Here is a 120,517-nt window from a genome sequence, read left to right as displayed (position 1 = left end):
AGAATATTTTCATACACACTTCCATGTGGCTGTGTGTTTTTAATTCTCTGGGGTATATACTTAGGAGTGGAATTCCTGGGTCATATGTTAACTCCTAACAACTCTTTTGTGGAACTGCCGAACCATTTTTTTCAAGAGGCTGCATCACTTTCAATTCCCGCCAGCAGTGTATGAGGTTTCCGATTTCGCCATAGGCTTGTGCACTTCTTGTTACCTTTTTTTTTTTTTGGCTTGAAACAACGCAGATTTATTAGCTTGGAGTCATGCAGGCCAGAAGTCCAAAATGGGGCTCATGCAGCTAAAATCATGGTGCTGGCAGGAGGCTCCAGGGGAGAATTCATCTCCTTGTCCTTTTCCGCTTCTGCACACATTCCTTGCCTCACAGCCCACAGCCAGCAGTCGTACCTGTCCAGCCTCTTGCTTCTCTCATCTCCTCTCCTACTTCTTCTGGAGTCAAATCTCCCTCAACCTCCCACTTGCGATTACATTTGGGGCTCACACAGGCTCATTCAGAGCTATCCAAGATAAAGATGCAGTTACCTTTTTTTTTTTTTAAACAATGTCTTTTTAAAATTTAATTAATTTATTTTTGGCTGCCTCGGGTCTGCGTTGCTGCACGCGGGCTTTCTCTAGTTTTGGCGAGCTGGGGCTACACTTTTTTTTTTTTTTTTTTTTTTTTTTTTGCGGTACGCGGGCCTCTCACTGCTGTGGCCTCTCCAGTTGCGGAGCACAGGCTCCGGACGCGCAGGCTCAGCGGCCATGGCTCACGGGCCCAGCCGCTCCGCGGCATGTGGTATCTTCCCAGACCGGGGCACGAACCCATGTCTCCCCTGGCAGGTGGACTCTCAACCACTGCGCCACCAGGGAAGCTCGGGGCTACTCTTCATCGCACTGCGCGGGCTTCTCATTGCAGTGGCTTCTCTTGTTGCGGAGCATGGGCTCTAGGCACGTGGGCTTCAGTAGTTGCAGCATGCGGCCTCAGTTGTTGTGGCTCACGGGCTCTAGAGAGCAGGCTCAGTAGCTGTGGTGCATGGGCTCAACTGCTCTGCGGCATGTGGGATCTTCCCGGACCAGGGCTCGAACCCGTGTCCCCTGCATTGGCAGGCGGATTCTTAACCACTGCGCCACCAGGGAAGCCCTACCTGACTTTTTGATTCAATCCATCCTAGTGGTTTTGGTTTATATTTCCCTGATCCCTAATGACGTTGAATACCTTTTCATGGGCCTATTTGTACATCCTCTTTTGAGGCATATATGCAAGTCCTTTGCCCATTTAAAAAAATTTTTTTAACTGAAGTATAGTTGATTTACAATGTTGTGTTAATTTCTTCTGTACAGCAAAGTGACTCAGTTATACACATATACATATATATACTTTTTCATATTCTTTTCCATGATGGTTTGTCACAGGACACTGAACACAGTTCCCTGTGCTATACAGTAGGACCTTGTTGTTAATCCATCCCTTTGCCCATTTTAAAATTATTAGCCTTTTAACTCTTCAGTTGCAAGTCCTTTATTCTGGATACAAGTCCCTTATCAGGTATATGATTTGCAGCTATTTTCTCTCAATCTCTGGGTTGTCTTTTCTTAATGATGTCATCTGAAGCACAAGTTTTTAATTCTGATGATGTCCAACCTATTTTTTATGTTGTTACTTCTGTTTTTGGTGGCATAAGAAACCACTGCGTAATCCAAGAACCTGAAGATTTGCATCTGTGTTTCCTTCTGCGAGTTCTGTAATTTTAGCACTTACGTTTAGGCCTTTAATCCATTTTGAGTTCACTTTTGCATATAGTGTGAGGCTGTGGTCCAACTCCATTCTTTATGAAAGCAGCTCCTTTGCCCCTTTCTTGTTTGCCCATTTCTGTTCCCCTCTAACCTTAAAAGAACCTAATTATAGGAATGAGACCACTAGGCAATTTAACCTAATTCCTGACTAATGCTCTCCTGAATGCACACATGCCTTGCCTAACCTGTTGATTCTTTCCCTAGATTAAAAGAAGTCAGAATGAAGAATTAAGCAGTTAAAAAATGACCAGCTCTCTGCCCCCAGCAGCCCCCTTAGCAATCCTGCAGGCAGATCACTGAGGCAAGATAACATCTGAAGAGTCAGGCAGTGTGCACATAATGGAGAAGGACGCAGAGCCCACCCTCCTGCCTCGATGACTGCCTGAGATTCTCCCCCGTTTTTCCCTTTAAAAACTGTCATGGCTGAGCAGAATCCTCGTTGATCTCTGGACGCGAGTCCACCTCCTTCCCAGACTGCCGGCTTTTCTGATTGAAGCACCTTTCCTTTCTCCTGACTCTTGCTTCCCGTTTATTGGCTTTGAGCAGCAAGCAGCCGAAGCTGAGCTGGGGAACAGTTACCAGTGGACACCCCGTCTCCCCGCACGGTTTGTCTGGCTCTGGGTGGTGACTTCCTCGGCTCCCGCCCCCTTTCTGCACCGCCTCCTCACCCCGCCCTCCGGCTGACCCTCCCTCCTGCTCGGCCAGCCCGCCTGCCCTCCCCTCGCCCCGCCCACAGCGCCGGCAGCCGACCCCGCCCCCCCGGGATGGGCGGCCCCGCGGGCTTCCGAGACCTCCTCCGGAGGCCAGCAGCCGGCGCGCAATAGGCGCTGCGGCGGGAGGAGCGCGCGCACACCCGCGCCCTCGTCCTCGCAGCGCCCCCAGGGCAACCTCCGCTCTCCACAAACCCGGCGCCCGCTCCGCCGCCGGCCCATCGGCCCGCGCCCTCGCCTTGCCGGTCTAGCCCTCGCCGCCGTCTCCACTCCTCCCGCTCCGCCGACGTCACGCCGGGCGCCAACGCGCAGCTGCGAGCGCGGGGCGCGCGTCCCTTCCGGCTCGCCGTAGCAGGCGCGCTGCCGCTTCCTCCGGCCGGGCCCCGGATGTGTCGAGCGGAACGGTGCCGTCTGGGCCCGGTCCCCAGCCCCAGCCCGACGTGGAGGAGCGCGGCCCAGACCCGGGGTAGGTGTGGGCGCGGCGGGGACAACGGGCCGGGGGTCTTATGGCCTGCGCCCCGGCCTCGGTTCCCCCTGGAGCCGCGGGGGTCCGGGGCGCCGGGGAGGGAGGCCCCGCGCGGCGCTGGCTGTGGGACGGGACGGGCTCGGCGCCGGGACCGGTCGGCCGTGAGGTGGGCCGGCGGCGGCCGGGGGCGCCGCGGGCCCGCTGCGGGCCGGCCCGTTCCTCCCGGTGAGTGGGCCGTGGGGCCGCGGGGCGCCTCGCATTGTTTTTTGTGCGCGGGATTCAAGTCAGGTCTGTTGCTTTCTTTTGGTCTCGTGGTCCGGGTTCGATGCCCGACCCTCTCCGCAGCATGGGGATGGCGCGGCTTCGCTTCTTCGCGCGAGGTGTCCCGCGCAGGTGTGGGCAAAGGTGCCGAGGGAGAGTGACTTGTCAGACGCGTCGGCCAGGGAGCCCTGCGGCGCCGCGGCGTGCGGCCGCCTCCAGCCCCCCTCCCTCGCCCACTTGCAGCTCTCAGCTGGCTAAGGCTTGTCGCCCCCGGCGTCTTCGCGTTGCCCGCGCCCTCCGCCCGGAACACGTTCCCGCAGAGATCTGCCGCCCGCATCTCTGCTCAGACGCCACCTCCTCAGTCGGAGAAGAATAACCTAGCGGCGGGCTAGTAGTGATTATCCCGGGCGTTATAGATGAGTTTTATTCTCTTCGCTTATTTGTATTTTCTGGTGAATTTTTTTTTTTTTACCTGATATGTGCAATAAAATGGTTTTTGTAATTTTTTTTTTTAGTGGAACCAATGAAATATAAATATGCTCTCTGAATGGTTGGAAAAAAATGTAAAAATACATCTTAAAACTCTAAATCATTCTACCACCCAAATATAAGCACACTTAGCAGTTTCTTTGTGGCCCCTTGTTCTATTCGTGTAATTTTTTTTAATAATGGGGATTGTACAGTGTAATTCTATGTGCTTTTAAAAACATGTAGTTAGCATGATCAGGTGCCATGAAATCCTCTACAGGAGTTGCTGTTAGTGGAGTAGTATTAGTGAACCATCATCTACTTAATTTCTTGTGTTGGATCCCCTCTTTCTTGCCTATCCCAGGCCGTGGCTTTAACATCCTTATGTTGCCTTCAGTTTATCTTCTCTTCAGAGTATTCTCATCAACGTACAGCCCCTCCAGCTACCGTTACCCTTTCTAGGGCTTAGCTTCCTTTTATACCAGAATTAGGAAGAATCGCGAGCTCCCTATCACTACTTCCTCTTCTCATTTCTCTTGAACGTTGGTTCAAGCTAAGCTTTTGGTCCCACCTCGCCTCTGAAACAGCTCCTCTTGGGGTTAGGTGACACCATATTGCCAAGTCCCCCTGTTGGCAGCCTTTGACTGGGCCTCCCATGGCTTCCTTGAATCGCTGTGCCCTGGTGGCACTGGGACACAACTCTGTTGATTTGTCTTTTACCTTGATGGTTGCTCCTCATCTCCCTAACTTACACAGATTATAAGGCCTCGAGGTGGTCCTCTCACCTCCTCTCTGGTCTGTACACTGGGTGATCCCATCCCGTGTCACGACTGGGTCACATGTCAACACACCCTGAATGTGTTTCTCCTGGCAGGATCTTCCAAACAGCCACTTTTACACGTGTGAAACCTGCTTATACACTGCTGCATCTCAGTCAGAGGCAGCGCCATTCTTCCTGTTGCTTAGGACAGAGCTCCTTGTGTGGTCTCTGCGTTCCTTCCACGTTCCAAGTTTGACTGGTCGGCACTTTAAAAATTGATCTCAAAACTGACTGCTTCTTACTGCCTTCTTGGCTACAGCTGTCATTTAAGCCCCCCGGGTCATCTCACCTGGGTTATTCCAACGACCTCCTCCCTGCTCACCTGAGCTGAGCTGCTCTGCAGTTGACTCTGAGCACAGATTCGGGTGAGGCACTGCTTTGTTCAGAGCCCTACATCGTTTCTCATCTCCCTCAGAAAAAAAGCCAAAGTCCTTAAGGCAGTTTATGAGGCCCCTTGTGCCCAGGTCCCTGCTGCCCCTGTGACTTCATGTCCGGACCCCACTCGTTGTCACCTGGCTCCTGCCACACCCAGCTCAGGCCTGGGCACACCTCGGCTCTGCCTGAAACATCAGGTCCCCACGTGCCACGGGTCTGCCTCTCACTGAGTTCTCTTTTCAGCAGTTCCCTCCTCAGAGAGGCTGCTGGATAACCCAGCACCTTGCCCACTTGCCCACGCGCTCCATCCCTTACCCTGAGCTGTGCCACTGCACTGATGGTCTGGCACTTACCGCTTTGTGCATTGGGGCAGGAGCTATGCTTTGTTCGCTGTCGCACACACAGTGCTTCAAATCGTGTCTGATGGCGTACGTGCTTAATAAACATTTGTTGAGTAAATAAGTTAATGAACACATTCTTTTCTAAAGCAGGTGGATTTGGTAGGGACCTGGGCACGCAAGCGTAATTAGAAATTGTAGGGGTTGCTGAGGAATAGACTTCGCACGCTCTCAGTTAGAGGAGGGAAATTGGCTTTTCTAGTAGAGACTTAATGCACGAGGTGAGGTTTGGATTTCGTAGGTAGAAATGAAGAGAATTGAATTTGACTCATGCAGTTGGAGATGGGAGCTCCGGAGGCCATTGAAGGAAGGGTTCAGCTGTTGGATCTTGCATTCAGGGGGCCCTGGGTGAAGTTGGACGTCCTGCACAGGCAGCGTGGTGTCCTTCACGTGGACCATTCACCGGGGCCGTCCGTCTTATGTCTTGAATTCTCTCGTTGGCATTCTCTCTGCACTGCGACCCGCACCCCCAGGGTCCCGCGTTCCCAGTGTGGCGGCAGTGAGCGCCTGCAGGGCGAGCAGCTGACTGTGGCTGCGGCCTCACGTCTTGCTCTGGGGCTGCCTCTGCTCCTCAGCCCCCTGTACAGGGACTACGCACCGCTGCCTTTCGGAGTCAAGACCCTGGCCCTTAGACTTTTCTTCTGCGTAGAGCATCCTTTGGGCCTGTTATCTCAGCCCCGCCCCTTCTGTGTTTTTTTTTTGCTTTGTTCTAACCAACAGAAATTTTTATCCTGTTTAGGCGCACTATTATATTGTAGAAATAAATTTAAAAAATCATTTATGTTCTGAGTGGAAGGGAAGGTCTTTGCATATCCTCACTTTGCTGTTTTACTTAGCTTTTTTTTTTTTTTTTAATGTACGTTTAATAGTATTCACTTTTTGGAGTAGAATTCAGAGAATTTTGACAGATGTGTAATTTCCATGACAATTGGGATACAAAACAATTCCTTCCCTCCCAGCAGTTGCCTTGTGCTGCCACTCTGTAGTGAACTCTTTCCCCAGCCCTTGGCAGCCTCTGACCCCTGAGTGTGTGTTTTCTGTGTTTTTCAGGATGTCAGCTACAGGAACTCACACAGCGTGGAGCCTTTTGAGTCTGGCTTCTTCCACTGAGCGTAATGCCTTTGAGATTCATCCAGGTTGCTGCGTGTACCAAGAATGTCTCTTTTTGTGGAGTAGTAGGTCCACAGTGTGGATGGACCGCGGTTATCCATTCACTCGTTGAAGGACATTTGGATTCTTGCCAGCCTTTTAATACAAGTAATGAATGGACAGTTTACATTGCATTACAGTCAGACAGTACAGAAGCACCCCAAGCATGACGAGGCTCCTCTTTGCTCTTTCTCCTCATTCTTGACTTCCCCAGACTGACTGATTTGGTATCCATTTCTTTATTTATTTTTAAATTTAAAAAAATTTTTTTTTTTTTGGCCATGCCACGTGGCTTGCAGGATGTTAAGTTTCCCGACCAGGGATTGAACCCAGACCCTCAGCAGTGAAAGCACCGAATCCTAACCTCTGGACCACCGGGGAATTCCCCGGTATCCATTTCTTTTCAAAGTGTATTCTTGTAAACAGCATATAGTTGAGTCTTATTTTCTTAATCTAGATTGTGACTTTAAGATTTTTATTTGATATTTGGTCTATTTAATTTTTTTAATATAAATTTATTTTACTTATTTTTGGCCGCGTTGGGTCTTCATTGCTGCACGTGGGCTTTCTCTAGTTGCGGCGAGTGGGGGCTACTCTTGGATGTGATGCGAGGGCTTCTCATTGCGGTGGCTTCTCTTGTTGGGGAGCACGGGCTCTAGGTGCGCAGGCTTCGGTAATTGTGGCTCACGGGCTCTAGAGTGCAGGCTTAGTAGTTGTGGCGCACGGGCTTAGTTGCTACACAGCATGTGGGATCTTCGTTCCCAGACCAGGGCTCGAACCCGTGTCCCCTGCATTGGCAGGCGGATTCTTAACCACTGTGCCACCAGGGAAGCCTCTCTTTAACTTTTAAATAAACACTTTGGAATAACTTAAGATGTACAGAAAATTTGCAAAAATAGGTTTCTTTCTATATATTAAAAGCTACATTCTCTGTGAGGGTGATATCTCCCACAAGAGGATCAGAATTGGTTCTTGAGAGGAAGGTGAGAAAAAATTAGGTGTGACAGTGGTTTGTGGCACCCCAAAGAGTCATAGTACTTCACAGATATACAGCATAGCTATGGTTTACAACTTCATGGGGGACGGTCGGGAGAGAAATGCCTAAGTAGGCTTCTTAGGGGGACAATGGGGAAAAAAAGGTTGAGAAATAGCAGCAGAACAATGAATTGGGCGTTTGTAGCTTTATTAGCTGGCGTTGAAGGAAGCACTTCTTCAGCTTGTCTTGAATGTTCCTCTCAAGCTGAGATAGATCCCACCTGGCATAGTACAGGGGGCGCTGGCCCATCGGGTTAAGGACCCACCACCAACACCATGATTTTAATCAGAAGGGACGCTGGGGACATGAAGTCTGGGCTTCCGTTTGCACTGCAGCCCCAGAGAGGTCAGGCCTCTAGTAGCCCAGAGTTTAGTCTGTGCTCTGTAGTACAGACTGTGTGCTCTGTAGTAGCACAGAGTTTGTAGTAGCACAAACTCAGTTTAGTCCATTTTATATCTTTTGGAACTTACGTATTTTAGGAACTACTATGGAACCTTCATAACCTGCTCTGAGGTGGGAGAAGAATGAGTGTTTTGTTAGCCAATAGGACTTTTGTTAAGTGACATCTGGTGTTACCATCTTAATAGATGCTAACATTTTACTATGAAAAATTTCAAAGATACACAAAGATTGAAAGAATTTTATAGTAAACACCTAGATACCCACCACCTAGTTTTCTATTATTAACATTTTACTGACCTGCTTTATCACACATCCATCTATCCATTCATCTTTTAAAAATTTGGGGGAGCAATTCGAGATGAGTGAAAGCATTGTTTTTAATGTGTTTAAGCCTCTTTTTTACTCCCTCTCGCAGAGGTAGTTGGTCCATTTTGGGGGTGTCTATCAAGTTACTTAGGGCTGCACAAAGACAACTTATATAAAAAGCCCTTGAATACAGGTTACCAGGGAGTGGAGGGCAAAGAGCATTCTCCACAGAGGGGAGTTCTGGAGGGCGGCGGTGCTTTTTCAGGGAAAGAGGGAGGGTTCACGTGGCTGCACCTGGGGTGTCTGGGGGTGAAGGTCCTCGTGGTGTAGCAGCCACCGCTCTGCTGATGGGGTCAGTCTCCATCCCCGCCTGGGCTCCCCCGAATTGCTTTCTCACAAAACTGAGATGTGGTGGTGGTGCCTGGAGCTCGAGGACCTCAGACTCCCCCGGCCGACGCTGCCTGCCTTTCAGCCCCGCAGAGGCCTGCTCCGTGTGGCGACGCGGCCCCCACGGTGCCCTGAGTGGCGTCCTTCACCCTGGCCTTTCTTAACCCGCCTGTGCCTGTTACTAGGCCTCCAGTCTTAACTCTGCTGGTTTTCTAGAGTGTGAGTGTGTGTGCAGCAGCGTCTCTGTTTGAGGAGAGCCCCAGGTTGAAAGGAGAAGCTTTACTTAGTCTTGGATTTGTTTGTAGTCCCATCGCTGACTTGACTTTGAGATACAAATGGTGTTAAACGATGGCATGAGTTTATTTTTTTCAAAGATGGAGATGAAACAGCTGAGAACCACTGTCCTAAAATCTCCTAACCTTTCTCTCTGTCTTCCATCACCACCCCGGGCAAGGCTGTGTACATTGCTGCTTGTTCTGCAGAGCTCTCTGCCCCTAGTTTTCCTCCATTCTGCCAGGATGTCATTGTTTTTAGGCCATTTCAGGAGACAGGAAATGTATTTTAAGGAAAAACCATGAGTTGATACTGACTCCCTCTTCTTATCCAGCATCATGGAGTTGATCCGTGCCTTCCTTCCCCGTACCATTGGTGATTATTTTGTCCTTTCCAGAGTTAGATTTGCTTCTGTTTGCGTTCAGTTTTAGGGAGCTCTTCATCCCTATTGATTTAATTTTGCTTTTTGAACATGTAACACTTGAACATGATTCTAAAAGTCAGAATGATATGAGATGGCGTGCTCAGAAGCGCCCCTTCCTTCACTGTCCTGCCAGTCTGCTTGCACCACCCCCTTCACTTCTGGCTTATTCTTCCTGAGTTCCTTTTTTTGCAAAAGTAAGCAGGTATTTATGGGGTGTTATTGCTTCCAGACTCTTTAGTGGACATAACTAGGAAATATATTTTTTAAGAAAGAAATATATATAGAGATATGTATGATCTGCTTATTTTTATTGGAATATAATTAACATACAACATTATATTAGTTTTAGGTGTCCATCATGATTTGACATTTGTGCACATTGCAAAATGGTCACCACAGTAAGTCTGGTTACCATCTGTCGTCATACAGAGTTACAATTTTTTTTTTCTTGTGATGAGAATTTTCAAGATTTACTCTCTCGGGGCTTCCCTGGTGGCACAGTGGTTAAGAAACCGCCTGCCAGTTCAGGGGACATGGGCTCGAGCCTTGGTCTGGGAAGATCCCACATGCCGCGGAGCAGCTGAGCCCGTGCGCCACAGCTACTGAGCCTGCGCTCTAGAGCCCGTGAGCCACAACTACTGAAGCCCACGTGCCTAGAGCCTGTGCTCCGCAACAAGAGAGGCCACCGCGACGAGAAGCCCGCACACTGCAACGAAGAGCAGCCTCCGCTCGCCGCAACTAGAGCAAAGCCCACACGCAGCAGCAAAGACCCAACGCAGCCAAAAATAAACAAAGAAAATTAAAGAAAATAAAGATTTACTCTCAGCAATTTTTGAATATGCAGCACAGTATTACTGACTACCGTTCCCAAGCTCTACCTCCCCAGGACTTATTTATCTTATAGCTGGAAGTTTGTACCTTTTGATCCCCTTTAACCCACTTCGCCTACCACCCAACCCCCACTGCAACCACCAACTTGTTCTCTGTATCTGTGAGTTTTGTTTAGATTTCACATACAAGTGAAATCATACAGTATTTATCTTTCTTTGTCTGACTTATTTCACTTAACATAATACCCTCAAGTTCCATCCATGTTGTTGCAAATGGCGGGATTCCATTCTTTTTTATGGCTGAGTAATATTCCATTGTATATCTCTCCATATCTATCTTTCTATATAGTTCACATCTTCTTTATCCATTCATTTATTGATGGGCACTAAGGTTGCTTCTCTATCTTGGCTATCGTAAATAATGGTGCATATGAACATAGGGGTACATATAGCTTTTCAAATTAGTGTTTTTGTTTTCTTCAGATACAGTGGAATTGCTGGTAATAGAATTGTCATATGGTAGTTCTGTTTTTAATTTTTTTTGAGGAAGCTCCATACTGTTTTCCATAGTGGCTGCACCAGTTTACATTCCCACTAACAGTGCCTGAGGGTTCCCTTTTCTCCGCATCTTTGCCAACATTTGTCATTTGTGGTCTTTTTGATAACAGGTGTGAGGTGATACCTCGTGGTTTCGATTTGCCTTTCCGGTGTGAAGTGGTATCTCGTGGTTTTGATTTGCATTTGCCTGATGACTAGTGACGTTGAGCATCTTTTCATGTATCTGTTGGCCATCTGTTTCTTCCTTGGAAAAATGTTCGGATCCTCTGTCCATTTTTCAATTGGATTGTTTTTTTTTGTTATTGAGCTGCATGAGTTCTTTATATATTTTGGATGTTAACCCCTTATCAGATATATATCTTCTTCTATTCTTCCTATAAAAAGATTGCCTTTTTATTTTGTTGACGGTTTTCTTTGTTGCACAGAGCTTTTAAGTTTGATGTCTCCCATTTGTTTATTTTTGCTTTTGTTGCCATTGCCTTTGGAGTCAGATCCAAAAAAAAAAAAAGTCTCCAAGAGAGATGTCAAGAAGCTTAACCACCTGTGTTTTCTTCTAGGAGTTTTATGGTCTCTGGTCATACATTCAAGTCATTAATCCATTTTGATTTTAATTTAATCCATTAATCCATTTAATTTTTGTGTATGGTGTAAGATAGTGGTCCGGTTTTATTTTTTTGCATGTGGCTGTTCAGTTTTCCCAGCACCATTTATTGAAGAGACTGTTTCTTTCCCATTGTATTTTCTTACCTCCTTTGTCATAAATTAATTGATCATATATGTGTGGGTTTATTTTTGGACCTTCCGTTCTGTTCCATTGGTCTGTGGGTTTGTTTTTATGCCAATACCATACTGTTTTGACTACTAGAACTCTGTAATATAGTTTGAAATCAGGGAGCTTGATGCCTCTAGCGTTGTTCTTCTTTCTCAAGATTTCTTTGGCTTTTCATGATCTTTTGTGGTTCTATACAAATTTTTAGATTGTTTGTTCTATTTCTGTGAAAAATACCTTTGGGAGTTTGATCGGGATTGCATTGAATCTGTAGATTGCTTTAGGTGTATGGACATTTTACCAATGTTAACCCTAATCTGAGAGCACAGGTATCTTTCCAGTTACTTGTGTCATCTTCAGTTTCTTTCATCAGTGTCTTACAGTTCTTAATGTACAGGTCTTTTACCTCCCTGGCCAGAAAATTCCTAAGTATTTTATTCTTTTTGATGCAATTGTAAATGGGTGTTTTTCTTAACTTCTCTAATAATTCTTAGTATATGAAAGTGTAACAGATTTTTGCATATTGATTTTGTATCCTGCAACTTTACTGAATTCATTTATTAACTGTAACGGGTTTTGGTGGAGTCTTGAGGGTTTTCTGTGCATCATATCGTGTCATCTGCAGATGGTGAGTTTTACTTCTTTTTGATCTTGGACACCCTTTTATTCCTTTTCCCTGTCTAATTGTTCTGGCTAGGGCTTCCAAAAGTGTGTCGAATAAAAATGGCAAGAGGGGGCACCCTTGTCTTGTCCTGATATGAGAGGAAGTGCTTTCAGCTTCTCACTGTCGAGTATGATGTAGCTATGGGCTTGTCATATGTGGTCTTTATTACGTTGAGGTATGTTCCCTCTGTACCCACTTTGTTAAGAGTTTTTATTCTAAATGGATGTTGAGTTTTGTCAAATGCTTTCTCCGCTCTATTGAGATGATCATGTGATTTTTACCCTTCCTTTTGTTAATGTGGTGCAACACGTTGATTGATTTGCTCATGTTGAACCATCCTGCATCTCTGGAATAAGTCCCAGTTGATCACGGTGTATTATCCTTTTAATGTATTGTTGAATTCAGTTTGCTGATACTTTGTTGAGGATTTTTGCATCTGTGTTCATCAGGGATGTTAACCTGTAATTTCTCTTTTGGTGGTGTCCTCGTCTGGTTTTCGTATCGGTAATGCTGGCCTCGTAAAATGAATTTGGGAGCGTTGACTCCTTTTCATTTTTTGGAAGAGTTTGAGAAGGATAGGCATTAAATCGTTTTTGAATGTTTGGTAGAATTCATCAGTGACGCCGTCTGGTCCTGGACTTTTGTTTGTTGGAATGTATCTGTTTATTTATTTATTTATTTTTGGCGATGTTGGGTCTTCGCTGCTGCATGCGGGCTTTCTCTAGTTGCAGTGAGTGGGAGCTACTCTTCGTTGCAGTGCGCGGGCTTCTCATTGTGGTGGCTTCTCTTGTTGTGGAGCGTGGGCTTCAAGTAGTTGTGGCTCGCGGGCTCTAGAGCGCAGGCTCAGTAGTTGTGGTGCACGGGCTTAGTTGCTGGTGGCATGTGGGATCTTCCCGGAGCAGGGCTCGAACCCGTGTCCCTGCATTCTTTTTTTTACAAAAATAAACAGGGCTTCCTCGGTGGCACAGTGGTTAAGAATCTGCCTGCCAATGCAGGGGATGTGGGTTCAATTCCTGGTCCAGGAAGGTCCCACATGCCATGGAGCAACTAAGCCCATGCACCACAACTACTAAGCCTGCGCTCTAGAGCCTGCAAGCCACAGCTTCTGAGCCCGTGTACCACAACTACTGAAGCCCACATGCTCTAGGGCCCCCATGCTGCAGCTACTGAGCCCGCGTGCTGCAAATATTGAAGCCCGCACGCCTAGAGCCCATGCTCTACAACAAGAGAAGCCACTGCAGTGAGAAACCCGTGCACCGCAATGAAGAGTAGCCCCCGCTCGCTGCAACTAGAGAAAGCCTGGGTGCAGCAATGAAGACCCAATGCAGCCAAATAAAAATAAAAATAAATGAATGAATGAGTGCAGGAAAGGTATGTCTCTGTCCTTCCATTAATTAGTCCGCCTGTCTGTCTTTCTTTTCCCCTTTCTTATACAAAGTTATTTCCCCATATATAGTCTTTTACACTTTGTTTATTTGATTTAGCAGTATACGTTCTGGAAATTGCTTTATACCAGTTCATGGAAATCTTTCTCATTCTTTTGTACAGCTACATAGTACTCCATTAAGTGAATGTACTGTAATATAGTCAACCAGTCTCTGAAATATTATGGATGTGCTGTTTATATCCGGTATTTTGCGTTTACAAATAATGCTGTAGTGAATAAACATTGTGCTTGTGTGTTTTCATTTTGGAGGTGGATGTTCATGGTGAATGTGTAGTGGGACTGCTGGGTTGAAGAGTAAGAGCATGTGTAGTTTCTTCTTCTTTTTGGCTGTGCTGGGTCTTTGTTGTGGTGTACAGGCTCTTCGTTGTGGCGCGTGGGCGTCTCTAGTTGTGGCGTGTGGGCTCAGTAGTTGTGGCGTGAGGGCTTAGTTGCTCCGCGGCATGTGGGATCTTAATTCCCCGACCAGGAATCAAACACGCGTCCCCTGCATTGGAAGGCGGATTCTTAACCAATGGACCACGAGGGAAGTCCTGAGCATGTGTAGTTTTGGGTAAATGGTGCCAGGTCCCTTTGTAGGGTTGTACAGCTTAACATCCCACAGCAGAGTTGAGAGGGCCTGGTTCCCACAGTCTCACCAACAGAGTGTGTTGTCTGGCTTTTGAATTTTGTTAGGCTGATAGATGAGAAATGATATTTCAGCTTAGTTTTAATTCATATTTCTTTCATTATGAGTGATGGATTTACAAGTGAATGTGCTTGAAAAATTCAGCTTCAAGTCTTACCTTGGAGTTTTACTTTGTTTTACTGATTTTTGCAATAGAAAATCCCATTTCATAAATACAGGCTAGGCGTGAGTGAAATGAATCAGGCGTTTGGTTCGTTACATGTGAGCAACCTTGTAGAGAGAGAGTCATAGTGTTTTGGTGGGTTTTGATGTTAGTCAGGAAGGCCAAGCCTGGGTTCTGGTTGATGCTGGTAATTGTGTTAGGAAGTTGTGGGGCTGGCTTTATGCCAGGCCTCCTCTGGTCTCTGCCTCTGCGTGTCTTCATGGCCTGTGAGGGGCTCTTTGACACAGATGCTGCGCATTGGATGTGGGCTTCCTCCCGTTCAGAAATGGCCCTCTTGATGGTGCAGCATAGAAATGCTTCCCCGCTCTGACAGCAGTGCTCCCTGGGTGGTGAGCGGTGCCTGGCCCTTGGCTGTGGTGTGGGAGGCGCGTCGACTGTGGCGATGAGCGCAGTGAGCCTGGCGGCCTGGGGCTTCTGCTCAGCTCCCGCTTCTTGTTGCCGGCTGGGATGTGGCCCAGTGTGGCCAGTACTTGGATGTTTCTAATGAATGAAGCTGACAACTTGCGTTTTTTATGTGAAATCTCCTGGTATAAAAATATCAATTGAAATGAATCCAAACAGCAGATGACATCATACAGACTAAAACCGTGTCTTCAGTCTGCATAGAGCCAGGGCGGCCATGATTGCCAGCATCTCCTTCCGAGCGACTTGGGGACTCCCCACCCAGTGTGGTGTAATGGCCCTCTGAGCCCTGGCTCTGTCTGTCTCCTCGGCCTTGGTCTTCAGCACGCTAGTATTCTAGCACTTTCCCCTCCTCTGCTTTTCCCATGCTCGCTCGTTTACTCACCAAGCACCTACCGGGTGTCTCTCATATGCCAGGCTCTGTTCTGGGTGCTGGTGGTTCATCAGTGAGCCCAGTCAGACAGCCTCCCTTACACGACATGCTGTTATGCTTGGCCAAAGACGTTTCTTTTAACGTGTACAGAGAGAGCTAGAAATATGTACACGCCCATATATGTGTTGTCATGTCGAGATTTTAAAAACGTGTATACGTATAATATATATGCTACACGTATGTTTGGCTTTACTCAAGCTATATAATTTAAGTACGTACAAGCGTTTCCTCATTCTTTTAGTGGCTGCCTCTAAAGGGTGGTTATACCAAATTTTGTTAAAAGTTCCCTATAGGTGAGCATTTACATTGTTTGAAATTTGACATTATAAATAATATTATAATGAACACCTTTGGACAACTGTATATTTGTGTGAATAGATCCCTAGAAGTGGAGTTCCTTGATCAGTGTACATTAAAATTGTGATAGGTAATGCCGCGTTACCCTCCAGAAAGCTATAGCTGTGCTTTACTTCCCTCATTTGTGTATGGCGGGTTCGCCATTTCCTAGCAGCCTTACTAAACCTGAATATTATCAGTCTTTTGATCTTCACTAACCTGTCAAACAACAAATAATTGTCTCACTTTATTTCATATTTTGTTATTAATGAGGTTAAGCGTTTTTGATGTTTATGTGTCATCTGAATTTCTTGTAGAATTTCTGGTTTAGCCTCTTTTCTTGGGTTGTTTGGCTCTTCTTGATTTGTGGGAATTCTTAAGGATGGATAACCTTTTGTCATATAGGCTTCAAATATTTTTTTTTTTTTTTTTTTTTTTTTGCGGTACGCGGGCCTCTCACTGTTGTGGCCCCTCCCGTCGCAGAGCACAGGCTCCGGACGCGCAGGCCCAGCGGCCATGGCTCACGGGCCCAGCTGCTCCGCGGCACGTGGGATCTTCCCGGACCGGGGCACGAACCCGTGTCCCCTGCATCGGCAGGCGGACTCTCAACCACTGCGCCACCAGGGAAGCCCATAGGCTTCAAATATTTTTCATCAATCTCACTTTTTTATTGTAATGTTCTTCTTTAGTAAGGTTGTCAGTTGTTAATGCTTTTTAAGAATAAATATTGTTTCTAGGTTTCACGCCATGTTTAGGAAACTCTTCATTACTGCAGGATTATAAAGATATTCTCATATGTTTCAAAATATTTTTATGGTTTGATTTTACCCCCTTGAGTAATTTTTGTGAATGGTGTGAGGTGCAGGGGTGGGCGGGGCTCAGGGGGTAGATCTGACTTTTATTTTTCTAAATGGATCGATCTAAGAAAGTTTGGATTTTAATTCTCTAGCTTCAGGACTTCTCTGGCTGTCCAGTGGTTGAGACTCCACGCTTCCACTGCAGGGTGTGCAGGTTCGATCCCTGGTCAGGGAACTAAGATCCCACGTGCCGCAAAGAGCAGCCAAAATATAAATAAAAAAATAAATAAGTGATAAAAAAATAATTCTTTAGCCTTCCAGAAAGCTGTTGTGAACTTTAGTAATGCTCTAAAAAGACTTCTTATTTTAAACATCTCTACAACAGTCAGAGAGGTTTAAAAATAGCATCTGTCTGTGAGAGGCCTTTTTCTCTGTGGTCTGCAGCTCTTGGTGAGGCACAGATTTGTGGGCCCCACGAAACCCTGAGAGGCTCACCGGGTGGACCATTGCTGGAGGTGGCAGGGAGGCAGGGACAGATATGTCAGTGGGGTCTTGTGTCTTAAGGCAGAGAACTGCGGGGGTTTGTGCGATAGGCTGGAGTGGAGGGTGTGGCGTCTCTTCTATTGCAAAGTGTTTTCTTTTTTTTTAAATTGAAATATAGTTGGTGTACGATATTGTGTTAGTTCCAGGTGTACTAATGATTTGACATGTGCGCACATTATGAAACGGTCACCGTGATGAGTCTAGCAGCCACCTGTCCCCGTACAAAGTGTTATTACAGTGTCACTGACCATATTCCTTATGCTGCACCTTACATCACGTGACTGACTTCTATAACTGGAGGCTTGTACCACTTAATACCCTTCACCCATTTCACCCACCTCTCATCCCCTCCCTTCTGGCAGCCACCTGTTTGCTCTCTGTATCTGTGAGTCTGCTTTCATGTGTTGTTTTCTTTATGTGCTGGATCAGCCAAGATGTGCCTGGCTCTTGCAGCCGGCAGGTGCGCCCCGGGCGCTGCTGGCATCCAGCACAGGGCGGAGTGCCCGCCACGTGTTCCCTGCAGTTAGCTTGTTGTTGTGCTCCCTCGGGGCCTCATCCCTGTGCTCCTGTGAACTGCCAAGCAGGACCGAGTCAGTGTGGCAAACAGCATGCCCCTGTCTTTGCCAAAGCGTGTCACGTGACCACCCAGTCCAGGGCTGGGAAATGCACACCCGTGTTGTAACTGGCGGGAGAATCGGAGTGTTTGGTGAAGAGCACTGATGGCTGTGGCACAAGCCAGTTAAGGACAAACTTGGAAAGCATAGAAAGGCAGCAGGGAAAAATCAAAGTGTACTCTGTCACATAGTCAGTATTAATACTGTTTTGCATAGATGTATCAAAGTTTATTGATGTTTATCGTTGGGCATGCCACCTTTCTGCTACAAATAACATTTCAGTCAACATCCTTGTATATTGAACACAGCTCTGATTCTTTTTCTTAGGCTGATCTAGGAGTCGGATTATTGGGTCAGAAGACGTGAATGTGCTGTAAGACTCTTGTACCTACTGCCAAATTGCTCTCTGGAGTTTCCACTTGAAAATATTCCCAGACACTATTTGTGGCTTCTGTCCTCCCTTCATTCCCATCATGTTCTGTCTGTTCCTTCTGCCCTGAGTTCATGCTCGTGTGTTCAAGCCCTGATCCACCCTCCTCCTCTTTCCCTTCTCCTCACTCTTCGTCCAGCCCGGGAGCTGTTGTTGACGTAGCAGAACTACCCAAAGCGGGAGCCTGGCCTGAGGGCCGGATCCGTCTGGGGGGATGACAGGGCTGAGAGGGAGACGGGTTTGGGAAGGGAGCAGGGCTCATGACCTGAGCTCCCTGCTCGTTGAAGGGGAAGAAGAGGCTTCCCAATCCCTAGCTGCCTGGACTCTGGGAGCCCCGAAAGAGAAGCTGGGGAGGGAGGCCCTGGGGGGCTGGGAGCATGTCCAGGCCTCAGCGGGGGGTGAGGGGGTGGGAGCAGCTGCTATGGGGACCCAGTTTCCTGAGCCCTTCCCCCCTCACTCTTTCCAGTTCTGACCTGGGGACCCCTGCCTACACCAAGGATGGGGCCCAGGTAGGTGTTTCTTAGGGTGGCCTCTTCCCGGCACCAGACGTGCCCCCTGTGTGATGTCAGCATTGCCCTGAGTGAGCAGCCGCCGCACAGACGGCACCAGCCCCGCGTGGCCCCAGTGGGCGCTGCGCGCAGTGGTCTGAGGGCTTGTCCCCGCTCCTCGCAGGTTGCGGCGGTGCGCTGACGCGGCCCGCTGATCTCGGCCTGGTCCTGGGCAGTGTCCTCCTCAAACCGCGAGCCAAACAGCCCTCTGCGGCTGCTGGCGGGCCTTACAGTTAGGGACATCGCCGCCACCAATTCAGGAGATGGTGGCTTTGCTTTCCACCGGGGTACCTGTACCATGTTCCGGGGGATGCTGTTTTAGATAAGTGGTTTCTTTACATCACAGTTGATTGGGTTTGTTTCTCCAACCTGACCGTAAGCTCACTGAAGTCAGGAACCTTTTTAAAAAGTCGAGGTGTAGTTTACAGTTCTTTGAATTTGAACGAACACACTCATTCTTGTAACCATCGTCCCAAATCAAGTGTAGAACCAGTTCCACACCCCCAAGTTCCCACCTGCAGCCTGGCAGCGTCTGTCTAATCTGTCTCTGTGGTTTTGCCTGTTCCAGAATGTCTTGTCGTGTCAGTGGCCTGCAGTCCGTGGTCCTTGCGTCTGGCTGTGCTCCTTGGCGTCCTCGTGGTGTGGGTGTGTCTGTAGCTCGGCCTTTACGTTGCTGAGGCAGCCACGTTGTGTGGCTCTTCCAGGTGTTTTATTCCTTCGCCAGGTGAAGGTCAGTATTTATGTCTCCATATGTCTCAGTAGATAGTTTTTTAATTTATATCTTTAACAGAGTCGTGGTTAAGTTGTACAATTAGTATGCTACTTTTTTCACTTAATAATATATCTGAAAAACTTTTCCATGTTTATAACATAGTCTCCATCTAGAACTTGAACATTGGATATTTCTGGTTACACTTCTTTTTACTTCTACTGTAGTATTCTGTAATAAATATTTTTATGCATAATTTTAAAAAATTGGTAGGTGAATTTCCTTAGCAATTCCCAGAGGTTGGATTAGTAGGTCAAAGGTAATGGGGCCTGCTTCCCCACCGTTGTCGGCCACCCTGTTAGGCGTGTTCTGAGCTCTGAGCCCTCAGAGATCTGCGCTGTCTCCCTCCACATTTTTTCAAGAGGTCAGTCATCACAACGTATTCCCCGACCCCGCGCCCCCATTCTTTACCTTCCCCCTGGTTTTGTAAATTATTATGTGTGAGAGAGTTTCTTTCTGGCCTTTGTTCTCTCTTATCATCTTTGGTATTCTGGGAATGTATTTTAAGGAAATAATCTGAAATATGTCCTAATGTGTTTGTTTATTCTTTTTATTCTATTTTTGTGTCTGTTCTACACTAATCTTCCTCATAATGCTTGTTTAAAAAGATCAGGAACAAAAGCTCTTTTTTAAAACTTGATTGATTGATTGATTGGGCTGCGCCGGGTCTTAGTTGCGGCATGCATGCGGGATCCAGTTCCCTGACCAGAGATCGAACCCAGGCCCCTGCATTGGGAGCACAGAGCCTTAACCACTGGACCACGAGGGAAGTCCCAAAAGCTCGTCTTGAAAGCAATAAGCATGCCGCAGAGTCCCCCGCCCTTGAGTGTCCCACAGCTCACAGTTCCCGCCCACGTTGCTGGGCTCTCTGCTGGGGGCGAGGGTGGGAGAGGGCTCCTGGGATGATAATTAAGGCTGTGGTCCCGATTTCCCGTTTGGATGTGTTGGCTGCAGCTTGCCAATGGTCTTTAGACTCCATCTTCAGAGACGGTCATCAGAGCAGAGAGTGCCTTCTCCTGCTAGTCTAAGCAGGCACTGGTCTTTATGTTTCCCAGCCTTCACTTGTACACCCATGAGTTCTGTAGCCCTTGATTTCATACATATGTGTGTTTCAGCCAGGGGCCTGGGACTGTGGCAGCATTCATACAAATGTGTATTTTCACTTTTTAAGTCTTGTAACTTTTGGTTTATAATGCTTTTCATCCCTTGTCCGTTTTCTCCGTGAAATAACAGTGATGCCCTGAAGACGAAAGGATGCTCCTGCTTGTCTTGCGGGGAGGGCTGGAGGGAACACCAAGAAATGGGGAGCTAGGTGTGTCAGTGAAGACTTGAGAATTGTAATCGGGGGGAGGGTATTTCTGACCCAGCCAGTGGGGAGCAGACAGGCTGCGGCTGTCGTCCTGTTCCCAGCGGGGTCGCCCCCTTGCAGACAGCGAGGTTCCAGCCCAGCGTGACTTGTGGGCGGCCTCCCTGCCTCACCTCAGAATGAGCCTCCTCCCGCTAGTCCTCTGCTTCCTCCCGTCCTTTCCCAGCGTCCTGTCCCCTCTCCCGCCCCCTTCCCTAGTCCGCGGCCCTCAGCACTCTTGGGGCCATGAACCCCTTTAAAGCCATGTCCCAGCACCCAGAGAGTTGGCGGACCCCTGACGGGGACTCTCCCGTCCTGGCCGCTCCCTTCTCTCCTGAGGTTTTCTTCTGGAAACACCCACCGCCCCCAGGTGAGCTCGTAGAGAGGGCTGAGGTGCGAGGCTGGCACCAGGCCTGGGCCTCTCCCCCAGGAGCGCAGAGTCTGACCCGGGATGGGGGCTCTGTGTGTTCACACTCAGGTAACCCGGGGGTGTTCGCAGGGGCGTCGCACAGATGCTCATGAGAACTGCCGGCTGGTGAGGGGCGGTTCTCTTCTGATGACATGCGACGGTGGCATGTGTGGGAGCCACTGGCGGCCTCCTGGGCACCGTTCCTCCACTGGGAGAGATGGGCAGACTGCCCCAGCACGTGGCGGCACGGAGCAGGGCCACCGGCCGAGGAATAGCCTCCCAGGAAGAAACATGCCTGTCGCGAGCGCCAGCACCAGGTTCATATCCCGCTGGCCTTGAGCAAGTGATTGCCAGTTAGCTTCCTCGGGAGCTGGTTGGGACCACCCACCTGCTCCTGCCAGGCCATGTCCTGGCCCCAGGCACAGCAGTGACCCAGAAGGCCCTGTCCCTCCTCTGTGCTGAAGGAGATGGTCTCCAGTGCCATCTCGTCGGGGCTCGATGACAGTAAGACAGTGGTTTGTATCAGATGCTGGTGGGAACATCCCTCCAGAGCATCTGTCCGGTACTGCTAAATGGTACTCAGAATAAGTAGTGATCAGATGGTTATATTTGCCTCTAAGTAACTTGATTTTAACTTTGATTTTTCAGGAGAGCATTAAGTTGGATAAAAAAGGAGGGCGATCATGCACCATGGCAGCGGCCCTCAGAACGTCCAGCACCAGCTGCAGAGGTCCAGGGCCTTCGCTGGCAGCGAAGGAGAAGAGCAGCAGGCCCGCCCCAACCCCGCGCAGTCCCCCGCCACGCCCTTTGCGCCGGCGGCGAGCCCGTCCGCGCCCCAGTCCCCCGGTTACCAGGTTCAGCACCTGATGAGCCGCAGCCCCGTGGCCGGGCAGAGCGTGAACATCGCCCTCCAGAATGTGGGGCCGGTGGTGGGAGGGAACCCCCAGATCACGCTGGCCCCCCTGCCGCTGCCCAGCCCCACTTCTCCGGGATTCCAGTTCAGTGCGCAGCAGAGGCGGTTTGAGCACGGGTCTCCATCGTACATCCAGGTCACTTCGCCGCTGTCCCAGCAGGTGCAGACTCAGAGCCCCACCCAGCCCAGCCCCGGGCCGGGACCGGGCCTGCAGAGCGTGCGGGCGGGAGCCCCTGGCCCCGGCCTGGGCCTGTGCAGCAGCAGTCCCACCGGGGGCTTCGTGGACGCCAGTGTGCTGGTGAGACAGATCAGCCTGAGCCCGTCCAGTGGCGGCCACTTCGTGTTCCAGGAGGGCTCGGGCCTGGCGCAGATGGCCCCGGGCGCCCAGGTTCAGCTGCAGCACACGGGGGCGCCCATCACGGTCAGAGAACGGAGACTTTCGCAGCCCCACGCACAGTCGGGGGGCACCGTCCACCACCTGGGACCTCAGAGCCCCGCGGCCGCAGGCGGGGCCGGCCTGCAGCCCCTGTCCAGCCCTGGCCACATCACCACGACGAGCTTGCCGCCCCAGATCAGCAGCATCATCCAGGGCCAGCTGATCCAGCAGCAGCAGGTGCTGCAGGGGCCTCCGCTGACCAGGCCTCTGCTCCCTGGGGTCGGGGGGACTTCGGCGTTTGGGATGACGTCCCCACCCCCCCCCACCAGCCCTTCCAGGACCGCAGCGCCCCCGGGCCTCTCCAGCCTTCCTGTCCCGTCTGCGGGGAGCGCGGGGATAAGAAAGGCTCCCAGGAAATTGGAAGAGATCCCCGCGGCCTCCCAGGAGCTGGCTCAGATGCGGAAGCAGTGCCTGGACTACCACTTCAGGGAGATGGAGGCCCTGAAGGCGGCCTTCAAGGAGTACTTGGTCGAGCTGTTCTTCTTGCAACACCTTCAGGGAAACATGATGGATTTCCTAGCTTTCAAGAAGAAGCATTATGCCCCGTTACAAGCTTACCTTAGGCAGAATGATTTGGACCTGGAGGAGGAGGACGAGGACGAGGACGAGGAGAAGTCTGAGGTCATCAACGACGAGGTGAGGGGCGGTGCCCAGTCACCAGCAGGCCGGGCTGCTTGGCTGTGCGTGCAGGCAGCCGTGAATTGCACGTGATCTGTGAGCCTGGGGTGTTCATGAGATGCAGTTCGTAAGGATTTGATCCAGGAGCAAATGGAAGATGCATTTGCTTTTTCCTTCATGGAAGGAAAGAGCTGCTCTAGTTAGGAGGACGGTGCAGAGTGGTGCTGTGAGTATCGCCGGTGCGTTTAGAACAGGGACGCTTCCCCGGCTTGGGGAGCCAACCTGGCCTGACCCAGCGTTCCCCTGTGCTCTGCTGGGTGTGTGGAGGTTGGCCAGCCCCGAAGGGCCTGCAGAAGCCAGGGGTGTGGACACCTTCCCGCTGGTTCCCCAGGTTTCACATTTTACTTACGCAGGTTCACCCATTGGGATTCTCAACACCACGAATGTCATGTTTAAAGAAGGGACTTGAATCACTAGCTTGTTACAGTATATCAGTTATGATTTAAATCACTAGGTACATTTATAAGGTATCTTCATGATTAAAATATGGTTATTATGGCAAAGCAACTGAGAATTTTTTCAATTTTTAGATGTAGTCTTAGATTTGAGATCACATATTTAACTCACGCTGTTGCACATAGCTACTGAATGGTAGTTAAGATAGAATCTTTTTTAGATAGTGAACTTTTTGGGTACCTGGAATGGGTGCTTAATAAATTCCCCAATTGGGATTCTCAGTACCTTAGTGATTCCTAAGGTCCCTTTATTGGTACTTCCTAGAGAAGGAAGCTGATCAGACAGGGTGACGGTGAGGTGCAGTGTGGTGCACTGTATTTGTGCCTCTGTGTTGTGTACTGTACACTATGTTGGTGGAGCTTATTTTGTTTTTTGATACAGCTAAAATAGTGTAAATCTCTGTCAGTTCTTCTGCAAAGAAATCAGCCTTTGATGAACAAAAGCTGGCCTCTTTGCTCATCTCCTCGTTGATATTTATTATGTGTGGCTTTGCCATTTGGTGTTTTCTTTAACACCCTTTCCAGGATGAACCATTTTTATTTTCTAAAAGGTTTATATGATTTTTTTTTTTTGAGAATTTCACCTCTGTTGCCATGAAATAGTGAAATTCAGTTCTCTTTTATGTTTGTACACCAATGTTGTCTGTAGGCTCAATCCCCCTTATCTGTCATTGCCATTCTGACCTGCACGTAGTAGGCCAGGGTGTAAACTGCCTATGAGGTTGTCAGGGCTTTGCTACTTGAAGACTGTCCACCATTACCATTTTTAAAGTTTGAAGTTGCAGAATCTAAGGACATTGCACTTGTGACTTAAATTGGAGTTTCTGCAAGATTTGCAGTTGAGTTAGGGTAGTATAAATCTGTCACAAATCAGTTCAGTGTCCTTTTACAGGATTTGATGCAAAAAAATTCCATTTTTAAACACCAGACATCAGTGAGCTATCAGCAATAAAATTCTAACAAAATTTTGAGCAGTCTTAAAAATTATGTTGCCTTTTTTTCTCAAAATATTTCCTCTCAGGTAAAGGTTGTGACAGGAAAGGATGGGCAGACTGGTACTCCTGTTGCTATAGCAACCCAGCTTCCTCCAAATGTTTCTGCTGCTTTTTCATCCCAGCAGCAACCATTTCAGGTACTTTTCGATGGTTCTAAAATGTAGTCTCATCCGAAACTTTTCCTTCATCCAGATATTTTAACCTTCAATTTACTATTTGCTCTTCAGCATTTTTTTCCAGAGCCCATTCCTTACTTTAAAAAAGTAAAAAAGCCTTCCTGCATATAAAATTATACAACTAAATTGCATGAGTAAATGAGAACACAGACCTTAATGCATTATTTTTTGTGTGTATTGACCTGTAACGCAGTAGTAGCTCCAGCATGCATGTCATCTAATACCTACAGTCCTGTTGAATGTATGCTCAGGATTCCTTGTGTGCTGTGTTTTAAATGTTGGTTCTTTCTTGTGTCTTCTATCTTGTGTTCTTTTTTTGAGAACAGTGCAAACAGAAGGAAAAAAAAAGATTACACAGATGATAACTTGATATTTTCTGTAGCTAGAAGAAACACTGAAGTGAAACACACTTCTAAAATACCAGGACCTTAGGCTTCTAAATGGATGTTAATTGAATGCAAACTGATTATTTTTAATTTTTTGAAAATTAAATCACTCAGTGTTACATTAATAAATGCCAAGAACCTAAAAGTACAGGTCAGATTCTAGTCATTTTGGAATAGATTGTGCTAGGTTCTGAAAGCAGTTGAATCTTGTGGTGATAATGTTTTTAAAATTTAAAAAATTTTTAATGTTAGTATAATTTCAAACATATATAAAAGTTGCAATAACAGTACAAAGACCTCCCGTTATATCCTCTACCCAAATTCACCAGTTGTTAACTTTTTGCCCCATTTGCATTATTTTTATTCTCTCTCTCTTTTATATGTACACACATACACATTTCCCCCAAACTATTTGAGAGTAAATTGCAGACATCATATCACACTTGCATCCCTAAGTCCTTCTTCATATGGTATCAGGTACGAGTGTTACCTGACCTAACCATGGTATGACAATCAATTCTGGAAATTTTACAGTAACTTTTACTATGACTAAGCCACAGCTCATGTGCAAATTTTGTCTCTTGTTCCGGTGACATCCTTTGTATAGTTGTTTTTCTCCCAGTCTGGGATCACCCGTTGTGTTTAGTTGCCATGCCTCTCTGGTCTTCTTTAATCTGGGCAAGCTCCTCACTCTTTCATGCCTTCACATTTTTGAGAAGTGTAGGTCAGTTATTTTGTAGAATGTCGTTTGACGTGGGCCACTAATTCTGTTATCTATTGACGAGTCACGTTAAAGATTGCAAAGTGGATTTTCTAACTCCATTATTCCTTCTGCATTCATTAGCTGGCATCTGCTGTAATGATGAACTTTCTTTTTTCTTCCGTTACGTACATTCACATACAGATTCTTACTTTAATCAGTGCATTTTCATATGTCATTAACGGTATTTATTTATTTAAATTTATTTAACTCAGTAAAGTTTATTCTTTTTGGTCTATAGTTCTGTGAGTTTCGTTAAATGCCTAGAGTTGTGCACCCACCACCACCCAAGAAACAGAGGAGTTCTGTCATCCCCCCAGGCGCTCCTCATGCCACATCTTTGTCGTCAGATTTTCTCTGTCTGTGATTTTGCCTTTTCCAGAATAAAATATAAATGGAATTATACAGTATAGTATATGCATGCTGCCTTTTCAGTCTGGCTTCTTTCAGTTAGCATAATAATGCATTTGAGATTCATCCACGTTGTTGAATTTGCCAATTGTTTCCTTTTTTTGCTGAGCGGTATTCCACTATATGAATGTTCCCCAGTTTGTTGAGCCATTCACCCTTTGAAGGACGTTGGGTTGTTTCCGGTTGTTGGCATACCTAGGAGACAGGTTTCTGGGTTGTTATTAAGAGTGCATTCAGTTTTATATGCAACTGCTAAACTTTCCACAGTGGCTGTTCCGTTTCACATCCCCACCAGCAGTGATTGAGAGTTCCTTTTGTTCTGCATCCTCCCCACTACTTGTTCTTGTCAGTTTTCTTCTGTAGTTATTCTAATACGTATGCAGTGGTTTTAACTTGTATATCTCTAAAGACTAATGATGTTGAACAACTTTTCTTTTTCATGTGTTCATTTCCATTTGTATATCTTCTTCGGTGAAGTATCTGTTCATTTCCTTCACCATTTTTTTTCCATTGAGTCATTAGCTTTATTGTTGCATTTGAGAATTCTTTATATAATTTGGATATAAGCTTTTTGTCAGATATAAATTGGCAAATACTTTTCTGTCATTCTGTGCCGTATCTTTTTCTTCTTTTATATCATTTTTTACAGAGCAGAAGTTCTGAATTTTGATGTGGTCTCTTTTATCATTTTTTTTCTTTTATGGATTGTGATTTTGATATATAAGAACTCTTCACTCAACCCAAGGTCACAAAAATTTCCTCTAGTTTTTTTTTTAGAAGTTGTATAGTTTTATGTTTTACATTTAGGTCTGTGATCCATTTTTTTTTTTTTTTTTGCGATACGCGGGCCTCTCACTGTTGTGGCCCCTCCCGTCGCAGAGCACAGGCTCCGGACGCGCAGGCCCAACGGCCATGGCTCACGGGCCCAGCCGCTCCGCGGCACGTGGGATCTTCCCGGACCGGGGCACAAACCCGTGTCCCCTGCATCGGCAGGCAGACCCTCAACCACTGCGCCACCAGGAGAGCCCGTGTGATCCATTTTGAGTAAAGTATTGTATAACATGCAAGCATCAGTAGAAGTTTATTTCTTTGTATATTGACAGCCAGTTAGTTGAGCAGTGTTTCTTAAAAAGACTTTCTTGTATCTGCTGAATTGATTTTGCATCTTTGCCAGAAATCAGTTGATCCTGTCCGTATGGGTCTGTTTCTAGGCTCTCTTCTCTTCCATTGATCTCTGTGTCTATCTTTTTGCTTAATGCCACACTGTCTTTACTACTGTATCTTTGTAGTAAGTCCTGAAATCAGTTAGTGTGAGTTCTTCAACTCTGTTCTTTTTCAGAATTGTTTTGGTCATTCTGGTTCCTTTCACTTTTCATATACATTTTAGAATCAGCTTGTCGATATCCATAGAACATCCTGCTAGGATTTTTTTTTTTTTTTTTTGCGGTATGCGGGCCTCTCACTGTTGTGGCCTCTCCCGTTGCGGAGCACAGGCTCTGGACGCGCAGGCTCAGCGGCCATGGCTCACGGGCCCAGCCGCTTCGCGGCATGTGGGATCTTCCCGGACCAGGGCACGAACCTGCGTCCCCTGCATCGGCAGGCGGACTCTCAACCACTGCGCCACCAGGGAAGCCCCCTGCTAGGATTTTGATTGAGATTGGATTGACTCTATTGACCTGTTTGGGGTGAAGTAATATCTTGACAACGTTGAGTCTTCCAGGCCAGGAATATGGTATGTTCTCCATTTATTTTTGTCTTCTTTGATTTCTTTCATCAGTATTTTATAGTTTTCAGCATGCAAATTCTATGTATGTTTTGTTAGACTTACACCCAGCTATTCCAATTTTTCTGTGGTGCTATAGATGGCACTTAAATTAAAAATTTTTTTCTAGTTGTTCATTGCAAGCATATAGGAATACAGTTGATTATGCAACCTTGCTAAACTCATTTATTAGTTTTAGGAGCTTTTTTGTAGATTCCATGGGATTTTCTACCTAGAGAATCGTGTCTGCAAAGAAAGCAAAATTTATATTTTCTTCTATCTGTATGCCTTTTATTTCTTTTTCTTGCCTTATTTGCACTGGCAATGGCATGGACTGGCATGGACTTGCACTGTGATGCTGAATAGGAGTGATAAGAACAGACATTCTTACCTTCTGGATCTTAGGGGGAAGCATTTAGTCTTTCACCATATGGAGTATGATGTTAGCTGTAGACTTTGTAGCTGTCCTTTATCAGGTTAAGGAAATTCCTTTATTCCTAGTATTTATCATGAATGGATGTTGAATTTTGTCAAATACTATTTGCATCTCTTCACATAATCATGTGATTTTTCTTTTTTGGTCTGTAGAAGTGGTGAATTATATCATATTAAGGTATAATTTGTAGGCAGGGACTGCAAAGATCTTAAATGTTAGAATTTGTTGAGTTTGACGAGTGCCCGTGTAACCCATACACGTGTCAGGGTGTCCACTTCCATCAAGTCTCCTTGTGCCCTGCCAGCCATCCGCTACCCAGCCCCCCCGCCCCAGTTTATTACTATTTATTCTATTACTGTTTATTTTGATGTTCAAATTATCTGTAATTTGACCAGTGGGAGCCCTTTCAAGCGGGCTCTAGTATACTTTTGACACATCCCTGCCAGTGTCCAAGTACTTCCTTACATTCTGGCACAAAATGTTTAAAGTTTATCTTGCACATGCCTTGATTCAGTCCAGGAATCAGTCATTTCTCCAAGGAACTGTGTTCTTTTTGGTGGGGAATAATAATTTGAACCCAATATTTAGGTGTTCTTGTAATGAATTTGATACAACTGAAGATAAAATTTCTTGAATTGGAAATTGTCAGAAAGTTTATTAGTGGGACAAATTTCCTGTTAGTGCTTAGAGGAATGTAATACATCAGTGCGTTTATAGACCACATTGATAAATATTTGCATAAGAACCGTGGGACAGTGGTTGGCAGGGAGTGCCTGTAAACTTAGGTTGCACGGTCTCCACAGTGACACAAATTAAACCCTCTGATTTACTGTCATACTCACCAGATTGCCAGAAATTAAATTGGACAGAATCTGTTGATTTAGGTCTATGAGATTCTTACCCACTGTTGATTGGGAGTGTAGCATGGAAACATTTCACATGATCTGGAAAAGGTGAGTGTGGGTAGGCCCTTTTGATCCAAACAGCATGCTCTAAAGGTATTCTTGTGTTTGTGTGCCAGAAAACACATCTAATAATGTTCCCAGCAGCATCGTTTCTTCTGATAGCCCCAAACTGGAAAGAAACACATTGTCCGTCAGCAGTAGAACAGATCAGTGGGTCATGCACATTCATATAGAGGAATGCTAATAGTAATCAGTAGTAAAAATGAGTGAGTCGGTGTAGGCGGGTCTCAGCAGCGCCCTGTGGAACAGAAGGAGTTACGGGAGAGCCCAGCTGCAGCATTCCTTCAGGTAAAGTTCACTAGGAAGCAAAACCAAACACAGCGTAGCGTGGAGCTAAGCCTGTAGGTGATGGCACCAGGGGAAAATGTTCACACACAGTTCAGGTGGGGAGGGGGATGCCTTCATAGTGCGTGGGGTCTCCAGGGCGTGCGTAACAGCTTATTCTTAAGCCTCGGGATGAGTACACGGGTGATTGCTTTATCATTACTTTTTAAACTTATAAGTTTTTCTAATTCTCAGCATTTTATTATGAAAAATTTCAAACAGGAAAGCTGAACAGTGTTCAGTGAACACTCACATCCCACTGTTTAAATTCTGTGATTATGCACAAATAAGTGAAATTCACGCAACCATTTTTATACTAACCACATAATATTCAGTGGCATTTAGTACATTCACAGTGTTAAGCAACCACTGTTATGTATATCAGTTTCTAAAACATCTTTATTGTCTTAAAAGAAAACCCCGTACCCAAAAAGCAGTCACTCCCCAGTACCTGCTCCTCCAGCCACTGGCAGCCACCAGTCGGCATCGTCTCCATAGATTTACCTAGTGTGGAGTCGTGCAATATTTTGTGTCTGGTTTCTTTCACTTAACGTGATGTTTTCAAGGTTCATCCACATTGTAGCATGCCTCAGCACTCCATAACTTTTTATGGTAGAGTGTATATCCATTGTACGGGTGTGCTCCATTTTGCCTATCCGCTCTTGATAACTATTCAGACTGTCTGCAGCTTTTGGCTGTTGCGAACAGTGCCACTATGAATACTTAGCAGCTACCCCATTTTACATCCCGTCAGCAATATACAGAGGTTCCGATATTTGTATATCCTCGCCAACTCTTTTTTTCCTGTTAAAAAAAATTCTAGCCATCCAAGTGAGTGTGACGTGGTGTCTCATTGTGTTTTCGTTTGCATTTCTCTTGTGATGAATGATGTTGGGCATCTTAATGTGCTTGTTGGTCGTTTGTATATCTTCTCTGGAGAAAAACCTATTCAAGTTTTGAAAAAATTTTTTTAAAAAATTCTATGATTAATTTTACTGTGCTTTTAAAAATCACATTATTTAATATTATAAATATTTAAGAGACCTAAAAGAGGAAAACCAAGGAATCTCCGTTTTGAATTATAGATCTTTGTCGCAATTACTAGTGGATGTCTAAGGAGACAAGAAAATGGAGAGTCTGTCAGGAAAGAATTGAAATGAAAAAATATACCTTTTGTTTTCTTCGGAAAAAAAAAAGATCTCAGTATGAGTTTTATTATTTACAACCAGTTGTAGAATTTTTATATTGACCAATGAAACTCTAGAAATAAATTCAGAATTCCTTGTATTACATACACAGTATATTAATTTCTGTCTGCTTCCAAAAGACTTTGAGGTAGTATTTTTTTCTTTCTTCTTCTTTTTTTTTTGGCCGCACTTGCGGGATCTTAGTTCCCCGACCAGGGATTGAACCCCGGGCCCATGGCTGAGTCCTAACCACTGGACTGCCAGGGAATTCCCCAAAATAGTTTTTATTACAGATCTTAAAAAATCCTAAGTGGAGATTATTTTTCAGTGATTATAGCATTAAAGGGAATGAATAATTATAGTTCTGTAACCCTACCCCAACTATTGATTTTTTTTTTGCCATTTAAAAAAACTTATCGAAATTTAGTTGATCTACAATGCTGTGTTAGTTTCAGGTGTACAGTAAAGTGGTTCAGTTATACACACATGTATATAAATATATGTATATTTTTTTAACATCTTCTTCCATTATAGGTTATTACAAGATATTGAGTATAGTTTCCAGTGCTATGCAGTAGGTCCTTGTTGGTTATCTATTTTATATATAGTAGTGTGTATATTTTAACCTTAAGCTCCTGATTTATCCCCCAACTACTGATTTTTTTATTCTTTTAAAATTTTATTTATTTATTTTTAGCTGCATTGGGTCTTCGTTGCCACGCGCGGGGGCTGCTCTTCGTTGTGGTGCGCGGGCTTCTCATTGTGGTGGCTTCTCTTGTTGCGGAGCACGGGCTCTAGGCGCACAGGCTTCAGTAGTTGTGGCACGCAGGCTCAGTAGTTGTGGCTTGTGGGCTCTATAGAGTGCAGGCTCAGTAGTTGTGGCGCACGGGCTTAGTTGCTCCTCAACATGTGGGATCTTCCCGGACCAGGGTTCAAACCCGTGTCCCCTGCATTGGCAGGCGGATTCTTAACCACTGTGCCACCAGGGAAGCCCCCTAGTTTTTTATTTTAATGAAGTTCAGTTTATCAGTTTTTTCACATGGATATCCGGTCTTCTAGCATCATTTGGTTGAAAAGACTTTTCATTCCATTTGGGTTGCTTTGGTGTCTTTAGGAACTGGCAAGGTTGTGTGAGTCTGAGTCTCCCTCTGGGCTCTCTGCTCAGCTGTTTTTATCTGTCGTCCATCCTTAAGCAGCACTGTGCCATCTGCCGAGTCTTGAAGTCCAGGCTTCCTCTTGTTCTTCCCTCAAGAATCTGTTTTCAATTCACCGACCTCTGCGTCCCCACCCTACTCTTCAGCCTGTCCAATGAATTTTTTAACTTTCAGACACTTTTTCTGTTCTAGGGTCTTTATTTGGTTCTCTTTCTTTTTAAAAAAAATTTATTTTTTTACTGAAGTATAGTTGATTTACAGTGTTTCTGGTGTACAGCGAAGTGATATATATATTCTTTTTCAGATTGGTTCTGTTTTTTAATCGTTTCTTTTTTTCTGTCAGGATTTCCTCTCGTCTTTCATTACAACATACCTTTGTGTCCTTGGGCGTCCTTATTAAACCTACCGTAAAATCCCTTCTGCTACTTCCAGAATGTGAGGCGTCTGGGGGTTGGTGTCCATTGACTGTTTTGAGTATGGCTTGTGTTTTCTTGTCTCTGTGTTTTGGAGTAATTTTTTTTTAATATATATATATTTTTAACATCTTTATTGGAGTATAATTGCTTTACAGTTGTGTTAGTTTCTGCTGTATAACAAAGTGAATCAGCTATACATATACATATATCCCCGTACCCCCTCCCTCTTGCGTCTCCCTCCCACCCTCCCTATCCCACCCCTCTAGGTGGTCACAAAGCACCGAGCTGAGCTCCCTGTGCTATGCGGCTGCTTCCCACTAGCTATCTGTTTTACGTTTGGTAGTGTATATATGTCCATGCCACTCTCTCACTTCGTCCCAGCTTACCCTTCCCCTTCCCCGTGTCCTCAAGTCCATTTTCTATGTCTGCGTCTTTATTCCTGTCCTGCCCCTAGGTTCTTCAGAACCATTTTTTTTAGATTCCATATATATGTGTTAGCATACTGTATTTGTTTTTCTCTTTCTGACTTACTTCGCTCTGTATGACGGATTCTAGGTCCATCCACCTCACTACGAATAGTTCAATTTCCTTTCTTTTTATGGCTGAGTAATATTCCATTGTATATATGTGCCACATCTTCTTTATCCATTCATCTGTCGATGGACACTTAGGTTGCTTCCATGTCCCGGCTATTGTAAATAGAGCTGCAGTGAACATTTTGGTACATGACTCTTTTTGAATTATGGTTTTCTCAGGGTATATGCCCAGGAGTGGGATTGCTGCTGGGTCGTATGGTAGTTCTATTTTTAGTTTTTTAAGGAACCTCCATACTGTTCTCCATAGTGAGCTGTATCAATTTACATTCCCACCAACAGTGCAAGAGGGTTCCATTTTCTCCACACCTTCTCCAGCATTTATTGTTTGTAGATTTTTTGATGATGGCCATTCTGACCGGTGTGAGGTGATACCTCGTAGTTTTTTGCTTTTTTGTTTTATAAATTTATTTATTTGTTTGTTTTTATTTTTGGCTCCATTGGGTCTTCGTTGCTTTGTGTGGGCTTTGTCTAGTTGCTGCGAATGGGGGCTGCTCTTTGTTGTGGTGCGTGGGCTTCTCATTGCGGTGGTTTCTCTAGTAGCGGAGCATGGGCTCTAGGCACGCAGGCTTCAGTAGTTGTGGCACATGGGCTCAGTAGTTGCGGCTTGCGGGCTCTTGAGCGCAGGCTCAGTAGTTGTGGCGCATGGGCTTAGTTGCTCCGCAGTATGTGGGATCTTCACGGGCCAGGGCTCAAACCCGTGTCCCCTGCCTTAGCAGGCGGATTCTTCACCACTGCGCCACCAGGGAAGCCCCCTCATTGTAGTTTTGGTTTGCATTTCTCTAATGATTAGTGATGTTGAGCATCTTTTCATGTGTTTGATGGCAGTCTGTATATCTTCTTTGGAGAAATATCTGTTTAGGTCTTCTGCTCATTTTTGGATTGGGTTGTTTGTTTTTTTTGATATTGAGCTGCATGAGCTGCTTGTATATTTTGGAGATTAATCTTTTGTCAGTTGCTTCGTTTGCAAATATTTTCTCCCATTCTGAGGGTTGTCTTTTCGCCTTTTTTATGGTTTCCTTTGCTGTGCAAAAGCTTTCAAGTTTCATTAGGTGCCATTTGTTTATTTTTGTTTTTATTTCCATTTCTCTAGGAGGTGGGTCAAAAAGGATCTTGCTGTGATTTCCATGTCATAGAGTGTTCTACCTATGTTTTCCTCTAAGAGTTTTATAGTGTCTGTCCTTACATTTGGGTCTTTAATCCATTTTGAGGTTTTTCTGTGTGTATGGTGTCAGGGAGTGTTCTAATTTCATTCTTTTACATGTAGCTGTCCAGTTTTCCCAGCACCACTTCTGTCTTTTCTCCATTGTATATTCTTGCCTCCTTTATCAAAGATAAGGTGACCATATGTGCGTGGGTTTATCTCTGGGCTTTCTATCCTGTTCTGTTGATCTATAGATTCTGTTTTTGTGCCAGTACCATACTGTCTTTTTTTTAAAATTTTTTATTTATTTATTTATTTTTGGCTGTGTTGGGTCTTCGTTTCTGTGTGAAGGCTTTCTCTAGTTGCGGTGAGCGGGGGCCACTCTTCATCGCGGTGTGCAGGCCTCTCACTGTTGCGGCCTCTCTTGTTGCAGAGCACAGGCCCCAGACGTGCAGGCTCAGTAGTTGTGGCTCATGGTCCTAGTTGCTCCACAGCATGTGGGATGTTCCCAGACCAGGGCTTGAACCCGTGTCCCCTGCATTGGCAGGCAGATTCTCAACCACTGTGCCACCAGGGATGTCTTGATTACTGTAGCTTTGTAGTATAGTCTGAAGTCAGGGAACCTGACTCCTCCAGCTCCGTTTTTCTTTCTCAAGATTGCTTTGGGTATTCGGGGTCTTTTGTGTTTCCATACAAATTGTGAAATTTTTTGTTCTAGTTCTGTGAAAAATGCCATTGGTAGTTTGATAGGGATTGCATTGAATCTGTAGATTGCTTTGGGTAGTATAGTCATTTTCACAATGTCGATTCTTCCAACCCAGGAACGTAGTATATCTCTCCATCTGTTTGTATCATCTTTAATTTCTTTCATCAGTGTCTTATAGTTTTCTGCATACAGGTCTTTTGTCTCCTTAGGTAGGTTTATTCCTCGGTATTTTATTCTTTTTGTTGCAATGGTAAATGGGAGTATTTCCTTAATTTCTCTTTCAGATTTTTCATCATTAGTGTATAGGAATGCAAGAGATTTCTGTACATTAATTTTGTATCCTGCTACTTTACTAAATTCATTGATTAGCTCTAGTAGTTTTCTGGTAGCATCTTTAGGATTCTCTATGTATAGTATCATGTCATCTGCAAACAGTGACAGTTTTACTTCTTTTCCGATTTGGATTCCTTTTATTTCTTTTTCTTCTCTGATTGCTGTGGCTAAAACTTCCAAAACTATCTTGAATAATAGTGGTGAGGGTGGCCAACCTTGTCTTGTTCCTCATGTTAGAGGAAATGCTTTCTGTTTTTCACCATTGAGGATGATGTTGGCTGTGGATTTGTCACATATGGCCTTTATTATGTTGAGGTAAGTTCCCTCTGTGCCTGCCTTCTGGAGGGTTTTTATCAGAATTGGGTGTTGACTTTTGTCAAAAGCTTTTTCTGTTGAGATGATCATATGGTTTTTCTCCTTCAATTTGTTAATATGGTGTATCACGTTGATTGATTTTGAATTGGGTTTTGGGTATTGTGAATGATAGGTTGCAGAAACCCTGAGATCTGTTATATCCTTCTGAGGAGTTCTGCCGGTTTGCTTTCACATCTAGTTAATGTGATTGGATTGAAACCGTAGCCTCTGCCTCCTGAGATCTCAGTGTGGTTATGCTGGCCTGTGCTTGGCGTCTTGGCATGTGGGTGGTCAGGAGGCAGCCAGAAAAAAGGGGAGCCTGGGGCCCATCTCCGCTGCCTCCTGTGGCGATTCTCCCTTACCTGTCTCTGCTCTGGTCTCCTACTCTCCATCCTAGTAGTCTTCAAGCCAGTGAGACCCTCCCTGTCTGGGTCTGAGACTGGGGCCTGCCCTTGTGCCAAATGCCGTAAACCCAGAAGCGTCTCCTAGTTTCATTCCCTCCTTGCCAGTATCGAGTCCCACGCTGTATCTGCCCACCTTTTCACATTTTTTATATTTCTTTTAGAGTTTGTATTTATCTTGAATGTGTTTAGTCCAACAGGAAGTACTTGGCCATTACTGGACACAGAACCCTGTATCAATTTCTTTTATTAAAAAAAAAAACAAAACCTTTTTTTGATTACAGAAGTAATACATGTTCATTGTAAAACATTTAGAAAATTTAGAAAAGTGCACACACACACAAATTATAAATTGATTGTCATCTTGTCCCCAGAGGCAACCACTGTTCACATATTGTCTGCTTTTTAAATCATTCTTTTCTCTTCTCCCTCCTTCCCTCTCTTCCTTCCGCCCCCATCTTTGTTAAATGTAAACAGGGGGTGCTTACTTTCCCTCTTCATTACTCTGAGGCCTTGCCCCATGTGAGGCAAAACCTGCAGCGTGGCTGGTCCTGGCAGTGAAGTGTCCCTTCCTAGGGATGCTGGTCAGTAGCCACCCTCACAGGCAGTTTCTTTGTTCAGACATCTGTAGCTTTTGCATTTAAAATGCCTCGCTAAGTAGAGTGGATATAATTGAATTATTTAAAAAGTTAGCAACTGTTAAACATCATGCTTAGCCTTTAGTAGCCCTTCAGGGGTAGTGCAGAGGTGTCAAAGGTGTAGGGCGCCCAGAGTCAGCTAGTTTCTGTCTTTGCCGGTAGCTTTTCACTTAAACATTTAAAATAACCTGTATATATTTCACACAGTTATATATCAAGTAGGGTACTAACTGCAGTACCATTTTGAAGTCAATTAGATAGTGCTTCATTGGAGTTTTAGCACCATTTTCCAGTAGGAAGACAATTTCAGTCTTCTTATCATTCAGCTTTTGTGATTTTGGCGGGCTGAGCGACACCAGGCAGTGTGACTGGTCAGGAGGCTAAGTTGTAGTCCTTGCCGAGACTGAGGTTTCCTGCGTTAGCTTCTGCTGTCATTGTGTGTGCAAAGCCAGATCGTTTCTGAAGGACTCTAGATTTGCATTGAACTGAAATTCCATTTAAAACCAGAATGCAAATCCTTTTTTATCCTCCAGAGGTAAGTTAGAACTTTAAATTATTATAATACATCGGGTAGATGACATTTCTCTTCTTAAAAAGAAGGGAAGTCAGTGTTTGGGATAATTATGATAGTTTTAGTTTACATTCATTCTTGTAATGCATTTAAATTATGAAAATCTCAGTTTTTCCTTTTTTTTTTTTTTCCAGCAACAAGCCCTTGCAGGGACCCTTGTGGCAGGGGCTGGCAGTGTGATCGAAACGGACCCCTTTAAGAGGCAGCAGGCGGGACCTCCGGCAGGTATGTCACGGAGCACAGGCTGAAGGGCCCCCCGGAGCCAGTTAGCTTCTTAGTTTGGGAATTCCAGTGTAGTGGCCACCTGTTTCTAAAGCGTGGCCCCTAAGGAACTTAGTTTTGGTTAGTTTCTACTTTGAAAGTTAATTTTTCTTTTGGTGGTAATCAGCTAAACAAAATATTTATGTGCATGTTTATGTGTACTGAGGTTAGAAATTTGTCAGTTGAATAGGTATATTCCAGTTTGATTTTCTGTGTGCATTTGTAGGCTGTTTAGTCCTCATGACATGATTAAGTGTAAAGCCATCTGCCTTTTCAAATTGTCATTCATTTTTCAAACTGAATTTTTTCTCCAAGTTAGGAACTTAATACACATTTTGTGTAAAAGATTCAAACAGTTTAGAAGGGTGTAGTTTAAGTCTGTCTCTGGTTTGGTATTCCTTCCCCATTCCCTAGCCACACAGCTGGCTATGTTTGTTCAGTTTCACAGACAAGCATTGCTACAGGTGTGTCATTCTGAAAAAGTTCAAATGTGATCCTATATATATACACTGTTATGTCTTTAATATTAACTGACTAGGCCATCTTTCCCAGTCATGGACCTCATTCTTTTTGATAGCTGCAAAATACTGCACCCACTGCATGGGTGCTTCCTTCTTTATGCATCAGACCCGTGTTAGCATTCATTTGTTAGTATCACCTTTTTTCTGTTGTGATCAAAACCTGATCGAACATTTAGTTTCACAGTTTTTTCTATACATGTCTGTCCACGTATCTAAAAGCAGCGCTCCGAGAGTGAAATTGCTAGATCAAAATGTGTGCATAGTTGAGTATTAGCGAGGCTAAGCTGCCCTCCAAAAGGGTAGGGTCAGCTTTTGCTCCCATCAGCAATTTCTACTTCTCTCACATTTTGGCCATTTTATTAAGTATCTTTTAATCTTTGTCGAGCCAATGGGTAAAAAATAAAATCTTTGTTTTGATAATGGATTTCTTTAATTTTGATGCGGTTTCAGTTACCTCTTCATGTTCTTAACCATTTGTGAATGTGTTCCTCTGCTCGTTGTTTGTGTTCTTTGCCCATTTTGTCTTTCTGGTTGTTGATCCCTTTCATATTAATTTGTAAGAGCTTTATGAATGTTGCCCGTTGTGTATGTTGCAGATAATTGTCTCTTAGGTTGACGCTTGTCCTTTGCCTTTTTTATGATGCTTTTCCTTATATTTACAAATTTTTAACGGAAAGAAATTATATTTATCAACCCTATCTTTTATGGCTTCTGCATTTTGGGTCATGCATAGAAAGGCCTCTCTGTTCAAAGATGATAAAAACACTTACACATGTTTTTTCTACTACTTTTGTGGTTTTATTTTTACATCAAACTGCACCTTTTCTGAAAATTATTCTAGAGCAGTCTAAGAGACCTCGACTCGAAGTGGGTCACCAAGGGGTAGTTTTCCAGCACCCAGGGGTGAATACAGGAGTTCCTCTCCAGCAGTTAATGCCGACAGTTCAAGGTAAGACCCAGCGCCAGAACTAGCTCTCTTAGCTCAGAAAGAGGGAGTGCAGAGAGGGCTTAAGGAAGCAGCAGCAGACTAAAACGTGTGCAGCCCAGGTAGCATATCTGAGGTGGCTTCTGCCATTGGGATGTTCCTCTGAGTCCCACTTCACACGGTATGAAGAAACCACCGGAGACCAGCTCTTGTCACTTTAGCGGAGCCGCACGTCCCACTGTCCTCAGCTTCCCTCCGGTTTTCCCTCCTGTGTTTTCTCTGACTTGCTGCTGTGGTAGGGACCCTGCGGTTATCCCGTGCCTGCTCTGCTTGATGCTAATGCGCAAAGGCCGAGGCCTTTCTTTCCTTTGTTGTGTGCTCATTTATCACGTTAGACCTAATACACAGAGATCTCCCACCAGGTAAACCTCCCGTTTGAGTGTGTGTGTTGCGAGCGCAGGGTCTGAGGCAGCCCTGGCCGGTGGAGTCCGAGCCCGGGAGTCAGGGCCGCTGGGTCTGCCCTCTGTTGCAGGGGGAATGCCACCTGCGCCGCAGGCCACTCAGCTCGCCGGCCAGAAGCAGAGCCAGCAGCGGTACGACCCCTCCACGGGGCCCCCGGTGCAGAACGCCGCCAGCCTGCACACGCCGCCGCCGCAGCTGCCCGCCAGGCTGCCCCCGGCCGGCCTCCCCGCCGCGCCCCTGCCGCCGGCACTGCAGTTCCCCCCGCAGCCGCAGACGGCGGAGACGCAGACCCCGCTCCCGGTGCCGGTGAAGACGCAGCCGCCAAACGCCCCCGCCCCGGCACCCCCGCCCGGCCAGCTCCCCGCGGCCCTCCACGTCCCGGTGCCCGCGAAGGCGCAGATGCAGGCCCCTCCGCTCCCGTCCCAGCCGCAGGTACTCCGGGCCCCTGCCGTTCCCCGAGCTAGAGGTGGAAGAAGAGACAGGCTATGTGCTGGACGGGATGGTGCCCAGCTGGGTAACTCCCTCTCTCCCAGCGCTTCGCTCTCCACCGTGCAACAGTCAGTTCAGTAGCTGCAACGTAAATTTACTGTGCAGTTGTAGCTAGTGTTATTAAAATGTCAGAAAACGACACAATTCTGAGTGCTGCTCTCGGCACAGGGAGCCACACACAGGGCACGGTGGCCCTGGTCCCACCTGATGTGCCGAGTACGCGGGGTCATAGGAGCGAAGGCCTGGGGGCCGTGGGGCTCCCATGAGCCTGACCGTCTGCCAGGCTCTGTCCACGGTGCCTCCCCCGGACGCTCCACTCCACCAGCGTGGTTGAGGCTGCTTTCCAGGCTTGATACACGTTTCCAGGGTTTATAATGCCCCTCCTCGTCCACAAATTAACTTCACCCAGACGTCTTTTTGAAACGTGTACAGTAGACCACGTGGGGCCCCTGAGGAGCAGTGCGTTTGTGAAGCATGGGTCTGGGGCACCAAAGGGGCCAGAGGCAGTGTTTTCAGAGGCTTGTCTCAGCAGCGTGTGGTCAGCCGCTTAGGAAAACCTCCCCTTCCTCTCCCCTCTCCCTCGTTAACGAGGAGATTTCCTAGCTGGGCTCGGAGTTCGAGTTCTCCTGGTGGTTGTAGAAGTTTGCTCTCATGTAAGGATGCTACTTTTCACTCACCGCCTGCCAGGTGCAAGGCGTGGTGATGGGCACTTCCGGGCCATTATTTGCTCTCCTCTGCCTGGCAGCCCTCTGTGGTAGAATCTTTATCACGCCCGTTAGCTATGGAAAGACCGAGGCCAGAAAGGCCAGATAACTTGGCACGGTTGGTCAGCCAGTGCTGGAGGGGCTGTGACTGGCCCCCTGGGTTGATTCTGGAGCCTTTTGTGCGCCTTGGGAAGGAGTACCCCCTCCCCCGCCAGGGCGCTGAGCTTCTTGGGCCTCCACGGGCTTGAGGGTTCCGTGGAAGTGAGGCTCTCTGTTTTTTGAATAGTGTTATTGAGCCTGGTACCGACCTCACGCAGCACTGACGTTTTTCTTGGGTTTCTTTCCCGCCCTTGTTGTCGACGGTGTGAGCTGTGGGATGTGATTTTAGAAGAAGCTCCTTACAGAAGCCGTGGAATTCTGTTCCTTCCAGATTGGGCGGGGCCGGCAGACTTCTTCTGTAAAGGGCCACAGAGAGGGAGTGTAACGGTATTTCAGGGTCTGCAGGCCGTGTGCTTCCTGTTGAGTTGCTCAGCTCCGCCGCTGGAGCTGAGAGCAGCGCCAGGGCCACAGATGAGCGGCCGTGGCCTGTGGAACTCTGCCAAAGTGTGTGGCCGGCCACAGTTTACCGACCGCTGAGGTGGAGGAAATCTCCCTAGAGGTGGGCGGAGAAGCTGTGCGCCGTGAGGGGCCCGGCCTTGGCCGCGGTGTCTCATCCGCACCGCGGGGTATAAACGTGCCGCGTGCGCGTCGCTCTGTCCTCAGGCCTCCTGGCGCGGCAGGGCCTTGGCTTCCCTGCCCTCTGTCCCCCCACTTCCTCCTAAGCTCACCTTCGGCCCGGGGAGGGCTGGGCGGAGGGGCTCCTCAGTTTTACAAGCTCAGCTCTCGGGACGGCACAGAGGAGGGTTTCTAACCTTACAGCTTGCCCACCGCGGGAGGGCCGCGTGGAATTTGTCTTTGCCCTTCAGAGAACAGGTGCACGGTGAGCATTTGGTACTTCTCAGTTAAGAAGTTCCTACAGTTAAAAATTCTAAAAAATTACTTGAAAAAGCAAAAAAAAAAAAAAAAAAAAAACCCGACATAAGACCATATGTGAAGGCACCGTTTACAGGGAGCTCTGATGTGGCTTTGTGGACTAACAGGGCTTCTTCTCTTCTGTAGACACGGTTAGTCTGCGTGGCCCTGTGGTCCGCAGTGGGCCCACTGGTCAGTCTGCGCTGCTGGGGAGAGGGAGGGGCATTGCACAGGGGCCTCCAGCCAGCCTGTGGGTTCCGGGCACGGCGCTGAGCCCTGTTTTCCCTGCCAGACGGCGGCGCCACCCAGACCGCCCATGGACCCCGCCCAGCCCTGCCCGCGGCCGCTGCCCTCCGCCTCCTCTGCCTCGACCGTTGTTCCCGCCAGTGGCTCAGGCCCGGGGCCTTCGCCTGCCCGGGCCTCCCCGGTGAACAGACCCTCCCCGGCAGCCAAGTCGCTGTCTCCGGTCATCGCCCGCTCCCCAGGGGCAGCCGTGTCAGCGCCCCCGAAACCACAGAGCCCCGCTCAGAATGCCGCTGCGCCCCACGACGGTTCTCAGGACAAGCTGGCAGAACAGATAGCGCTGGTAAGTGCACCTAAAGAAGCTCTTGAAAGTGCTCAAGAAGAGCTCACCGTATACTCCAGCCTGTGAAACGCGTGTGCTTTCACTTTCTAAGGGGGCAGTAGTATAAGACGGAACACCTGATAGTAAGGTTTGTGATCCGGAGAAACCAAGATTAAAACCGCATAGTTGGCCCTCTCCTGCCGGAGGGGCAGCTAGACTGGTGTGGAGAAGGTCTTTTCTGTGCTGGTATCAGCAGTCAGGGGGAGGGGGGTGTGGGGTGCAGGCTGAGAGCTCAGAGCCCTCGGGAGGCTGCCTGGGCCAGTGCAGCTCACGGCCTGCACCTAGTGAGCGTTTGCTGTTTGTTGGGTGACTGAGCAGTTATTTGTAAGTGCTCCGCCGTGAGCGCTGGCCTGGGAGCTCTGTCCTGGGTTTCCAGGATGAGGCTCCCGGGGGTCGCACGCCCTTGCCTCTGCCCTCTCGTAGAGCCTTGTTCAGCAACTCTTCTTTGTTGCTGAGACTTCCACGTAGCAGGGTCGCACTGACTGGGGTGTGCATCGGTGGCTTGCACTTAAACTGTGCCGGACGTCTTCCACCCCTGTGCTCCTTGCAGGAGAACCAGATCCATCAGCGGATAGCAGATTTAAGGAAAGAAGGCCTGTGGTCCCTCAGACGGCTGCCCAAGCTGCAGGAGGCCCCGCGGTCCAAATCGCACTGGGACTACCTGCTGGAGGAGATGCAGTGGATGGCCACAGACTTCGCCCAGGAGAGGAGGTGGAAGGTGGCCGCTGCCAAGAAGGTGGGTTTGAGACACAGGCCACCGCGGTGCCCAGGGGTCATCAAGCAGCGCCAGGGGCTTAAGTGTGCGGACGGAGGTCTCCCAGCCCCACTTTCTAAACGGTTTCTTTTTCTTCTTAAATATTTATTTATTTGGCTGTGTTGGCTCTCTAGTTGTGGCACACAGGCGCCAGAGCGCGTGGGCTCTGTAGTTGGCGGCGCGTGGGCTCTCTAGTTGAGGTGCGCGGGCTTAGTTCCCCCACGGCATGTGGGATCTTAGTTCCCCAACCAGGGACCGAACCTGCGTCCCCTGCATTGGAAGGCGGATTCTTAAGCACTGGACCACCAGGGAAGTCCCTCTAAAGAGTTTCTGGACTTACGATGTATCTGAAGAATGTTTTGCTGCTATTTAGAAAGTAACTGCTACATTGCTTCATTTCTGAGGGCTGTCCCCAGTGCTCTAGCGTGGACTGCTGGGAACAGACACGGCCCTTCTGCTGCAGTTCTGTCCTGGGATTTGGGTTCTTTTTCTGGCCAGTTTTGCCCGGCAGTTGGCATGAGGATGCCTGCAGCCCCCCAGATCCAGGCTGAGAGTAGGAAGGGGGAAGAGGCCAGGTGGCTGGCCGGCAGCTCGGGCACTCGTCCCGGCCCTCTGGCTCCCCGCAGCCTGCCTGCTCTGTGTTGCCTGGTCTTCCGGTCCAGCTTCTCTCCAGTTCTGGCTCAGAATTTATTACCTTCTCTCTGCTCCCAAAGTAGGCACCCAGCCCGGGGTAGGACCTAGGAGATGTTACTGCTAAAGCTGGCAGTGTGGAAAGTGACAGATTTCTAGGGCTCTTGGGTCCCAGAGTGTAGAGCAGCTGTCCTTGCGTATGTGTACATAGCTCCAGGCCCAGCTGCTGCTTCCTCCATCACTGTGTGTCTTTATTCCTCGGGACCTGGATGCTGCCTTCATATTTCCTATACTCTCAGGACTGGGGATTGCTCCTGTGTGCCTGGCCTGTCCACCTCCCACCTCTGAATTCTCCCCCTTGCTTTCCCCACGTAGTTTTGGTAGAGAGAAGCCGAGACCAAGGGGGTAACAGCAGGGTCTGAGCGTAAAGGGTCTTTAATCAGATTCATGCGTATTTAAGAAAAAAACCAGATCACTCCTTAAACTTTTCCTTTTTCACGAAGGTTGATGGTCCTGAGCATGTGGACGCAGGGCTGGACAGGGCAGTGGCCGGGGCCGAGGGGCAGGGATGGACACCGAGCGGTGGGACTGAGAGGCAGCTGAGCCGGGGGCCGCGGCTGCGCGCTGTGCTGCCCCTCCTCGCGCCGTCCCTCTACCCCCGGGAGCCAGCGGCTTTGTGCAAGGGGTGCGCGCTGACTAGGACAAGGCCCTGGGAGTCCTGTGCTGGGCGGCCGCCTCGGGGGCATCCCAGAGCTGAAGGGCTGGCAGCTCCGCTGCACTCGGGGCTCAGGATGTGTCCCTTTCTGAGTTACTTCTCTGCACCTTTTGGAGGTACAGCTGGTGAGGAGGTAAAGAGTAGAAATTCTGGAAAGCGGTTTGGCAATTTAAAGCAAAAGCCTTAAAAAATGTGAATTATCCCAACCCAACTTTTTTAATCCTAGGAGTTAAATTTGGCTGCATTCACGCAGTGGAAATGATACGTATTAAAAATGATTTTGATCTGTGCTGATTGATGGAAAGATGCTCCTCGTATTAAAGGGGGAAAGGACGATTGTAGCACAGTATGATATTCCATTTTGGAGAAAAATACGTGTATTTGGTAAAACAACACTTGTAGGAAAGTCAGGCAGACCGTTGGTGGTGGTTTGCACTGGAATCAGCATTTGTCCCACGCGCCCTTAGAGCAGGTGAGGGTGTGTCTCTCTGTGGATTATATGTAGTTACGGGCTGAGAAGATTTTAAAGAAACGTTATGTATCTTTTTTCTGATAGCATGACACAGCGCACAACGTAAAATTCTTGGACTTTCATTTACTAGCTTGTCAGAACTGTAGTGCGTCATCACGAAGAGAAGCAGCTTCGGGAGGAGCGGGGAAGGAGAGAAGAACAGAACCGATTGAGACGAATAGCTGCATCAACTGCTAGAGAAATAGAATATTTTTGGTCAAATATTGAACAGGTAAATTCTGAGATTTTGATGGGCTCCTGGGAGCACAGACTGTGTCGGGGTTGCTGAGGCGGCCTTCTGAGCCCAGCCTGCCTGTGCCACGGGGAAATCCCACAGGTGGAGCCTGTGGCGTCATTTGGAAAGGCGGGTGCCCGCACTTCCTGGGCATCTCTGGGCTGTTGGCTCATCAGGAGACCTGGTTCTGCCTCTGTGTTTCTCCTTGTGCATCAACATCCCCATCAGCCGTGGCCTGCGCGCTCTGTGGTGTCTGGGAGCCTTCCTGAGGGGCCCTTCCGGTAGTTCTGTTTAGTATTGGCGCAGGTCACTAAAGGCTGCTTAGTTCCAGAGTGGCTTGCTCTGTCTCTCGCTTCCTTTTTGTAAAATTTCTCTTCTTACCGTCTGACAGAATTTGGGCAGGATGCAGTTGACACAAAATAATGAAAGAGTACCAAACTGAATGTATCTCCTTGGACAGCGTGGGGGGTTAGGGCCGCCAGCCCTACGTGCAGCTGAAACTCTGCACACAGCTCATCGTCTGCCCTCTGCACCTGCGGCTCCGTGGCTGCGGGTGTAGCTAGCCGCGGACCATGCAGCTCTGTAGGATTTGCTACCGGAAAACATCTGAGTGCCGGTGGACCTGCACAGTTCAAATCCGCGCTGTCCAGGGGTCAGCTCTAATCTGAATGGGGTCGGGACGGCTGTGCTTTGGCCTCCAGGCGTGAGTTCTAATGTTTTCACATATAGAACTTGTATTTCTTAGTAATCTGCTTATTTATTTAACTCTTTGCACTTAGGTTGTGGAAATAAAACTACAAGTAGAATTAGAAGAGAAAAGGAAGAAGGCTTTAAATTTCCAGAAAGTTTCCCGGAAAGGTATGATTACTTTTAAAAGCCTTCCCCTTTTGCTGGCTGTGTTTGCTTGATTCTCTGCTCACCGGCGCCTTGTGACACCGCGGCTTCCCGTGGAGCCTCCCCGGCGAGGCTGTTTCCTCAGCAGCCTGGTCCTGGCATTTCAGTTCTTCTGAGATTCACTAGTATGAGTCAATAAGCCCCGGGGTGACCAACTCTGGGGGGCTCTCAGGATTGGGGTTCTGAGCCTGTCCCCTGTGTCCCCGGAGAGTGAGATGAACTCCCCCGGCTTTGCCCCCCGCCCCTCCACGGTCCCCGCGTCTAGGCGTCGTGCTGCTCCCACGGTGCTCAGCAGTAGCTACCCCATCGCTGGAAACCTGGGGAGGGGGCGGGGAGGATCCCTCCCTTTTACTGGTGAGGAAACTGAGGTGAAGGAGGTGGTCCCTGTTGAAAGTCACGGAGCTCTAAGATTATGCAAGTCATGAGCGAGAAGCTTTGCCAGGTTGGAGACTCTAGGTTCCTGCTGAAGCCGAGAGCGGGCGTGGCGGTGTGGCTGTGCCACCCTGCGTCGCAGAGGGGAGGTGGGACCCGCCTTGCTGTCCTCTGCTCTCCTTGGGGGGCGGGCACAGGTGCCCATGGTCGTGTGAGGAGCATCACCTCCTCCACTGCCTTAGTGAAAGCGAATCGCGTTACCTGTCTCTTTAGGTAAAGAGTCGAGACCTACAGGGCTTGATGCGTTACGAGAAAACTTTGTGGTGAGTTCGGGACTGTCGCGTCGCTGTGCGAGGGGTTGTCTGTCTGCAGGAAGTCGTAGGCATGAATAGCGTTCTCTCTCGCTGGAGAGCAGTCCCCCTTGGGCCTACAGCTGGTTCTTTCCAGCTTCAGGCTCACCTGGGTGTTAACCTTGGTGGTTTGGGAAGAGCGGGCGTGGGTTTCGTCTTGCTTCCCCGCAGCCTCCTCCCCACCTTTGCGGTGTCTGCCGTGGACACGCCTGGCACGGCCTCCCAGGTCCTCCCGGGTGCACGTTGACTACAGTTCTGCTCTGGGTTCTCATTCTGTGTTTCCAGATGTCACGCTTACGATTTGTGTTCTGTGTCACAGGATTCGGGGATACCTGGAAGAAAAAGAAAAGCAAGTACATCTTTAACCGATGAAGAAGGTCTGTCCCCCTGGTGCTTTGGCTGTCTGCAGGGCTCTCTGAACGCGCAGCGGGAGAGCTCACTCTCCAGGTGCTGCCAGGGCGTCGAGGACCGCCTGGACCGCGGGAGTCCGGTGGCTCAGTGGCTTATGCTCTTGGGGGCCGGGGGCCTTGGTGGATGATGGGGTTTTGCAGTGGAGAGACAAGGAGTTGGATTGTGGAGGAGGGAAGGTGTCGGACCGTGTGCGTGCGTGCGCACGCGTATGCCTTTTGTCTGTAGGGAGGAGAGGCGGTGCGTGTTGGGGGCAGGAGTCAGCGGGAGGGAAGGCGTGCCGTGGTGAGGGCTCAGCTCAGATGGAGAGGTGGCCCGAGGGCGGGTGGGGCTCTGCCGTGGGTGCTGGTGGACTCTTAGCCACCAGGAGCCGGCTGTGGGGTTGCAGGGCTGGAGCTGCCGGACAGGAGCTGAGCTCGGGGAATCCTCAGCTGGGCAGGGGCTGGGGCCTCTGAAATGGGCGATGATGAATTCATAGTGACACCGAACAACGTGCTTGTGGGTCTTTCTGTAGTGGGCTCTGCAGGTGGACAGGAAGTTCCACATCGCTCCCTGTTTTGGCCTGAGTAGGTCTGTCATGTGATGAAAACCAGCCTCTGTTTCACACTGTGAAATGGAAGAGAAAGTATAAAGTATGGTCCCTTGTTTTTTGCTTACTTAATGAACTATCACTTCCAGATTTAACCTGAGAAATTAGGACTTAGTTTTCACTTCTCTAATGGCTGTGCATGACAGTTTTGGAGCCTTGTAGCGTTTCATGAGTAATTGCGAGGAAGATGCCGTGGGGTCTCTCCCTGACATTTGATGGTGGCCATTCCAGTGGAAGACGAGGAGGAGACGATTGCAGAGGAAGAGGCGCTGGAGGGGGCTGCGGACCACCAGGCGGAGCTGTTGGAGTTAGCCAGAGAAGGTGGGCTCCGAGCGGCTCCCTGTGATGCTCTATTAAACATTTATTGAAACACACACGTAAGGTATGAAAACCGCAATAGGTTGCATGCGGTGTAAGCGGCCACGCCACCCAGTGTAGGAGAGAGCGCCATTCTGCCTCTGCCCTTGTCCCAGCGGGTGACTGCGGCCTGGATCTTGGCGTTTATCATTCCTTCCACTCAGTTTCCCCCTCCCCCTGCGTGAATCCTGAACGTACCGCTTTGTTTGGGTCTTAGAACTTGGTATAAACGGAATCACTCTGGAGGCTCACCCACTGGCCTTTCTCAGTTCCGTTTCCGAGTTTTGTCCTCGTGGAGGTGTGTTGCTACAGAATCAGTGCCCACGGCTGAAAGGTGGTCTGTGTGTGCGTGTGTCACGGGTTAGCGGTTGTGCTGTTGGTGGGCAGTTCGGTGGTTTCCCTGCGTTCGTCCTCATAGGCGGCGCTGCCTGCAGCACTCTCGTGTGTCCTGCGCACACACGCTCGAGCGTCTGTGCTCAGAGCAGGGGGGCCGGCTTGCGGGGCGTGCACACACGAGGCGGCGCCCCGCCGCGGTTGGAGTGCTGGGCCGGGCCCTGCGTCCCAGGAGCGCCTGGTGGTATCTGCCTGTGGTGGGGGAGCGTGACCCACGGGGCGCAGCGTCTTCTCACAGCTGTCCTCGCCCACTTGGTTTTGGGTTTTCTTTTCTGTGCTGACTCTGGGTGTTCTTCCTGTGTTCTGGACACGTTGCCGTGTCGGTGGCGTGTGTCCCAGTAGCCTTTTTCCAGCCCGGGGTGGGTCTGCCTTCCCTTTACGGTGCCTTTTGAGGAACAGGTGTTCTTAATTTTAGTGTAGTTGCGTTTGTCCGCGTTGTTTAAAAGAAGCTTTTCTAACCTCAGGATCAAAAGGATGTCTTTGTGCCTTGTCTAAAAATTTTTGTTTTACGCTCGTATCGATGTTTGTAATCCACCAAGAATCACTTTTGTCTCTAGTGTGAAATAAGAGTGCAGTTTCTTTTTTTTTCCCCAAATGGTTAACTGACTCTCCCCGTGCCATTTGAAAAGGCCATCGTTCCTCAGTGATGCTCAGTGCCGGCTCACGTGTTAGTCACGTTTTCCTGATACGCACGGCTCTTTCTGGGACCTTCATTGTTTTACTGGTCAGTTTGCACCAATGCCACACTCCCTTGATTACTCTAGCCTTATAATAATTCTTGAGGCGTAGCTAGGTCAGTCCTTCTGCCTTATTCTTTTTTAGGAGAGCTTTGACTAATTTGGGTCTATTTCAGATACAGCTCAGTATCAGTTTATCAAGTTTCAGAGAAAAACTGCTTGGGGATTTTGATTCAAATGTGGTTGAATTAGTGGGTGTTTGGTGAGAATTGCATCTCTATGAAGAGCTTTTCCAACCTATGATCAAAGTAGCCTCTCCGTTTACTTAGATCTCCTTTAGTAGCTTCCGCTAACATTTTATGGTTGCATATTTTTATTAGATTTATTTCTAGGTGCATTATATTTTTTGAAGTTGTAATCAGTGTTTTTTTTTTTTAAGATTACGTTTTAATTTGTTGCTGGTCTGTAGAAATGCAGTTGATTTTTATTTACTGATCTTAAATCCAGCAGCTGTGCTAAATTCTCACATTACTTGTGTGTATACAACCTCTTCATCTCTGAAGAATAACAGTTTTTTCTTCATAATCCTGGTCCTTCTATTACCGTTCCTTGCAATAAAGTGTAGAAATAGAGGTGCTGATGGTGGGCACCTTTGGCTTGTTCTTTTTTTTTTTGGATGCACCACACAGCTTGTGGGATCTTTAGTTCCCTGACCAGGGATTGCACCCGGGCCCTCAGCAGTGAAAGCATGTGGAGTCCTAACTACTGGACCGCCAGGGGATTTCCCGGCCTTCGGCTTGTTCTTAAAGATTTGAGAGGGACATTTTCACCTGGAAAGGCAGTAGCTTGTGGTGGTTGGTCACGACTGCTTGGTTCAAATCCAGTGTTCTGTTTTATCTCTTCTCTTAGCCTTTGAGCTACACCTTGTCTTGCATTCTTGTTGCAGGCCTTTCTGATTCTTGTGTACATCCCTGACTTGGTAGAGTCTGTCTGTGTTAACTTGGAGCTCCTCTACCCCTTCCTGTAGGGCAGGAATTGGGAGCAGCCCGGCCGGGTGCTTCTGGCTCGGGTCTCACGGAGATGCGGCCGTCAGCAGGCCCAGCCTCCGGTCCACCCCAGCTGGCCCCCTAGCTGGCCGGGTGGATGGTTGTTGGCAGGCGAGCCCAGTCCCCCCACACAGGGACTTCTCCGGGTGGCTGTTCGAGCGTCCTCAGGACAGGGTGGCACGGTGGCTGGTGTCCCACAGCAGGCGATCACCCTGGTTATCCCTGGCCACTCAGGGGAACTGACCAGGCTGTGACCCCAGGGAGCCGTGTCACCGGGGCACGTCTTCGTCCATTCACTGGGGTGCCTCTTCCTGGTCGGGCCTCCTCTCGTGCCCCTCATGAACCTTTCAGCACTTCCTTTATGTAGATGTTGTGAACTTTTTAAAACCTAAATTCTAAGTATTTAAATACTTTCTATCTAAAGAAGCATAGAAATACTTTCTGTCTAAATAGAATCTTCTTTCCCATTTTATCTTCAAACTAGTTTATATGTGTGAAGGCTGTTGATTCCTGTGAGTTGTTTGTTCCAAGACACCTTACGAATTATCTTATTCTTGAGGTAGTTTTTCAGTTGTTTCTGCTGTTTTTCTTTTTTTCCTACTTTGATAACCATTATATGATGTATATGTACATTTCCCTACATCTTGTTATGAAAACATGCAAACAGAAAAGTTGAAGAACCTTATTTCGAACGCCCATACACCCGCCACCTCCCTTGCACAATTGGTCTTCGCTTTATCACGTATCTACCTATCAGCCCCATATGACGAATAGTTTAAATCATGAGCAAGTGAAGTCACTGGATTATGAGTCTTAAACGAAGAGAGCCCTCAATACTGTTCTTCTGGGGTACTTCTCTGTGGCGTTTGTTACTTTGACCACAGATTTTATTGACATACGGTGTACGTGCAGAAAGGCTTATGTATCACAGGTACACAGCTCACAGTGTTCGTTGTCTTGTTATATATAACACCCAGTGGAACTGTGTTTGAATACAAACCTGGGTCCAAGTTTCCGATTACTCCCCTGGACAGGCCCATGGAGTGGGAAATAGTGACGTCAGAGGGCATGAAATTTAAAGCTCTTCAGCTTTTCATACTGGTTTCCAGAAAAGTTAAGCCTGTTTATACCATCACCTGCAGTGTTGAGACTGTTTGATTCATTATGTTCATCCAGCATTACGGTTTTAAGGTGGTTGCCATGCAGTGGGGGATACATTGCGCACTGGTTTCTGGAGGTGCTCAGTTAAAGAGATACTTTATGAGCCCTGTAGAGTATTTTGTGTGTGAGACAGCTCCATATCCCTCTCCCATTGGGCTTTCGTGTGGTGGGCTGTTTGATCAATTAGGGTGAGCTCTTTATACAAAAAGTCTATAGCAATATTTTATCATCTTTTTTGAACATTTTTTGTTTTATTTTTGACTTTTACTTGATGTTTTGTATTTTTATGTATCATCTCCACTGATTATTTCTATCAGTAGTAGTTTTATATTTTCGTTTATTAATCTGTAGATTTTACTGTACATTTATTAAGATTATTTCAGGAATATTTGTTCCTTTATGAATAAAAGTTGAGTTTCTTCATTTCAAAGATTCTCATCTTTATAAAGAAAAGGTCGTATATCTTGTATCAGTAACGGGCAATCATTATTAGTTTTTGGAAAAAAATAAATATGCTTTTAGAAAATACATACATTTCCCAAGGAATTAATTTAAAGCTAGGAAAAGGAATATACGTTTGACCCCTGAACAGCACGGGTGTGAACTGCACAGGTCCACTTACTTACACGTGGATTTTTTCCAATAGTAAACACTACAGTGGTACACGATCCACGGTTGGTCGGGTGTGGAGGAAGCTCGTACAAGGAGAGCAGACTAAGTTACACTCGGGTTTTCCACTGCAGGGTCGGCAACGCTAACCCCTGAGTTGTTCAAGGTCAACTGTATATGAAAGGGCCCTTCTCCTGACTGTGTTTTCTTCCCTGCTGACACTATTGGTGTAAAATAATCTTTCTTCCTACAATCCTTTCCAGCTGAATTGCCCTTAATTGATTTGATGAAGTTGTATGAAGGTGCCTTTCTGCCGAATTTCCAGTGGCCCCAACCTAAACCTGACAGTGAAGAGACAAGTGAAGACGAAGGTCTGTTTTAACATCTTTGAAGAATTCAGCTTTGAAAACAAAAGCCAAAGTACTTAACAGAGGAAGGGTGCTTAAAACAGAGTTTCAGAATTACCTTCACTTCTTTCAGTCTGATAAAAAGTTGAAAATATATTTAATATGAAAGTTTATATTAATAGTTTCATTAAATTCTGTGCTTTTTATTTTTATTGGTTAACTTGGCATAATTATCAGAGTACTTGATCAAGTTGTGGACAATGTAGAAATACTCTTCTCCAGATTTATACACATTTTACGGGCCTAGGTTTTATCATTTATCCAGGCTGTGCTGTGTTTGTTTAATTTAACACACCCAGTTTAAGGACTTTACTTGACTTTTATTGGAGTTCCAAGGAGGTACACAGACTACGCCCGGAAGAGTCCACGTGTTGTTTTCATCCCCCCTGTTCTGGTCCATAGACGTGGCTGCCTGCGGGGGGCAGCAAGGGAGGGGCCCAGAAGATTCTGCGGGGAGGCCAGGGCTTGCCGGACCCCACGCTGCAGCAGGACTCCAGGGGGGGCTGGTGGCCCCCTTGCTTGCCCAAACTAGGATGCTTCTGATCCTTCCATTCTTGGTGGTGGAGGGCAGTCACTGAACCCTTAGATGGCTGTAAATCTCTGGGTGATACTAGCTCCTGATGCTGCACAGACATTTTCCAACTTCACCCAAGGGCCTTCCAGAGCGGTCCTACAAACTCCATAAGAGTTCGTACCTGTCTATCTGGATACATTGTTAACTATCTAAAGTGGATTAAAAACAAAAATTTGCTGCTCAATTCTGTCTTTGAAGTGTTTGGGTTCTAGCAACTCCTTTTCTTTTTTCTCTTCTCTCTCTCTTTTTTTTGTCATGTTACGTGGCCTCATAATACTATCACAGCCTCTCAAACCTCACAAGTCCCGTTTTTCCATTGATCACAGACGTGGAAGACTGCTCCGGTGACCGGGAGAGCCGGAAGGGTGTGGTTCTCATCGACTCGCTGTTCATCATGGACCAGTTTAAAGCCACAGAGAGAGTGGTTGTCGGGAAGCCTCACACAAAGGACATCGCGGAAGTGACCGCTGTGGCCGAAGCCATCCTGCCCAAGGGCAGTGCTCGGATCAGCACCGCGGTGAGCCGCTGTGCCCTGTGTGAGGGATGGTGTCTCTGTTAAGGGGAAAAGCTACCTCCTTCCAAATGAGCTCTTTATCCCAACGGCAGAAGTTGTCAGGAAAAACAATTAAGGATCTTTCTTTTCCTGTTATCTGTAAATCATCTTCGTGGCTTTCCAGTAGGCTTATCATATGACTGATCTGACAACAGTTGTAATGGTTGTTCTGAGATGTGCCTGTTGGGCCCGTCTGCCCCTGCAGGTGAAGTTGAACGCTCCGGCTCTTCTGTACGGCGCCCTCAGAGACTACCAGAAGATTGGCCTGGACTGGCTGGCCAAGCTCTACCGGAAGAACCTCAATGGCGTATTGGCAGATGAAGCTGGGCTTGGTAAAACAGTGCAGATCATTGCTTTTTTTGCCCACCTAGCCTGCAACGAAGGTAAGAGCTTGTTGTTTTTTGAACAGTTCGTATTTGCTGAAACTGAACCGTAGGCAGTGCATCTGGTGTGAGGGTGGGGAGAGGCCTTTATTCTCTGCTCCTTTGTTCCGTGCTCTGGTCCAGACTCAGAGAACTGGGCTCAGAGGCACTCATCACTGGAACAAACAAAGCACTCGTTCACAATAAACACTAGATCGAGTAACTCACCGTTTTTCAAAGTCTAACGTAACATAAGACCCAGCAGGCTGTGTGACTGGGGCTTTGTGACTTCCAGGCCGCAGGGCCTCTGCGCTACTTCACGTCGGCATGAGTCCTCGTGGCCGGGCTCTCCCCTCAGGCTCCCATGGGCCGGCGGGTGCGCGTCCCCCGTGGCGTGATTGGTCGCCCTGCCGAGGCCCATCGGCGTCTTCCCTGTGCTGTGGCGCAGGCCCTCCTGTCTCTCTGCTGGATCCCGCCACCCCTGGAGCCTTGTGAGGGCTCGGCGTCTGTGCAGCAGCAGAGGGACGGGGTGCCCGCACTCCACAGCAGGCCGTGCCCTGGCCCCGGACGTCTGCCTCCTCACCCCTCGGCTCTTCCAGCTTGCACGGACGCTCAGCCTTCGGCCCCCGTTCACTGCCCTCCGCTTGGCTGTGGGCCTGGCGCCCGCCTGCTCCCCGCCTGTGCTGTGGGGCTGTGGACGAGCCTGTGTGCGTGTCTCTAACACGGGACAGGGGCTTATAGGCTTCCCCTCGCAAGGGAAGTGTCCCGTAGCACCGGGGGTAGGGGAGCAGGAACCTCACGTTCCAGCACTTAGCCAGCTCCTGAGGAAGCACACGCCATCACCTTCATCTCCGTGTCACAGCTTCAGTAGCAGGGAGGGGCCCCTCGAGTTTAGGGGGAGTTGGCACCCTGAGTAGGCTGGATGGAGATTCCTTCAGCCCTGGGATCGTTTCGTCCTCCCTGGCCCCTCTAAATTCTTTCACAGTTACCTTAGCGTCTTTAGTAAATAACTCTTCTTTGCCCTTGGTTTTGAAAGCTTACTTGATCTTACCTTTAGTACAAATGGATCAACTTTGAGGCCTTATTTCCTTGTGCTAATATGTTTGTTTTTGACCCAGTACCACAAAGTGTCCAGTGTAGTACTTTAAAATGAGTTTTTATATATATAGTTATCTCAAGATAGAAGAGCTACCTTGTCTTACTAGTTTATTGTTTAGTTGAAAAAAGTGTTCATTATTGTATTTATAACAGTAAGAACTTGGAAGCATTGTACACTTTCAAAAGTAGGGGATTTTATTTCATCGGTTGAACAAACAAATGGATCAGTTATTCGTTCCATAGGTGCTTACCCAGCACCTACCTGGTCCCAGGCACTGTTGTAGGCACCGGGGGTGCAGCTGTGAGCAGAACAAAGCCCCCCCCACCCCACCTGTGAGGCTCACAGCAGGCACAGCGAATAAGGATTCCACACATGGGAAGCAGCACGTTGCCATTGTGTATGGTGTGCTTGGCACAGCCCGTGAGCAGAGGCCTGAGAAAGCCGTGGCCACCAGGATCGAGGGGCTTGGGAACATGGGGTGGTGGGTGCAGAGGCTGAAGGGGTTGCCGGTGTGTCCACGGGACAGTGCTGAGGCTGGTGCGGAGGCCAGAGGGTGCAGAGCCAGGAAGGCCGCCGGCCGGCCAGGTGAGGGCCTTGCAGGCTGCGCAGGGTCTGGCTCTTCCTGGTTAGAGGTCTGTGTTAGTGCGGGTGTCGGAGGGGTCACTGGACCTCCTTGGTGCTGGGAACAGACTCAGAGGGCCAGCTGTTGGGAAGCTTGCCGCCCTGGGGGAGAGGCAGGGGCCTGGCAGGTCCTGGGGGACCTGAAGGGAGGGCGGGCAGGCGTGTGCCGCCCGCTCCGCTTCCGCACAGGACAGGCCGAGTGGGGCCTGCCTGGGACCTGGCTCCCCTGCCTGCCCCCGCCCCCTGGGGCCCAGTGTCCTTGGCCTCCTCCTCACTGTGGGACCGTAAAGTTGGAGTTCACCGGTTCCTCAAGAGCAGAGGGCTCACTCCAAGAGACTCTGAGCGAGGGGGTTCTGGTAAGTTCACAGTTGGAATCCCTCACAAACTCACCACTTTTTTCTTTCTAAAGTAAAACAACCAACAGTCTGTAGCTGTCCACCTGCTTCCATCCCCAGTGGTGACCCCTCGGGGCAGTCTGCTGTGTGTCCTGCCTTGCTTCACCCAGGTGTCAACAGACGTGCTCACAAACACATATATAGACACTTGTCCCTCCTCTCCAGAAATGGAACAATGTGCTAAATGCTAGTGAAAAAAAAACAAACTTGTTTTTCACTGGAGGGGAAAGGCACTTGGGCTTGATTTACATTTCCCTACTCACGAGGTCATGCCCTTCAGAGAGTTTATCGTCTGCTTGTATTTTTCCCTTTGTGAAATTTCTTTTTTCTTTTTTTTTTGGCTGCACTGCGCAGCTTGTGGGATCTTGGTTCCCTGACCAGGGATCGAAACCAGGCCCTCCGCAGTGGAGGCACGGAGTCCTGACCACTGGACCGCCAGGGAAGTCCCATCCTTTGTAGAATTTCTTTTCACTTCCTTATTCGTTTTCCTCTTAGTTGGTTTTATTTTAGTTGAAGTATAGTTGATTTATATTATTGTGTTAGTTCCAGGTGCACAGCAAAGTGATTCAGTGTTATATATATATATTTTCAGGCTATTTTCCATTATAGGTTATTACAAGATATTGAATATAGTTCCCTGTGCTATAGTAAATCCTTACTGCTTGTCGATTTTTTTTTTCTTAAATTTATTTTTGGTTGCATTGGGTCTTCATTGCTGCATGCGGGCTTTTCTCTAGTTGCGGTGAGCGGGGGCCACTCATCGCCGCGGTGCGCAGGCCTCTCATTGCGGTGGCCTCTCGTTGCAGAGCGCGGGCTCCAGGCATGCAGGCTTCAGTAGTTGTGGCTCGCGGGCTCTAGAGCACAGACCCGGCAGCCGTGGCGCATGGGCTTAGTTTCTCTGCGGCATGTAGGATCCTCCCAGACCAGGGCTCGAACCCACGTCCCCTGCATTGGCAGGCAGACTCTCAACCACTGTGCCACCAGGGAAGCCCTGCTTATCGATTTTATGTATAGTAGTTTGTATCTGTTAATCCCATACTCCTAATTTCCCTTTGGTATCCATAAGTTGTTATTTTTTTGTCTGTCTGTGAATCTTTTTTGTTTTGTAAATGGGTTCAGTTGTATTATTTTTTAGATTCCACATATAAGTGTTAACGTAATATCTGTCTTTCTCTGACTTACTTCACTCAGTATGATAATCTCTGGGTCCACCCATGTTGCTGCAAATGGCATTATTTCATTCTTTTTTATGGCTGAGTAGTATTCGTGTGTGTGTGTGTGTGTGTGTGTGTGTGTGTGTGTGTACCACGTCTTCTCTATCCGTTCCTCTGTTGATGGACATTCAGGTTGCTTCCACGTCGTGGCTATTGTGCATAGTGCTGCTGTGGCCACTGGGTGCATGGATCTTTTCTAATTAGAGTTTTCTCTGGATATATGCCCATGGGCGGGATTGCTGGATGACATGGCAACTCTAATTTTAGCTTTTGAGGAATCTCCATACTGTTCTCCATAGTGGCTGCACCAACTTACATTCCCACCAACAGTGCAGGAGGGCTCCCTTCTCTTCACACCCTCTGCAGCGTTTACTGCTTGTAGACTTTTTGACGGTGGCCATTCTGACCGGTATGAGGTGATATCTCACTGTAGTTTTGATCTGCATTTCTCTGATAATTAGCAATGTTGAGCATCTTTTCATGTGCCTCTTAGCCATCTGTGTCTTTTTTGGAGCAGTGTCTGTTTAGGTCTTCTGCCCAATTTTTGATTGAGGTGTTTGTTTTTTCAATATTGAGTTTTATGAGCTGTTTGTATATTTTGGATGTTAAACCCTTGTCAACTGTATTGTTTGCAAATATTTTCTCCCATTTTGGGTGGTTCTTTTTAAGGATCAGTAGTAATAACACTTTGCTTATGAGCTGTAATGGCTATAGATGTGTGTGTTACAGATATTTTTTCCAAGCCTGCCATTTCTGACTTTTAACTTGGTTTATGTTTATTTGTAGCACAGAAGTTGAAATTTATGTGTGTATTGCCCAGAAATTTAAGAAACGCTTACTTTTCCAAAGAATGCAGTGAAACCGTGTGCTTTGGGCTGGGTTGGGATGGGTTTGGGTGTGTTCTGACTGGCGGCTGGGGACCGTGACGAGCGTGAGTGTTGGACCAGCGCCCGTAGCATGGGGCTGCCAGCGGGCCGCGCTGGCCGCGGGGCTCGAGGCTGAGGATCTTCCTTTCTGAGCATTGTTCGCTGTAGACGGGAGTCCTTCCCCTGCTTACGTTAAGGGGTCATGTTTGAATCTGCTCTCATTTTACTGGCTGCTCGCTCATTCGGTTCCTCTCTGTTGAGTGCGTCCTGCCTTGGCCGTGGGAGCAGGGCAGCGGCCCGTCCTGATGGTGGCGGCTGCGCTGTAGGGCGGGCAGGGACACCCCCGCGTCCCAGTGATGTCTGCTGTAGTCGCGCCCTGGCCTCAGCACACCTGCTGACCGGGCACAGCGCCGGGGACCTGCCCCGGACAGATGGTTTTTGTTACAGAGGGCATTTGTATGTCTCCTGTGTAGGCAACTGGGGCCCTCATCTTGTCGTTGTGAGGGGCTGTAACATCCTCAAGTGGGAGCTCGAACTGAAGCGCTGGTGTCCGGGGCTCAAAACGCTCTTGTATGTTGGCAGCCATAGAGAACTCAAGGCAAAGAGACAGGTATGTTAGTTTAAACTTGAAATAGAACTAAACAGAAAACATCTTACTTTCTGTAGAAGACACATTTCAGAGTGTCTACACACGCTTGTTAGTGTAATTGCTGTCAGCCCCTCGTTTATGAGATACGAGGCCTTCTAGTTGTCTGGGCTTAGAGCCCCCTTGAAGCATAGACTACACTCAGGAACCGGCCATGCCATGCAGGGCTTGTGTTCACCTCCCAGGAAGTGAGGGAACTTCCCCCAGAGCCCGGATGGTCTCTGGAGGTGCTGTCATCCTTTTAAACTGTAGACCTGTTGGTTATCACAGGCAGAAATAAGAAATTGTGATGCATCCTGAGTTCGGAATTACAGATCGTAAAATAATTCCCATGGATGTGTTTATTAGGAATATTTGTGACAAACAGATGAGCTTCCGAAATAAATTTGGACTCTTATTTTTCTATTTTCTGCCCAGTAGTTTCTAGTACTAGATTCTAAGTAAAAGTATGTTTACAGGTCACAGTTTTTCATCGGAGAGAAAATTTTGGCTTATGGTTAGACTCTACTGTGTTGAGTAATATTTACTTAAAAAGCGAGTACTTTGAGGGGTCTTTTCTTTTTTCCTCTCTTTTTTTTTTTTTTAACTCTCTGGTAATTAATCTGCTTTCTAATAGCTTGGAACGTAGTCAGCTGCAGTGTAGATGCGCACATTTCCTATCGTCTTCTGAATGCGTGTTCCATCACTAAGATGATGGACTATGAACGCGAGCCCCATTCCTGGATGCTGTGTGCTGATCTGTTTTCCAAAAGCAATTGTTAATGCCTCCAAAGCAGTTTCTAATTTGTCCACACAAGTGCTTAGCCTCCTAAAGAAAAAGATCATAAAAACATAAACAGCTGTTTTCTGTGTGATGAGAGAGCAGGTTACCAAGGAAAAGGAGGGGTGACGGCGGTGGGGCAGGTTAGGTGGGTAGTGAGCGCGCACGGAAGTCCTCTCCAGGCCGCTTCTTCCCGCGCAGACAGTGAGGCCTGGCTTCTGTGCTGCAGGGGTGGACAGAGCCCAACCGCATCAACGTCTGCATCACGTCCTACAAGCAGTTCTTCAGGGGCTACGCGTCCTTCACACGGGTGCGCTGGAAGTGCCTGGTCATCGACGAGATGCAGCGTGTGAAGGGCATGACCGAGAGGCACTGGGAGGCCGTGTTCACCCTGCAGAGGTCTGGCCACCCCTCTCCACGTGCCGTGTGCTGGGTATTGTTGATGTAAAGGTTCTTTGGAGGGACTGTAGGAAACTGCAGGCTCCCAGAATGGCCTTTCAGCTTCAAGGGCTCCCCTCACTGAAGGCGCTCATTTAAGTCAGTCCGTTCCTCAAGACGTGTGTGTGTGTGTGCGTGTGTGTGTCTGTGTGCGCCTGTGTCGCTGTGTGTGTGTCTGTGTCTCTGTGTGTGCGTGTCTGTGTGGGCGTGTGTGTCTGTGTATGTGTGTCTGTGTGTCTGTGTGTGTGTTAGCTCCCGAGGATCGTTGTCCCTTTCCTTGAATGTCTCCCGAGACAGGGTCTGCGCCCAGCTTGACGTTTCAGGTGTCGTCTCCCGTTGTGTGTTCAGCCAGCAGCGACTGCTGCTCATCGACGCCCCGCTGCACAACACCTTCCTGGAGCTGTGGACCATGGTGCACTTCCTTATCCCGGGCATCTCCAGGCCGTACCTGCACTTGCCCCTGAAAGCCCCCAGCGAGGAGAATCAGGACTACTACCACAAAGTGGTCATCCGGCTGCACCGGGTATGCGGCCGCCGCTGCGGGTCCCTGCTTGACAAGCACCCCCGGCTTAGCGTGCATGGGCCACGACTTCATTTTAGCAAAGGAGAACTTTCTTTTTTCAGGTGACACAGCCCTTTATTTTGCGGAGAACTAAGAGAGATGTGGAGAAGCAGCTAACGAAGAAATATGAGCACGTCCTGAAGTGCCGCCTCTCCAATCGACAGAAGGCCTTGTATGAGGATGTCATCTTGCAGCCAGGGTGAGTTCAGGGCTGCGCACTCCTGGCCACCTTCCTGGGGAAGAGCAGGCCCCTCTGGCCTTCCAGAAGGCTCCTCCTCGGCAGTGGGCCTCTGCAGCTGGAGGCCATGCTCGCGCCCGGCCCTGGGGGCTCCGCTCCTCTCAGGCTGGCAGGCTGCCCCTCCCTGGTCCCATCAGAGGCCGTGCCCAGAGCCGGCCCAGGAGGAGTACAGCGTCGCAAGCCGCTCGGTGCCGCACTGCACTGGAGGTTCACGCAGGAGGCCGTGCTGATTGAGTGGCTCGTCCGTTCACAGCCGCGTGTAGGATGTGAGACCGAGGCCCGTGTGCCGTGTGGTCAGGCGCGGGTGGCGCTCCAGGGCCACACCAGGTGGCCACGGGCACCTCTGTATGGACCCTAGAAGGGTGGGGCCCCGTCCAGTCCATGATCCTTCCCGTGACCTGTTTGGCTCTTTTTGTCATTGGTCGCGAGCATTGTGTGCTTAAGTGCATAACGTGGTCCGAATAGCGTCCACAGCAGCAAGTGTGCAGGAGAGGGTTTTGCTGTTAATGCCTGCTTGTGTCATAGGCTTCTTTTTAGACAGCTTTAGGACGGAGTGTAAGTAGCCAGTCCTTGGCAACCAGTGTCATTCTGCGGCAGGCCGTTGACCATCTCAGTCAGGCATAGGAGCTGTGGAGACCCCACCCCTGACAACACGTGCAGTGACAGATCCTGCTTCCTGGACACTATGGGAGCAGACAGCCCGCGGCACGGCTGGCGCCTGCTGGCGGTCAGCTGTCTCAGCCCGTGCTGATCCGGAGAGAATCACAGCGTGTGCAGAGGGCGGGTCCTGGACCAGCAGGCGCGGGCTCATGTGGCCAGGGCATCCCTTCACCCAGACAGACAGAGCCCCGGCGTCCTCGGGACGCCTGCCGTGTCGCTCTTTGGTGGCGTGACGTGGTACGTCGCTTGGGTTGCGCTTGGCAGTGATGACCTTGGTCCCGCTTGTCGAGTGTGGGATGCTCTCTGTGTGCTCATAGGAGAGGCCCCTGCATCTGGGAACCACTGGGCCAGCAGAGCCTAGGTTGTCCTGTGCCGCAAGGTCCCGATGGAGCAGCGGGGAGATTCCCTGTCTTAGGTCCCTGCACCTCTTTCTCTCGGGCCTGTTGGTCAAGTCAAGGAGGGCCATAAGCAGGCCTGTGCTGACCCCACGGCGGCTCCCGGGCGTGCCCCGCACGCCTCGGTGCATGTTGACACGATGGTCTCGGGGTCCTCGAATGGGCTCTGAACGTCACTCCTGGTCAGCGCCTTCCTGCCCTCTGCGTGGCGACCGTGTCACACGTTTCTACCGCCTTCCCAGAGAGCCCTGCAGACCCGCCTGTGGTGGCGCCACCTCCTCCTGGTTTCTGTTACAGTCCTTCCGGCAGGCTCTGAGCTCAGCCCCTCAGGAGCCTCCATTTGCAGTTTTCTTGGTCTCGTGTTTTCTCTCCTGTCTCATCCGGACACATATCGCTGGCCTCTGAACGGCCGCCCTCCCCTCTCCCCTTCTGCTCTCTGGCACCGCCTGTGCGCCGTCCACGTCCCCGACCCCACCCCGCTCCACCCCTGCGCCCACTCGCTCCGTCCTGGCGGGAGCTGCCTGGGCCGCCGGGCTGACCGCGTCCCCCTGTGGCGGCTTGAGCTGTCCCCAGGCACCGCAGATCCCACGTGTGCGGGACTGGCTTCCCCAGACGTGCCTCTCCGCTAGGCTTGCCTGACTCAGGATGCTGTGCTCCACCGTCCAGGCTGTCCTCCCGTCCTGCCGTCCCCTCTGCTCCCCCTCTGCTCGCGAGTCCCTGCCCGCCCCGCTGCACGGCTCCTTCCTGCCTCGCCCGCTGGGCGCGCTGTGCTCTGCGGCCGCCCTTGGGGGCCCCCAGCCTGGAGGTCTCAGCTGGCCTCCATGCAGTCCCCGCACCGTGGCCCCCGTGGCGCCGGCGCGGTGTCAGGCCTGTGGGTCTCCTCCTTCGCCGGACCACCCCGTCCAGTCACTCTTACCTCTGCCCCTCGAGGGCCTTCTCCCCCAGGCCGGGTGTTCTCACCCCGCCACTGCCTGCCGACGCTCGTCATGGCTGCCGTGGAGAATGGCGTCGTCCCTGTCGCGGGAGGCGAGGAGGGCTGTTCCCGTCTGCCGTGCGCCCTGGCTCTCCGGCTGCCCATCCTGTGTCACGGGGGTGGTGAGCGAGTCTGAGAACCCTCACCGCACAGAGGTGGGTCCGGATGTCGTTGCCATGCGAGCCAGGTCTGGGGAGAGCGCGCCGACTGCGTGTCTGTGGAGCCCAGCCGGCACGGGCTCGCAGCCAAGGCAGTGCTTGTGTCTCTCCCCACGCACAGGACGCAGGAAGCTCTGAAGAGCGGGCGCTTTGTGGACGTGCTGAGCATCCTCCTGCGGCTGCAGAGGATCTGCAACCACCCCGGGCTGGTGGCACCCCGGCTCCCGGAGTCCTCCTACACGGCGGGGCCGCTGCAGTGCCGCTCGGCCTCGCTCATCCTGAAGGCGCTTGACCGAGACTTCTGGAAGGTACGCAGAGGGTGCGGGCGGCTCTGCCTGAGGTCTGTTCTGGGTGCTTCCGGAACGTCGGTCTCCACTAACTTGCGTCCTGCGTTTCGCCATCGCCTGATGCTGGGCAGCATCGAGTGGCGGCATAATGGGCCTTCCCCGCGACCTCGAACCCGCTTTGGAATGGGCCCCGAGGGGTGAGCCCACAGTGTGAAGGAGCAGGGAGGGTTTTCCTCGCCTGACCGTTGGCCCCTGAGAAATGGCAGAGCATGTGGAGGAGAGCAGGGCTCGGAACTGCGGGACCGCGGGGGTGTCCTCACACGTGCGCACACCGTCTGAGGCCTGTGGGGGCCTTTCTGTTAAAATGTTAGTAACTGTCCCTAGGTGGGGAAACTCGGTTATTTTTGGACCAAAAAAATAGAGTTGTATACCTTTCTGTGTTTGAATTTTGGGGTAATTTTGGAAAGTTTTTCCAAAACCAAAATTTTTAAAACAAAAGAGATTGGGTTAGGTTGGGTGATTCTGAGCACAAGTGTGCTGAGCGTGTGGCTCTCAGCAGGGCAGGGCCGAGCCCTCAGGGGCCGTCGTTCCTGCTCTGGCTTCCACGCAGGAGGCTGAGAGCTTGCCCAGACCAGCCGGCCGCTGGCAGGCTGGTGCCTGAGTTCTCCTTGGCTGTCTCTACCCCAGAGGACCAGGGACCGAGGTCTCACAAATGCGGAGAAACAGGAACCAGCTCTGTGGCTTTGATAGGCTTGTGCAGGTTCAGGGTGTGGACGGGACAGGGACCCTGGGGCCAGATTGCAGGGGCTCACGTCCCGGCTCTGCCCCATGAGGAGTGCGGCCTCGGGTGGTCAGTCTGCCTCGGTTTCCTCACCACACCGGGAAGTCGTGAGGAATCGGTTAATTAATGTACGTGATGGTCTGAGGAAGGGCCTGGTTGGTAAGCAGTAGTATGTGGTGAGTTACGTGATGAATGTGATTCCTACCACTATGCCTACTATTCTTTTATTGGAGTGTAGTTGATCTATAGTATTACTTTCAGGTAGGGATGAGTTTTTCGTTGAGTTAAAGAAAAATTGAGCCATGGGGGATAAAGTTGTGTCAGAAGCAGGCTACCTCAAGATACCACTGCGGCGGGGAGGTGTTTCATGGATAGTAGTTTTTATGTTGTGTTTTCATTTTAAAAACAGTGTTGCTGAGGTAGCTCATTATCGTAAAGCTCACTGTTCTGAAGCGCACAGTTTGTTGGTTTGAGTATATTCACAGAGTTGTACAACAGCCATCGCCACTAATACTAGAACATTTCATTACCCCAAAGAGAAAATCCACACGCACTGTCGTTCCCATTCCCCCTCCCCTTCCCAGCCCTGGCAGCCACTTACCTGCATCTGTCTCTGTGGATTCACCAGGTCCAGATACTTTATATCAATGGCTCACGTCACCTGAGCATGATATTTTCAGAGTTCATCCACGTTGCAGCCTGTGTCAGAATCTCCTTCCCCCATTGTCTGGATGGACCGCAGTGTGTCCGTCCGTCCACGAGCTGATGGGCACTTGGGGGGTCTCCGCTTTTTGGCCCCTGTGAGTGCACATGTGTGTGCAAGTTGTGCGTGGGCGTGGGGCTCCCTTCTTGTGGGGCTCCTCTTGGGCGCATGTCTGACGGGCAAGGAGTTGCAGGGTCACGTGTAGAGTCCATGTTTAACCTTTTGATCAACTGCCTTGCATGGTGGCTGCCAGGTTTCCCATCCCCACCAGGGTGTGAGGGGGTGGGGGCATTCACGTCTCTACATCCTTGCCCACACCTGCTGTCCATCCTCTTTGATTCCCGCCATCCTGGTGGGGGTGAGAACGTCTGAGAGAAGCACAGGTGGAGTGAACATCCCCAGGGCTCCGGACATAGCGACGTGCCGCACGCCCGCTGCACCTGCACCAGCACGCTGGGGTCTCTCCCTCAGCCTCCCCAACGAGGCCGAGCATCTCCGTCCGTTTAGACGAGCGTTTTCCAGGCTCGTCCCTCTCTGCTGAGTCTAGTCTGTCTCTTAAGTGCCACCCTCTCCTTTCCCACTGCCACTCGGGATGACCACGTGCCATCACTCCCACCTTTCTTTAAGTTGGGGAACTGAGCACACCGAGGTCCGGCGGGTGCCTCGCAGCAAGACGGCTGCTCGGGGCCTGGCCTTCCCGGTTTGGAATCGACTTGAATTCCTAGTCAGCTCTTCCTGCCTCCTGTAGCAAAATTGTTTTCTTTTTCTCCTTAGGAAACCGACCTTTCTATATTTGATCTTATTGGCTTAGAAAATAAAATGACTCGCCACGAGTCAGAACTGCTGGGTAAAAAGAAGGTGACACGGAAACTCTTCGAGGAGCTGTTCACCGCGCCGCCACCATCGGGCAGGCCAGCGGCTGTCAGACTGAAGCCCAGCAGGTGTGTAGTGTGGTGTGGAGCGTCACTTCCTGCTCAGCAGCTGGCCCTGGCTGGGTCCTGGCTGGTTGTGTGTCGTGGGGTCTGGGTGGCATCCCCTCTTCTCCTGCTGAAAGGGACCCCGGCCCCGCAGCCTCTCGGGCAGACCTGGGACCACCAGGTTGGAGCTCCACACGAGAACTGGGACTACAGCCTGTCAAAAGAAAGGCTAATCATCTAATTTGGCTATCTGCTTCTCCTGGAAATTACCCAGATGTCCTTGGATCCTGGGATAAACAGCAGGGGTGTGCAGGGCGTAGGAGAGGCTCTTTTCATCATCTTGAAGAAGCGTTGGCCTTTGGGAGGGCTCTGCCTGGGGAGGTGGTCAGGGGCAGGGTGGTCAGGCTGCCTCTGACCTGGTGCGGGTGTGGTGGCAGCCGTCAGGGCAGGGGGGCACTGCGGGGGGGCGCGGTTGGGACCCTGAGGTCTGGCAGAGGCTCCACCCCTGACTGCAGCATCAAGGGCCTCCAGGGACATGATGCAGGTGCCACGAGACTGGGAGGAGCGGTGCGTGCAGATGGATGAACTCGAAACACGTGATTCAAGACAGGTCACACCCGTGCAGCCGGATTTGTGCACAACTCTGTGCTCCAGCTAAAAACAAAGAAAAAGCAGACAGGCGTTTCCGAGAGGAAAAGCAGACAGGCGTTTCCGAGAGGAAAAGCAGACAGGCGTTTCCGAGAGGAAAAGCAGACAGGCGTTTCCGAGAGGAAAAGCAGACAGGCGTTTCCGAGAGGAAAAGCAGACAGGCGTTTCCGAGAGGAAAAGCAGACAGGCGTTTCCGAGAGGAAAAGCAGACAGGCGTTTCCGAGAGGAAAAGCAGACAGGCGTTTCCGAGAGGAAAAGCAGACAGGCGTTTCCGAGAGGAAAAGCAGACAGGCGTTTCCGAGAGGAAAAGCAGACAGGCGTTTCCGAGAGGAAAAGCAGACAGGTGTTTCCGAGAGGAGCGGGCCGGCTCTGCAGATGGCAGCCCATTGCTGTTGCCTTTTCTCTGCGTGACCTCCCTGGCGACTTGGATCCGACCACCCTCGCCTCAGCTGCCTGGCCCACACTCACAGGAGCCTGCAGCCCTCAGTTAAACACATGGCCAGGGCAACGAAGCCGCAGTCCTCTTGGGGTTGGCCCGGCCTCGTTTAGTGGCTTTCTGCTGGCTGCGCATTGCACAGGGGTTTTGATATAGAAGTCTTGCCATCATGGTTTTCCAGGTTAAAGAAATAGGAGGAGCATGTTGCTTGTGATAAAGTCGGACAAAGCAGCCATGGTGTGGATCCCCCTTCACAGTTTTACCCACTGGTGCCTGTGGGGTGCCTTTACCATTTCTGCTGATTCTCTCCATTTCCTGTACTGCCTTGTTACCTAGGTGTGCAAGTTGACTTTTCACCCCACTTTACTCTTATTCAAAAGAGTAGTAGAATGGACTTTATGTGTTAGAAGCAGTTTTTCTAGTCCACGTTCACGGGAACTTGATCACATTCACCCCTGCATCGCCCGAGCGTTGGGGTAGATGTACCATCTTTAGGTACTAAGCACCTCCCTCAGGGCCCCTGGTGAGCGCTGCTTCTTAGCACAGCATTTAGAAACCCCCCCCCTTTAAACTGCACCCAGGGTGCGGGAACCCCACTGCCCGCGGGGCAGCCCTGTATCCCCGGGGCCCAGCCAAGAGACCATGCCTGCCGCGTCTCAGCAGTGCTCGTGTCTTCCTGCCCGCGCTCGGGCGTCCAGGTTGTTTCAGCCCGTGCAGTACGGCCAGAAGCCCGAGGGCCGCACCGTGGCTTTCCCCAGCACACACCCACCCCGGACGGCCACGCCCACAGCCACTGCCACGCCACAGGGCCACGTTCGAGGACGGCCGCCCATCGCCACGTTCTCTGCAAATCCGGATGCAAAAGGTATGCCTCTCGTGGGGGTGTGCTCGGCACCGCAGAGGGTTTTTGTGGAAGAAGTTCTTCGTGCTTCCCTGGCCCCGTGGGGACGTGTGACCACTCCTCTGAGCGGGAGTGGGACCGTGCACCCTGGCTCTGCCCAGGAGACCATGTGTAGTTCTCACGTGAGTTTTACGCTTTTTTTTTTTTTATGTCTTTGAACTGTATAAGATATCCCCTTCTTAGTTGAGTTACTGTTGATGTGATGGGGAAGATGTACCTCGGCAGAAACGTTCTCTTTTATGTCGGGAAACGCGTGTCAAAGTCATTTATGAAACTTCTGAGGAAGTCTGCTTTTGTGTTCTGGGCCACCGCTTCAATGTAACCTGATTGTTACTTGAAGAAGGATAGGGTTAATTGGCAGAAAAGGTAATAAAAATTGTCTTCTAACCCTAATCCACGGGGTCCTCAATGTCAAGTCCCCTGTGTTTTTCTGAGATGTTCATAAATGCCAGAGCTGCTTGTTGCAAGAGCTCTTCGTGCAGCTGGGGACGCCAGCGCTGCCTGACCTCCGTGCGTTGTTAAGATGTGGTTCTCACGGACACGCCCGAAGGGGCCGGCTTGTGACTCTCCCGTTTACTCCAGAAATGCACCGTGTCGTGGACTGGTGGACTCGAAGTGAAAATATCAATAGTTAACGACGGATAAAAAATTAGATTTCTCTCATCCTGTAGACCACCCACCCCCCTTTTTAGAGAGGGCGTCTCCTTTGGGAGGCGGTATGAAGTAATGTTTGTTTTATTTCTTTAAAATTCGGGTTTAATACTGCATTTTCTGAAGAACCTCTAACAGCTTTGCACAAACCAACCTTATCGATTGCAGCGCCAGCAACCCCGTTTCAGACCTCTCAGGCCTCCACCGGTGCTCCGAGACACCAGCCCGCCTCGACCTTCAGCACAGCACCTAGCCCAGCCCATCCTGTGAAACTGCGGGCTCAAACCACTGCCCCGGCCTCCACCCCGGGCCCGCCCCAGCCCCAGCCCCAGGCCCCCTCGCACCCGGCCGGGCAGAGCGCGCTGCCTCAGGGGCTGGTGCTCACCTCGCAGGCCCAGGCGCGCCTGCCTAGTAAGTGGCTTCGCCTCTCCTGGGTCTGCCACCTCTTTGTACAAGGACATTGCGTTCACACGAGCAGCGTGTGAAGGGCCTTGCTGTCCACTCCCTTTGTCTCCCCGACCCCGTGTCCGGTGCTGCCTTTCGCCACGCTGTCCTTTCCAGCCCTAAATCTGCAGAGGGAGGGCTCCGCTCAGGGCCGGAGTCCAGGGTCTTGTCCTTTCTCTGTCCTTCCTTCTGACCCCATCCGTCAGCTTTGCTTCTCTCCCGTGCTCGTGCTCTGCCTCAGTGGCCGAGGATGGCACTTCTCCTTTGTGAGCCACGGGTTTGTCCCGTCAGCCTCCAGGGCCCCTCGGAGAGCAAAGGGCAATAAAACGAAAGCCTTGTGAACTAGGGTTCGACTTCCTTTTAGTCTCTTGCTTATTACCAAATTTAAATCTGGAATGACTATTGCTCAAGTGAGACATTTTGTAATCACTCACTGAAACATCGCAACCTTCTTACATTTTTTAAATAGAACTTTTTATTGTGACCAGTGCGATTAGGGTACTACCTCTGTCCATCCTGCTGTTGGAAGTACCCTGATGGAAACTGTCCTGGGCTACACCATTTCTCAGATGCCACCTGGAGCACTTTATCGGTTGGCACAAGTTGTGTTGAGGCCTTTCTGGAGAGACAGGAGAGAGAGAGTAGTAGTGTCATGAGGAGACACCGGGTTCAGGCTAGTTTTCTCTTGTGATGAGCCTGTCTTTCGTGCCAGCAAATGTGAAGCACTTACCCTGGTTCATTGCCCAGGGGAGGAGGGCCCTTGCATACATTGCGGTTTTTCTTTCTTTTGGGCCAGGGGTAGGAGTCCCGGGGGTGTACCCAGGAGCCGTGCTTGGGGGGCGCAGGGTCAGGCCGCCTTTCATGCCTCCACTTCTGGACTGAGGAGGGCTTGTGGGAGAGTCGTAGTTCTGTGCACAGATCTCTGCATCTCTTTTTCCGTTTTCCCTTCCTGTTTATGGTTTCTGTGGGCAAGATACCCTTGGATGTTTTCCTCGCCTTTTGTTAACTCTCCTCTATAGCATCACTACTAATTCTGGCCTGAATTTTCATGGGAGGAACATCTAGACTCGAATATCAACCATTGGGTTTAAAAAAAAAAAAAAAAGCCTTTAAAGCTATCATTGAATTACAGTTTGAAGGTGGTACCTTTTTGAGTGAGGTGCATATGACTCCATCTGAGTTCTGTTTTTTTTAGAAAAAAAATGCTTTAAGCAGTGTTAAATCTTCCATTTTTTCAGTTAAAATTACAGACCGAATCCTACAATCTAGTTCAAATTAGTGTGAAACACTGTATCATAAAGTGTGATGTATTTATGTACTTAAATACATTCCACATTTTGAAAAGGTTATGAGTATAACTGAAGCTAGTTCTCTATTTTATATCTATAGTGATAAAATCTTGTTTATCTCTGTGAGCTAAATCGGACATGTACTTTCTCACATTCTGAAAGGATTCTGAAGTTGAGAGGTTGATATGAGAGTTTCAAAGTGTATGACCAATACATTTCCGCTACTTCTGACGTTTGCTACTTTTTTATCGCCTGGAAAGAAAAGCAAAATGTTCCTTAAGGGCTTGGTTAATTATATTAATATCTGATACTCTAAAATTTCTACCAGTTATGATGAAGTTAACCATTAAAATCTGGTGTTAATTTTAATTGTTTTTTTTTTCTATTAAAATATTTTCTGAAAGTGTTAGAAATACCCAATAAATGTTTCTGTGACACTTCAGTTTGCTACAGACGGTCATTCTCTGTGACAAGTGATCGTCAGTATAGCAATCGAAAACTCTTCCCAAGAGTTTTCTTTCTCGTCTGCTCTGCGTCTCCGCAGGTGGGGAGGTGGTCAAAATAGCCCAGCTGGCTTCCCTCGCGGGCCCACCGAGCCGAGTCGCCCAGCCGGAGAGCCCCGTGACGCTTCAGTTCCAGGGCAACAAGTTCACCTTGTCACATAGCCAGCTGCGGCAGCTGACAGCCGGCCAGCCCCTGCAGCTCCAAGGTAGGGTTCGCTGACGGGTGGTGACCCACGAAGGCTTTAAGCCAGGGCGTCCCGGCAGCTCCCCACTGCAGCTGTGACTTTGGCCCCCTTAAGCACAGGTGCTTCACCTGTAAATGGCCTTAATGAGTCTCACCTCGTTGGTGTTCAGAGGACTTGGGAGATAGCGGGCAAATCACCTGGTGGCCTGGCCCTTGACACACGTTAAATAGAGGATAGTCGTTCTTAAATAAAATCTGCCGTTTGAATAAAGTTTCCTATTTTAAAAATCAAAATAGAAATATTTCCTCCTTTCAAATTTCATTGTGAGGTAAATTGTCCTAAAAGTGCCAAAGGTCCAGCAATTTATGTAGGAGAAATTATTTTCTTTTATGTGCAGATTTTAAAACTTCCAGACCAAAACCCTCCCATGCCTTTGGCTGAGAGCACTGTGTTCGTGTAGTAACTGCTTCTCGGAGGAAACGAGGGGATGCAGTTTAGTTCATGTTAACCCTCAGTGACTCTGCTGGAGGGTAGGACCCAGAGGGGGGATCCGGCCACCTCCCCAGGCAGCCTCCCCCGACGCGTCGTCGTTCACGGCTCTCATCGGGGAGGAAGGTTCAGTTGTCAGCCAGGTCTGGGGTGCTCTGTGTGGACGCTGGGGACACGCACCTCAGCAGAGCAGAGGCCCCCAGGAAACCCGCCACAAAGAAACGGGTTCATTTGGTTTTATTCCATATTTCTCTGGTTTTTTGACCAAAGGGGTGAGGTCATCTCTTAAAACTTCTGGTGAACTCTAGTTTTTGTAGAGGACGATTCCGGAGCAAAAGATGCCAGGAGACTTAATCACAGAGAGGTTGAAAATGGCAGGCTCCTGGAACAGTGGCTATAGAGCCACAGCATCTGGGCTAAAAAAACCTGAGTGTTTCGGTATTTCTTCATCCAGCTTGTCTGGTTGGCAGGCACCCAGTACGTGATCTTGGAGCTGGGACCTTCCAACCCGTGACTGCCTCAGGCCTCGAGCAGACGTGACAGGTGCTGAGCGGGTACTCGCTGCATTACCCGAGATCAGTCAGGCAGCGCAAGGGGTAGAGGAGCTTTTCTTGACATTAAGCCAAGTGACTTTGATCCTTGGCATTTTCATTCATTGTGAATGAAATAGTTTCATTTTTCTCCAAGTAACTGAACTTGGCATTGCCTCATTGGAGGAAATTTGATTTTGGATTTACGGTTTATTGCCTTGTTCCTGCACCTTAGGAAGTGGGTGTAGCCTGGGGGTTGAAGGCACACTTGGCTCGTGACTGACCCCCATGCATGTGTGATTGCAGGCAGCGTCCTCCAGATTGTGTCCGCGCCTGGGCAGTCCTACCTGCGACCTCCAGGCCCCGTGGTGATGCAGACAGTGTCTCAGGCGGGGGCCCTGAACGCCCTGGGAAGCAAGCCCCCAGCTGGCGGCCCAAGCCCCGCACCCATGACCCCGCCAGGTAGAGTGCTGTGAGCCGGAAGGAGGCTTGGTTTTGAAACTTCTTTTCTTCCTTCCTTCCTTCCTTTCCCTTTCTTTCTTTCTTTCCTTTCTTCCTTTCTTCCCTTCTTCCTTCCTTTCTTTCCTTTCTTCCTTCCTTCCTCCCTTCCTTTCTTTCTTTCTTTTCTATCTTTCTATAAATTTATTTATTTATCTCTGTTGCGGTGCACGGGCTTCTCGTTGCAGTGGCTCCTGTTTCTGCAGAGCACAGGCTCTAGGCACGTGGGGTCAGTCGTTGTGGCTCGCGGGCTCTAGAGTGCAGGCTTAGTAGTTGTGGCGCGTGGGCTTAGTTGCTCCGTGGCATGTGGGATCTTCCCGGACCAGGGCTCGAACCCGTGTCCCCTGCATTGGCAGGCGGATTCTTAACCACTGCGCCACCGGGGAAGTCCATGAAACTTCTTTCTGACTTTCTTTGCTTCTGAGGCAAGTGGGGAGCGTGGATGATTTCTGTGATGCCTCAGAACCCGTAGTCCCAGTTGTGGCCGCCTCTGATTTCCATAGATGGCCCGTGTCAGCTTGGTTTCTTTTCTTTCTCTTTTGCTCCCAAAGGTAATGGTCGAGCATAACCACCCTCACTCAGCCTTTAGATGTTTGATTTGGTTTTGCTCTGACAAGAAACTTGGAATCATGAGAAATTTTGCTTGTTAATGTTACAGATACATTTAGGGCACGTGCTAGAAGTTCTTGGACAGGTAACGGAGCAGGGTTTGGACCTGGACCTGTCTGCGGCCAGTGTGCCTCCTTGCCTGTTCCGCAGCCTGCTTCCCGCCAGGGTCCCCTGCTCTCCAGACACACCCACACTGCAAACATCAGGCACGGGCACTTGGGTTGGGTTGATGTATGCAAGCGGCAGGGACCTCTCTCAAGTGGAATCCCTGGTCACTGCCCAGCCCCAGGCCCTGGGTCGTCTGTGGTGACGTTGGGGTGGGGCCTCTACACCCCGTCCCCACTGGGCTCTGTCAGTAGGTGGGTGCTGGAGGGACCATGAGGCTGGCAGCATCGCCTGGCGGCCGCTCTACCTCCCAGCCAGGCCGTGCAGCTCTACTCGGTTGGTCTGTTCTTCAGGCTTTCTTCCTGCTTCCTGGAACCAGCTGTGTCAGCACCCTCCCCGGAGGGCGCTCAGTCCTGCTCTGCGGGCCCCAGCTTCCCGACCTGACACCAGTCCGGCCACTGGGTTCTAGTCACCTCGACCCTTCTCTGTCGCTCCCCGCAAGTGACCCCTTCTCGGCCCTCAGCCACCTCTTCCGCAGGCCCTTGCGGAGGAGCCTCTGTCAGACGGGCAGTGTGGCGTGGCTGATGGGAGCAGGCCGCGTGGGGCCCAGGCATCCCTCTGTCCCAGGCACACAGGTCAATGTTGCCGAGATGCCAAGGGCAGTGGAGCACTGGGCCCGCGTGGCTGCTGCTTGGCGCAGTGACGGCAGTGACCGCGGGTCTGAGGTCACGCCGGGCACTGCCAAAGGAAGGAGGCAGATCGCGGCGCTCAGCTCAGACCCTGGCCAGAGAGCGGGAGAGCACTTCACTGGTGGTTGTGAACGGTCGACCCACTCCAGAAACGTGCTAGTGAAAGCTGACGATGTTCCGGAGAGTGTTGCCGGTAGTTTTGTATGCCAACCCTTCATTTTTGCCTTTGTAGTGGGTGTGCCCAGCCGACTGGCAGTCAGTCCCCTGGCCGCAGGAGAACCTGGAGTGGCCTCCAAGCCAGCCTCTCCCGTCGCCGGGCCGACCCAGGTACGGGGCAGCAGACCCCAGCACACGGTGCCAGCGCCACCCCTGCATGCACGGAAGTCGTTCTCGGGAGCTGCTTGTCACTCGGGAGCGTTGTGATACTTAACCGCTTCTGCGAGGCAGCATCAATTTATCTGCTGCTAAAAACACGCTGTCTCTCTAAATTAGAGAATCTTGATCTTAAAGACGCTTTTCCTACTAAAAGAGATGAAACCAGGCTTTAGGATTGCAAAAATGCCCTTTCACATTTTTTTGTATTCTTCTACTGGTCTTCCAGGCATTAGAAACGCTCACTGTGTCTCGAGAAGTACTTTACACGTTGGCAGAGAAAACGGCGCCCATTTGCTCTGCTCTCTTTTCTGTCACTGTTTCCCGTGGAGCCAGGGCCCGCATGTCTAAGCGTGCTCTGCGGCCGGTCACCGTGCGTGAGGGACCCGTGGGGCTTGGTGAGGCCGGGAACTGGCCGTGCTGTTTCTCAGTAACCGTTTTCATCTCTGTTTTTGATGAAGGAGGAAAAGACCAGACTTTTGAAAGAGCGGCTGGACCAGATTTATTTTGTCAACGAACGGCGCTGCTCTCGCAGCCCTGTCTACGGCAGAGACCTGTTGGGGCTTTGTTCCCTGCCCAGCAGAGGGCAGTTGCCTTGGCTCGGGGCTCCTGATGGAGGTCATGGGAAGGGGGCTGGGCCCGCGAGCCGGTACACGCCACCCTCGACAACTCGCAGGGACCTGATTTTGACCCTGACTCAACGTCAGGAATCCCTCCAGGACGTCATGGACAGGTATGGTAGCATGCTGTAAGCGTTCTTTACTCAGTCGCTGTGTCGCACCCAAGCAGCTTTTGTTGTTCTGTGGACGCTGATCTCATTCCTCTAAGTTTCAAACCCGGGTTGTCCCTTGGAGTCTGTCCGAAATCTGTTTTAGAGTCTTCAGCTTTGGCGCCAGATGGCCTCTCCACCCTCTGGGAGCCTGTGTGCCCCTCCCTGCGGATCAGTTCTGTACCCCACGGGCCTGGGCCTGTGTGCAGAGCACAGCACCGTGCTCATTCAGGGCTGGGGGCCAGACCATTGTGTTGTAGACCGCTTTCTCCATTTTGCTCTTTTAAAATAATATTTTAGGGACTTCCCTGGCGGCGCAGTGGTTAAGAATCCACCTGCCAATTCAGGGGACACGGGTTCGGGCCCTGGTCCGGGAAGATCCCACATGCCGCAGAGCTACTGAGCCTGAGCTCTAGAGCCCGCGAGCCACAACTACTGAAGCCTGCACGCCTATGGCCCGTGCTCTGCAACAAGAGAAGCCACCGCAATGAGAAGCCTGCGCACCGCAACAAAGAGTAGCCCCCGCTTGCCGCAACTAGAGAAAGCCCGCATGCAGCAACGAAGACCCAATGCAGCCAAAAAAAAAAGAAGAAAAATATTATTATTATTTTAAAATTTGCTCATTTATTTATTTTTGGCTTCTCATTTATTTTGGTGCGCAGGCTTCTCAGTGCGGTGGCTTCTCTTGTTGTAGACCATGGGCTCTAGGCGTGCAGGCTTCAGTAGTTGTGGCTCGCGGGCTCTAGAGTACAGGCTCAGTAGTTGCAGCGCACGGGCTTAGTTGTTCTGCGGCATGTGAGATCTTCCCGGACCAGGGCTCGAACCCGTGTCCCTTAGCATTGGCAGGTAGGTGGGTTCTTAACCACCGCGCCACCAGGGAAGCCCCATAACAATATTTTATTAAGAAACCACAGGAATGATTTACCGTTGCATGATGAGAAACATGTGTTTAAGAGTCCAGGGGTTAAGATTCCACGCTTCCGCTGCTGGGGACGTGGGTTTGATCCATGGTCGGGGAAGTTTTTCATGCTGCCCAGTAAGGCCAAGAAAAGAGAGAGAGAGAGAGAAACAGAAGCCCAGACGCTGTTGGGGCCCACCGGCGGTATCAGCCCCTCCCCGGCCAGACCCGGGTCCTGGTCTCTCTTTGCCCCACGTAGAGTGTCAGGCCCTGCTTGCAGCTTCATTCACTGCTTTGGCCTGATTTTTAGGTTCAGCCTGAGGGTATTTCCTCTCCCTTCTGTTTTGTTTGCCCAGGCTCAGCTTTCAGGGTGTGTCCTCTTTAGGCCTCTCAGATCAGGAACAGCAATAATGGAAACGATGGAACTGGGCGTGGCCTCCGGGCCTCCGAGGGGAGCTCTTCCCTGCTTCACTGTGTAGGGAGGTTGCCGCCCTCCGCGCACTTGTCTTGCTTCGGATGCCGACTTGTCTTTCTTTCCTCTTTTTCCTCTGACGTTACAGATGACTTTTTAAGACAGAGGCTGTTTGTTAGAGCAGTCTCGGGTTCACAGCAAAACCGAGGGGAAGGCGCGCAGGGCTCCCGCCTTCCCCCAGCTGCCCCCACCGTCAGCACCCCGCGCCGGAGTAGCGCTCGTTACAGCCCACGCGCCTCCGGTGATTCATCGTCAGCGCCCAGGGTCCGCGGTGCACTGGGGGCTGTGCTTTTGGCCTTGGGTGTTCTGTGGGCTCGCACAAGTGTGTAGTGCCGCGCACCTGCCGTTAGAGGATCATACAGAGTAGTTTCACTGCCCTGAAACCCCGCTGTGCTCTGCCTATTCGTCCCTCTGCCCCAGCCCCGCCCGAAACCCTGGCAACCACTTATCTTCACTGTCTCCATAGTTTTGCTTTTCCAGAATGTCAGATAGTCGGAACATAGAGTAGGCAGCCTTTTCAGATGGCTTCTTTCACGTAGGAACAGGCACTTAAGGTTTCTCCTTGTCTCTTCATGGCTTAATAGCTCATTTCTTTTTAGCCCTGAATAATATTCCATTGTCTGGAAGCACCACAGTCTGCTTAAATACGTTCACCTACTGAAGGACAACGTGGTTGCTTCTAAGATTTGGCAATTATGAATAAAGCTGCTATAAACGCCCACGTGTAGGTTTTTGTGTGGACATGGCTTTTAATTCATTTGCGTGAATACCAAGGAGCGTGATTACCAGATCACACGGTGAGAGAATGTTTGGTTTTGTTAGAAACCGCCACACTGCCTTCCAAAGTGGCCGCACCGTTCTGCACTCCCAGCAGCACTGACGAGAGTTCCTGTTGCTCCACAGCCTCGCCAGCAACTGCTGTTGTCAGTGGTCTGGATTTTGGCTGTTTTAATAGATGTGTGGTGGTATCTCATTGTTTTAATTTGCATTTCCCTGATGGTATGTATGTTGAGCATCTTTTCATATCCTTATTTGTCATCTGTATACCTTTGGTAACATGTCTCCTAAGGTCTTTGGCCCATTTTTAAAACAGGTTGTTTGTTTTTTTATTGTTGCATTTTAAGAGTTCTTTGTGTATTTTGGATAACAGTTCTTTTTTTTTTTTAATAATATTTATTTATTTTGGCTGCGTTGGGTCTTCACTGCTGGGCGCGGGCTTTCTCTCGTTGCGGCGAGCAGGGGCTACTCTTCGTTGCGGTGCGCAGGCTTCTCGTTGCGGTGGCTTCTCTTGTTGCAGAGCATAGGCTCTCGGCGCGTGGGCTTCAGTAGTTGCGGCTCACAGGCTCTAGAGTGCAGGCTCAGTAGTTGTGGCGCACGGGCTTAGTTGCTCTGCGGCATGTGGGATCTTCCCAGACCAGGGCTCAGACGTGTACCCTGCATTGGCAGGCGGATTCTTAACCACTGCACCACCAGGGAAGCCTTCTAGCACTATTTGTTGACAAGACTGTCTTTGCTCCCTTGTGTTACCTTTGTTCCTTTGCCAAAAGTCAATTGACTGTAATTATGAGAGCCTCTTTCTGGGCTTTCTGTTGTGTTCCATTGATCTGTTTGCTTGTTCTTTTGCCGGTACCGTGCTGTTGATCACTGTAGCTTTCTGGTAGGTCTTGAAGTCAGGTAGTGCCAGTCCTCCAACTTTTTCTTATTCAGTATCGTGTTGGCTCTTCCGGGCAGTTGCTTCTCCATATAAACTTTAGATTCAGTCGGTTGGTAGCTACAGAATAGCTGGCTGGGATTGCATTGACCGTCTAGATCAAGTCGGGAAGAACTGACATCTCGACAGTATTGGATCTTCCTGTCCATGAACATGGAATATTTCTCCATTTATTTAGTGCTTCTTTGATTTCATTGATCAGAGCTTTGGTCATAAGTGGTTTTGTAGTTTGCATGCAGTTGGTAGCAAGTCATCATGCAAGCCCGGCTTGTGCTGAGTCCCAGAATGAGGGCTTTTCTGGAGCAGGTGGTGCCTGCAGGTTGGGAGGTGGGTGTCAGGTTGGCTGTAATGGCTCATCTGAGTCGTCATGGTGCTGCTCTCTGCGGGGCCCCTCCTCCCAAGTCTGGCTCCCTTTCTGGTGGCACGGTGGCTGTAGCAGCTTCAGGGCTCACATCCTCCCCCAGACCGTCCAGGCGACAGAATTGCCTGCATTCCGGAATTCCCATCCGAAGACGGCAGGCTGCCTCTGCACCCATCCCTCTGCCCTGGGGGGTGCCCTGCGCTGTTCATTTTGATCTGGGTAGCCCTCACTGGCCGGGACTGGTCGGGACCCGCCCCCGTGGTTGCTGTGATAGTGTGGTCCAGCAGCCCGGTGACTGGAGCTAGGCGCTCTGGCTGCCCTGGTGACTCCCGACTGCCAGGTGGTTCTGCCCTCTTCCTTCTCAAGCCTTCGCTGCCTGAGACAGAGGGGCCGCTCGGCGGAGACACCCCAGGTGCGCCACCTGTGACACATGTGCTTTCTGCTTCTCAGGGTGGTGTGCGTGATCCCGCCGGTGGTGGCCGCGCCCCCGTGCTTGTGGGTGGCGAGGCCGCCCTCCCGCTATAGCCACAAGATGAGGCTCTTCAGACACTACCTGCGGGAGCACACGGCGCCCTTCGCCCAGCAGCTGCAGCGGGTGACAGCTCTGCGCTCCCTGCGGTTTCCCGAGCTGAGACTGGTCCAGTTTGACTCAGGTACGAGACACCCCGTCTGTACTGCTGCCCGTGTCGGATGCACTTGCTTTGGAGTATGAGACGCTGTTGATGTTACTCATTTCACAGGAAAGCTGGAAGCGTTGGCTATCTTACTTCAGAAGTTGAAATCTGAAGGACGTCGAGTGCTGATTTTATCGCAGATGGTTCTCATGTTAGACATTTTAGAAATGTTCTTGAACTTCCATTATCTCACCTATATAAGAATTGATGAAAACGCCAACAGTGAACAACGGCAGGTAGGAAATAAATCATTTCTTTTGTTATCATTTATGACTCATTTGGGTTAACTTTGATCGCCAGTTTCTAACCTAGTTTCTCAGAGCTGTGCAAACTCAGTGTTGTCATGCTTTCTAAACAAGGGGAAGAACTTCTTAATGTCTTTGGACTTTAGCTCCATCCTTTGATATTTTTTCGTAAGTCCTGTTATTTGGGAAATGCAGTCGGCTAGATGTCTCAGAATCAAAATTGGTGACCTGCAGTCCTTACAAGGAGGAGATGGGTGTCCTTCGGGAGGCAGCCACATGAAAACAGGGAAGTTCTGCAGACTGATCTACAGTTAAAAAATTACAGGTTAAAATAACATGCCCGTTCTTTACCTGTCAGGTTAGCTAAGGGTTGCTTGATTCCGTCAGGCACAGTGAGAGCAGCTTTCTCGTGCGCTGCTGGTGGGGCGCAAATTAGCACAACTTTCTAGAAGGCGAGCTGACAGTGTGGGTTGTGAGCCTGAAAAAGGATATGCGCCTGACCTGCTAATTCTGCATCTAGGGCCCTCTCCTTTAGCAGCACTCAAAGGTGCATATGCACAGTTGTTGATGGTGGAAATGTTTGTGGTAAGCCCCAGTTGGGAGCAAAGTCCCAGTCCAGGAGTAGGAGAATGGGTCAGTAGTGGTCTGCGTGCCACAGGGCTTGGCCCTGTCCCGAGTGTCCCACAGCGTGAACTAGGAAGCCATCTTCAACAGCGTTTCAGAACAGGTTTTAGTATCAAGGCAAAGCATTCCCGAGTGCAGACAAGCTGCTGGCCTGTATATCACATTACCCACTTCACGCCGTCCAGCACAGGCAGCCGTCCCCATGCTGAGAAGGCCTGGAAGGAGGTACACCACGGCCTTAGTGACAAGTTCTGTCTGGAGTGATGTAACAAATTACATAGAGAATTTCTTGAAGGAAGAGGGCAGGTCACACCTGCTAAGGTCTGTTTGGGCGCTGAAGTCATTGCAGGAGAGAAGTCGTGGGAATGAGGCCATTTCAGCTGGCGGCCCTGCGGGAGTGGGGAGGCCAGAGGCTGCTCCCTCAGCCTTACTCCAGGGGCTTTTGCTGTAAAGCGCCTGGCATTGCCGGAGGGTACATGAACGAGCACGCATCCCTCCCCAGGGAGACTGCTGTCCCGTGGGGCCCACTCGTGGAGCTGACAGCACAGGTCGGGTGGGGTCGGACACTTTCCTTTCTGTACCTGCTGACTAGCGATGCTTAAACAGGGTAGAGGTGTCGGCAACCAGTAAGCGAGAGATGCGGCACGTGCCCGGAAGAGCCACAATAAAATGCTAAAGTCCGGTGTAATTGGAACACGGACCTCGCGTCAAAAGAAACACAAACCGAACAGTTTTGTTACGGAATAATTTCTAACTGATAAGTACCAGAACACGTCAGAGGTTGCCTGTTGTTTGGCAGGGATGCTAACTCGGGGTTTCATTTCGCCTCAGGACCTGATGAGGAGTTTCAACCGGGACCGGCGGGTCTTCTGTGCCCTCCTTTCCACACACAGCCGCGCCACGGGCGTGAGCCTGGTGGAGGCGGACGCGGTGGTGTTCTACGACCACGACCTCAACCCGGTGATGGACGCCAAGGCCCAGGAGTGGTGCGACCGGATCGGGCGGCGCAAGGACGTGCACATATACAGGTGAGGCAGGCGGCTGGGCCGGGGGCTGCAGCGTACTGCAGAAGCTTCTCGCACGCTCTGTTCACGTTCCTTCAGGCAGGCGCGTGTTCCTGCCGTCCCGTGCGCTCTTTCTTTACACTCAGCATGCCTGGGACGCAGCTGAGTTCGTTTGCAACGGTGACTGCGTCGTGCTGCTGAGATGCAGCTGCTGTCCTTCCGACGGGTACTTGTGTTTCTCCTGGAGTCCCTGACCCTTAAGAGGGCGCTTCATGTTCTAGGTTGTTTCAAGTATTTTCAGATATAAATTATCATAACTTAACAGTTAGCAATTTGTAAATTCTCTATTGAAAGCATTTAAATCTTATAAGCGGCCAACCACACGCAGTTGAGGAAAGCAGAGAAGGCTCTGCCATTGTTTCTGAGCTCTGGGAGTGTCGACTGGGGGAGCACAGCAGCACTCGGCCCCCGCTGGCTGCCCGTCTGGTGCCCGAGTGTGCCAGGCACGCGCCGCCCCCCTTCCCCTGCGCTCCTGCCACCTCTGTGTGGGGTCGGCACCGAGGGTGTGGTCCCTGGCGGCCAGCCTGGGACGGGGACTCCAGCCCACGTGCGTAACCCTCGCCGTTTTCATCAAGACGTCGTCATCCATGCACTGTGTTTAAATAGCTTTAATTTTTTCCTGATTATAAATGTATTACTTGTTCATTGAAAAGAAAAAGAAAAAAAAAAAAGGAAAGCACATGGAGAGAATAAGTATCCTGCCCAGACGGCAGTTAGTAGCATTTTGGTGTATGTCTTTCCAGACATTTCCCTGATTTTTTTTAGATGGCTCATGCCAGCAGCCAGTCTTAATCCTGTTTTCTTTTAACAGTATATTATGAGTGTATTTCTGTGTTAATAAATATAAATTTGATACATTGTTTATATAAATGGATAATGTTTCATTGTGTAATCCCTTCCTTATCATTGGCCCTTTAGCAGTTACTAGCTAGAAACGGGGGAAAACGTTTTATTCTCAGGAGACACAATCTGTAAACTCTCAGTAATGACCTTAGCAGTAAAGGTGCTGGATGTGTAGGAAGTAGAGTGTAAAATCGTGGAAGGGCACATAAGCTGAGAGATGTCACCAGCGGGAGGATGTGCTCAGTTCTTAGACGGGAAGACCTGGTTCGTAAAATTGTGAAGTTTCCCCAAAGCGATAGTAAAAGTTTAACATCATTTTTTAGTGAAAGCGCTGATCATGGGTGTGGGAATGGTTAATGCAGCTTTCCGGGGGCACAAAGCAGGAGCCAGGGGACGCGCATCCTTGGGCTGCAGCCACTGGACACGGGTTCATTTGGGGGCACAGTGCAGAGAGGTGCACAGTGATGCAGGGGCACCCGCCCGCCACCATCAGCACTGAAGGAGACGGGGCTCGAGGGTCCGGAGGCCTCTGGGGGCCTTTCCAGGTGGAGGCCGGTGGGGCACATGGATGGCCAGCATGGGTGGCATGCGGGCCTCCGGGGCCCGCCCTCCTGCCGTGCGGGAGGCGGGACAGGCATGGTCACCTCTGGGCACCACACGAAGGAAGGAAGCAGCGCAGAGTGGGGCTGACAAGCCATGCCACGCAGGTGCTGTTCTGCCGGGTGGTCCAGGCACCGTGGCACTCGTGCCGTCCTCGGCTCCCGGGGACTTAGCTGTCACGTGTGTGTTTGGTTTGTAGGCTCGTGAGTGGCAATTCCATTGAAGAGAAATTGTTGAAAAATGGAACCAAAGATTTGATCCGAGAAGTGGCTGCTCAGGGAAACGACTACTCCATGGCGTTCCTCACGCAGGTACCTTCGTCCACGAGGAGGCCTGGGGCGGGGGGGCGGGGTTGCCACGCAGTGACGGGAACCGGGTGGGTTTAACGGCTGAGGGGGTGGCTGCTGGCGGTTTTCCACGCACGGAGGTCTCGAGCTCAGTGCTACTCATTTCTGTGTCAGCGGACGATCCAGGAGCTGTTTGAGGTTTATCCACCCATGGATGACACTGGCTTCCCAGTGAAAGCCGAGGAGTTTGTCGTCCTTTCTCAGGAACCTTCTGTCACAGAAACCATCGCACCCAAAATTGCCAGGCCTTTCATAGAGGTGAGGGTGGCCAGCGCCGGCCTGGCAGCGTCGGGTCTGGGACTTTGGGTCTGCCCTCCGCTCCTGCGACACTGCTGCTGCCCCCTCCCCAGGCTCCAGTCGCTCGCGCCTGACCTGTCAGCCCCTCCCTCCCTGCTTTTGGCTTGGGGGATTTTAGTTGTAAAAATAGGTGAAGGACGCGCGAGAGAGCGGTGTGGGCCTCGCTGCCCACCCTGCCACCGTCGCCGTTTTCACCCACGCTTCTCGGGCCACCCCTCGCCGTCCTGTGTGACTTTGTGCCCCGACCCCTCCACCCTGCTGTGTCAGCACCTCTGTCACAGCGTTGCTGGGGAGGATGCCCCGCGCTGCAGGGAGCCCCGGCGTGCGTGTGAGATACACGTCCCACTCTGAGGACAGAACCAAAAAGAATAGCAGCTGTCGTACTCAGCCTCCCTGTGTTGGTCACCCGCTGAGATAACAACGCCTTGGATTCTAACTGAAATCTTGCCTTCTGTGTTTCCGGCCTGGACACTTGAGGTCACAGACTGCGTGCTTGGCTCGCGCGCTGCTGCTTTGGGGCAGTGCTGCTGTGCAGACCTGGCACACGCTTGCTGTCAGGCCCCTCGCTTCCCTCCCTGAGACCCTGCTCCCGTCCTGCCTCCTGGGGGCCTTTGACTGCAGGACACCTCCTCTCCTGTTTTTGAAACTTGACTGTCCAGTGATTGAGAAGTAATAAATGCATGTGGTAAAAAACCTTCAAGAATTTATAATGAAAAGTAAGTGTCCTGCACCAGGCCCTCACTTCCCTCTCAGAGACCACTACTGTCAGCTGTCTTTCACGTTTTCTTCCAGGAGTTGTCTGTGTATAATGTCACTTGCACAGAAGTACCTTACAGCTGTTTCGGTATCAGGAGGGACAGATAGATGTACCGTTTTCTTTTAAAAATTGGTGATACGTGCATCAGGTTTTTTAAAAAAAACGTCAAATAGCATGACCTAAACCTCATAACAGAAATGATTGTAGAAACCTCATAACAGAAATGATAGTAGGGAAACAGTAGGTTACCTGTCCTGGAGGTGACCACTCAACCATTGTTAAAAGTCTTATGGGGTGTCCCTGGTGGCACAGTGTCCAAGAACTCACCTGCCAGTGTGGGGGACTCGGGTTCCAGCCCTGGTCCGGGAGGATCCCACGTGCCGTGGAGCAGCTGAGCCTGCGTGCCTCAACTACTGAGCCCACGTGCCGCAACTACTGAGCCCACATGCCACTACTGAAGCCTGTGAGCCACAACTGCTGAGCCCGCGTGCCGCAACTACTGAAGCCCGCGCGCCTAGAGCCCGTGCTCCGCAACAAGAGGAGCCACTGCAGTGAGAAGCCTGCACACCACAATGAAGAGTAGCCCTCGCTCGCCGCAACTAGAGAAAGCCCGTGCGCAGCAACGAAGACCAAAAACGCAGCCAAAAATAAATAAATAATAAATAAATTTTAAAAGTATATATCTTACATGGATCGTGGAAGAAACATGTGAGGCCTGAAGGCATGTGTGTTTGAGGAATGTGAGTGTGTTACATACCCTTGCTGTTGTCTCTCAGTGCATCTCTGGGATGTTGGCACAGTGTGGTGTTTCAGCACACAGGTTCTGTGAAACGTTCTGGCTGAACATCTTACTGTGAGTTGGGCACTGTTGTAGGCAGAAGGGGTATAGCGTTGAGAGAAAGAACTCTCGTCCTCCACAAAGCTTCTATTCTAGTGACAGGAGAGATGACACACCATCACCCTGCGGAGATGGTGTGCCATGCGGTGTCCAGGAGGAGTGTTAGGGGTGGAGGGGCAGCACCTCCGGGTCCGGACAGTAGGGGCCAGGTATGGCTGGGGGACGAGGGGGATGGAGACGGGCTGCCCGCGGACATGTGGGTTGGGACCATCGCCTGGCTGTATGCTGACCCTGGACTGGGGGCCGGTTCAGAGGTGCAGGCGTGGGGGACAGTGTGGGCGCATCCCTGGCTGAAGTGCAGTTTGCTCCTGGCTGGTGAGCTTTGCGTTGATTGGCAGCGTGGATGCTTTTTGATGAAGTGCTCGTTCGTGTCTTTTTCCTATTTTTTTTTTTAACTGGATTCTTTTTTTTCTTAATGGCTTGTTGGCTTTTTTTCTGTATTCTGGATGCGAGGCTTTTGTGGGATACATGTAAAATGTCTTCTCCCAACCTGTGGTTTGCCTTTTTTAATGCTGTCTTTCAGCAAGCAGCAATTCTTGGTCCTAATGCCACCCAGCAGACCATCTTTATCACATGGTTGGTGCTTTTGCATTCTAAGAGAGGTTCTTCTTTATTTTCTTCTCCATGTTTCAGTGTTTTGTTCTTCATACTTAGATGTACGGTCTGTCTGGAAATACTTCCTGGGTATCGTGTGAGGAAGGGTTACATTTTAAACTTTGCGGATGTTGCCCAATTGCCCTGGAAAGAGGTACCAGTCTTAACCGACATCCTCTCAGCTGCAGGGTCCCCCCAGCCCCGACCCCGATGTGAGCGTGTGTCTGCATTTGCCAGCCTGGCTGTCGGGTGTCGGGAGAGGCACGTGCAGCATCTGCTAGTCTAATGGGCGCTTCTTGAACTGTGGTGACACTGACCCTTGCGTGTCTGTCGCCGTCTGCAGCACGTTTTCTGGGGGCTTGGTTTCTGTCTTCACCACAGACCACGGCCTGTATCTCGTGCACGACGAAGAATTGTTCTCATGGTCAGGACCGGGGCAGGGTGGTGGGTGGCGGGTGTGAGATGCAGCCAGACGCCCCATCCTGCTCGGTTCTCTGAGTCTGGGGGCCGGGCTGTGCGTGTCAGCCTGTGTGCCTGTGGCTCTTCTCGGGGGCGTGCCCGTTTTCCCTGTGCCCGCGGCGCCGCCGTCTCAGGCGTGCGAGGGGGGCCGAGGAGAGCAGGCATCACCGTGGGAGGCTCGGTGTACAGTGTGGGCACGTAGTCAGCTGTGAGGGCTGTACCCCTCAATTGAAGTGTTGAAAGCGCATCCGAGTCACGTCCACTAAGGGCGCACTTCCTGCAGGCCCTCAAGAGCATCGAGTGTCTGGAGGAGGACGCACATGAGCCGGCAGAGGAGTTGGCGCCCGGGTCTCGGCGCCCCGACGGTTCCCGGTGGGGCGAGGAGCCCTCGCCACTGGAGGAGTTAGCGGACTTCATGGGACAGGTTTGGCATTTTCTACTTCATTTGCTTCTCTGCACCTAAATACTTTAAACATGTGACGCTTCTGGGAGATATTTCTTGTTCATCTTGACCAAGAACAGTCGCTGTTTTGATTCAAGTGTTGGTGGGGGGGTTATAAGAGGAACTAAATCCTTGTGAACTTGCTGTTAACCGTATTCAAAAAATACATCTTGAAACAGCTCACACCAATTGAAAAGTATGCTTTGAATTACCTGGAATTATTCCATACTTCCACTGATCAAGAGAAGGAGAGAAATAGTGAGGTAAGAGAAGGAGCTTCTGACCATCTTAACACGTGAGAATCTCAAGTTCTTCAGGGTTAAACTGGGTTGGAACTAAGTGTGTGACTTGCCTAGAATTAAAGGAATAAAACCCAGACCCACCTGTGTACAAACTGATTGGAAGGGAGAAGCCTCAGGAACCTGCAGGTGCAGTTTTCCTCGGTCACGTATTGGGAACAAAGAGAAGGGCCTGGGCCGGGAGCACAGGGGCGGGGCAGGGCTGGGGGGCGTGGGGGGCGTGGGCGGCAATGGGAACGACCGCTGTCTCTCCAGGGCGCCGTGCTGGCCGCCGTGGGCGAGTGGGAGGCCCGGCACGCGCGGGCACTGCGGGAGCGCGAGGCCCGGGCACGGCACGAGCCCGAGCAGCAGCTGCTCACCTACACCCGGGAGGACGCCTGCCGCGCGGTACGTGTGCCCGAGGGCTCCCCTTACCCGCGCGGGCGTTCCCCGCCGCGCTGCCCGCTGGCCGGGGCGCAGACGCATCGCGGGGCTTCTCGACAGCCACGCTGCGAGCTTATTTCCAAGACTTGACCGACGTGAAGGTAGATGCTTGGTGGCTGCAGCTTGAAGCCAGGGCTGGGTGGACCTGAAAAGCTCCCCTTCTCCTGTAGGAGTTCGTGTATGAGGGCGCCGACGGGCAGACGGAGGTCATGCCGGTGAGTGCCCGCCTCCCCGTGTCCCTGGGCTCGCCTCCCGCCTCCCGCCCTGTCGGGCGGCTGCTCCTGGGGCCACACGGCTCAGGGCTCTCCCTTCCGCACGCAGCTTTGGACGCCGCCCACGCCCCCCCAGGACGACAACGACATCTACATCGACTCGGTCATGTGTCTCATGTACGAAAGCACTCCCATCCCGGAGTCCAAGCTGCCGCCCGTGTACGTGAGGAAGGAGCGCCGGAGACACAAGACGGACCCGTCAGGTGGGTTCCTGTGGCGGGAGAGGGTTCGGCGCTCCCGGTGGCCTCGGTAATCCTCCTCCGCGGCCCTGCTGCCCCCCTTCCCCGCCGACCTGCTGGCTGAAGCAGCCTCTCCGTGCAGCCGCAGGCAGGAAGAAGAAGCAGCGTCACGGGGAGGCCGTGGTGCCCCCGCGGTCACTGTTCGACCGCGCGACGCCCGGCATGTTGAAGATCCGCCGAGAGGGGAAGGAGCAGAAGAAGAACATCCTGTTGAAGCAGCAGACACAGTTCGCCAAGCCTCTGCCCACTTTTGCCAAACCAGCCGCCGAGTCTGGTCCCGACAACCCGGAGTGGCTCATCAGCGAGGACTGGGCGCTGCTGCAGGTGAGTCCTGGGCCTCGGCCTGGGCTGGCTGCGTCCTCAGGGCCCTTGGGAGGGCGGGGAAGCCGCTGACGCGCAGCACCTTGACCCGCGGCGCCTGACCTTGGTCCTCCAGGCCGTGAAGCAGCTGCTCGAGCTGCCGCTCAACCTCACAGTCGTGTCCCCGGCCCACACGCCCAACTGGGACCTCGTCAGCGACGTCGTCAACTCCTGCAGCCGCATCTACCGCTCCTCCAAGCAGTGCCGGAACCGCTACGAGAACGTGCTCATCCCGAGGGAGGAGGGGAAGGTGAGGGCCCCCTTCCTGCGGGGCACGTGGCTCGGCGAGGGGGAGGGAGGGGCGCGGGGTGCTGGGCGCGGCCCTGAGCTGGGGCAGACATAGTCCCAGTCCCCGTTCCCGCCGGCCGGAGTCCCTGCGCCGAGATCTTGCCTGACAGAGAGCATCCGCGCTGCTGCGTCATTTGGAAGATTCTGTGTGCTGTCTGTCTGTGGCCCGGCGCCGTCCTAGCGCTTCGTTCTCCCTCCCGGGTTGGCTGTGTAGACGGGCACGGCTCTGTGCTGTTAGCTTCATCGAGGGGGGGCCTGTCGGTGCCTCCCCCTTCGTGCATCACTGTGCTTTCCTGGGGTCTTGGCCACTGCAGCGGTTTGACAGGCGCTAGACACTCTGGTCCCAGCCGCGGGCATCAGAGACTCCGAGTGCAGAACAGCCGAGTACGTGGTGTCTGTCATCAGGAGGCCACCTGCGGGGCAGCCAGGCCCCTCGAGTCCGCGTGGCTGCTGAGGAGGTCTCCAGGGCGTTGCCTCTCCTCGTCTCCCTTGAGCTGCATTTGTCTCTTTCCATTCCTCCGTCTGCTCTGTCCCTGCCTTGCTGCCTCTCAGCTCCTCGCCTGTCCTCAGGAGGGTGTCTGTGGCCTCCATGCAGAAAGCCTCGGCACGTGGCGTCGGGCTGGCGTGTACCTGTGGCCGGCGCCCAGTCATAGGGTGGGAGCGATGACCGCGTCTCCCGCCTGGGACGGGCCAGGGCATGCGTGGCAGCGGCAGATATCCTGGGCTTTGATGAAGTTTGCTCCTGGGTTCCTAATTCATGGAAATTAATTATTTTGTTTCTATAAGCACGCTTTAACGAATCTTGGTTTTCATTTTTCTAAAAACAGTTGTCTCCAAACTGGGGGACAGCCGCCACTTGGTGCCCCGGGGCCGACCAGGGTGAAGGCGCGCTGGCTGCAGGCCGCTGGCTGTGTCAACCCGGCCACTCGGCCTCACTGCTGTCTGCCGAGCTGGAGGCGGGACGGGCGGGAAGGCGTAGCCCAGGCTGGGGAGTGTGTTTGCGGTCGGTGGACGACGGCCACTATGTCGTTGCTGTTTCATCTGTGTTGAGTCTCAGAGAGAAGGGTGGGAAGAAGGGACTCATTGTTTAAGCCGGGGATTTCACGTTAGACCTCCCAGTCGGGGACCCTGTTCGCAGGGTCGGCGTCTGACCCTGCTGTGCCACCCCCATCCTGTTTCAGAGTAAGAACAACCGTCCTCTGCGCACGGGCCAGATGTACGCTCAGGACGAGAACGCCACGCACACCCAGCTGTACACGAGCCACTTTGACCTGATGAAGATGACTGCGGGCAAGAGGAGCCCCCCCATCAAGCCTCTGTACGCGGCCCGCGCCCCTGCGCCGGCTCCATGGGGTCGGGGGCTTGATTTCCTCTGTGCGTCCTTGGCCTTCCCTTCCTTCTTCAGTGCATTGTCCTCTCTTCAGTAATCCTCTCTCTCTCTGTGTGTTACAGGCTTGGCATGAATCCCTTTCAGAAAAACCCCAAGCACGCTTCCGTGTTGGCAGAAAGGTATTTCTGTATGTGTGACACAGTTTTCATCATTTGAAATGATTTCATTTTAATGTTTTCTTAAACCCTACAAGTTCAGTGAATTGTTGTGTGAATGGCGTGTCCAGCCATCAGCTGGGGGTGGTGTCGAGGTGAGGCGGGCCGGGCACACTCGTGTCCCCGTTCACGGGACAGGGTGTCCTGCCTGCAGTCTGACAGTGTCACAGCGGCTCTGCCACCTCTCAGCTGGCATACGTCTGCTTGGCCCCGCCCTAGAAATGTACCCAGTTGACCGGGGTTGGGGGTGGGGGTGAGTGTTCTTTTTATTTATTTATTTATTTGTTTATTTATTTATTTAATTTATTTATAGCTCCGTTGGGTCTTTGTTGCTGCATGTGGGCTTTCTCTAGCTGCGGTGCGTGGGCTTCTCGTTGCGGTGGTTTCTCTTGTGGAGCACGGGCTCTAGGCGCGTGGGCTTCTGTAGTTGCAGCATGCAGGCCCAGCAGTTGTGGCTCGCGGGCTCTAGAGCACAGGTTCAGCAGTTGTGGTGCACGGGCTTAGTTGCTCCACGGCATGTGGGATCTTCCCGGACCAGGGCTCGAACCCATGTCCCCTGCGTTGGCAGGCGGTTTCTCAACCACTGCGCCACCAGGGAAGACCTGGGGTGAGTGTTCTTGCCTTGAAATTTTGCAAAGGAAGAAAAATGACTGGGTAGATGGGTAGAGAGATGGGTAGGTGTGAGAGAGCGGACAGAGGGAAAGAGAACTGTACGGTCTGAGTTGCTCGGCACATGGGCGTTTGCTATAAAATCCCTGCAACTTCCTGCATGTTTGCCTTTTTCTAATAAAATATCGGGAAAAAACACATGTTCAGATGGAGCCCAGTTGCTCCTCTGGCTCAAGCCTTCCTCGTCACCAGGTAGGTTTTGCAGATACCGCCTGACACGGGCCTGTGCCTGCTGAGGGCCCCCCGGCCGCACCAAGGACCAAGGCCTGTGCTGCCCTCCCGCTCCGTGCACCCCGGCCTCCACGGCCTGCTCCTCCGCCTGGCGGCTGGCTCGGCCTTGCGGGTCGCTCCATCTGGGACCGTCTGTCTGGACCCGTCGGCCCCCCGCCAGGCCCTCCCTCACACGTCACCTTCTCCTCGTTGGTACTCGCGCCCCAGCCCCTCTCTGTGTTTCTTCCTGGAGCGGATCATCTTTGCATTTTTACTTGACTCCTTCAGCATCTTGCAGGAGCTCCGTGGACGTAGGGGTTCTAGAGGCTAGAGGCGCAGAGCACATGTTCCGTATGTGTGTATTGATCAAATTGGTGATGATTTCATTAATCGGTTTTCTTAACAAGAAAAACAGGCCGGGCCGGGGTTCAGCAGTGAACGAGGCGGGCCCAGTCCTGCCCTCCTGTTTCTCTCGCACAAGACACAAACTCTGAGTAATCCTTACGGAGGGCGAGGATTCATCCTGAAGGGGAACAGAACCTAGCCTGGCTGAGCTGGGGAGAACGGGGCGGGTGCGAGAAGGGACACTTGTTCCTCCGAGTGAGGGCCGGCGGGTGGGAAGGCACGGAGAGCAGGGTGGGCGAATAGAAGGCTGGCCTGCAGGATGCGAGGGAGGAGGTCTGGGGATGGTGCCACCACGGCGGGGAGCAGGGCAGCACAGGGGTGGCCCGCAGTTTGGGCGGAAGCAGGGGTGGTGTGAGGCCGATCAGAGTGAGCTGGAGAGAGGCTGCAAGGTGAATGCAGACCTGGAGGGCATCTCGGTGGCTCAGTTTTGTTTTTGTGTGTCTGACGCCAGTGGGAGAGGTTGGCAGACAGGATGAGGGTGGAGCCGGGCTGGCCTTGGCCACATGCAGGCCAGGTGTGCCGAGGGGTTGTCTCTAGGTAGTGGCCAGGGTCAAGGTCTGTAAGCAGTGGGAGGCCAGGCCGTGTGTCCTGGGAGGGAGCTGGATGTGGAGCAGGGACCGCTGCGGCGGCTGGACCGTCGCCATGCCCAGCGGTTGGATTCCCCCCAGTGGTGGAGGCCTGGGGCAGGCGGAGTGGGGAGTGTGCTGAGGCTGTGGCTTTACCACCAGGCGTGATGGAGAGACACGGGGTGAGGGGGGCCAGCATGCGAATATGGGGGCGGCAGGGTGGGTTGCAGGAGTTCCTCGAGGGGTCGGGGGACTGAGTGGACTGACGTGGGCAAGGTCAGAGAATGGGAGAGGACACACTGCGTGAGCTAGGGCACATGACGCGGGAGGGCTGGTGTCCAGAGGGGCCAGACAGGCGCAGCAGCGACACCTGCGCCGCCCCGAAATGCAGAGGCGGCACACGAGGGCAGAGCCAGCCTCCCGCGGCAGGATTCAAGGCTGGTAGGTGACCGTCAGCCCAGGAGCCCCTGGAAGCAAGGGTTCTGTGAGAGGCTGCGGAGGGCTGTGGGCCGCTCACGGCACTGGGCGGGTGGCCGGCTGCTCTCCGCGGGGCGAGGGCTGGCGCTCAGTGCAGGCGGGGGCAGGCCTGGCTTTGGGGGCGGGGGCGGTTGGTTTGCAGTGAGGAGCACGGCGCCAAGAGGCTTTCTTGCCCCACGTGTTCGGGGACGCGTGGTATCCAGGCGCCGTGCCGAGTGCCGCTGCTGCAGGGGACCGGGCCCGGGCCCGCCTCTGGCAGGTGGTCCTTGTTGCGAGGGAGTGGGAGCCGCCGTGGTCTGGGGCAGACTGGCAGCCTCTCCTCTCCAGGGCCGAGCCGCTCGGGCCCCGGCCTTGGCGTCCCGGCACTCGGCGTTGTCGGAAATGAGGACTTTGGATTTCTAGCGCGTTTGTCTACTTAGAACTCGCAGTTTATTTCTCGTTTTTCCCTTGTCTTTAGTGGAATCAACTACGACAAACCCCTGCCTCCTATTCAGGTCGCATCCCTCCGGGCGGAGCGCATCGCCAAGGAAAAAAAGGTGTGTGTGGTACAGCGGGCGGCGGGAGGGCCGCGAGGGGGGCCGGGGGCCGGGGGGTTCCCCCCCGCCCCCCGGGCCAGCTCCTCCACACGGCTCCATTCCCTCCTGCCCCGTAGGCGCTGGCCGACCAGCAGAAGGCGCAGCAGCCACCCGTGGCACAGCCGCCACCACCGCCGCCGCCGCCGCAGCCGCAGCCACCGCCACCGCAGCAGCCGCCCCCACCGCTGCCCCAGCCCCCGTCGGCCGGCAGCCAGCAGCCTGCGGGGCCGCCCGCCATCCAGCCCCAGGCCCAGGCGCAGCCCCCGGCGCAGCCCACGCCGCCGCCGCCGAAGGCGCCCCCTGCGATCACGACGGTGGGCAGCGCTGCAGTGCTGGTGAGAAGGCACACAGAGCGGTCAGCTCCAGCACGCCCCTGTCCAGGGTCCTGTGGCTTCCAGCCCGCGGACCTTCCTCCCAGAGGAAGTGGGAGGCCAGCCCAGTCTCCTCCAGTCTCCCCCTCAAGGAAGCGCATGCCTCACCCCGTCTCTCCGGTGCTGGGTCAGCTCCGCCCTCTGGGCTGGGTTCACTGGGCAGCGATGTGGGAGACGAGGCCGTTCTTTTAGGTGGAGGTGAGCGGGAGGTGTGGAGTTAGGGCTTTGTGAAGCGTGAAGAGGTCACCCTCTCTTGTCCCTACGGACTCGAAGAGCAGGTACTGTTAGTGCAGACTTCCCTCTCCCCACCCTGCCCCACTTTCCCCCAGAGCTGTGCACGCGCGTGTGCATCTTCAGTGCCCGTGAGAGGAAGGTGGTGAAGTGCATAAAAAAAGAAAGGCAACGTGTCGATCCTACGCACCCTGCGCTGTCGCCGCCGTGCCCTGCCGCGTTCCCTCTGTGTGTGCCTGGCGACACGTTAAGAGTCCCACGTGGGGAAGCACTGCTGCCCGGCGCGGGACGGTCTTGTTGTACGGGGTCATTTCCACCCCGTGTTCTTTGTTACATTTGCCGCAGTGGCGTTCGATGTGCACTTGGCAGCTCCGTTCTTCGTTGTTCAGAAAACTAAGCACACCTGCCTGGTGTGAGGGCTGCTCCCTGCCCACGAGAACAGTGGTGGGTGGTCAGGAAGAGACCTTCTGCAGGGCTGACCCCTGGGCTGTGGCCAAGGGACATTAGTCAGAAAAGAATGGAAAACGGCCAGCACAGGGGCCCTGAACTTGGCAGACGTGGGGCTCAGAAGGGTCGGTGTGGCCGGAGCCTGGTGACCGAGGGACAGACTCAGCACTGTGGGAGGAGGTGGGGGGAGGGGGCTGAAGTCAGCCGTGCGGGCCGAGTAACCGTGACCAAGGGTTTGGATTTGATCCTGATGAGGGGGAAGGCTTTGGAGTGTTCACGCAGGGCGAAGCTTGACCTGAAATTCAAATGGTTTTCTTTTTTCAGCAGGCAGGAGCCATCAAGACATCCGTCACAGGGACAAGCATGCCCGCGGGTAAGAAGTCTCACGGGTGAGGTGCCGCGATTGGAGGTGAGTTCTTTCCTGCTCTCCTACCTCGTGTCCTCTCCCCGCAGGCACAGTGAGCGGAAATGTGATCGTGAACACCATCGCCGGCGTCCCCGCTGCCACCTTCCAGTCCATTAACAAGCGCCTCGCTTCACCCGTGGCACCTGGAGCCTTGACTGTGAGTTGTCCCTGATCCTGGGTGCTTTTGGTGGCATGCATGACCCAGGACGCTGCAGTAGCTGTTGGCTTCTTAAAAAAAATTCCATTCCATTGGTACAGAAAGTCCTGATCTAGTTTGCATTTCATAAAATACCGAGGACATTGAGGGGTGCAGAGGATGGTTTCCACGTGTGCTTTCTGGGAGAGAGTGTGTTGAAATCCCCCACCGTGGTTCCAGGAGGAGGGAGGGGGTGCAAGGGCACGTCTCCAACTCCACGGACAGGGTGCCCACATGCCGTAGCGGCAGGTTTGCCCGTGTGTGTGGACGTGGCGCCGTTGCACAACCGGGCACAAGGCGGGGCAGTGTGTTTATGGGTGTCTAGGCCCATGCGTGGGAAGCAGGAAGGGGCCAGATGTGGACAGAGGGAGAGACGCAGAGCCACAAGACCTCTGAGCATGTAACCAGGAGACAGGGCGCTCACCTGGACACACCTGCCGTCTGTGGTGTCACCGTAGAAAACAAAAATAAATGACGGAAATAAAGGAGTTTACATTTACATCCTGAGTTGCAGTTTAGTCACAGATCTAAAGACAACATGTGCCCTGAGTGAGAAGCTGCTTCAAAGTCAGCAGTGCTTTGGCAAATGGAGTGATGTCCCTGTTGGGTTCTGAGGAATGTGTTTCCTATGAAGGTGTTGTTGGTAGTGAACTAGACAGTGTGGTGTTGGGAAAAGGATGGACACATAGATCCATGGAGTAGGATAGAGAGTCCAGAAATAGACCCACATGTACATAGTTGATTAATTTTTACTAAGAGTGCCGGGCGGGACTCTTAGTGCAGGGAGGGACTTCCCTGGTGGTGCAGTGGTTAAGAATCCGCCTGCCAATGCAGGGGACACTGGTTCAAGCCCTGGTCCGGAAAGATCCCACATGCCGCAGAGCAACTAAGCCCGTGCGCCACAACTACTGAGCCTGTGCTCTAGAGCCCGTGAGCCACAACTACTGAGCCCACGTGCCACAGCTACTGAGCCTGCGCCCCTAGAGCCCGTGCTCCCCAACAAGAGCAGCCACCGCAATGAGAAGCCCGCGCACCGCAACGAAGAGTAGTAGCCCCAGCTCACCGCAACTAGAGAAAGCCCGCACGCAGCAGTGAAGACCCAACGCAGCCATTAATTAATTAATTAAAAATAGAGAGGAGAACTCTTTAAAAAAAAAAGAGGGGCTTCCCTGGTGGCGCAGTGGTTAAGAATCCGCCTGCCAATGCAGGGGACACAGGTTTGAGCCCTGGTCCGGGAAGATCCCACGTGCCGCGGAGCAACTAAGCCCGTGCACCACAATTACTGAGCCAGCTCTCTAGAGCCCGTGAGCCACAACTACTGAAGCCCGCGCGCCTAGAGCCCATGCTCCGCAAGAGAAGCCACCGCAACAAGAAGCCTGCGCACCGCAACGAAGAGCAGTCCCCGCTCCCCGCGGCTAGAGAAAGCCCGCGCACAGCAATGAAGACCTAACGCAGCCACAAATAAATAAAATTTTAAAAGAAAAAAAAAGAGTGCCGAGGGATTTCAATGGAGAAAGGGCAGTCTTTTCAACAAATGGTGCTGGAGGAACTGGGGAAACGTTCAAAGCCGAATGAACTTTGAACTGTTACTAATACTGTATATGAAAAGTCACTCAAAGTGGATCATGGGCCCAAATGTAAAACCCAAAACTATAAAATTTCTAGAAAAAAACATAGAACATCTTTGCTTGGTTTAGGCAAAGATTCCCTAGGATACCAAAGCCTACAAATTATAAAAAAAAATAAACGAGGCTTCATCAAATCAAGAACGTCTGTTCTTTGGAAGATATTGTTAATAAAACGAAAAGCAAGGCATGGAAAATATTTGAAGAACATATCTGATAAAAGACTGGTACTTAGATTATACAGAGATTTTTTCAATCAATAATAAGAAAAACAACTTTTAAAAGTGGACAAAAAAAATTTTTTTTAACGGACAAAAGATTGGAGCAGTTACTTCACCATGGAAGATACATATGGAGAGAGATATATATATATATATATATATATATATACACACACACACACACCATATGGATAGCAAATAAATAGGAAAAGATGTTCAACATTGTTAGTCATTAGGGAGATGTAAATTAAAGCTACAGTGATCTGCTACTGCTACACATCTCTGAGAATGGCTTTAAGAAAAGAAAAACCTGGCAGTATCAAACGCTGGTGAGGATGCAGAGCAACTGGAATCCTCATTGCTGATGGGAATGCAGAACCTTAGCAGTCAGTCTGGAAGACAGTTTGTTTCTTACAAAATTAAACGTACACCTACTCTCCAGCCTATCAGTTCCACTCCTAGGTTCTCTCCCAAGAGAAATGAAAACACGTCTGCACAAAAAAACCTGTGCGTGAATGTGTTTAGTGGCTGTCTTCATAATTACGACATAAGGGAACAGCCCAAATGTCCTTGAGCAGGTGAGCAGAAGGGAAGATGGTGCACCCGGCCCATCTGGCACTGCCCAGCGGGGCAGGAGACTGCTGGCTCGTGCTGCTGCACGGCAGATCTCAGTGGCATTGTGCTGGCTCATAGGAGTTTTGAAAGCCTTCATGTGTGTGTGATTCCATTTAAACCACATGGAAAAGGCAAGACTTTACGGACGGAAAACAGAATATGTTCTGTATCTATCTGGTGGCTACTCGGCCTCATACATTTATAAAAATTCATAGAACTGTATTCCTGAAACAGGTGATCTTTACTGTATGTGAGTTACACTCAATAAATTGGGTTTAAAAAATTAGAATACTCGAAGCAGCAGAGTGAATATGGAAACAGCTTTTCTAGAATGTGACTTCGGATTATTTCATTTATTTTTCTTTCTACTTTGTAATAAACCACTTTAGACTCAGCCAATTCACTGGATGCAGAAGCTATTAGTTAGGCCTGTGGCATTAGGATCATTTCCTCTGACCAGTGTCACTACTTCTGTGAGGGTGGCAAGCCCAAATCATTGCACTTGGTATTTTATTTTGAAAAGACCTGTTTCTGTAGTCATATTTTTAAAAGATAAAGCAATTTATCCACAATGTATTTTTTGAACAGCTCTTACCGACAAGATACTCTCCCTGGTGATGTGGGGCTAGAAGTAGGACTCAAACACACGGCTTGCTTTCATGGGGTTCTTGCAATCAGTCCTGTGGCCGCACCTAAAAGAGGTACAGATAACAGGGAGGTTTTCTGGAGAAGGGAGCATTGGACTTCCACAGAATAGGAGGATGTCATCCACCAAAATGGCTCTTTGGAAGGCAGGGCGAGTCGTACAAGCAGAGGTTCAGTGGTGGGAAAGTGAGTGGTGTATACTGGGCATAGCAAGCGGTTCTGTTTGGACGGAGCACAAGATGCATGAGCAGAGAAGTGGTTCCCACAGCCTCTCACAGGTTCTTGAGCGGCTGCACGCGCTTGGTCTTGTGTGACAGTGAGCCTAGGCTGTCATGGTGTTTGGGTTCCAGGCTGAAGAATGTGGATTCCATTCACCAGGCAATGGGGAGCCCTTGAGAATCTTCGAGCAGAGGTGTGTTTTAGGGGAATTCATGTGATGTTTTACGTGTAGAATAGATTATTGCAGAAAGGTTTAGAGAGAAGCTATTTCAGTAGTGCAGGAAAGGACTTCTGTTTCTGGTGATAAGGTGAGCTAAGTTATTTATACCACTCTCCAAATGAAAAGAACTGAAATTATTGGATAAAATTTTTAAATATCCTCTTCAAAATTTCAAGGAGCTGACAAAAGAGTAAATAATTATTGGGCCAAAATCTAAGGGAAGAGGCAACCCAGAGAGATACACAGGGTGCCCTTGTGTCCGCCTTGGAGTACACTTCACCTTCTCAGACAGGGGGAGCCCCCGTTCAAGCCCAAGGCTCGACTCACCCAGGTGGAGAGTCTAAAAGGAGGCATTGATGCCTTGAGACAGGCCCCCAAATGGCTAAGTCCTTAGGGCAGGGTGAACCGGAAGTAAAATCCATCATGCTGAGCAGAGGGTGGGGCGGGGGCTCTTCCTGTGGAGCTCTAGCCCCAAGGCAGCTGTCAGTTTGCAGCTCACGTTGATGGCTCCCCAAAAGGGCTCCCAAAGCCCCTTAAATCATGTGACGTAGACCTGGATGAGCAGTGTTCCTGGGTAAGTGGCCAGAATCAAATGCAGATTCTCTGGAGGAATGTGCCTTCATCCTGGACTTCTTAGAATGTCCACAGTGATTTCCAGGTATAATGAGCCACATATAATAGAAGATAACCAAACACACGGAAAGAAGGCACCATGAGTGAGAAGCAACAGAAGCAACAGACACTGGGCAGATCCTTTAAGACTTGAGATGGTGGGGTTAGCAGGCATAGATGATAAAACGGTTATACTTTCTATTTTAAAGAAATAAAAGAGAAGCTTGCGAATGTCTGTAAAAACCGGGAAACTATACTTAAAAGAATATAGAGAACTTTAAGAAATGAAAAGTATGGTTACCAGCACTGAAAAATAAATGTCTTATAATCGGGCTTAATATCACTTTCCACACAGCTGAAGAGAGAGTTAGTGAACTGGAAGATAAATCAGAAGAAGTTATCCTGAATGCAGCACAGGGAGACAGCAGATGGAAGTACGGAAGCGAATTTAAAGCCACGGAAGACTGAGTGAGAGGATGTAATCAGAGGTTAATCAGAGTTCCAGGCAGAGAGAAAGCTGAGCAGAGATAGTACGTGAAGATGTAAGAGTTTCCCAGAACTGAGTGATGACACTGATCCGTATACACCAAAGCTCAACTAATCCCGGTCAGGGATGATGAAAGGGACTCCACGCTTACATAATGCCAACGACAAGGAGGTCTTCAGAGCAGCCTGAAAAAGTCAGGTTGCCTTCAGAGGTACAGCTGCTTACTTCTCAGTGGTGGTAATGAAGCCAGGAACCAGCTCCTGGAATGGAATGGCATCTTCATTGTAGTGGGAGAATATAACTGCCAGCCCTGAAAATACCTTGAAGAACAAACGTTTCCAAACAAAGCCTAAGAGAATTCCCTATAGATCTCGCCTACATGAACTAATTGAGGTGCAAACGGACTTTGCGAACAGCAGTAACATACTGTAGGGTCAACAGAGGCAGACATGACACACACAATGCAATGACGTGAGCAGGGCTAAGGATGTTGAAACGTTCCAGAATCCCTTTATTGTTCAGGAAAAGTGTGAAATTATGGATTAGACTTTTGTAAGTGCTTGATAAAATTTTTAAGACAAGCCACCAAAAGAATAAGAATAGAGTATAACTTCCAAACTTTGGGAGGGGAAAGTGGGATGAGAAGAAAGTAATGTGCAGGAAGGCAAGAAAGATGATTAAAAGAAATACAGAACAGGTGAGTTGAATAGAAAGCACAATAAGATACTGGATTTGGATTCAAATATGTAGGTAATGAAATGTAAGATTAGGGACAAACTAAACAGGAAAACGTAATGACCGTCTGCACCAAGGGGACCAGCAGGGGCCAGCATCACATTTCAGGGTGCTTTCAGAGGCGGACTCGGTGGAGCTGGGCCCAGTCCGCTGAGGGGCTGCGGCGGCCGTGGCACCAAGGGACGAGGACATAGGGAGGCCAAGTCGAGATGCCGCGCGGGTCCAGGGCTGCAGCCTCCGCACCTGCCTGGGGATGGCCGTGGGGGGTTAGGGGCCTGTCTGTTTCCGGGGGATAAACACGGGCATCTAGATGGTTCCTGGGACCAAAAGGTCTTTTGAGTGAGGGCAGCGGGACGGGGACGGGCAGTGTTTTAGACTGGGGGCGGCAGCGTCATGATCTTCCCTTCTGCGAGCGACGCATCCACGCTAGCCCTAGGCACAGGCTTTGAGTTCACAAGGGAAACAGTCTCTTAGCAATCTGTCAAAAGGCCAGAACCTGGAATATGCTTCGTTTTCTAGGATTTAGCGTTTGGCGCCCTTTTCTCTTCGCCCGACGACTGTAAAGAGTCTTGAATATTGCACAGCAGCCTGACACTTTTCTTCTCTTCGCCTTTTCCAGACCTCGGGAGGCTCTGCTCCTGCCCAGGTGGTCCACACCCAGCCAAGAGCAGTCGGGTCCCCCGCCACGGCCACGTCCGACATGGTGTCCCTGGCACCGACTCAGGGTGTTCGAGCGGTCACCTCGGTGACGGCCTCGGCTGTGGTCACTACCAGCCTGACCCCGGTGCAGACCCCGACCCGGTCTTTGGTGACTCAAGTGTCCCAAGGTAAAGGCAGGGTTGGTTTCCTGTGTGGCCTGTCCCGCTCTTCAGGCCCCTCAGGGCTCAGGCTTGCACGCGTGTGCGGGGCCGCAGTCTCACCAGACGACCTCTTCAGCCACAGGGGTCCAGCTTCCGGGGAAAACCATCACGCCCGCGCACTTCCAGCTCCTGCGGCAGCAGCAGCAGCAGCAGCAGGCCTCGCAGGTGCAGGTCCCGCAGATCCAGGGCCAGGGCCAGGCGCCGGCGCAGATCAAGGCGGTGGGCAAGTTGACACCGGTGAGCGTCCTCTAGAAAACCGAACGCACACTGTGTGATGATGCCTTGGTGTGTCATGTGATTCAGAGTGTGTTTTGCACAGTCTGCCATCGTCTTTATGTGGGAAGTGTGTTTGTGTTGTCTTTAGAAATCACTTTGCACACAGGGCCGCTTCCATGATCACGCGACCAGCTTGTTCACAGCTTTCTGAGGCCTTAATCCCCGTTTCCGGATGGATCTTCCCACTCGCTTGCTTGTGCTCTGTGCTCAGGCTCTGTGCTCTTTTCCCAACCTGAGAAAATGTCAGTGAAAAGTATTCCTCGACAGCTTTAAGAGACGAGGTGGTGGAGCTTGGCTTCCTGAGGAGTAGCTCGTGTGCGGTGTCGTTTCTCTCATGTGGGTGCTGATGCCCCTGAATCTTGCCAGTCTGTGCACGACCTGTGCTGTTACATAAGTAAACACATTCATTTTAAAAGGAAATGCTATATTCCTGCCACAAGTGGAAAAGCATTAGTACTCAACACAGAAAGTAACCAGAAAAACGTGTAATAAAAGCAAGATGGTACTTCAGAATTCCAGCTCGCTGTCGGGCCTGCCACAGTAAGTACCTGACCTCGGGCCTGCCCCTTGCGGGTGACAGAGGGGACTAGGGCGCTGGAGGGCGGTGAGGACGTGCGAGCACCAGCTGAGACTTCTTCGTCCCGGAGGCACCCGAATGCGCGCCAGGGAAACGAGGCGTTCCGTCCTCCATCACACCAGCCACAGCTCAAGGGCGCAAGGCCACACATGGCTGTGCCTGCCACATTGGACAGCCCAGCTCCAGAACGTGTCCGTCACCGCCGAAGCTGGCGACCAGCAGACAGCGCTGAGTTAGGGTCCTCCCGCCCCACGGCCTTTCCTTCCCCCCCCCCCCCACCAACGCTCCTCGCGCTCTAAGGCGGCGGGGCCTTCAGTTGCCCCTGCTCCCCTCTTGCAGCTGCTCAGAGCCCCACGCACCAGCTCGCTTGCCTGGTCCTGTTACTCCCTTCCCTTCCCTCTCCTAAACCAGTGGCAAAGTCCTTTTCTTTTTCAGCACCTTGAACGAGATCGGAGGGTCGTGAATAACTCAATATAAATTTCCTTAAAACATTTTTATCCCCTAAAATATTTCCTGAGCTATCTTTATCTTGATATTTTGACTTCTTTTAAAGACATGGGTTTATTTACCAATTAAACTTTCATTTGGAGACAGTTGGAGTACAAAATTTAGAGCTCATGCATATCTTACGGTACATTGTAAAACTTCAAGAGGGACTACAATTTTAAGACTTAACGAATTTTTGGTGGTACCGCAGATTTGAATCGCCTTGCTTGTAAGCGATAAGAGCCCAGGAATTTTGCTGTGCATTTGCTAATCTGTGAGAATCACTGTTGCTAGTTTTCATCAGTGGTAAAGGGAACATTTAAAAAATGTTGGCAAGGCCTGGAGGATGGTTTGCATACTGCACGTCAGCAACTGTTTACTTCGACATTGAACGGGTAGTAGAACAGTAACTTAAAACCAAGATATATACGAAATGGAATACAGTTGACGTTGATGAAAAGATTACTTTATCTGGGTTTTAGGAGCACCTGATCAAAATGCAGAAGCAGAAACTGCAGCTGCCCCAGCAGGCGCCCCCAGCACAGGCCCCGCCGGGGCCCCCGCAGCCAACGGCACAAGTGCAGGTGCAGCCCCCGCAGCCCACGCAGCAGCAGAGCCCCCAGCTCACCACGGTCACGGCCCCGAGGCCCGGCGCCCTGCTCACGGGCACCACCGTGGCCAACCTCCAGGTGGCCCGGCTCGTAAGTTCCGGTCGATACGCTTGTTTTTCCAGAGCAGCGTCTTCTTACGTTTTAACTGAACCGTTGTTGCTCGCTCAGGCCCTTGCAGGTATTATGGCAGAGTGACAAGTAAAGGCACGGTCGTTCCCCCAGGAACTTAAGTTCTCCTCGGAGAGGGCGAAACAGCACGTGGGAGACATTTACACAGTCACGCTTTCCAGAATGTCGGTGTCGCAGAGCTTATGGTGGCCTGAGAGGCTGGGGGGGGCGGTGGGAGCGAGCCCGACCACGGAGAGAGAGCAGGCTTTACGTGGGGGGGGCGACGGGAGGGCGAGATGTGGCCCCTGGAAAGTGTCCCGGTGCTGCTGGGGCAGAGGCCAGGCACGAGGCCCGTGTGGTCAGAGCAGAGGGGAGGTGGAGGGGCGAGTGAGGCCCCAGAGCCAGACTCAGGGGTCGCGGTGCTCTGCAGGCCCAGAGAGGCATTGAAGGTTTCTGAAGGAGGGGACGATGGTGTGGTGAAGGGGGTGTCTGGGAATGCCAGCTACATTCGGCACATGTCGAGGGGGTGTCCTGGAGCCCAGATGCTGTCACATCAGGCAGACCAGTGCCCAGCGCGGGCGGCTCCCTTTCTGGCACTGGCGACGGCTAGCATTAGGGATCCTGCTCTGGGTCAGGCGCTGCCGTAGGCTCTCCGCCTGTCAGCTGATTGGTGCTGAGGCAGGAGTGGGTGTTGTGATGCTAGCTCCATTTTGCAGGTGCAGAAACCAAGGCATACACCTTCAGGAACTTACCCAGATCTTACAGCTTGTCACCCACAACACAGCTGTGATCTGGGGCTTTGGGGGCCCAGGCTGTGCTTCCAAGTGTGCTTCACTCCACTTTTAAGTCTGTAAGAGAGGGGATAGAAGTGGATAAAAACTGTGAAAGCCAGCTTGGTGTTACCTGTGTTCACAAGAAAATGCCAGTTCAAACGAGCTGAGTGGTAATCGCGCACGACGGCCCGCCTCAGGCAGCCCAGGCCTCGGGCGGAGGGCTTGCCAGCAGGAGCCGGCTCCCCCGGAGGGGGTGGCAGTCAGTTGAGCTAGGAAACGTGCCCGTTACTTTACCCAGTGATCCTATTTCTGCTGTATCCTAAAGAAGTGATAGAACCAGTACGAAGTAATAAACGTACAGACTTGCACCAGGAGTATTAGGGGGACCTGAATCTCCGTTAGTGAGGAGTTGACTACATAGACTGTACAGCGTGCACACAGTGGGATCGTGCACAGCTTTGGAAAAGGGTTGTTGTAGAAGGAGGAGAGTCAGCTTACAGATACCTAGAATTCATCCCATTTTACACACTTTCCCGGCAAGCCGCACAGATAAGGACAAGGTCTGGTCGGCTGGGTATCATTTCCACATTCACATATGGGCACCTTAGGGTTATGGCTGATTTTTACTTCCTCGTATTTTCTTAGGTAGTCTGAGTTTTTGTACGTATAAAAACGGATCTATTTCCATTTTCCTTTTAAAAAATATAACTTAAGGAAAAAAGTGCTTGGTAGCCGAGTGATAAGCAAGTCGCAGGAGGTGGAGACCGAGGGTGGCCCTTGGTGGGAGGCCGAGGTCGTAATTTCGGGCTGATCTTCCGTGGCCGCTGAGGGATAGGAGACGAGCGTAGGAAGTGTGGCAGGAGTGGGGTGCTGTCAGGCTCTGAGATGCAGGAGGCAGAGACGCTCGCTGTGGGACAGGAGCGCATCTGAGCAGCAGTGCGCCCGGGCGTCCGGGGGCCGCCGAGCCCCGCTCCCTGTGTCCGCTGGTGATGGTCAGGGCACATAGGCGGCCCACAGTGAGCTGTTTTCCATTAGCTGACCGCCACGCGGCACCTTTGTGAATGTGTCAGTTTCTCACCACCTGACCGCTGGTGGGGAAATGTCTGCAGACGTGTGGAATGCTGAACGTCTCTGGACTCTCCCATTGTTTTCACTGTCTAGACCCGGGTCCCCACTTCACAGCTGCAGGCTCAAGGGCAGATGCAGGCCCCGGCGCCCCAGCCGGCCCAGGTGGCACTGGCGAAGCCCCCGGTGGTGTCGGTGCCCGCAGCCGTGGTCTCCTCGCCGGGTGTCACGACGCTGCCCATGAACGTTGCTGGAATCAGTGTGGCCATCGGGCAGCCGCAGAAAGCCGCAGGTGCCTGTCTCATGCCACCCCTTGCCCCCCGCCACTCCGCGCACAGCCTTGAGTGGGGCTGACAAGCCTTTTCTAGTTAGTAGCTGTGGCCCACAGCCATCTCGGGTGTGTCACGGTGTATTTTAGCAGAAGTGTCCCTCGATTTAACCGTTCACTTTCTTAACTTACCCACCCTTTGTCCAAATGTCGTTGTGAACCTAGAAACATTTTAAGTAGATGTAAGGGGGGCTTTATTTCGCTCAGCATCATTTCAGCGTGTAGTTTTCTGTGCAGAAATCACTGAAGCTGAACTCACTGTGAGCCCTGAGACCTTGTCCCTACTTGGCGCTTGTGATTCAATGACCGGACCTGTGTTCTCAGGGCAGACTGTCGTGGCCCAGCCTGTGCACGTCCAGCAGCTGCTCAAGCTGAAGCAGCAGGCCGTCCAGCAGCAGAAGGCCATCCAGCCGCAAGCCGCCCCAGGCCCGGCCGCCGTCCAGCAGAAGGTACCGGGCTCCCGGTTGACCCCTCTTCACGTGAGCCGGGCCCCGCTGCCAAACGTGGGATGCATGGAGATGGATAGGGTCCCGAACCGGCCCTGCGTGGCTGCCTGGCCTCCACGCACCGGAGACCCCATGGTTGTGGCCTTGGGCTGTACGTAGGACGGCCTTGGGGCTGGCCCTGGAGGGAGGGCGTGGTTCATGAGAGGGGGAGCCCCCATGTCCTGCCGGCTCGTGGGGGCAACTGTGAAGGACGCAGGCTGTGGAACTGCATGACTGGGAGGGGCCGGAAGGACTCGGGGAAGCAGGTGTAGCTCCTGGTGTGTGACCCATCTGGGTGCACAGGAGCCAGCTGAGGACCATCTGTGTGTGTGTGTGTGTGTGTGTGTGTACGCCTGTGTGCATGTGTGTGTGTACGTGTGTACACACGTGCCATCAGCGGATGGACGGAGGGAGGGGAGAGAGGGGAAGGGGTACTGTGAGAGGAGTGCTGTCAGCGACCTTCTGACTCAGAAGGCTGGGAGGCAGCTCTGAGCTGATTGAGGCCCCAGAGGCGAGTCCTCCTCAGAGGCGGGGGTTCGGGGCTGCGCTGGCAAGCAGGAGCGGAGTGCAAGGCGCTCTGCTCCCCAGGGCTTCTGCCTCGTCTGCTCCTGGTGGCGCAAAGCCTGATGCACAGATGATGGCGTCTGGGCTACTGACCTTCGTGTCGTATCTGTGCTGTTTTCTGAACCGGAGCGAGCCAGCGCCCTGTCCCCATGTGCTGAGGGCTCTGCAGGCGGCTGGTGCCCCTTTCCAGAAGCTGACAGACGCGCAGAGACGTGAAGTGACTTCTCGGGTGGGGCGTGCCGGGCTGGGAGGCACTGTGACAGGACGGAGACCGGGCTGGGTCATCGCGGGGGCTTAGCCAGCGTCTGAAAGAGAGAAGGAGAAGGGCTTTAGCCAAAGTGCCAGTCGGTATGTCCACGTAACTTGAAAGAATAGTTCTGAGACGTTAAAACTGTCCATAGCTGTGGCTTTGTAAACCTAATATATGGGCCACATACACGCATGGCTTTCTGAATAGTATTTAAACGCTCCTGGCAGGGAAAACGGAAAATTAGACTAAATGTGTAAAGATTGTGCGTACAGGTTTGTTTCTGTTTGTGCTAAATAGTTTTGAGTATGGGCCAAATTCTTAAAGTTAGATTTGGGAAACGGTGTGTGTTTTCTGTATTGTCAAGTTCGCTCACTTACATGATGAGCAGACGTGGCACCAGGTGCCTCAGAGGATGGGAGATGAAGCCCAGCCTGGGCCATGAGGGGACCTCCCAGCAGGGGAGGAGATGACCCAGGACCGGGCCCCCCGGGGGGGCAGCAGCAAGAACACAGGGCAGCGGGCAGGCAGGGCCAGGAGCCGGGGTGGTCACACTGCGGGCGTCTGGGGGCAGTCGGGGCGCACGGAGGAGGCCCGGTGGCTCTGAGGAGGGGACCCAGAGCCTTGCCCGCTCTAACCCTGGGCGGCCTCTCTTTCCTCAGATCACAGCACAGCAGATTGCCGCTCAGGGCCAACCACAGAAGGTCACCTACGCCACCCAGCCAGCCCTTAAAACCCAGTTTCTCACCACGCCCATCTCCCAGGCCCAGAAACTGGCTGGGACCCAGCAGGTGCAGACCCAGATCCAGGTGAGCAGCGGGGAGCCCGAGGGCTGGGAGCAGACGCGGCGGGCGCTCCAAGGTAGAGCAGGGGGGCGCCGCCAACCAGCGCCCCATGGAGAGCGTCGTGGGGCCCTGCGGCGTGGCCTGGGGACTGTGCTCAGGTCCTGCTGCGGTGGCAGCCTTTACGCTGGTGAGGCTCCTGCAGGGGTCGTGGTCGTCTCTCCGCTGCCGCCGGCTGCCCGGCACTGGCCGCGTCTCCTGGGTCCCGGCACACGCGTGACGCCCGGGATGGGGTGCGGGGCTGTGGGCACGCCCACCCACCGAGCTCCTGTGGTCCCTCAGCCTCGGCCCGTGCCGGCCTGCCGTCTGCCTTCCTCTGGCAGCGGTGCGAATCTGCTGACCGTTGGGGCCCCTCCCTTGGGACGAGCCTGTTCGGGGGCTTCCCGGTGGGGCTGTACGTCCCGGGTGTCTGCCTTTGGGTCTGTGTGTCACACTTCTCCCAGCTTGTGCCTTATCTGCTCACTCACTTTACGAATGGAGCTTTTGAATTTGAGTGTATTGGAATTTATCAATCTTTTTGTGTCTGAATAGTGCCTTCTGCGCTTTGCTTAAGAAATCCTTCCTAGAGGTCATGGTGCTGTTTCCTAGATCATCTTCTAAAAACTTGATAATTTTTTTGTTCACATTTATGTCTTTAACCTTCCTGGAATTGGTTTTTGGAAATGATCCAAAAATAGGGGTTCAGTTTAATTTTTCCACGTGAACACAACGCCCTGTTACTTTCACACTACTCATTCAGGAGTCCCTTCGCTCCTCCGACCCACCGTGTGACCAGGCACGCGTGACGTGCGGTTCCTCGGGGGCTTCTCTTGAGCACCGTGGTCTCGGTCCCTGTGAGCCCACACTGCCCTCTCTTCGCCACTCTGCTGCACGATGATTCTCGGCATCCACCTCCTGCTGTCGGGAGCATCCTGCTTTCCCGCTCTCTGCACTTCCGTATCGATTTTGAGTCAGCTTATTTAGTATACGCACCGTGGTCAAAACTGATGGCGTTTTTGTTAGAACTGCATTGACTCTGTAGATCAGTTTGGGGGAGAGTGGGCATCTCTATAGCCTTGACTTCAGATTCACCAACATGATACCTCATTTGCTGTTTAAATCTTCTTTAATGCCCTTTAAGTAAGTTTTCTGATTTTTTTCCATAAAGATCTTATTGCATGTATTAGATTTATTCCTAAGTAACGGGCGTTTTCTGATACTCTGCTCTAAGTTCCCTCTTTTCGTCTGTGTCTGTAGGACGCTGTATGTTGACTTTTGAATCCCACAGCCTCAATCTGTTCTAGTTGGTTTGCGTTTCCCTTGTGTCGATCACATCACCTGTGAGTCCTGGCGGCTGGCATCTTCCCCTTCGTCCTTCTGTTTCTTATTCCCGCCTTGTCGTGCTGGCGATGCCTGCAAGACAGTGTGACAGGTGCAGACAGGAAGCTCGGCCACATGGCTCTCCTCATGGTCGTTCTGCGGGTTGGGTTTTTAAAATCACTCTTCAGCACAGTAAGAAAAGTCTCTTCTTTATCTAGATTGCTACAACTTTTTGTTCCTTTGGTTGTGGTGTTTTGTCTTTTTACAAACCCTCTGTCTGCACCCCTCCCCTCGTGGTCCCTCCAGTCTCGAGGCTTTGAGCCTATGTCTGTGCCCATGAGTCCAGATTCGCATCTGCGGCCAGCTCTCATCTCGCCCAGGGTTTTAATCCTGGCTGCCTTTGGACGGCCCCCTGGAGGTGTGTGCCTCTGGTACCTTAGCCCCTCCTCCTCCAGCTCTGGGACAGCAGTTCTGTCTTCCCTGACCTTCAGCCTTTCCTGGGCCAAACCCTCCGCTGCTCTTCACGCTCCAGACCCGGCCCAGCACGGATCCTGCAGTGAAGTGCGCTGAGATGTGCTTTGTGGCGGCGTGGGGTCCCTTTGTCACCTCTAGGTCAGGTTTATCCGGGGTGTTGTGCCTACTAGTTGGCTTCTTCTGTCAGTTATGAGAGGGGTGAGTTAAAATCTCCCATTCTGGGACTCCCCTGGCGCTCCAGTGGCTGGGACTCCGCGCTTCCACTGCAGGGGGCGCGGCTTCCATCCCTGGTCGGGGAACTGAGGATGCCACATGCCGCCTGGCACAGCCCAAAAAATGGAGGAAAAACCCCCCTCCCATTCTGGTTATGGGTTTATCTGTTTTTCCTTATATTCCTTTCTACTTTTGCTTTTTATATTAGGTGCTCTGTTGTTGGCTGCACATAAATTAAAATTTTAACTTTTATTATTTTGAAGTACTGTTTCGGTGTGGCAGCCTGTTGTGCCTCATACCGAGAACTCTACCCGTGTGTCACAGAGACAGTCGCTGGACGCCGCCTCACTGGCACTGTCCCGCGTCTCAGTTTGGGTCCTTCACCTGTGACACATTCACTCCCTTTATGGTGAGGCCTGGGAGGAACGGCTTTTAGCTTCCATTTTGTTTGCGTTTTCAACTTGTTCTGTTTTCTCTTTCCAGCCTTACTTGCCTTCTCTTATTCCATTTATGTTATTTATTTTTTGTCATTCTGCGTTTTTTTCCTCCCCTGACTCGTTTGAAAATTACATGTTTTTTTTTCTGTTCTCTAAGTGGTTATCCTAAAATCTCCATGTGCAGATTTACCTTGTCAGAGTATAGCACAAACCACCGTCTCTGCTCTGCTCTTGAGCACGGGTCTGTCAACACCGTTGCTCCCTGGCCCTCTCAACTCACGTGCCGCTGCAGTCACGTGGTTCCCTTCTGTCCTGTTTCATTTTCACTTTTCATGTGAAGTTACTTTTCTTCTGCGTGAAGAACAGCCTGTGGAGTTTCCCGTAGTGTTTGAAGATGCCTGTATTTCACTCTTGTTCCTGAAGGATGCTTCTGCGTTGTATGGAATTCTAGATGGACATTTATTTTCTCGTCACGTTAACGGTACTCCCTGGCTCCTGGTCTTTTGTTGTTGAGGAGAAGTCAGATGTCTGTCCAGCGGGTCGCTGCTTCGATGGGAACCTGTCTTTTTTCCCTCTGTTTCCTTTTGAGATCTTTTCTTTGTCTTTGGCATTTTATAAATGCTGTGACGATCTAGCCTGGAATTTGCTGATCGTCTGGAATCTGGGCATTGATCTCTCTTGTCAGTTTAGGAAATGACCAGCCACCGTTTCTTTAGATGCCGCCTCTGCCCCATTTCCTGCCCTCCGTGTCTCTTCAGTCTCTGTGCTTTCCTTCCATTGTGTCTCTGTGCTGCATTCTGAGTAATGTCCTCTAACCTGCCTCCCCTTTCACTGAGCTTTCCTTTCATTAGGTCTAACCTGCTGTTAAGCTTGTCCATTGAATTCTAATTTTGGTGATTATAAGTATTTTATTCTTCGAAGTTCTGTTTTTGTCTCAAATCTGCTTGGTCTTTGTAGTTTCTCGTTCCCATACGTGTTTTCAGGCTGCACAGGACGGCACACTGTTTTGTGCGTGTCTGATAATTCCTCTATTTGAAGTCCGTGTGCGTCTGATTTTACTTGTTTCTGCTGTTCTTGCTTCAGGAACTGTGGGGTTTTTTCATTATAGGAGTTGTCTTCTTGTGAGCCAGTTTCCCTTGAAGTTCTGTTTGTTGGAAGGCTTTGAGGTCTGGGTTGAAGGTGGGTTCTTCCTTGTGCTGGGCTCCCATGGGTGCTGTCAGGACCACATCAGCTGTGGCTTGAGGGTTTGGTCTGCCAGCCTGTGTCTCCCCCTCCCCTGCCTAGCACCGAGGCCTAAGGCAGGCAGCTTCCTCACAGACCCTTTGAATGCCAGGATTGCCGCTGTGGGGGGCATCGGGCAGCCCTCTTGTTATCTCCTCCTGAGAGTGGGTTTGGACTTGGTCTCTTTGCTGCACCCGGGAGGCCATGAAAACCCAGTGCAAGGCTTCCCCTGCAGCACGTGGTCTCGGGCACGAGCTGCCGTAGCGCCTTCTCATGGCTCGGGGTCCCCCATTTGCTTAAGTTTTGGCACTGGGAGCTCTGGACTTCCTGCAAGTTTATCGATGCGTTTTAAGACGTCACCTTGGTGTTATGCGTGGCATCTCAGCATTTTCGTGGCTGCCGATCTGAGCTGTGGCCCGTGCGCTGCGGTAGCTGACCAGACGTCTCTCCCATCAGAGGAAGCGCACAGGCTCACTCAGGGGTTCCTTTGATGTCAGTGAGTGCGGGTCACAGTTTTTGATTCAAGTTACAGTAAACTAGTAAATGCCTTCTGATTCATTTTAATTTCCGTGAGAACTCATATTTACTTGGGAGCTTGTCATTTGCAAGTACATCATATAATTTCACATTTCCTCCAGGATTATCTTGGGCAAGACTTATTTTCATCCCTGTTCTGCCAGTTAGAGACCTGAGGGGGCTTTCCATGGCCCCGAGCAGCTACCCACTCGGGAGCCCCTTCTGCTTCTGTGAAGCGGCGTCCCCGAAGCCCTGAGTAGACACAAGTGGCCTGAATTGTCTTATTACAGCAGGACAGCAGGATAGGCAGGTTTACAAAAAGTGACCATTGGGTGGAAGGTTTTGTTTTGTAAAGAGGAAGATCTCAATCATGATGAAGAAGAATGTAGAAAAATGGTGAAGTAACCACTTTAGAGTTTGGGCGTAGATGTCTCTGGACTAGGGCTGAACCTGGGTGTTGGTCCGGGTCCCCTGACAATGGAGGCATACGTGGAGTGGCGCCCAGGCACTTTGTCTTCCATGTAACTCTCTCATATAGACTTGTAGCGATTTTTATAAAAGAAAAATGTGACTGTCTGAAATATGAGACCGATAATAAGCTTCAAATTACATGTGATTACCGATTAGGAAGGCAGTCGTTACTCAGTGCAAAGGTGAAATAACTGGTTCTCTCGGGGTTCCAGGTGAGCCCACTTTTGAGACCTGCTATTTTGTGTCGTCTGACCACCGTCTTTTTTTTTTGGTTTTTGTGGGGTTTTTTTTTGCATTAAGAACTGAGAAGGAGAGAGGGCAAGAAATCTCTTTTGCGCACACGTTCATTTGGCGTCTCCATTTGGCTTTTTTGTTTTGTCCAAGGTTGCGAAACTCCCTCAAGTCGTCCAGCAGCAGACACCCGTGGCCAGCATCCAGCAGGTTGCCTCTGCTTCCCAACAGGTAGGACCTGGAGACCCACGGCTGTCGGGGGTTCCCACAAAGAGAGTTCTTGCTTTTCATCCGAGGAAATAGAATTTTAATTCCTAGAGAACCGCTTGTGATTTTCATAATACAGAAAAGGAAATTAACTTTGGAGAAAACACTTGATATCCTGAGACTAGCAGGAAAAAAAACCTGAACAAATGTGTTTGGACTCAGTGTCACATGTGCTGAGGGGGCTCATTTCTGGGCTCCTTCGTTCAGCCAGTAAACCTTAGGTGCATCCTGCCAGCTGAAGCCACCACACCTTCCTTTTAGGGAAACAAAGAAAGAAAACAGAATCCGTTCGTATCGACCTTGGGTCTTAGAGTAGAAATACTACTGGGGACAGCCAGGACTTACCTTCCCAACAGAGCCTAGCTTTCGGTTCTTACCGGTTTTTTACTGCTAAAAATGTGGCCATATAAAAGCAGTGCTTTAAAATAATTGTAGTTGGTTCAGAATCACACTGGCATGCAGGTGTCAAGAAACCAGATAGTATTAGGAGCCGGACACCAGCAGCACCAGTCCCCGGCCATCCTTTACCCAGAGGCGTCCGCTTGCAGCCTAAAAGCAGCAGTAGTTTCATTTTCTATTTTTGTTTGGTTAGAAACCAGAGGTCCTATTTTGATAGGTCAGGTGGTTTTTACATTTCACGGAAGCATTCGCGCTAGTTACGTTTCTAACCCCCACCCCCAAGGACGTCTAAGTTTTCATGTCACCTGATCTGCGTTTTCTAGGAGATGTGTTTCTGTTTTGGTTCAGGCTTCCCCACAGACTGTGACCCTCACCCAGGCGACAGCAGCCGGGCAGCAGGTCCAGGTGATCCCCGCAGTGACAGCAACAGCACAGGTGGTCCAGCAGAAGCTCATGCAGCAGCAAGTCGTGACCACGGCGGCGGCCCAGCTGCAGACCCCCGGTGTTCCCAACCCAGCCCAGGTGCCGGCCAGCTCCGACAGCCCGAACCAGCAGCCCAAGCTCCAGATGAGAGTCCCCGCCGTCAGGTTAAAGACGCCCACCAAGCCTCCGTGCCCCTAGTCGGGAGCGCGGCGCGGCCCCAGGCGGGCCGCCCGTGCCTGCCACCGCCCCTCCCAGATGGGGTGGACTTATTTACTGAGCCCCGGGACAGTGCCCTGCAGGGCGTCCAGCGCCTGGAGCGGCGACCCTCAGCGAGCGCCCCCGTCACGTGAAAAAGCGGCAGTGGCAGTGTTTCCTCGATGCTTTACCTTTTAGTTTCTCCTCCAGGGCAGTACTGCTGGGTCTTGAAAGCCATTTAGAATTTCTCTGTTAGTGTACAGTGTTTTTTGCACATCACAAGTAGCCATTTGGAAGGTGCAGTGAGTCATAAAATAGACCTTGTGGAGCTAAAATGTGGTCTGACAGCATCTGTCTCTGCCTGGTTCTTTATTCCTAACTGAAAGCACGTTATGGTCCTTCGAGAGGAGAAAGACTGTCTGATATCAAAGGTAGGTCATCTCAGATCAGGGAAAACCAACATGGTTTCTCCCCTCCCTCCTAAAATGTGACTTGTTTGGACTCTTAAAGGAGACATTTAGTACTGACATGCATTGAAGCACATTCATGACGCGTTCCCAGCTTGTGTTGAAGGGGAATGATCTGTGACTGCATTTTCATTGCAAAGAGCATCGCGCGCGGCTTCCCTCAGAGTGACCGGTTTCCACGTCAACGGAACCCTTGGGGCTGCTCCCCACCCCAGCACATCCACGATATTTTCCCGGGTTTCGGATAAACTTGTAATTGGACTTAGGCTACTGAAGCAGCGCCAGCAAACCTTGTGAGGCTCCTGTCTGGGAATGGTTCGGGGCCCAGAGTGCTGTGCAAGTGTTGTCACGTTGCAGATGGCACTGCTGAGTGCTCGGTGAGGTGAGACCCTTGCTAAGGGGGCGGCCTGCCATCGCCCCTTTGCTTTCGTGCCCAGCCCAGGCGTGACGTGCAGAGGTGAGAAGCCTCCTTGTGCAGGTGCTGTGTGTATGCACCTACAAGTATTACCCACAGAAATGGGTGTGGTAAGCTCTTCATACTAGACTGCCATGTCTCGTATGTGAGCATGTCGCCCACTTGGGGTTCTGCGTAAAGCAGGGAGCCATCCAGGCTCTTTGGGGTGGGGGGCCCGTGGTTGAGGGGCAAAGAGGAGGCCCTGGATTTGCTGTTTTTATTTTTTTTTACTGTGGCAACTGCAAAGGGCTTGACTGGCTGGCGATGTCTGCTTACCTGGAAGTGTCCACCCAAGCAAAAGGCGCGTGTCTGATGACACCCTCTCTGCTCCGTCTCTGTGCGTCTTTTACAGTTCTGGTCCAGGAAATCAGGTTGTGTTAGGTCTGTGTGTACTTAGGAACAGTTCCGGCATACTGAGAGATTTTAAATTTTTAATCAGTCTGTTTCCTCCCCCTTTATATCACTTTATATGACACAAAGGAAAGTGTCCTGTCCCGAATTTGTTTGTTTCCCATCAATATATGTGGACACCAATACGGCGATTGATACCTTAGTGAAGCCAACTGGGCAGCTCATTTTTGAGTTCTTGGTGAGAAATTTGGAAAAAAGTAAAGACCAGTTGTTCAAAGTGGACAGGATTTAACGTTCTAGTTACTTGAACACGATAATTTGCCTTCTGACTTGTTCATTGTGGGTTCAGCATGTGCTGTAATGAGGGAGTGCGGCTGCACAAGGCTTTCTGTGCTTCGTATCTGGGTACTGAGGAGAGTTCCTACTTTTTTTTTTTAAATCCTCAAATGTGCAGAACTAAAAAGGAATTCTCCTTTTCAGCTTATTTTAACTTGTGAAGCCTGTTGGTTTTGTTCTTACCCTTCTTGGGGTGTGGACGGTCTCTGTAGATGATGGTGAAGTGTTGAGTGTTTAGAATGTCCTAGACATAGCTGCCTGAGTAGAAGTCCTCTATTAATCTAGAACACTAGAAGAGAATTTAGAAAAATCTCTCAAAAGCTTTCTAAGAGAACAGAACTAGGGTCTGAATATTTGCAGTGTGGGACTCCTGCCCTGTCTTACTATGTGAGTGAAAGAAGTGTGTTTTCTTCAGCGATTCCCTGTTGCAAAATATGGGACAGAAAATAGCGTTACTGGCTGGTATCAGTCGATTTAGTAACATCTGGATGTCAGCACTCACCTCCTAGTCTTCCACAGTCATTTAGGTAAAGGGTCCGGTGTATTGTTTTCTTCGCTTTCTGTTTTAAAGGTTAAACTTTCCATATTTAAGAATAAGTGTGAGTTTAGGACGATGTTTTCCAGGCTTCCTCAGATTGTTACTGTTGTCAGAATCCCACATTACCTTGTAGAACAGGGTTCCCACCCAATGCATGGTAAGGATTGAGAGAAATCTTCAGAACATAAAATATAAAGACAGCAGGCAAAAACACCGTCAAACTGGAATTGGCCACCATGGAAAAAGCAGTCACCCAGGTTTTCTTTAATTCAGAGTACATTTGTTCCAGGGAGGCTGGGTGGTGGTTGGAGGATCCCGGGGCGGGGGAGGTAGGAGGCTGGAGTGAGCCTCCTGAGGCAGAGGCTTTCCCTTTTGCCACCTTCAGGACTTTTTGTTAACTGTTGTAACCAGATAGCTGTTGTGTTTTAAAATATAAAGGAAGAAGACCGAAATTGTAAATACTTTGTAAACAATCATTTGTACTTGAATAGTAGGGTTTTAAAGGGCACTGATATCCCATACCAAACAAAAGGTATAATAAATTGACCTTTTTATATGCTTTTTTGTTTTGTCTTTCATAGAAAGCTACTGTTCAGGTTAAAATAGATACCAGTCATATTCATTTCATTTGTGTGAAGAGAAAACAAGACACAGGGAAACCAAGTTAGTGTTGCGAACGGAGGTTTTCTTCTCCTCGCTCCTCCCCCAGACGGTAGCCAGAACTAGAAGGGATGGAGTTTCTCAGTGAAATCACCATTTCTCTCCTCAGAGACCATGTCCACCTGGCCACTGTGTTCCAAAGCCACACGAGGAGGAAGGACCCGGTGCGTTTATTTTTCTTCGTAATGTTCTTGTTCTCCAGTGCTACCTTGTACTAGACAGCAGCACTTCCTCAGCTGCTCTGTGCTTCTGTCCCTGTGCAGTGAGTATTTACTGAAGCATAATACATGCCAACTTTATCACTAATGGTGGAAGTTTTTTAAAAAAAGCAACACTTGGCTCTTCGATGGGTAAATTATTGGTTTATTCAGCGGATGCTATACTGAGTGCATACTGTGTGTCTAGGCCCTGGAGCTATAGCTACGAGCAAAGTAGAAAAGGAGGTTACGTTCCAGTAGTCCAGACAGATGATAAAATGATTCAGAATGGTGTAAGCACCATGAAGAAACGGGGACAAGGCCACGGCCGGCGATCTGGACTTCATGCTAAGCAGAAGCCTGGAAGACAGCTTGACTTACAAGTTTGAAAGCTCACTGTGTCTGCAGGGCAGGTGGTGGTTGAAGGTAGCCAGAGTGAAACCAGGGACAGACCCGCTGGACCATCTCCCTGGTCACAAACAAGGGAAAAAACCATCCTTGTGGGTCTTCAGATCCCAGCTAAACAGCCTTAGGAGGCATTTTCTGACTGCCGCCCCCTAACTTAAAATGGGCACTCAACCTCCACCTCCTTTTTTCAGCCGCTCGGCCCTACTTCCTCTAACCGGGCATCCATTTGCCGATGTGTGCCCCCTTCTCCCTAGACCGCAGGTCCTGCCAGGGCAAGGACAGGACGTGCTTGGTCAACGCAACAGGCAGTTAAGTGTGCGATGAGGCGGTGGGTGGGCAGGGGAGGAGCGGACGGACGGGTGGACGGAAGGCTGCAGGCGAACGGTAGGAACGAACAGAGGCTGGCGCGCACGTGACCGCGGGCGAAGAAAGCCGCGGGAGTACGCAGGCGCGGGCCGGGAGCCTCGCGTGCAGTTCCCGCCTCAGCTGCCGCTGCTTCCGGTCCTCCCGCCCTCGCCCCGCCTGCCGGCGCCGGTCGGCCGGCGCCGCGCCTGCGCACTGGGTCCAAGCCGGCCGCCGGCTTGCGTTGGGTCGGGTCGGGTGGCCCGGGCCCGCCCTCGCCTGCCGCCGCTCTTGTCCCCGCCAGCACTCTCCGCCGCGTCGCCCGGCCGCCGCGGTGAGGGCCCGCAGCCTGTCCGCGCCGGGGCGGGGGCGGGCGCTTAGGGCTGCGCGGCTCTCCTTCGGCCTCCCCGCCAGCCCGTTGCCCCAGCGTTCCCCCGGTCCACCTCCCCCTCAACGACCCCGTGACCCTGGCCGCGGACCCCCTGCCCCGCCGGCCCCGGGAGGCCGCTGTCCGCGGTGCTGACGCCGTCGGCGCCGCGTGTCTGGAGGGGTCGCTGGTCGGGGTGTCCCCGCCTCACACCCGGGAGGCAGAGTGGAGTCCGGGCTGCGGCGTCTCCTCGGCCGGCCCCGCCGGGGCGTCTGTCGGGAGAGGCGCCTCGTCACCCCTGCCCACGGAGGCCTTTCCCACGACGGAGAGCGAGAACGGAGCTCAGCTTTGCCTTCAAGCCCGAAGACCGCGCGGCCTAGCATACACTTCACAACCCGGCCCCAGAGCTGAGTGAGGATCCCTTCCTCGCCGAAAACTGCTTTGGCTTCGCGCAGCTCGCGCGCGAAGCCCCAGCTCCCAGGTCTGTTCCCGGGCTTCACGGGGCCGGCGTCCGCCAATGACACGTGAGAACGTGGAGCACCTCTCAGCCCACGTGACTGCCTTCCAGTTGTGGTGTTGGGTCTTGATGATTACTGGGTGCTCCGTGCGTTGAGTGGGGATGCCCAATGCCTACAGAGTGACACAGAGGTATTGCGCACGCATTTCTGTAACCTTTTGCCAAGCAGAGAGGATGTTCGTTTATTTATAAAAGTGTTTTCTTAATGTTCACATCAAGGTAGCAAGAGAAATACGACTTTCTCCTTTAATGGTTGTCAGCTAAACCGGCTCCTGCAGAAGTGGAAACGAAGCCCAAAAAGGCGGCAGGAAAGAATAAATCTTCAAAAAAAGGTGCAAACTAAAGGGAAAAGGGGAGCGAAGGGAAAACAGGCTGAAGTGGCTAACCAAGAGACTAAAGGTGTACCTGCAGAAAATGGAGAAACTAAAAACGAGGACAGCCCAGCTTCTGTTGACGCAGGAGAGAGAGAAGCCAAGTCTGATTAGTATCACACACCTGATCCTGTCAGTGGTCCCTGTCTCTCTTCCTGCACGATCCAGAGGAATATTTTTACCAACTGTTTCGTAAATGACAGTTTTTTAGGAGCTCTAGAAACATTTTTAAAAAGGAGGGAATCCCCCCTCATCCCATTTTTTAAGTGTAAAAAAAAAAATTTTTTTTTAAGAGGTGAAATCATTGGCTGGTTACTTATTTTTTGGTACAACCAGAAAATAGTGGGATATTGAATACGGGAGGCTCTGACTGTCTTGGGTGTCAGCTTAACATTCCATAGATGGGGGTAGCTTTTATATCCTGTAATACAAAGCATTTACTACATGGCATTTGGAGTCAGGTGTGCATTTAATGTCTTGAACACTTTTTTTTGGTAATTTTTATTAGAGTACAGTTGCTTTACAATATTGTGTTACTCTATACTGTACAGCAAAGTGAATCAGCTATACATATTCATACATCCCCTCTTTTTTGGATTTCCTTCTAAGTTAGGTCACCACAGAGCACTGAGTAGAGTTCCCTGTGCTCTACAATAGGTGCTCATTAGTTATCTATTTTATACATAGTATCAATAGTGTATGTGTGTCAACCCCAATCTCCCAATTCATCCCATCCCCCTGACCCCCAACACTTTAAAGTACTTCTCGTCCCATGTTGTTTTTGGTAGAATTTTTCCTGAAGCAAACCACTCACTCCTTGATCTTGGCTCTCCTGGTCAGAATTCTGTGTGCTCTGTAACATCTTTGGTCGTGGTAGTACAGTTCTAGTAACTTTGTTAATGTGCTGTTAACGATGGACAATTTGAGTATGTACAGTATATGATATTAAATTGTGAATTAGTGGGACTTATGATGGAACAGCATATCAATATTTGAAGATATTGGTACTTGCTATCCTGTTAAGGAAAATTTGCCTCCAGATATTAAGCTGGAAAGTCACTGGAATAACTGTTCAGAAAAGAATCACAACTACAAGATTTTTTCGATTTTTGGTACGTATGTTAAGAATTGTGTGCAGGGACTGCCCTGGTGGCGCAGTGGTTAAGAATCCGCCTGCCAATGCAGGGGACACGGGTTCGAGCCCTGGTCCGGGAAGCTCCCACATGCCGCAGAGCAACTAAACCCGTGCGCCACAACTACTGAGCCTGCGCTCTAGAGCCCGCGAGCCACTACTGAGCCCGCGTGCCGCAGCTACTGAAGCCCATGCACCTAGATCCCATGCTCCGCAACAAAAGAAGGCAACACAGTGAGAAGCCCACGCGCCACAATGAAGAGTGGCTCCCGCTCGCCACAACTAGAGAAAGCCCACACGCAGCGACAAAGACCCAATGCAGCCAAAAATAAATAAAAATTTTTTAAATGCTTTAAAAATTTTTTTTTTCTTCAAACTGAGTTTGAGAATTCTTCTGGATAGAAATTCTATATCGGATCATGTGGTTTGAAAAACTTTTAACTGTTTCCCCTGAATTTATATGATGTATTATGATGGAAAAAAGTGAGATCTGAGCATCTTATAAAATACATTTGTCTATAAAATACACATACTTTATACAAACATATTTGGAAATAGGGAATCACCTGTATCCTGGGCTTTAGTCCCAAGTTGTGATGGAGTGGAGGGGCTGAAGACACCCACTGCCTCTTGGCTCGGGCAGGGTGTTCCCCTCTCATCCTCAGTTCCCTTGGTGTCAGATAGGAAGATGGTGGAATTGGTCCAGTGGTGTTCTCATGAATAATCACTGAGTGAGGGACGGGAAGCCATTAGCACATGTCTGAGCCCAGGGGACTGGCCTTGGAAAATGTTAGCCTGGTTGGAGGAACCCTCAACTCCAGGCCTCAAGGAACTCCAGCCAGCAGCCCCCAGAATGTATGCTCATGACAGAAAATCACAGCATACACAGTGAAGAGCCTCAGGAGTGAGGGTCTGACTCACACCTGTAGAGACGTTAAGATGCCAGAATTGCTGGATCTAGAATAAGAAATGCAAAATGTATTTCATATGGTTAAAGAAACAAAGGAAATAACAAGCGTGGAGGAGAGACAAGGGGTCACCAGAGACCAAGCAGATAAAAAAAGAAAGTGAACCAAATAGTTCTTCTAGAAATTAAACATAAAACAGTTGAAATTTAAAAATTAGTGGAAGTAATCTCAATCCCTACCTCACACCATATGCAAAAATTAACGCAGAATGGATCAGAGACCTCAATGTGGAACTCACAGTTCTGAAACACAGGAAAAAATCTTTGTAGCTTTGGGTTAAATTAAGATTTCTTAGCTACAACATCCAAAGCACAAATCTATAAAAGAATAAAAAGGAAAAGTGGAACTTTATTAAAATTAAAAACATTTTGCTATGTGAAGAACATTATTGAGATAATGAAGAGCCACTGGGAGAAAACATTTGCAAAAGACGCAGCCAATGAAGCACTTGTAATAGGATATATAAATAAAAGAAAAAACGCATTTCCTTTACTCACAACACTTCTGACACCAGCTGCATGGGGGTCTCCCACACCAAGCAGTTCTCCAGGTCTCCGTGACATGAACCAGCTGTCCTACAAGAGCCCAGTTCTGACGCTGACAGCCCGAGGCTAGCACAGAGCCTGCAGGCTAAGGACCCAGCCCCACAGACGACCCCCTTCAGATGCCAGTTACAAGTGCCAGGTTGTCACCTGTCCTTTTGACCGACCAACTGGCTATAAATTGGAGGATTCCACAACCCCTCCTTGGGTTGGATCATTCGCTAGGA

At 50.8% G+C, this 120,517-nt stretch overlaps 1 protein-coding gene and 1 non-coding gene across 10 annotated transcripts; both read left to right on the top strand.

Moving 5' to 3' along the window:
* The first annotated feature begins 2,534 nt into the window (after window positions 1-2,534).
* Window positions 2,535-115,342, top strand: EP400 (E1A binding protein p400). 9 transcript variants are annotated; one of them, XM_089894315.1, is made up of 56 exons: window positions 2,535-2,967; window positions 6,340-6,546; window positions 19,054-19,215; window positions 21,657-22,993; window positions 24,512-24,622; window positions 37,337-37,427; window positions 38,826-38,933; window positions 39,442-39,803; window positions 41,868-42,161; window positions 42,751-42,936; window positions 44,902-45,042; window positions 45,825-45,903; window positions 46,585-46,634; window positions 46,981-47,038; window positions 47,890-47,979; window positions 52,165-52,272; window positions 53,209-53,399; window positions 53,641-53,818; window positions 58,466-58,602; window positions 59,628-59,797; window positions 60,185-60,359; window positions 60,461-60,597; window positions 62,944-63,130; window positions 65,368-65,534; window positions 67,293-67,459; window positions 68,315-68,557; window positions 70,424-70,588; window positions 71,893-72,048; window positions 73,720-73,814; window positions 74,321-74,592; window positions 78,521-78,723; window positions 78,811-78,980; window positions 80,445-80,641; window positions 82,320-82,431; window positions 82,582-82,725; window positions 85,756-85,896; window positions 86,094-86,177; window positions 86,469-86,600; window positions 86,807-86,851; window positions 86,958-87,111; window positions 87,230-87,471; window positions 87,584-87,757; window positions 88,977-89,113; window positions 89,248-89,304; window positions 92,125-92,203; window positions 92,320-92,577; window positions 93,616-93,664; window positions 93,745-93,854; window positions 99,892-100,099; window positions 100,209-100,369; window positions 101,954-102,172; window positions 104,125-104,320; window positions 104,681-104,805; window positions 106,315-106,461; window positions 111,510-111,587; window positions 112,371-115,342. In XM_089894315.1, the coding sequence occupies exons 4-56, from the start codon at window positions 21,692-21,694 to the stop codon at window positions 112,641-112,643; spliced, it is 9,315 nt and encodes a 3,104-aa protein (XP_089750441.1). In that variant the 5' UTR covers window positions 2,535-2,967; window positions 6,340-6,546; window positions 19,054-19,215; window positions 21,657-21,691; the 3' UTR covers window positions 112,644-115,342. The 9 variants fall into 9 exon arrangements, with proteins under 9 accessions (XP_089750441.1, XP_022453767.2, XP_089750440.1 ...); XM_022598059.3 differs by lacking the exon at window positions 6,340-6,546 and having other exon boundaries at window positions 93,619-93,664; XM_089894314.1 differs by lacking the exon at window positions 6,340-6,546.
* Window positions 80,030-80,157, top strand: LOC115804131 (small nucleolar RNA SNORA49). The gene has a single exon (XR_004024982.1). It is a non-coding gene; the product is annotated as a small nucleolar RNA SNORA49 (small nucleolar RNA).
* Window positions 115,343-120,517: the final 5,175 nt, after the last annotated feature.

Source organism: Delphinapterus leucas, chromosome 14 (assembly GCF_059928025.1).
Source record: "Delphinapterus leucas isolate spDelLeu-1000000601 "Yukka" chromosome 14, BTC_Dleu_Yukka2, whole genome shotgun sequence".
In the NCBI taxonomy this organism is placed as follows: Eukaryota; Metazoa; Chordata; class Mammalia; order Artiodactyla; family Monodontidae; genus Delphinapterus; species Delphinapterus leucas.
Note: the sequence above shows the minus strand (reverse complement) of the source record. Positions and strands in the feature narration are given on the sequence as shown.

Excerpts from the sequence above, each read along its gene's own strand:
- EP400 (XM_022598058.3), top strand. The coding sequence starts at position 21,692 with ATGCACCATGGCAGCGGCCCTCAGAACGTCCAGCACCAGCTGCAGAGG. Across the intron at positions 46,635-46,980 it reads CGTTACGAGAAAACTTTGTG|GATTCGGGGATACCTGGAAG; the intron begins GTGAGTTCGGGA and ends TCTGTGTCACAG. Across the intron at positions 104,321-104,680 it reads GCAGCCGCAGAAAGCCGCAG|GGCAGACTGTCGTGGCCCAG; the intron begins GTGCCTGTCTCA and ends CTGTGTTCTCAG.